Consider the following 134,025-nt stretch of genomic DNA (forward strand, 5'->3'; position numbering starts at 1 on the left):
GAAGGCCAAATAACTTGGCCAAGGTAATACAGATGGGGTACTGGAGCGTGGGGACTAAAACCGGTTTTCTTATTCTAGAGTCACAGCTCGTAATTCTACATCCCAAGTTTTTCAGGCATTTTAATTTCTGTAATCAGAAGAAAATAAAGATATATGTTGATGTCAGAATTATGCAGTAAAGGCAGTATCACTAATGACAACAACAAAAGGGAAAACAAAAAAAGGAAATTCCCTAAAGAAGGGTAAGAAAGTTCTTCCTAGGATATTCAGGATTGCAAAGCCACTTGAAACATAAACTAACCACCATTATTCTCAGCCTGTGAACTTCCACAACCTATATCTTGATGATTCCAAGAAAGACATATGTCATTTATGCAGAACTGTACCCATGTTGCTTTAGATAATCAACATCATTCACTGAAAATTAACTCTACATCGGATTCCCCTAATGCCTTGTCCTCTTTAGCAGGAATTATGAGCACACTAATGACTTTCTTATATGCACAGTATTACACTGGGCATCTCAAGTTCAGGCCGGCACTGTGCTTGGATTCATGTAGTGTTCTGTAGATACTAGATTGTTCTACATGTAATATACAATGTGTGACTCAGAAGGAATGATGCCATTTTTGCTTGTCTTTCACTTCTGAGTAGTGCCTAGAACACTGTGTGCGTTCAATATGTTACTGTTAACGGTAATAATCTCAACTGATGTTCTAGTCACCAGAATCTAGTCCTTAACAGCAACAAATAAGCCAGTCGGCGTTCGGGTTCTGAAATTTTAGATTTGCTACATGATCAAAGATCAAAGATATCTTTCCACACGAAGATTCTGAAGACTATTGACTTGCATTGGTAAGCCTTCTTTTCAACGTTTCTGAAAAGGTTTCTATCCATCTTGTCATATCACTTTGAAAAACAGTCTTTGAGAACAAACCAAGCAAAATGTACTGATGCATTGAACAGAATGTTGCACTGCACAGAGTCCTTCACAGCAGCCCTGTGAGACAGGACTCTTTCTTAATCGTAGTTCAGAATGGAGACACTGAGGTAAAGAGAAGGGTGTGGTCTGATAGGATCAACAGATAGAATGGTACTGAGGGGGCCTGCATGGACCTCAAAAATGCACAGCTCCCCATTTGCAGATGAGAATCCTGCTACAGTGGGGACACGCCTGTCACTCCACGACAGCAATTATCACACACGACACATTTGCTAAACAAACAACAACAATAAAGTCTCAAATGTATGGGTATTCAAAGAGTCCCAAAGAACTCCTAATTTATTTTCTTTGAAACACACCTCACTTTCAATCCCATGGAGTTCCCTCTCCTCAGACCCCTTCCTCCGCAAAATGTTTAGACCATGCTAAATGGTCAATTATTCATTTCACTAAATTTGTTGAGGGCTACATATTTCTGAAAAGTTTAGGGAGACTTTTATCTATGGAGTCTTGATGAAGAAACAAGAGAACAAAACTACACGCAACGTTGAGCTTTAAAACATACGTGCAGCATATGAACACTGGGCATTAGTTGAAGGCATTTATGGAGAACTGAAGCTCTCTGGTAATAACTCCCCAGAGGCACCAATCACATCCTGGGCTTTCTTTGAAGAGCACAGCAACAACAAAACTCATTTAATATACAATTTAAAATCTGGTCCTTTAACAAACAATTGCCCTTTCCGAGACTTTCCCTTTGGATATTACCAGAAAAGATGGCAGACAGAGATAAACTACTTTCTATCCCTAACACTAGCCACAAAGGATGCTTCTTCCTCCAAAGAGCGCTCTTCCCTTTAAAACCATGCAGAGGCTCTAAATGGTTTGTTACTGCCTTAGTGAAAACATCTTCAAATCTAAACGCCTTCATTTTGATAAACAAAGAACGTGACACAGAAAAGAACTTCAGTGACCAGCCCAATCGCTTCTTTTTAGGGACAAAAACTAAGGCCCAAGGAGGGAAGAGATTTGTACCAAATCATATTCAGCTAATGGCCGTGCTGGGATGGAGAGGGACCCAGTCATAGACACCTTCTCCCAAATAGCAATGTGACCTTTCTTAGAATGTATTGGTTCAGGCCTCACTTAGAGCACTACGTATGGAAGAGCCTGTTCACGGCTGGCATGTAAAGGCACTGGCTTGGGATAAAGGGGGAGCTGGTACCACGGGAGCCACCCTAAGTTTTGCCCGTGTGCCACACTGGGGACATGAGTGTCAGGGACTCCTACTGTCCTCTGTGGCTTGGGCCTTTCCACAATAAAGAGCACCAAAGCCATGACACGTTGGGTGGCAACGGGCTATAGTATCCTCTAAAAGCCTCCCCACCATCACACGGGAAGAAAATGTGAGCCAGTGTTTTCTCCCGGTCTTTCATGGAACTCTAGTGGATGATCCCGCCAGGAGAGCTGAACCTTCTCTGTGACGGGATCAGAAATGACAAGGGACATTTACAAACCAGTGGGGCTGCCCACTATTGCATCATCCTAAGAAAAAACAGATCACCTTCAACACAACTGGGGTTCCTGGGGACATCCACTCTCATGCTGATGGAAACGAACAGGGTGTACCGCCTGGATCATATGATTATTCTTCTGCTCTGCAGAGTGAGAGACAATTGAGAACATCTCACCGTTCAAAATACACGAGGAGAAGGCAGGTCTTCCTAAGACATTCCAGTTAGGGAGGCGAGCGGGGAAGGACGCAGGGCAAGGTGGAAAGAAGAAAAGAGAGGTAGTGAGAGTAAGGAGAAGGCAGGCATGCGTATGTTCTTCTGACTTGAAGACTAAACAGCCGATAAAATTCACACAGCTTTTATTACTCACTTACATCCCTGGAAACCAACAGATGGAATCTCTCATTGCCAAGTTCTAATGCATTTCATGTTCATGCTTAGCATCAGGACACCGGGCTTGCCAAATACTAATAAACCGCAGACAGTGAGGTGAGTGTCAAGAATCCACAGCTCCACCCTCCGCCTCGCTTGCGGCGAGGAAAGCACTCACTCCGCATTAGCTGGACGTCCACAAAAGGCAGCAGGTACATCCGTCCAGGCGTGGAAACTGAAGGTGACCAGTGTCCATACGACATATTCACTTTTTTAGTATAAAAAATACAGAGGTGACCCCCAAGGGTAATTCATATCCATTAGCTGAGAGGGCTCATTATGAGAACTACAGCAATTAATCCTTATCCTGAAGGACAGTCAACAAAGTAGCGACTGTATTCGAGTGTTAAGGCAACCTAGAAAATAAAGCTCAAGAGAAGCCCGTAGTCTATATCACTGTGATACTGGTAGAAATTAGTCCTTGAACACGAGGGCCCAAAACTCTTGAGCTGAAAAATTTTTATTCCGATCAACCAGCCACCTTAGTGCCTGGGCTTCTTTCTTGGACTGTTCAAAGCTTGGTATCCACATCTCCCTCAAAGAGCTCCAACGTGGAGCCAGAGGTGAGAAAGCAAACACTGTGGGCTCCGGGCAGCTCAGGTGGGTAACTTCTGCCTTCCATCTTTTGGGTGGTAAGCCCTGCATTGGGAGAAAGGAAAAAAGAATTCAAAATAGATGATAAGGAAAAACAAGTCCCATGTTCCTGCCTCACAACAACAGCACCCGACACGTACTTTTCCTTTGAAAGCAAATATCGTCACTCCCCAGTGAAACAAATAGTCTCTTGGCAAATATTTTTATGAAATCTCAGAACACAGAAAAGAAGGGAGAGATTCTGCCACCTCCGTGACTGGAAAAGTCTAATTCTGAGGATCAGGAGTTAGGATGGTTGTAGATTTCTTGACAAGGACACTGGAGGTTAAAAAGCGATGGTGAGACTAACCATTGAATGTTAACATTAGTGCGTAAACCTTTAGGGAAGAAAAAGAATACTTGCGTAGCCTCAAAATATCTCCCCTGAAATATTTATTCATTATTGTGGTGGTTTTAACTCATGCCCGCAAATTGTGTGATATTCCTCTCTCGAGGAGGTGAAGATCAATCCCCCTCCCTTCGAGCATGACCTGGACTTAGCAACCTGCTTAATGGAAAGGGAAAAACAGTAAGCTCACGGAGGAAACCTAGCAGGTATCGCCTTAAACCAAGTGATCAAAGTTAACATCACTAGTAATAGGTCAGGTTGATGTCATGCACCCCCCTGACAAGGTGCGATGAGAAGGGCCCTTTCACCGCTGCAATATTATTCCCCCACATCCATAATCCAAGTTTTAACAGGAGAAAACATCAGACAAACCCATGGAGGGACAGTCTACAAAAATATTGGCCAGTGCTCTTTAAAAGCATCAAAGTCATTAAAAATAAGGAAACTGAACGACTGTCACAGTTTGGAGAAGACCAAGGACACACGAGAGCTCATTTCAATCTGGTACCTTGGATTTAATCCTGGAACAAAGGATGTTGGTGGAAAAACGGGTGAAATACGACTAAAGTCTGCAGGTGAGTTAATAGCAGTGTGCCAACGTTAATTTCTCAAGCGCGGACACGTTATCATGTCATGATGTGCAATGTTGACAACAGGAGAGGCCAGGTGAAGGGCGTTCAGGACCTCTGTACCATCTTAGTAACTCTTCCGCCAATTTAAAATCATTGCAAAAGTAAAAGTTGTTTTTTTTTTTAAAAGGCGATGCAAAATGCCTCCCACATTCTAAGGAAAACTGATAGTTTACACTCAGCGAAACTATGGCTTCCATGTTGGAGTGAAATGAAGACATTTCAGACATCCTCACGTACCCCTTCTCGAGAAGCTGTCCAAGGGTAGGATCAATCAGAAGCGCAAACTCGGGAAAAGGGAGAAAGCATGCAAGAAATAGAGGTGTCCACGCAATAGAAAAAGATAAGAAAGGAAAATCCTCAAATGCTGGGCAGGGGAGCTCTCAGGGTCCCTTTTTTTAAACATCAAAATATTAGTGTATCGGCATGTTAGTTAGAAACATTGGGCAAATACCAAAATAATTAGCTAAGTGTGGTGGTAAGAGATTGCTCCTGGGGAGGGAGAAAAGGGGTAACTTAAAGGCTGCTCTTTTTTTTTTTTTTAAACTAACTTTGCAGAACTATTTAATACTTTGAGCTATGTGCATGTGTATCTTTTTCCAAAAAAATTTTGAATGCGAAGATAACAGGGCTTATAATGTATTGAGTTTGTAATAATTAGAATTCTCATCCAACACAAATTTAGAAAGCAGAGTAGAAAAACCAATTTGGAAATATAACAATTTGGGTGCCTACCTGTGGTTGAATCAACATATTCCCTTTTTTGTTAAACTTTCCATAGGAAGCACAGGAGAAGATACTAGGGTATAGCCCCAAAAAAAGATGACCTAGAATGCATATAAAGCTTCCTTTAAGCATCTGAAGGGACTCTAAGTTGAATGCATTAACATGTTTGGAAGAGAGTGAAGGATATACCTCTCTGCTCTTGAGGACCACTGACAAATGACCATGCAGTTTGGCTTAAAAGGGTCTGGAACTAGGGCAAGACTTCTTTACCAAGACAACACAGCACAGAGACCCAGAACACAAATCCAAACAGCAAACCATTAGGAAATGCTAAGACTTAAAAGCTGGGAAGTCTGAATAGCAATACATTTTTTCCCCCAGAAAACTAGAGGTGGGCTCAAAATTGGGGTTACTTTAGTGAGGGATTATGGTTGGTCAGAGATTATATTTGAAGCAAGAGCAGAACAGAATCAAGAAAGGAGGATGCAAACTTTTGAAAGGTCACCGCTCATATTTATTGACTAACATGTGGAGATGCGAGGCTACATCCCATTGAACTAAAGAGCCAGAAGCAGGTAACTAAGAATGGACTAGAGAAAGCAAGTCCGGGTTCCAAGGAAAGAACCATATAACTGTCAAAACTAACAAAAGATAAAATGGGCTACCCTGAAAAATGATGCAATCGCCAGCACCGGAAATGTTCCAAGATAACCAGCAGATGGCTTGTTCGCGATGCTAGAACCAGTCAGCTGGTAGCCATACTGACCACATACCATTGGATGGCCTTCCCAACCCTGGTGCTGCGCCACTGTTTACATGAGAAAGCCAGTACTGATATCTGTTTGCGTGCCTGCCCACTCAAAAGTCCTTTCAGCAGTGTAGGATAAAGTTCCATCTGAGGTGATATCACAAAGAAAATAATCTTATGAAATGGACTCTTAACTCTAGTGTTCTTGTAGAAATAGTTCACAGTATGACCTGAAGGAAGTGTGTCTGATGAAATAGTTATGACATTTTGGAAGTGACTAAGTTTCAGCATCTCAAATTGCCTTTCCAGCTGGGGTCCTGGGCAGAAAAACAAGCTGTTTCTAAAGTATGATTAACAAATATTTTGCTTCCAAAGAGAACATGGTTCCTATTCTAACAATAAGGACAAAGTCAGGTAATCTAAATTCACGACTTTCCTTGAGGCCATCAGGGAACCAAAACCACACAGGAACCAGGTAAACCGAATTCCAGAGTGACAAGCCCCTCCAGGGAGAGATGGATACATGATTTGTTTAACCTTTGACAGAACACCGGAGAAAGCGGTGGTCGTCATACCAACAGGTAATAAGAAATCAGTTAACATTTTTTAAAAATGTTTACTTATTTATTTTGAGAGAGAGAGAGAGACAGAGAGAGAGAGAGAGGCAGAGAGAGAGGAGAGAGTGAATCCCAAGCAGGCTCTGTGCTGACAGGAATGCAGGGCTCGATCTCACCATCCGCGAGATCATGACCTGAGCCAATATCAAGAGTTGGACACTTAACCGACTGAGCCACCCAAGTGCCCCGAGTTACATTTTTAACAAATTCTTAAAGGTGAAGTATGGGTTTTCATGCCAGTTTGGAATACCTAGGAGTCCCAGACACAAAGGAAGAGTTCAAATCCACTCAAAAGCTCTTTTCCATGGACCTCCATCAGATGCTCAGGAGGGAGACTGGTAGCAGGGCAGAAGACTGAAAATATTTTAAGCTGAATTAACATTAATATAATAACCTAAATTTGTAGGAGGTAGCTCAGGTGGTGATTAGAGGAATTTTATAGCATTAAACACGTATATTATGAAAGCATAAAGGTTTAAAATCAATGACCCAAGTTTCTACCTTAAATTTGAAAATGAGCAAATTAAGTCAATTTAAGAAAAATTAACTTAACTGAAGATCATGGGGGAAGGGAAGTGGAAAAAAAGAGTTACAAACAGAGAGGGAGGCAAACCATAAGAGACTCTTAAATACAGAGAACAAATTGAGGGTTGATGGTGGGAGAGGGTAAATTGAGGAGAGCACTTGTTGGGATGAGCCCTGGGTGTTGTATGTAAGCGATGAACCACAGGAATCTACCCTCAAAACCAAAAGCACACTGTATACAGTGTATGTTAGCCAACATGGCAATAAATTATATTAAATAAATAAATAAAATTTAAAAAGAAAAATTAAAATAAGGAACAGAAATAATTAAGATATAAAACAAAAGAAAAAAATAATGAAATCAAAAGCTAATTATTTGAATAGCTCAATGAAATGGATAAATCTCTGTGTAGATTAATCATGAAAAAAAGACACAAATTAATATCAGACATGACAGAGGTGACATACAGATAGTACAGATATTGAAAGAATAAAGGAATGCTGACAATGGTATGCTAGTCAATTTGACAACTTGGAGAATATGAAAAAAAAATCCCTTAGAAGACACAATCTACCAAAGCTCACTCAAAAGGAGATGAATAACAGGAACAGCTTTGTATCTATTAAAACAATTCAATTTATACTTAAAAACCTTCCTACAAGGAAAAAACTTTGATGGCCTACTGGTAAATTCAACAAACAGTTAAGGAAAAAATAATACTAAATCTCCACAAACTCAGGAAACACGAGCAGAGGGAACATGAGAGCAGCATTACCACATATGAAAACTAGCCAAGGCACTGGGAGAAAAACATGGACCAGTCTACCTCATGAACATAGATGCAAAAATTCCTAACAAAAATTTTAACAATTCAAATCCAACAATAAATAAGAAGGATAATATAACCAAGTGAAGTTTATCTCAGGAAAGCAAGGTCATTTAGCCTTGAAAATTATCACTGTAATTCATCATTAAATAAAGAAGGAAAACCATGATTGTCTCAATGGAGACAGAAAATCATTTGACAAATTCTATATCCACTCATGCTAAAAAATCCTCATCAAGTAAGAACAGAAGGAAACTTTCTCAATTTGATAAAGGGCATCAACCAAAATCCTACAGCTAATATCATAAACGATGATGAAAAACAATGATGAGACAATGATGAAGAACAAGTCTCTCTATGATGGGGAACTATGGTCCCAACAGTACTCTTCAAAGTTATAATGAAGGTCTTAGTACAGTAAAGGAGAAAAGGGAAAGAAATAAAAGGCAAATAGATTGGAGATGGGGATAAAATCATCTTCTTTTATAAATGACATGATCATTTATGTAGAAAAATCCTAAGAAATCTTTAAAAAAGATACCAGAACTAATCAGAGTAATGAACACGGTTGCAGTCTATGAAGTCAACGTACAAAATCAATTTTTTTTCTATATACCAGCAACAAATGATCAGAATATATAGTTTAAAAATATATATCATTTATTATGGTATCAAAAAATGTGAACTACTTAGTGATAAATTTGAGTAAAGAGTTATAAAAAAACCTGTACACAAGAAATTACAAAATAATGTCTAGAGAAATTAAAGAAGAGTTAAATGGATAGATATATCATTCTTATGGGTTAAATGTCTCAATATTGTTGTCAATTCTCCCAAAATTGATACTTACATTCAACACAATCACAATGAAAATGCTATCAAGCATTCTCATATAAATTGGCAAACTGACTCTAAAATTTATATATTAAAGCAAAAGACCTAAAATGGTGAAAATAATTTTGAAAAAGAACAAGGTTGGAAGATTGACACTATCTCATTTTAACACTTATTATGAAGCTACAGTACTTAAATACAGACATATTGATCAGTCCAGAAATTAACCCATATATATATATATATATATATATATATATGGCCAATTGAGTTTAGAAAAAAACAACAAGGTAATTCAATCATGAAAAAATAATCTTTCCAGTAATGGTGCCGATCCTATTGGACATCCAAATATACAAACCTCAACTCTTACACCACACTGCATTACAAAAATTAACTCTAAGTGGAAAACAGACCCAAGTGTAAAAGCTAAAACCACAACATTTCTAGAATAAAACAGAAGCACATCTTAGTGACCTTGGGTTACACAAATATTTTTATATAGGACACAAAACACACAAATATAAAAGAAAAAAAATGATGTGCTGGACTTTATCAAAATTAAAACCTTTTACACCTTCAAAGACACTGTTATGAAAATGGAAAAACCCAAAGACTGGAAGAAAACATCTGTTATTTGTTCAAAATATATGAAGAACTGTCACCACTCAAGAATAACAAGAATAACTCAATCTTTTTTAAATGAGCAAAGATTTGAAGAGACGTATTGCCAAAGATATTGATGGCAAATAAGCCATTTAAAAAATACTCAAAATCATTAGTTGCTGAGAAATGTAAATTAAATCACAGTGAGATACCACTATGCACCCAGCAAAATGGCAAAAACTACGACTGACCACACCGACTGTTAATGAATGCAACTCCCATGCAATGATGGTGGGGATGTACGGCAGAGTAACTTTGGAAAACAATCTGGTAATTTCTCAAAATGTTTAACAGACATCTACCATATGACCTAGCCATTCCTTGCCTAGGTATTTATAGAAGACAAATGAAAACATACGTCCACGCAAAGACTTGTACGTGAATGTTCGAGGCAGCTTTATTTTGTAATAGCCAGAAACTGAAAACAACTCAAATGTCCATCAACAGCTGAATGGATAAGGCCATTTTGGCATGTGCGAACTTCAACATGAAGAGAAAGGAACTGTTGATACGCAGTGTTGTGGATGAATGTCAACATTATCATGTGGATAGAAAGAAGCCAGACACAAAAGAGAATCATTACAGGATTCCATTTACATAAAATTCTAGAAAAGTGCCTTAGCTTCTTTGTCAGAAGTGGCAAAAAGCAGATGTGTGGCTGCCTGAGAAAGGGGGTGGAGAGAGGATGGATTAAAGAGGGACTTGAGGAAACTCCTGGGGAGGACAGAAATGTTTGTCATCTTGATTGGGGTGATGGTTTCACAGGTGTAGGTCATAACTAATCAAACCACGCATTTTAAATATGTGCAGTTTATTGTATATCAATTATATCTCAAAGCTAATTTTTTAAAAGCTTATCCCCTGTGAAGTTAGATCTCTGACGATTATATGCTGTCTCCCCTATTATGGCCTTTTTGAGGTCAGGATGGTGTATCGGTAAATGTTCTTTTACAGACTAAAGTCAATTCAATACCGAAAGACTTCCCCCTACATGGGGTAAATAAAGCAAACACCATAGAGAACAAGCCTACTCAGATTCAACAGGTGTGGTGGACAGACTCCAGATGGCCCCCGTGATTTCTGCCTCCTGGTATTCATGCCCTTGTATTCCTTTCCTCTTGAGCGTGCAAGGTATCTTCACTTGTTTTCTAACCAATAAAATACGGCAAAGGTGAGAGAATGTATGTGATTGTGTGCACACGATCATATATGCTGGTTGCAGCACTGATCTTGCTGAACTCTCTCACTCCCTTGCTGGCTTTGAGGAAGTAAGCAGCCATGCTGGGGAAGCCCGCATGGACGAGGAATGTAGTGGCCTCTCAGAGCCAAGGGCAGCCTCCGGCCTCCAGCCAACGAGCAACTTGAAGCCCTCAGTCCTACAGCCTGTAGGAACTGAATCTGCCAACAAGCATGTGAGTTTAGAAGCAGACTTGTCCCCAGTTGAGCCTCCGGGTGAACACCCGGCCCTGACTGATACTTTGATTGCAGGCTTCCGGGGGACCCGCTTAAGCCATGAGCTAACCCACAAGAAACCGTGAGATGATAAATATGTGTGGTTTTTAAGCCACTAAGTCTGTGACATTATTATTCACACAGCAATAGATAACTCACTAGGTCTGTGGGGAGGGAGAGCAGGGGAGAAGCAGAGTAGAGAAAGGGGAGATACATTTGATATTCTTACGGTAGTTTCTACATCCAAATACAATGATTAAATTATTGCCAGCCACAAGATGAAAAATAATCAGAGTCAGAGGAAATCAAATTATTTCTTTTAGCTTTTCCTTGGCTGAAAGAGAAAAAGTGAAGAAACATATATAAGCAGCTTACTTTAAGGCATGGCATATGGAAGCTGTAACAAATCTTGTAAAACAAATGAATAAATGCCAGAGTAAAGAACCGGTCTTAATACCCTTTTAATTTACTTTCACGGTACATTTTGTTCTGCTTTTCAATAATGAGCACATTAGCATTTGAGAACTGTAGCGCATCCATTGAAATGCAAGCAAAGCCTTTTAATCATCCTCACTGACCACTTCTCGGGGAGGAATAAGAACACGCCAAAGGACAGCCTACTCCATCTACTTTTCTTCAAAGACTCCAAAGAGAAGGACATGTAATTACATCACCTTCAGGCACTCGGAAATACCACAGTTAGCTGTTTTTTTGGAAATGCAGGAATATACACATTCTCCTATAACTTTTACAAAGCTATCCACCAACGTCGTCATGCGCTCTCTTCCAGTCCCCAGCAATCACTCCAAAAGGGCGTCTGTGAGGTGCGGACACAGTTAGGGCTTGTGGGGTTCTTTGGTTTTCTGTGAGTGTCATGTCCAAGCCTGGCACGGATCTTGTTCGGCAGCCCCGGGCAAATCACCACCCTCAGAAGTTCTGTTTTCTGCTTTAACAGACTTTCAGAATAAGTAATTAGGATGGCATGGGTAATTAATGTGGTCTCTACTTTTTCACGTTTTCTGCAGTGTGCGGATTTTGGTTTTTGCTGTAACTTGGCCCTGTAACTTAGGTCAAAGAGGAAGTCGTTGCCAGTCAGGATGCATTCTCTGAGAAGGATGATGTAATAGTGTTTGTGCAGCAACCAAGTCACTTGGCTTAAAAGAAATGATTTTATGAGTAAATCTTTGTTATATAAAACCAGATAAAACAATTTAAATTTTTATACTAGTTAAAATGAGGAAAATAATCTTTCAAATATTTTAAAATTTGTCTAAAAATACATACATTTCTCATATGAGAGCCTTATCTATACAATACACAAAAATAATTCAATGAACTGTTCAGGTTTATGTCTGACCTGAAATTAATATGCTGTCCAAAATAAACATTTCAGTATTTAACAAAAATTGTTTGCGTCCAGAGAACTTAGATGAAACGTTACATGTATATGGGAGTAGGACAAGGGACTGATGAGTGATGGCCAAGTAGTATAGTATAAGTGGGCCATCTCATTTCTTCTTTAATTTCTTTTTTTTTTCAATTTTTTTAAACATTTATTTATTTGAGAGAGAGACAGACAGACAGAGTGTGAGCAGGGGAGGAGCAGAGAGAGAGAGGGAGACACAGAATCCGAAGCAGGCTCCAGGCTCTGAGCTGTCAGCACAGAGCCCGACACGGGGCTCGAAACCATGAATCGCAAGGTCATGACCTGAGCCAAAGTTGGCTGACTTTTAGGGGCTGACTGAGCCACCTGGGCACCACTCTCTTTTAATTTCAAAGGTAAATTAAACTAATCTTTCTCTTTCTTTCAATAAGCTACCTTCTAACAAATTTAGTTATATATAAAGTGAGACCATTCCCAGGAGCATCAAGAAATTTGAAGACATTACTAAGAAATTTCTTTATAATAGTTTAAGAAAAAGAAATATTTTAAGGGTTATTCCATCATTATTTGAATATTTTCCCTATATTAATAAGCATGTGCCAGAAAGAGAAAGAGCAAGAATGAGAAAGAAAGAAAGAGAGAGAGAGAGAGAGAGAGAGAGAGAGAGAGGTGTTAGATTGCACATGTGAAATGAAAATAAGTTTCCAAGCAGTAGCCTGTGAGGCAAATGTGTAAGGAGTCTGACAGAAACTAGAGCACTGATGGAAAAGTTAAAGACCTGACAATGTGGATGAGATTTAGAACTTTCCCATTTTTTATTATTTTCTTCCCTCTCCTCTAGCCTGCTTCTATCACTGCCCAGCACCTGCAGCATGGTGTCCTTCAGAAGAAACAATAAAGGGGAGTTTAAGGCCTTCGGGAAGAAGGACAGGACTAGTAAACTTCATGAGGAATGAAGTCCTCAAAGGAGAGGAATGAAATATTCACCTTCCTGCAGAGCCTGGTCTCTCTAATGGGAATGAAAAGGAGTACGAAGGGGCCGCTACAGAAGGATACAAAATGGCGGAGCGCCTGGGTGGCTCAGTCTGTTAAGCATCCGACTCTTGGGTTTGGCTCAGGTCACCATCTTGTGGTTTGTTGAGTTTGAGTGCCGTGTCGGGCTCTGTGCTGACAGTACAGAGCCTGTGTGGGATTCTCTTCTCTTTCCCTCTCTCTCTGCCCCTCCTGCTCTCTCTCAAAATAAATAAACTTTAAAACATAATAATAATAATAACTTTTTTTAAAAAAAGGATGCAAAATGTCAGAAGCCATCGAGATGGCTCTCCTAGAGCCTCTTCGCCAAACCTTGATTCTCTCACCTTCTCCTGAAGCCGGATATTATCCCACACCTTGCTGCACACCATGCACTCAAATGCATCGATGTAGTTGTCCTGGTGGACGTCTTGTACTCCCCACTTCCGTTCCTTGAGTGCTGTGAGAAGTCGCTGATTCGAGACCTCACCCTTCAGCTTCCATTCTATGTAGGCCTCATACAGTCTGTCGTCGTGATCCAGTTGTCTGATGTAACTTGCCAGTTCTCTAGGGTGAGCAAATTCAGACACGAGAATAGCACTTCTATTACTTGGGAGCCAGTCAGCAATGCTGGGGGACCCATAATACACAGGGACCACCCCCAGTTTCAGAGGTCTCCAGAACTTCTCAGTGATGTAGTCGTCACACACCGCATTCTCGAAGGCAAGGATAAACTTATACTGTGCAATGATCTTATAAAAGCCATCAGCATCCATGGAAGCTGGATTTTTTAGCTGCGGAGGGAGATCCTTGTTTCGTAAACACTCACCATAGGAATCCACCTCAACATGAGTCATCAGTTCTCGAACATAGCTGTCCCTGTCTGATGGCGGGTCACAGTCTGACTGGACATACACCAGTGGAGCAAGTCTTCTTCGAAGGATGTTCTTGGACCGCAAAGGGACCAGGTATCTGAGTGACTTCAGGACTTCTACGCCCTCCAAGTACTGGGTGGTCAGTGGCAAGTGGGAATGTCGGCTGAACGTGGCAGTGTAGTTGAACAAGGTGATGACTGGCTTGTGAAAGAGCTTGTAATTATTTTTCGGAGACTCTTCGTGAAAAAGGGCCCAGTCGTGATGGGCCTTCCGAGGCAGAGGTAAGCTATCTATGTTAAAGTCAGTGCCTGGAAGAAGAAAAGAAAATGTTAGTATGTGCGCAAGAATTTTAGTGCTCGTCTGGAGTCTACCTGGTGAGATTAGAATACAGAGGAGTTTGAGGCTATAATGAAGGACGCTACAGCACTTGCAAAGTGCCTCGCAGTCAGTCATGACGCTGTCACCCTAGAGACTGTTCAGGGGGAGGATCACCAAGCAGAGGGACCCTCTTCCTGATTTTATAAAAAGAGAAATGGGACTAGTGTGTAGCCTGGTTCTGAAATGAGAATTTATTCTGCTGCCTCCGCCAATTGGCTTTTCTCCCCAGAGGTGTTGTCTCAGAGAGGGCAGGAGAAAGAAAGAGATAGACAGTTCTTAAAAAAGAAAAGAGCAAGAGAAAGGAAGCCAAAAAGGGGTAAGCAACCAGCTTGGCATTGATGGACTGAAAAAAAGTGAAATCACGCAAAAGTAGCCAGAATGAATATATGGTATAGATATTTTTTTTCATCCAAAATGATCGATTTCAACAAAGTGCAGTGAATCAATCTTAGTCAAAATGGTAGAAAAGAGGCTGTTAAAGACAAAACAGCCAATAATAGCACCATGCTACAGACCGCTGCTGGATGGACGTTAATTAACAAGCGCATCAAGAAATAAAGAAGGCATAACAGGATTATAATTATGAGTGATTCTAACTTCCACAGGATTAATTGGGAAACCTTTGAAACACGATCCTGTGCAGACAGAAGTGATGGATGTGGTAAGCAGTTGTTTCCTGACATCTTGGATGCAGACTCAATCAGGAAGAAGCTATTTCTATAACCGAGAAAGGATTAACACAATACCACAATATGTAACAGAATTTCTAAAGTGTTCCTGACACTGATGATTTTGTGGCCCCTGATTTGAGTTTTTAAATGTAAGGAAATGGCAAAAAAAAAAAAAAAAAAATCTATCTGCAGGGGAAAAAAAGAAAAAAAGCCCAAAGAAATGCTTCCAGAGGAACAAAACATATTCTCTAGTAGAATTCATAAAAATTAATTGTTTAATGCTGGTACACACTCTCTCAAATAAATATATACTCTTTGGTGCCAACACTACAGCAAGAAGTCATTTAATCACGAAAGGCTTTTAAACAATTAAAGATCAAGTAAGACTGGGGCGCCTGGGTGGCTCAGTCAGTTAAGCATCCCACTTCGGCTCAGGTCATGATCTCATGGTTTGTGGGTTTTGAGCCCCGCATCAGGCTCTGTGCTGACAGCTCAGAGCCTGGAGCCTGCTTCGGATTCTATGTCTTCCTCTCTCTCTCTCTCTCTGCCCCTCCCCTCCCCTCCCCTGCTCATGCTCTGTCTCTCGAAAATAATAAACATTAAAAAACCAAAAAAATGCTCACCTACATACACACCGGGAATTTAATGACACGTAGACTTAGGTGGTCAGCAAAAGTTAACCGACAAACTTGAAGATGTGAAAGAGTAGAGAATTTGAGAAGAAAGGCCATTCACACATGAAGTGGTTGCTGGTCAACTGGTCACCAACAGGACCAGGAACGCAGGAACTTGAGTTAGAGCATTAAGTTTCCACTGAAGGCATAACAGGAATCAAGGCTGTTTAACTGGGAGAGAAGAACTGGAGTCCAATCCACAGGAGTCGGAGACAGTGATCAAGATACAAGATTAAGATTGGTGGCGTATGATTAGAACAGAAGTGGGTCCACACTTAACTCGGGAGGGGGGCAGGCACAGGTGTCTTGAGTGAGTGGGTCAGACACCAGTGGCTGGCGGCTGCTGCTATATGGCACGCAGGTGACTCTTTATTTGCCTCGCCCTGGCTGTGCCACGGCAAAGATCCAAAGAACAGGACAGCAGCAGGACACAACGCCTGCCTCCTGTGCTTCAGAGAATGGAGATGGCCTGAGCATCATCTCTGCTCGTCCACATTAGTTAAGGGTAACAGGCACCAAAACCAGCTCTGGCTAGATCTTTCTGTGGCCAGTTTCTAGGTCCACTCAGATTGTATTCATAACATGAATGGGACTTGAGACTGGTAGCAATTATGAACCCTTCATTCACTGTAACGAGGGCTTGCCAGCTCGGTAGCCAAGTTCTACTGGAACCCTGATAAAGGAAGGAAGGGGAGAAGAGCACGGGGTTCCGTGCATATGCAATATTTAGTAGTAAAACAAGCCTGTGGAATCTAAGCAAGATACATCCATGTATGTTCATGCTCTAAAAAAGAACATGGCTTTTGAAAAACGAGAGTGTGAGGTTCTAGGACATCCATCTGAATTGTTTAGTTTGCAGGAGTGACGCCATCTTTAAAAGTGCGGGAATACCTTTTTAACAGAGAGGAAAGTTAAAGGGACCTAACTTCCCAGAAACATTTCCCATTATTTTTTTACCTTAAAAAGTATTTTCTAGCTACTTCCCTAAAACACATACACAACAGACACACACAAAATCATATTAAAGTAGGCTTTTAATCAGATTCTTCCACACTAAAATTCTCTGGGGAAGATTTTAAAAAAGATGGCATTTTGCCCAGTGAGCTCCTTCCCTAAACCTACAGCTTCAGATGGTCAACACTCAAGAAGACTGAAATAAGAACCATAAAAGCCCTAAACTACAGCTGATCCTGGAACAACACAGACCTGAACTTTGTGGGTCCACTTACCTGTGGATTTGTTTTCAACAAACACAGTATAATAGTGTGAATGTATTTTCTTTTATGTTTTTCTTAATAGCCATTTTCTTTTCTTCTGGCTAACTTTATTGTAAGAATACAGTATATGATACGTATAATATACAAAATATGTGTTAACTGACTGTTCATATTATCTTTCAGGCTTCCAGCGAACAGCAGGCTATTAGTAGTAGTTAAGTTTTGGGGGTTCCAAAGTTAGACGCAGATTTTTCGACTGTGTGGGGTGTGGTGCCCCTAACACCTGCATTGTTCAAGGGTCCACCATATTTCACTGAGGGTATCACGGTCTAGAATATGAATGATGGGGCGCCTGGGTGGCTCAGTCGGTTGAGCATCCAACTTTGGCTCAGGTCATGATCTCACGGTTTGTGAGTTCAAGCCCTGCGTCGGGCTGTGTGCTGACAGCTCAGAGCCTGGAGCCTGCTTCTGGTTCTGTGTCTCCCTCTCCCTCTGCCCCTCCCCCACTCATGCTCAGTCTCTGTCTCAGAAATAAATAAACATAAAAAAATTTATAGAATATGAATGATGATACTGAACAATTTCTATAGGTGGCTCAGGAAACAACTGAGTTCCTTACTCCTCTCCAACTCTAGGGCAATACCCACTATAACAAGAGTTGGAACATTCCTTATTTTTTTAAGTTTATTTATTTATTTTGAGAGAGAGAGAGACAGAGTGTGTGAACAGGAGAGGGGCAGAGAGAGAGAGAAAGAGAGAGAGAGAGAGAGAGAGAGAATCCCAAGCAGGATCCACTGTCAACACAGAGCCCTACTCAGGGCTTAAACCCACGAACTGTAAGATAGTGACCTGAGCAGAAATCAAGAGTCAGATGCTCAACCAACTGAGCCACCCAGGCGCCCCAAGAGTTGGAACGTTTAAAGAAATCAAAGGCAATTCAACTATGGCAAATCCATAAAAACATGACTAACTTGCATGCCATTAGCTCACTAGTTTTACACAGTCCTCTTCACTGGCTCTCCCGTTTAACAACTTCGGATTCAAACTTTCATTTCTCTGGGTTATTTTGCGTTTACTGCATACTGAAAAATTTATTCGCTCCTTTAAATAACAGCTGACAAATAGATCTTAAGCACTAAAGTGCACTGTAAAGGGAATTGCAACTTGGAATACAAATGGAATCAAATTAATGCTGGCAAATGGTGCCAGATTGCTAACTGCGGAGGCTGAATTTGGAGTGGCAGACAAGCAGAAGACCGACTATACTTTACGATATGTTTATGTGCTCCTTCCCTTCTGCAAGCACACAAACTCTTTTTTTGTTATTCCTACCCAGACTGGTGAAAACAGAAGGCAACACGTATTATTAGCCGCACTCTACTAACGAAGTTTGAATCATTTATCTGGAGCTGAAACCTCTAGTGGGGAGCAGAATTTTCCGACTGGCTAATGCTAAAGGACCGGAAAGATCAGTGGCCCCACTACAACGCTTGATTCTTTTGAACGATTTGCTCGTGGTGCTCCCAGGTACCCCCACCAAAACATTACCTGGCTTAAACCCAGCTTGCTCGGGGAGAACATATACCTTATTAGGAAAAGAAAAGTGCCCCCTCAAAATGTCCTTCAGAAGTAATCCCTGATTTTATTTTCTTTTAAAGTTTTTTTACGTTTATTCATTTTTGAGAGAGAGAGAGAGACCGAGTGTGTGGAGGGGAGGGGCAGAGAGAGAGGGAGGGAGACATAGAATTCGAAGCAGGCTCCAGGCTCCAAGCTGTCAGCACAGAACCTGAAGCAGGGCTCGAATTCACCAACCGTGAGATCATGACCTGAGCCAAAGTGGGACATTTAACCGACTGAGCCACCCAGACACCCTAGTAATCCCTGCTTTTAAAGACAACTCTAACATAAAACTGTGTGCCCCACAAAGAATACCTCAATATAGGAAAGCTCTTGGGGAAAAACAATTTAGGCCACATATTACCACCCAGAATTTTCGTAGTTTGTTGCTATTTTTAAAGCCGTTTCACGTGAACTTTCTTGACTTACCCACACAACCCCATCAGGTCATGTATTTTCTCTAAGGTTCTGAGGGCTAACTCCAAATGTGAAAGCGGGGCACCTGGGTGGCTCAGTTGGTTGAGCATCTAACTTGGGCTCAGGTCACGATCTCATGGCTCATGGGTTCCAGCCCCACGTCAGGCTCTGTGCTGACATCTCAGAGCCTGGAGCCTGCTTCGGATTCTGTGTCTTCCTCTCTCTCTGTGCTACCCCCACCCTCCGCCCATGTTCATGCTCTGTCTCTCTCTCAAAAATAAACAGTAAAAAAAATTTTTTTAATGTGAAAGAATGATGCTGGCACCTGGGAAAGACCCCGATCACCCCAGGCTAAATTCTAACTAAAGGCAGGAAGGGTGCCATACATGCACCTCTGCAGATGGCCTGGTTCCAGCCCAGTCGGGGTGTGTGGGCAGGCCACTGGACTCCAAGCACTCCTGTACTAGCTTCTAGACCCATCTTCTCCCCCTCTTCTCCACCACCTCTCTTCATGAGTCCTACCTGCTCCTTATCGATTCTATGTCGTGTAGCCCTCTCTCAATCGCACATGTTCAATCAGGCATCTGTCCATCTGCCCCTGGGCCTGGAAACTTCTCACGCCCCCTAACTGGGCCTGTGCTCTAGGCCAGTCAGCAACTTTGCAGCCCCTTCCTGGCGGTGCAGAGCCTGAGGCAAGAGTAAAAAACGGGGTCCGGAGTACCATATGCCTAAACGTTCAGCACCTGTAAATCATTCTGAGTGTTGGATCTTTGATCCTTCCACCTTAACATATATACATTCCTGGATTTTCTTTTAAGATTTAAAAAGAAATTGTAATGTTTATTTTTGAGGAAGAGACAGAAAGAGAGTTGAGTGGAGGAGGGGCAGAGAGAGGGAGACACAGAATCCGAAGCAGGCTCCAGACTCAGAGCTGTCAGCACAGAGCCCGATGTGGGGCACGAACCCATGAGCCATCAGATCGTGACCTGAGCCAAAGTCGGACGCTCAACCGACTGAGCCATCCAGGCGCCCCCATTCATGGATATATATATTTTTTAATGTGCAAAGTCACAGTTCACACCAAATGTGGAGAACGTATATTCAAAATCGACACCGTTTTCTACCATAGGTCGTGATTCTCACTGGGGCCTGGCACAGGGTGAAAAGAGAAGGGAAAGGTTCTCCCTGGCTCGCAGACAGCCTCACCTAACCCCCAGGCCTTCCCTTCCACTCAGTCAGCACCACCCCAGGCTAGACGCCATTTTCCTTTCCTCTTTGGTGGGGGGGAGGGGCTCCCTCGTGGCCTGTCCTGGGTCTTGTCCCTCCCCACCCCCACTGTCCAGGTGCCTCCTGAAGCTCCTGAGTTGCTCAGCTGAGAGTCCCCATCAGACAATCTCTGCCCCATCCCTTCAGGCATCAGCCTTTTAGACTCTTGCAAACGAACCGGTGGCTGGGCAGTCAGGTTCAAACTGAGACCTCTCAGATTCCTCAGGGTTCCAAGCCGGAACGCCAGGGTGCCTGGCCCCTTTTCCTTCTGCCCCTGGCTCTGAGCCACACCATGAGGGACCCTGTGACACAGACATGGACACCTGAACCTGTAAGTCCAAGCTCTGTCCTGACAAAAGCTCCCTCTCTGACCAAATTTAATCAGGCTTTTCTGAGCCCTCTTCTCACTATGTCACAACCTTGGCCGGCTGCCCTGCCCTCGGCCTCCAGAGCCCAGATTCGGCAAAGAATCCTGCCTTGTTGGTTTGGTGATAATCCCCTCCTCACCCTTGATATTTAACCAAGTCCCTCATCCCCCACAACTGATGTCTAAGTCCTTGACCTGCCTCCAACATGAATCCTGAAGCCAGTTTAGCAAACATCTTCCTACCCCTGCTGTCCTCTTAGTAACCTTCCATACACTGATTGCCTCACCCTGCTTGTTGGCTAGACATCCCCAACAGTCTTTGTTGTATTCAGAGTTGAGCTCAGTTCTTTTTTTTTTTTTAATGTTTTTTAATTTTTTTGAGACAGAGAGAGACAGAGCATGAGCAGAGGAAGGGCAGAGAGAGAGGGAGACACAGAATCTGAAGCAGGCTCCAGGCCCTGAGCTGATAACACAGAGTCCAATGCAGGCTGCAAACTCATGAACCACGAGATCATGACCTGAGTCTCAGTTGGACACTTAATGGACTGAGCCACCCAGGCGCCCCAGAAGTGAGCTCAGTTCTATACTGAAGTCTCTCTCCTCTATTAGAGCAGTTCGGATAAAATCTAGCTTAACAAGTATCCAGTGTAAAACTTTTCTTTTACATTCCACACCTTTGTAGTCACCCCTTCACCAATCTGGGCACCAAGCCCAGGGGTGCATACCTGCAACAGAGAAGTGGCCACTGAGGGCTCTGGAAGTGAGCTCCACTTTGGCCATTGGGGCAAGGAATTCTGGGATCCTGGTACTTGGAGTGTGACCTCTAAGGGGGAGGCACAGGCTCTATGGCCACAGGTGAGAACGTGACCTTAGCCTATGGACTCCTCGTCCTGTATGAAGGGGCACAGCTGGAGAAAGCCAGAGCTGACCCCTCTGGGCCGAGTCCAAAAGCTCCATTGTCCAGATTTAAGTTGTCAATCATCGTCCCCAAGCACAGTTGCTTCCAGGTTAGAATTCATGCTCTGGTATAACAGTGGCCTGATGTACTGTGTGTGATTACTTAAACCAAGGACACAAATTCAGATTTTAAACCTCTGGACAATGACATCCAATATGGTTGGGCGGGAGGAGGAACGGGGGGATGACTATTTCCTTCTAGCACATTCTCCCATAATGAATCCTCTTCAATGATTTAGTCTAAAATATGCCAACATGTCCGTTTCCCAACCCTACTCAGGTTTCAACTAAACCTACTTACTGATAGATCCTACGTTTATACTCTATCCAGACTGCTCCCCTGAGCTCCAACCAGATTATCTAATAGCATGCTAGAAATATCCACTTGGATAGCCCAGAGAAAATCACCAATGACCATGCCCTGACTAAACTAGCTATCTTCCCCTAAAGCCCAATCCCTTTTCGTGTCTTGTCTCCATTACATCACCACCAAGGTTGGTTTGAGCCTCTTAGAGTAAGCTAAGTGCTCTACCTTTGAGTATAAACCTTTCTTTGCCTTTTCCCTTTTATTTTTTATTTGTTTATTTACTTGAGGAGGGGAGGCAGGGAGAGAGGGAGAGAGAATCCCAAGCAAGCTCTGTGCCGTCAGCGCACAGCCCAACTCGGGGCTCGATCTCATGAACTGCGAAACCATGACCTGAACTGAAATCAAGAGGTGGACACTTAACTGACTGAGCCACCGAGGCACCCCGGCTTTTTTCCTTTTAAAGTACATCTCAGGTGCACAGAATTGGGTGAATCGTAATCTTTGGTACACGGCACACTGACTCCAATGAGCCAAGCATAAACCTACAGAGAACTCCGAGTCACGGGCATTTGAAATCTTAACGCCAACACACAGCTCCAGCCCGTACAGAAGGGTTGCCAGCCCGAGCATGCGGCCGAGAGATCCGCTCAATCCTCCGGCTTTCTCATGCCAGGCCGATGCTCTATGTGACCAGATAAAGTTGCTTTTTATGTGCGTTTGTTTTTTTTTTTTCCCCCGGAGTGACTTGAAATATACCGATTACAAATTTCTATGGAGAACAGAACACGCACATGGAAGATTTTGCCCTTTTCTTTTATTTTGTAGACAATTTCCACCAAAATGGATCCAGGAGTCAATGCTTTATATAAATCCATCACGAAAGCAGAGAATCTAAAGTAGAGACCTTCTCTCTCCTGGAGACTACTTTCTTCCAGACATACCAATGTCCCCCAACAGAACACACATTCCTTCGAGAATTCAAATACTGGGCTTAGTATTACCATGGGTTTTGCCCAAGATTACAGCACTCTCGGCTGCAAGTGGGTTCACGGAGGGCACAGAGGGCCCGGAGCTCTTTTTTCTAACAGGAGGTCGTGTTAGTCATCGGCTTGCTGGCTTCTCAGCTCCATTCCTATCTTTGTGTGTTGTGCTCCGCACTGAAGGGAGAGACCCTGCAGACTTCATTTCTCAGGACCCCCTGCCGACCGGCCTGCATTTAGGTCCTGCCAATGGGAGCGTTGTAGGGAGGCTGGGAAGTGGAAGGGCAAGAAGGAGCCTCTTCTACAGGCTTCTCCCTTAGCAGAGAGAGCAGCAGCACCTGGGATTGTGATCGTTATCGGCTGCAGTGGAGACACCAGCCACGAAGACTGTGGTGACAGCCCCAGCGGCAGTGGCAATGACCTTTCAGTGCCAGCGCACAGGTTCCTGCTCACCTCCAACAGCAGAACCTTGGAGGCCAGCTGTCCTGCATTCTGGGTCAACCAATCTCCCTGCCATGCTTCTCCAGCCCACGGATGGTAGCTGTTTCCCATTACTTGTTCCGCGTAACTTCCCTTACGTTCTTTTGCTCCACCAACCCTTCCAAGCCTTTGTAACTAACCAATTCCCATAATAAATCCCATTGTTTGAAACACCTAGAACACCTATCAGAGGACGATTAATACAGAAGCCCATTTCAAAACCCTGAGACTTCCAAGGCACCTGGGTGGCTCAGTCGGTAGGGCGTCCGACTTTGGCTCAGGTCACGATCTCATGGTCGGTGAGTTCAAGCCCCGCGTCGGGCCCTGTGCTGACAGCTCAGAGCCTGGAGCCTGTGTCAGAGTCCGTGTCTCCCTCTCTCTCTCCGCCCCTCGCCTGCTCACGCTCTGTCTCTCTCTCTCTTTCACAAATAAGCATTAAAAAATAAAAAACCTTGAGACCTCCATCTGACTGCAATTTATTATTCCAACTTCTGTTGCAGATTTTTTCTTACTCGCTTACTCCTTGATTTTCCTAAAAACACTATTTCTTCACAATTCTTATCCCCTTGTTATCACCATCCCAGGGTTTTATGTCCCCCTTTGTGTTTATGTCCCTCTTAGTCCATCTGGTGAGAATGGGGAAGGAGAAAAAACACAAGCCTTCTATTTAAGGAGGGAAAACATAAAATCAGAAAATGATCAGAAAATGAGGCTCCCCCTTACGAAAGGAACCATCAAACTGCTTGACCCTGGGAAGCCCAGTCCTGGTGCAGGTACTGTGTTGTAAATGCCTCTCTGAGCTGCGAACACAAATACACAGAATGCTGATGACCCAGGTAGCTACGGAGAACAGAAGTTTTATCACAAACTACAAATCCTCTCCACTGTGTTTGGGTGTTTGTTTTTCCCCTTCAACTGTGTTTCTTGACATTTAACGTAAGAAAAAGATGAAGACTTTCTTGCTGCGAAAAATTTTACTATGGAACCTTTTACCCGTCGGAAGTGAACACCTCTGTGGCTACAAGATGTTAAGGCTTGAGAAACGATGGGCGAAACACAACCGCGGCAGACAGCCGTGGCTCATAAATCACCCTATTGCTAAACGCCTCAGCGGCAGCGAAACTCACAATGGCATCACTGAGTGTGTCGTCGTTTCCTGCCTGGGATTAAATCATTTGCTTTATGAAACTCAAACAACTTCCAGTGTTTGAGATAACTATTGCAATTGCTACCTCCCCACTACTGCTATCTGCAATAAGCTTCACAAGCACATTAAGGTACCTCTGACAGCGTCTGAGCCTAATCTCGAAAGGGATTCCATTTCTTCCATGGTAACAATTAGAACGAGTGAGAAGATGAAGAAGAAACCAGAGCAGGACTGACAGTTTGCAGGGCGGACTAAGGCACTATCCACCCCCCCCCCCCGCCCCCCAGGAGACAGGAGCTGAAATGTCGCCCAGGGCTTATTGGCAAAGCCACTTCAGAGAGTTCTAGAATGTTCTGCTAAACCCCTGCTTGCCACTTTCATGGCAAGGCTACATGACCCTGCATTAGGGTCTGTGATATCTCTCAAGGCACGCAAAGAATTTATTCTTCGTTAATAAAAAGCCGCGTGTGGGGGTTTCTACGTCTCACGTTCTGATTCTATTGCAGCCAACACACCTGGAGACCGGAGGCAGCGCCACTGACTCAGAGCAGCACCCCTAAAAAGCAAGGTTTTACTGAGTTCTACTATTTGGAAAGCATTAAATTGGGAACTCTGGGGCTTCACAGATGAACAAAATAAGCTCCAGGGATCTTATGATTATGAATGTAAATGTTAAGCCATTAGCTGAAGTTCAAACTAGAACAGAAATGCAAACAGCCCTGGCAGGAGAAAGAATGGAATGATTATTTCTGACTGGTCAAAGAGTTTGGGGCTTAACTGCTTATAAGCACAGGAAAAAAAAAAAAAAAAGCAATTTAAAAAAATAAATAAGACTCCATTATCAACTCAGGGCAAATAAGTAAACAGTGAACCAGCTGGTTCATCTATGAGTATCATTTGCATAGCCATAAAAATGTAGAGTGAATATTAATCTATCAAATACGATAATATAAGTGGAAGGTGTGGATACAAGAAGGGTGAGTTTTTGAGTAGGAGAGAATGTAAGAATCAACCCAAGATACAGCCAGTAGCTTCCAAGATATAGCCAGTAGATAAGGCCTAATACTGAAAAACCATTAAGTAACCTGAGAAGCTAACACAAACTTGCTATTTAAACTTGGAGTATGTATAGCTTTGATAAGGACTAAAATAAAATATTATATAGGAAAAGTGTCTCCCTCTCCCGTGCACCAGAAACCCAGGTCCCTTTCCTCTATTAACAGTTTCTTTTCATGTTCTGCATTTTTAAAAAAATACATAGATGGAAGGAAAGAAGGAAGGAAGGAAAGGAGGGAGGAAGATAAAATAGCACATTTAACTGAATCTAGGAAAAATAAATTATAAGACGGACCATTAATTTTTTGTGTCACCGAGAAAAGCATTTGCAATTAAACTATGATCTAATGCTTTCTTAGAATTTTTATTTATACTTAGTAGAAGAGCTCTTTTAGATTTGCTCACAGATTTTTGTGATTTATCATTCTTGTGAATACTTAGAAAAATAAAAGTTGAATTGGTTAAAGCATCTAAAATGTCTTCAGATTCAGAGTCCAACTCTGAATCATTTTTGAATATGTGATGTCCTATGTTTTCTACCATGTTTTGCTCTGTGCCATTAAGGCTGTTAGCGATACAGCATTGCTTAAAAGCACACAGCACCATCCTCTCTGGGGTTTCCTTCCAAACCACTGACACAATCCCCAAGTTTTGGTGTCCATGCTTGCTTGGCATTACCAGGTGTCAGAGAACGTTTTCAGGCATTAACTTGACCCATATTCTTTCCTCAAATGGTCCTTGAATGGTTTGCTGAAACATCAAAGGGCTGCAGTTCCCTTCGTGCAGACTGGAAGGATGGGCCCATTCGTGGCCATGAGGACCACCACAACTACCTCCCTGCTGTTGCCGACGGTAACTGGAGGGAGGCTAGCAACTATAAAATACACGGTGATATAGGGGATGCTAAAATTTGAACAGGAAAAATGCTTTTTAGAATTAAGTAAATTTTGGGGCGCCTTGGTGGCTCAGTCAGTTGAGCATCCGACTTCAGCTCAGGTCGTGATCTCACGGCTCATGAGTTCCATCCCCACGGGTTCTGGGCTGACAGCTCGGAGCCTGGAGCCTGCTTCCGATTCTGTGTGTGTGTCTCTCTCTGCCCTTCCTCCGCTTGTGCTCTTTCTCAAAAATAAATAAACATTCAACAAAACTACAATGAAGTAAATTTTTGCACAGAAATGAAAACACGTGAGACACAGCGCATGCACCTGCAGTTTCCACGAAACTACCATGTGGTTATTTCCATGTCAGTGAAGGCGGAGTTGTTCCATTTAGCGCCCGATTCTTTTTGACGATCACATAGGACTATTCCATTTAGTGTATGTATGTGTCACTTCAGTGTTCTCCCGACTGTTCCACGTCGTGGGACAAAAACTAAACTCTGTAAAGTGGGTCATGAAACAGCCATCTTCCCAAGTTGGCCGCACGGCTTCCTACAGTACTTGGTACCGCTGACGTCTTCACTAGCAACTAAAACTTCAGTGCGCACTGCCCAGGAGTCTGTGCTTAGACTCTCTGCTGGAGGGACATTTTACAGAAGTCAATCCTCAAGACAGCAATCAATCTCCAAGCTAATTACATCCTCTGAAACCAACGATCCGGACAACTGAGTACTTTGACCAAACCACCTGGTAGATATGGGACTGCCAAATCATTTTATTCCACTTAGCCCTTGGGCCACATTTGACCTTAGTGGGAAGCTATGACCTAGAGAAATAAACTCTCCTTATTCTCAAAGTCTCCAGTGCCCCAGTCCATTTAATCATCTTAGAGTCTCTCTCTCTCTCTCTCTCTCTCTCTCCCCAAAGAGAAACAGTGAAGAAAGCTCTGCCCTCCAAAGTCCAAAGTTCATCATGCATACGGGGCACCCAGCTTGATTTCCTAATGCACGTGTATCATTGCGGAAACAACAAAACAGCCACAAACTCGGTCAAGAATTTTAGGTCCACGTGAGGAACCCTCAGTAATACGATGTATAAATTATAGTTTATAGGCGCACGCTTAATACTTTGAACAGGTAAGATCCACCTCTCCTACAGCAGTCAACAAGAGTAAGACTGTAAATGCACAAAGGACATAAACATTTTCCTATCATTTTAATTTTAGTTGAAATTTTTATCAAATTTCTAGAAAATGTATGCTCAATACAAGAAGTTCTACTGTACAAAAATAAATAAATAGATGGAGGGGAGATCGAAATAAATAAATACATACATACATACATACAGATGAAGAAACATCAGCCATATTCCCAAAGAAAAGCAATGTTTAACATTAGGGGTCTTTGAGTTTATTAATGTGTATGAGTCTTAGTGCATGAACAATTCAAATAAGAACATACTTATTACAACACTTGAGTATAATCACTAATGATATAGTGGGAAAAATAAAAGAATTTATAGTGATATTAGGTTGTTGCTGTTGTCGTTGTTAAGTAGGCTTCACACCCTGCACAGAGCCCAATGTGGGGTTTGAACTCACAACCCTGAGGCCAAGACCTGAGCTGAGATCAAGAGTCAGACACAACCAACTGACCCTCCCAGGAGCTCCTACGTTGATATTACTTTATACTTGATTGTTCGTACTCAAAGAGAGATGAAATTGGTCCCCAAACACCCTATCCTGTAGAAACAATGGCTCAGAGAACAGAACGGGCCTCAAAATTGGAAATGAAAACTCCCTCAGAAATTCTGGCCCTGACAAGGGAAGCCCCGTAGACATGGCGCCTCGCTTCAGGGCTCAGTTACCGCTGCCCTCCAAGGCGGCAGTGCGTGTGAGCAGCCAGCCGGCCAGCGAGCAGGCCCAGGGGAACAAAGTACAAGACGCGGAGGGGCTCGGAGAGGGCTATCATCAAAGTCTGGGGGTTGCTGGACGTGCTCAGTTAGGTGAGGTCACAGAGCTTTAAGCTCCCACAGCCGTCCGATGACCATGTGGGAAAATGACGGCATGGAAGCATGTCATCTGTGACACGCTGAACAAAACAGGCCTACCTACCCCAGATTTCCAGCCGATTTAGCAAATTAATGCCTTGACTGCTAAACCACTTTTGGCCAGGTTTTTTGATATTTACAGCCTAATGCATTTGAATGGCATTGACTTTAGTCTGTGACCCGACATTTGGGAAGTCTGTCTGCTGGTATATGGAGAAGCAGTGGACTTCGAGGAGGTGAACTCTGTTGCAGGAAGGGCTTCCCAAGTTGCCTACCTCCTCGTGTTGGTTGTTCCCTATTCAGGTATCTTGTGGCTTTGGGTATGGACCTGAACCACAGCACTCAGTGTCCTCAACTGTGATTACACGTGCACCCATCTAGCCTCTCAACAGGCAGGGACCCGTGTCTTGTTAATCTTTGCCTGGAGAACCTAACACAATGCCTGTGACGCACTACGTACTCAAAGATATCTGGACAATAAATAAATGCATTTTCCGATCTTATTTTGCAGAAGTCAGGCCTTGGCTTACTTTGGCAATAAGAGGTAGAGAAAGAGCAGGAAGTAAATGTAGAAACTGGGTGCTAACAGCAAGTATGGTCAAAGGGATAGAGCTCAGCTTTGGAACCACTGAGAATTCTAAAAAAGCGTTACAATTACATCAAAGCATCAAAAGCCCTTCATTTCGCACAAGTGTCGTCTGCAAGTTTTATCAGTCCTATCGCAAAATAGGAATTGCCATTCCTAGCTGTTTGATTTCATGACTTGATCTACACCCAATGAGGTCAATGGGTTTCTATAAACATAAAAGGACATATTGAGTGGGGGAGAAGTGGGTAAAATGAAGTGATGAGAAAACCCCTACATCATCTTAGCAACACTCACCTGCCTCATGTACTCTGACAAGTGCAGCAGTTCTATTTTAGAGACTTATGATAATACATCATGGTGGACCAGGGATACTGTCACCTCATAAAAAAATAATGTGAAGTCTTAGCAACATTTTGCCATCGCGTTACCAATTCTTGTCAAAAAAAAAAAAAATTCTTGACAGAGTCAATGATTTGAGAAGGGATTAGTGAGTTATAAAAATGGAAACGGAGGGGCGCCTGGGTGGCTCAGTCGGTTAAGCGTCCGACTTCAGCTCAGGTCACGATCTCGCGGTCCGTGAGTTCGAGCCCCGCATCGGGCTCTGGGCTGATGGCTCAGCGCCTGGAGCCTGCCTCCGATTCTGGGTCTCCCTCTCTCTCTGCCCCTCCCCCGTTCATGCTCTGTCTCTCTCTGTCTCAAAAAGAAATAAAACGCTAAAAAAAAAATTAAAAAAAAAAAATAAAAATGGAAACGGAGATATTAAGGAAATGCTAAAGAACTAGACTCTTACCCTAAGCTTCGGTGTGGAAGACGCTTTGGGTGGAGGTCATGTCTTGACCATCCCACGCCAGTCACATCTTCCTTAGAGTTTGCGATGGAAACATCTTATCAGTCAGTCATGGAAAAACGTTAAAATTCATTCTAATCCTGAGCTCATGTAAAGTCCACAAGATTATAACTGGTCAATAAATCAATACCCAAGTGGCAAGTTTTTCTGAGAACTTTTATACAAGTCAAATGTGTAAGTAAGCAATAAATCAGATTTTATTAAAAGCAGAGCAAATTCCCAATTTGCTGTTTGAGCTTGCAAAATTTAACTATCCATTTCTACTTTGTTTCAAATTTTTCACATGTAAAAAGAATTCAAACTTTGAGGAGTAATGGTACAGCTTTTTTGAGGCCAATCTGGCAGCATGTAGCAAAATTTTAATTTATCCATTGACACAGCAACTCCATTCTCAGATATTTAGAGAAATAATAGCACATATGAACAGAGGCATACAAGTAAGTTTATAGTAACATGACAAAAAACAGCAATAATTTAAATAGCCATGGGCAGGGGGATGATTAAATACATTTAGGTGCCTTCATACTACTGAATCAATGTAGCTTTAAAAATAATGAAGTAAACTCGATATATTCTAACCCCCCCAAAATTTAAAACATATGTTTAAATGGAAAAACCAAACCCAACATATATCTATGGTATGCTTCAGTTTCAGAGAAAAAAAAAACATTCAAAACTACAGGCTGATTTCAATTATACATAAAAATTCTAGAAGGAAGGCCATTAATGTGACTGGGACAGGGATTGAGAAAGTAAAGGTGAGATTTCATTTTTTGCTTCTTTATTGTTTAAAATTTGCCTTTGTGAATATATTTATGCATTCCTTGTGTAATTTGTAAACATCAAAAAATTAAAGGAAAAAAACAACACACCTCTCTGAAAAGAAGCATAAAAAAAATCTTACAATCCTTGTATAATACGTAAAGGCTCACAAACATACTCCAAAATTGCCATGACATCTCCAGTGCTACTTAGAAAATACTGCCCTTAGGGGTGCCTGAATGGCTCAGTAGGTTAAGCATCCAATTTTAGCTCAGGTCATGATCTCATGGTACGTGAGTTTGAGTCCCACATCGGGCACTCTGCTGTCAGCGCAGAGCCTGCTTTGATCCTCTGTACCCCTCTCTCTCTCTGCCCCTCTCCCCACCCCCCAACTTTCAAAAATAAATAATGTTTTTTTAAAAAAAGGGCAATACTGCCCTTGGAATCCTGCATGCTTATAAGAGTATCGTATTTCAGAATTCATGTGGAAAACTCTATGGCACAGTTAAATGCCAGGCATTTCATCCACCCCCAAAAAAGAAAGCTGGCAGATTGCAGTTTACTTGAACATCAACAGGTGAAGACATTTGCTCACATCCAGCTAATGAATTATTTCATATGTAAATGAGACATTAGCTCACGTCCTCAGAGAAGCCATGTTAGAGCAATGCCTTGCAATTCAGCTGGAAACTTGGTTGGATTTTTAAAATTAAGCACATCAAAATCATCAAGCTGGAGTCCATCACACCAGGCACCTTGAAACAATAATAATTACTAGTTAATCTTAGTGCTTTCAGATACATACATGGTAATCTTGGTTACATTTAAACTTTTAAATGTCAGAGCTCTTAAAATAGTATACTGGAAAGCAGAATAGTAATAAAACATAATATGCCCTTAATAAAATAGGAATCCGAAGTATTAAAAAAACAACAACAACAGGAGTTGTCATCAACACAAGCCTCAGCCACCCCCGCAGCTGGACAGCTTCCAGAGGGACTCTCCCTAAGGTGGGTCCCATGTCGCCGACAGCCTCAAGGTGAACAAAAATGAAATGTCCATTTTTCTTGCCCTTCCTTTATTATTTAGAAGCTCGTATCTCTGGTGCTTTAGAGTACCTACCAGAGGGAGCTGGGGTGACCAACTTGTCCCAATTTGCCTGGGACCTGTCCAGTTTTACCACTGAAATTCCTGTTATTTGAGGAACTCCCTGAATCCAGGGCAAATGCAGGACAGTCACCCCCGGGGCCAAACTCCTAACAAAGAAAACAAAGCCCAGGCCCTCAGTAGCCTCCACCTGGGAAGAAAAGGCATGAATTAGGCTCAACCAAGTCTTATTCCTTGTCAAGTACAATGGGGGTTAAAATTCAGTTTCGTCCCTTCCTGATTGGGAAATAGAGGAATCTCAAAAATATGCCGTGTGACAGAAGCCAGACAAAAGAGAGAGTGCTTGGTGTACAATTCAACATATAAAGTCTCTGAGCCAGCAAAACTAACCTACCTATAAAAATCCCATCAGTGGTTTCCTGGGGGGGTGGGGGTGGGAGTGGGGAGGTGGGGAGTAAGGGCAGGCTAACAGGGGCACGAGGGAACCTTCTGGAGTGAGTAAATGCTCTATATCTTGATTCTGACATTCGTCAAAACTCACCAACTGCTGACTTAAAATGTGTGCACTTACTATATGTAAACCTCACCTTTCAAGAGCTGATTTTAAAAATAAGAGTGGGATCTTCCCTCACCCAAAAGATTCAGGACAGACTGAAACGTGTTTTTAGGGATGTGGTCAGAAGGGTTTCTGAGGCGTGGGGCAGATCAAAGGGCTGTGGTGACTTTCAGCTCTGCACTTGGAGGATTCCAAGGGGACAGCACAGGACCTCGCTCCCTGATGTAAAATACATGCAAAATTCACAGGGAATTTGTGCAGTCATCCATCACAGGAAATTGCACGGATTCCTTCTCTGGAAATATTGAAAGAAAAGCATAGCTAACGTTCTCCCATTTTACGAGGTTTTGTTGTTACAACTATAAACTCATCAAGTGACTAGAAGAACAGAGGCACAGTAGGTGGGGGAGGAAGGTGGTGCAGATTTCAGCGCCTCTAAATAATGCAGCAGACCGGCCCAACACAAACAGCTTCTAGTACAGAGATAACCCCAGCAGTGGGAACCTAATCTAATAAAAACGTGTGACGTGCCTTTGGTTCAGGAGGTAGTCTCCGTTCTGACCTTGGTGTCTTATTTACTTACTTCAAGGAAATGTCTGAGAGCTGGCTAGCTACTAGGGAACAGAGGCACAGGCTTCCAGGACCAAAGTACCCGGGAGGGGATCAGAGGTCCCAGACAGATGTCCTTCAATGCATCATTCAATGATCCTTCTAGAGGGAAATAGCCCTCGAATATTTTATTTTTGCAGTGTCATCTTGTCCTGATCCAAGGAAACGATCACTTTGCACTTCCCCGCCTCTTCTGTGACACCAGTACTGCCCAGAGGATTGGTATGCCCTGCAAACAGTTGGCATCTGAGGCTGGAAGTGAAGGCATCGGCTTGGTAGCTAAGCAGGCCTGAGCCAGGCAGGTGGCACCCACAGGAGGGGAGGTGCTGCCCACTAGTGGTGACTGTCAGAGAGGAGAGCGGCCCAATCTTCAAAAGGCCTTGTAGGGAAGTGACCATGAACTTAACACTGGAAGCCTCTCAAGTGAAAATCCAGAGTCTCCCACTGGGTGCATGTTTGGCAAGGGCTAAGACTCGTGAGCCTTGGGTATATGTGGGCCTGTGCGTTTCCATTTGCCAAATGTCTGCCGGTTCCTGTTAGCCCAGTAAAGCAGCTGTTGCACTAGAGCCAAACGTCTTCCCAGAATTATTCCCCAACTGGGAACTGGAAAGTTATTGGGTTGACTCTCCCATCTGAGGGTATGTAATGACGTCCAGTACGTAGCTGAGAACATAGCCCCGTGAAACATCACAGCCAACCCTTTCTCCCGCAACTCGAAAGCTGAGCTGGCATGCAGGGGCCCCGTCGCAGCACTGTCTGCCCAAAGCAGCCCGAACCAGATCCTGCGGGCAGCCGCCTGTTACTGATGACCACCCCTCACGGCCATTTCACTCTGGCTTCCTAGCCTACCGCCAAGCCCCCTGTCTCATAATGAGCGGGGGCTAGCCGCTGGGTGTTATGGGCCAGGCCATTCAGATGCCAAGGCTTGAAAATAAATCCTCCCACAGTAACTTGGAGCTAGCGCTCAGGAAAAATAATGGTACCACAGAGATATCCTGGAGCTCGCATGAAAGGAATCAGAGGATTAGAGACGTGGATGATGTCATGAGAAAAATAGCACATTCACTGATCCAAGGTACGTAAGAAAATTAAGATAGAATAACACAGAATCGGGATGAAGGAGCGAGAGAGGGAAATGCCGAAGCAGTTTTCATCTACAGCACAGCTGGAATCGGGCCAAAACGAACCACGGAGGAATATTTTTATTTTCTATTCATCTGTTCCCTAGTAGACACGCGGACGACCGCGCTCGTTTCAACTTTCCTGAATGGCTCTCTCTCACAACGAAAGACTGCGGAGTACCATTAGTCAATACGAAAAGGAATCTCATTTTGGATTGAAAACAATCCGCCACGCAAAGAGAGAGTGATCTGGAACAACATTTTGGGACCGGCTCTGTATCAAGCACGTGTGAACTTCCCTGGGCAGCAACCAGAGAGCTCGGAATCTCAAACACGCTTCATTGTACTTGCCAGGGCTTTCAACGTCTGAGCTCAGAACGGGTATTTGATGATTCCTGAGTCCTCACTCACTGGATGGACAACAAAAGCCACGTCTGTCTTGTGTAGGCCACACCAGCCACACAAACCGCTTCCGTGGAGCGAACATTTGCGTGTTGGCTACATCACGATGCATCAGCTTTAAAGCCATCTTTACTTAATGTACATTTTCAAGATCTTTAAATTTTTTTTTTTTAACGTTTATTTACTTTTGAGACAGAGAGAGACAGAGCATGAACCGGGGAGGGTCAGAGAGAGAGAGGGAGACACAGAATCCGAAAACAGGCTCCAGGCTCTGAGCTGTCAGCACAGAGCCCGACGCGGGGCTCGAACTCACGAACTGTGAGATCATGACCTGAGCCGAAGTCGGACGCTTAACCGACTGAGCCACCCAGGCGCCCCTCAAGATCTTTAGTCTAAAGAAGTGGGACAATACGATCCTCAATAATAGTGAAGCTTACAACCTCTGAAATCAAGGTTACCACATTACTGTTTTGAATAAGGTCTCAAAATGTCTTCAGAGGCATCCAGTGCAGGGCCAAAGCAAACAGCAAGTGAAGCGCTGGGAATAAACGGTAAGCCGGTATGAAAAATTTGAAAAGGCCTCAAAAACTGACCCTCAGCAATGATTAGACAAGTAGAGCTGCACTTTGATTCAGTCAACTCACTGTAACTACAGAGCCACGCAAGGCCAAGACTGAAAATCCCGTGCCTGATTCACAGGCATCAGCCCGGCCGCAGCGGCAGAATTTGCTGAGCCGTTCACACCTGGGCCACGATTTTTGCTCCCGAGGCCTGTCAGGCTAACCACTAGGAAGTACTCTGTATTCGCCCATATCACGCATCGTGCCTCTACTCTGCCGTCCTAGGAAACCCTGGGCACAAAGGCACCGGAGTGAACGGTCCACGCACAAGGGAAAGCAGAAGCACAAAACGAGAGACGTTTCACTTCCTGGGTACACAAATCCCTGGTAGCTTTGCTTATTCTATTTATTCATGTGTTCATTCATTTATATTTATTTTTTTTTAAGTGCTGGCACTCATGCCTTGGAAAAGTATCAAACGTCTCTCTTCACCACCACGTCTAGCCTTCTCTGCCCACTCAAACAAATGTACTACTTGCATCAAATAAGGCAGGGAGAATTGCAGTGAAGGAGGCCACGGTGATGCTGTATAAAGATGTAAGCACAGTCTGCCAGAACAGTGCCTCAGATAAAGCGGGGTCTTGGGGCACTTGGGTGGCTCAGTCAGTTAAGCACCAGACTCCTGATTTGGGCCCAGGTCATGATCACACGGTTTGTGGATTCAAGCCCACCAGCTGGACTCTGAGCAGACAGCATGGAGCCTGCTTGGGATTCTCTCTCTCCCTCTCTCTCTGCCCCTCCCCTGCTCCCATGCATGCATGTGCACTCTCTAAATAAATAAATAAATAAATAAATAAATAAACATTTAAAAATAAAGCAGCTCCTTATACGTATATTTAATGTAATCAATCTAATACATGCCATCAACGTATATAACTAGATCACACCCTCTAGAATGAGCTAAATAGAATAACTTGACATATTTAGTAAGTATCTTTCCTTCAAGGGGCATAAGCTCTATAGTTATTAACCCAAATCGAATAAAACAAATCTTCCTTATTTTCGCTGTATTCTCCCTTCTTTATTCCCAAATAATACCTTACCTTATTTCTTTCTCTGTCTACTTAAAAAACAATTCCCCCCAAGTTGACTTGGACACTGACCCAGTACCTCCTTGACCAGACGCTAACCATCCTTGGCTGAGCTCTTTTTAAACTAGGTCTTGACCTCGGAGCTTCTGGGTGTGTCCCTGAGTTGCTCAGGGTCAGCAAGAATCTCATGTCAGTTCAGCCAGGGTCGCCCCTATCTATCACCCTTGAGGTCTGACCGTATGTCTCATCCTCCACCACCCCCCAGGGGGTCTGATCCTTTCCCCTCCCCACCCCCGGCCAGCCCTCAGCAAAAATCCTGTTAGGTCAGCTGAGCCAGAACCTCCCTCACCCTGCTGTTTCCTCCTGGCAATTTTCCAACCACTGACACCCCCACGTGCTGCCCAGCTGCAAATTCCCACCTGCCCATGCTGTATCTGGGGCTGAGGCCAGTCTCTCTCACGGCCAGACCCCAATGCCGCGGTCCCCACACCCTGAATAAAGTGTGTCCTCCCTTGAATCAAGTCCTCCTTACCACCTTTGGCAAAAGTGTCATGAATAATCTATTTTTTAGCAACGCCTAAACACCCGGGGTTAGCAAAGAAGAGCTGAGGACCTGGCTCATCATGATAAGCACTGACCTCCTGGCCAAACACAAGGCCACCTCTTCCCCATCCTCAAATCCCACTAAAATGACCAGACACGGACAGACCAAAGACACAAACCTACAAGGACAAAGAACTGGAGAAGAGGCTGAGTCCGGGGAGGGATTTCAGTGTGGAGCAGGTGGGTCCTGGAGGAACGTACTGGGGCAGGCCAGGGAAGGGTAGGAGGAAGGGACGGGGACTGTGGAAGGTGAGGTGAGGGATGAGAAGGCTGGAATTACTGAAAAATCTAACGATAGGGCAGCAGGAGCCCAGGCTCCCTCTCTCTCACATATGAGCTGGGACATGTGACACCTGTTGGCCTGTGACCAACACATCCCCAGTCAGGTCACTGCAAGACTCATTCTCTCTAGATTTCTAAAATGAGAGTATTCATACTTGGTCACACCGGGCACAGTACAGAGCAGAATGGCATCGGGAGCTAGAAATAGGAAGACTGGAGGAAAACGTGGGGTGAGGAGCGGAAACCCCAGGACCTCTCTCCACCAGCTCCCAGAACATGGACAGACAGGTTATGTTACTCAAACACTTCCCTTCAGAAACTGAGCAGCTCCGGAGACATGGCCCACGCTTACTGCACTAACAGTAGTTAGTTATGTTACGTTAGTGCCTCCATAAAACAAAAACAGTACAAGAAAAATATTCAATTAAAAGCAACATAACAAAAGTTTTAAGTGCTATGGGACCGTTGGAAAATAAAACCGAAATCTCCTGAAAGCAGAACAGAATGACAAAGCGATCGAAAAGAGAAAAAAAATTAAAACGTACAAAATCTAGGAGACCCAATATCCACTGAATAGTGGTTTCACAAATAGAGATCAGGGAAGACGACTTGACTAACGGTATGAGATGCGTCTTCAGAACTGAATGACATGAGCCGCCATGAGACAGAAAGTCCCAAACCAAGTCACGTCATCAAAATTTACAGAAAACAGGTTATTTGCCAAGGAATGGGAAGCACAATGCTACCAGACACAAAGAGTAATAACCTGATAGAAAAATGAAGCCAACTCCAGACTCCACTGTTCTTCAGTTAGTATTGACGGAGGCTTTCCCTCAAAGACATAAAGCTCTGTGGTCACTAGCCCAAATCAGCAATCCAATGTCCCTAAGTCAAACTGGCCTGTGTGACTGGTCACAGAATTCACTTACAAAGGAGAAGGAATCAGTATGACATCAGATTTGGGGCGTCTGGGTGGCTCAGACGGTTAAGTGTCCGACTTCGGCTCAGGTCATGATCTCACGGTTCGTGAGTTCGAGCCCCACATTGGGCTCCCTGCTGTCAGCGTGGAACCCACCTCAGATCCTCTGTCTCCCTCTGTCTCTGCCCCTCCCCCGCCCAAAAATAAATAAATATTAGAAAAAAAAAAAAGAATGACATTAGACTTCTAGAAGACAATGGAGCAAACCCTTCAAGATTCTGAGGGAAGAAAATGTTGGGCTTCAAACTCCAAAGCACCCTTGCACTCTCCTTAGGTAACAGAAAATGGTCTGCAGCCACTCAAGGGAGTACATCAAGAACGCTAAAAACAGACCTATGAAACAGGGAGTCCATCAGAAAACGGGAAAAAAAAAAATTCCTGAGGATATTTGAAGCCGTAGGATGAGAACATTCAGCAAGACTAGCAACCTACAAGTCCAGTTTAAATTTTTTTTTTAATGTTTATTTATTTTTGAGACACGCATGAGTGGGGGAGGGGCAGAGAGAGAGGGAGACACAGAATCTGAAGCAGGCTCCAGGCTCTGAGCTGTCGGTACAGAGCCTGAGGTGGGGCTCAAACTCACGAACCCCGAGATCATGACCTGGGCCGAAGCCGGATGCTCAACCGACTGAGCCACCCAGGCACCCCCCAACAAGTCCAGTTTAAAGCAGGAGGGGACAGCAGAACAAGGGTTCCCTGGGGGAGAAATAAAACCGGCAGATTACCTGACATGTTGGACCACTTATTTCAACTTTATGTACCTAAAATGTATCTTATGCACATACGTGTAAAAATTCCACATCCATATACAGGATTGGATACAGCTGATGGAATACTGCTAAGATAAAATTAATGGCAAATAATTAATAAAAACTAGGCAATTTGGGGGGCACCTGGGTAGCTCAGTTGGTTAAGCATCTGACTCTTGATTCCAGCTCAAGTCATGATCCCACAGTTCATGAGTTCAAGTCCCACATCAGGCTCTGTGCTGACAGGGTGAAGCCTTGCTTGGGATTCTATCTCCCTCTCTCTCTCTCTCCCTCTCCTACTTGCTCTCCATCTCTCTCTCAAAATAAATAAAAATAAACTTAAAAAAAAAAATATATATATATATAAATACTAGGCAATTTTTTAAGATGGTTATTAGCTTGGGTAAATAAAGTATCAGAAAAGGAAGTGCAATCACTGGCCCTATGTTAAGCAATATTTCATAGTCATGATAATGTAAACAATGCTGGGGAGATGACTGGATGTTTAAGAATCATTTCAAATAATTAGGTGAGGGAGGAGGAATGCAGAGATAATAAAACACAAATGAGACAAGACTGATGGTTGTGGAAGCTGGAGGAATGATAAAAACCTGAAATTATAACAATCACATAATAAACAATGACTTCTGGTGAAATAAAATTTTACTATGTTAGATAAATTGGGGGGTGGGTGGTGGAGAGTAAATATGAGTGTCTGAGGAAATTCATTAAAAATAAACCTCAGGGCGCCTGGGAGGCTCAGTCAGTTGAGCGTCCGACTCCTGATTTCGGCTCAGGTCATGATCCCAGGGTCCTGGGATCAAGCTTCAAGTCAGGCCAGTGCTGAGTGTGGAGCCTGCCTAGGATTTTCTCTCTCTCTCTCTCTGCCCCTCCCTTGCTCATGCTCTCTCTAAAATAAAAAAAAATAAAACAGAGGCTCAGTTGGTTAAGCATCCAACTCTTAATTTCGGCTGAAGTCAAGGGGATCAAGCCCCACATCAGGCTCTGTGCTGATAGCACAGAGCCTGCCTGAGATCCTCTCTCTCCCTCTCTCTCAGCTCCTCCCCTCACTGTTCATGTTCTCTCTCTCTCCTCAAATAAATAAAACTTTTTCAAAAATAAAAAAATAAAATAAAATAAAACAAAATAAATCTCACAACGGTTTTTCTCCACAAATACAAGTAAGCAAATATTATTTAGAAGCATGAACATAAATTCCAGAAGCTACAGGAAATAAAGGTACAGAAGACAGGGGAAGAGGAGTGTTTTTTTTTTTTTAATCCAAAGTAAAACAAAACAAAAGAAAACAAACAAACAAAAAAACCCTTTTAATACTACTTGATTTTTTAAGCTAAGTTTAACTATTACTTTGATTAAAACTACATTTACAAAATTCTTCATTCTCTTAAGATTCTTCTGTTATGATGGCATAGAATTTCATTGTCTTTTCCCTTTGTTGATGTAATGAAATGGACAGGATTAAGGAGTGATATTTGAACATTAAAAAAAAAAGCTGGAAATGATAAGAGCCCAGTAGTAGGCTGTTCCATTATGAGATTTTACTGTACATACTGCCCTCTAGTGTCACCTCACGGGAAAGCATCTTAAATTTTGTAAACTAGAAATTCACTGAAGTCTGCAAATGTCACATTCTCTCTTCATCCCGAATCCTCTAGCCTCTCCAGGTGGCCTCCCAGTTCGAGGTCCAAGAATTCACACTTGGGTTATTAATTGGATAGTATAGCTTCATTTTTAATAATTTTTTTAATGTTTATTTATTTTTGACAGAGACAGAGCATGAGCGGGCAAGGGGCAGAGAGAGGGAGATACAGAATCTGAAGCAGGCTCCAGGCTCTGAGCCGTCAGCACAGAGCCCAATGCGGGGCTCGAACTCACCGCGAGATCATGACCTGAACTGAAGTGGGACGCCCAACTGACTGAGCCACCCAGGCGCCCCTGATAGTATGGCTTCATTATAGATTCAAAGGTTTTGATGGAAGGACCTTGGGACCTGGTCATGATTAAGGGGGGGAGGAGGGGTGTGTGTTCTGAGTTGTAAACAACGGTTTATTCAGTTGGGAATAAGAACCCACTTGTGTGCCCTCTCCATGATTCCCTGAGAGAGGGTAAATGCCTACAGAATCTAACATCATGCTGGACAGAAGGTGGACACACAGACACTCGAAAAACATAGAGTCTGGCTAGTGACTGGTTTCAGAACTCATCTTGCTATTTGTGGGCAATCTGAGGTGAGAAAGCAGCACACAGGAAAGTGATCGTTGTTACTAATAACTATTTGAACCAAACTAACAAATACGGACATGGCAACACAGATGACAGAATCTAAGACGAAAGGTCCACCTTGATGTCTTCCATCCCCACCTGAAATCAGGAAACAGAAACAAAACCAAAAAAACCCCAAAACACCCACTTTTCACCACACTCCTTTCTTTGCAATGAGAAGAATGCATGTTCTTCCTCAGCATTAGTTACTATTTGATAAAAATCACACATTCCTCTCTGCCAAAATGTTGACAAACATTCAGTTCCAAGATTTTTTTCCTCTGCTATTAGATAACAGGGAGAGAACCCTGGGGATCCCCTGACTTCAACCATTTCCACAGTCACTGCCCCCCTCCCACCCTGAGGCACACTTGCTTTGCTAATCACAAAGAGACAGGCTTGGATGGGGGTGCTTAAGTCATTCTAGCACCAGTATCTACAAGAATGCGGTCTGTGTTCCACTGAGAAGTGCGCTCTTAGAAGTTTCCACGTGAATTTTCCTCTTCTGGCAGTTATATTGAAGGTGAGAAAACAAATTTTTTGATGCCAGTTAATCATTCTCACCATAAACTGCTTTCTAAAAAAAATTTTTTTAAGTGTGTTTATTTATTTTTGAGAGAGAGGAGAAAGAGAATCCCGAGCAGGCTCTGTGCTATTGGCACATAGCAGCCCCTGACGCAGGGCTCGATCTCATGAACCATGAGACCATGACGGGAGCTGAAACCGAATTGTTGAATGCTTAACGAACTGAGCCACCCAAACGCCCCCTAGGTGAGAAATTCTTTAACTAGCTCTGAGGGCATTTTAATTTGGGCTCATGGTGTGTGAGCAGGGTGCCTATTTCCCACATTAGTATTAGTCCCTTGTTTAATACTGTGACTAAGAAAACCTCACCATTAGTTTGTATCCTTCAATACACAATCAGGATGTAATTTTTGATCCTTACAAATATGCCGTATGAAACCTGGACATTTCAAACTTTGAGTCTCTGGTTAGAAATTAGAGATTACAAGTTGCCAACTGAAGATGCAATATTTTACACTTATGGTACATTTCATTTCCCCAGAGCCAACAAATCCATAAACAGGGGTAACAGTTTCTAGTGTAAGTTTTTTGTTTTTGTTTTTTTTAATGTTTATTTTTGAAAGGGAGAGAAACAGAGTGCGAGCAGGGGAGGAGCAGAGATAGAGGGAGACACAGAACCCGAAGCAGGCTCCAGGCTCTGAGCTGTCAGCACACAGCCCGACGCAGGGTTTGAACTCACAAACCGTGAGATCATGACCTGAGTGGAAGTCGGATGCTTAACCGACGGAGCCACCCAGGCGCCCCTCTACTGTAGCTTTTGAATCTAACCAATAGGGCACATAATCAGAAAGGGTATTTTTCTGTTCAGAAACAGCAAGTAAAAACCAACCATTACCAAAATCTTTAATAAGGCACCAGAGTGTCTGAGAAAGAACATGGGTTTCTGAGGCAAGGGAGTTGGGACTAAAAACTTAGTTTAGCCTCACGATTATGACTTGGACCATGTTGTTGTAACTCTTCGAACCACAGCACCCTCATCTCTCCAACGAGGAAAATACTCACCTGACAGGACCACTTTGTGCCTGTAGCACAGAGGGTACTTGGGAAGTGTTAGTTTCCTCCCCTTCCCCCCAGTGCCCACGGCCCCACCTGCTGGTCCCACAGCCCATGCAAGGGATAGGACTGCCACCACCTGCAGAGCCACAAGCTGTGTCCCCAACAAGAAACTGGCTCTTCCCTTCCTTTACTCCGGGTCTGCATCATTACCCCTTTCCGGTGTATTCGGGAGGGATTCTTTCCAGCCCTAGACAGGTCTCAGGAGAAGCAATCTGCCAAGCCACAGACTGCTGCCCGCGTCACATCAGAGATCCCTTTCCTGCCCCCTCCGCCTAAATCCAAGTTCCTCACTCTGGCTCCCTTTTTCTTCTGCAAAATCTGTTCTTTTGTTTCTCTGTTTCCACTTGGACGTGTTTCCCTCCCTGTCCCCACTCTTGATTAAACAAACCTGACAACTGGATTTTCTAACCTCTCCTCCGGTGGCTCTCTGCTGCCTCCTCTTGTTACAAAACAGAACAGGTCACGTTCTGGCCACAAAAATCTCTCAAGTTTCAGGATGGTCGGGCGTTTATTGACGGCCTACTATGTGGGGGCACTGTGGTAAGTATTGGTGATACAGTAGTGGGCAAAATCAGAAAATGGCCCTGCTCTCAGGGAGCTTACAGTTCAGTGGAAAGGCAGGCATTAATCAATTAATCTTAGAAGTAAATAAAGGTAATGTCAGGGGCGCCTGGGTGGCTCAGGTGGTTGAGCGTCCGACTTCGGCTCAGGTCATGATCTCACGGTTTGTGAGTTCGAGCCCCGTGTCGGGCTCTGTGCTGACAGCTCAGAGCCTGGAGCCTGCTTCAGATTCTGTGTCTCCCTCTCTCTAAGCCTCCCCAGCATGCGCTCTGTCATTCACTCTGTCAAAAATAAATAAAAACATTAAAAAAAAATTTTTTTAAGAAAAATAAAATTAAAAAAAAAAGAAGTGACGGTAATGCCAGAACTCAAACATGTGTTATGAAATGCCTATAATAAGGGACTTGATCTTATCAGGGAGGTCAGGGAAGGATTCTTGGAGGTAGTGACATGGCTGGGATTGAAGGCTGGCTGGAATAAACAGAATGAAGAAGGAGGAGGAACATTCCAGAAGGGAAGCAGCATGTGTTATAGTAGGAGGGTGCCCGGTAACTACGAGCAACCACAGGAAATCAGTGTAGCCAGGGGAAGCAGAGAAGAAGTTGAGTGGGAGCGGCTGGGTGAGCCAGAGGCCACCGTGATGGTCCATGTACGAGGCTGCGGCAGCTTAGAGTAAAGATGGTAAGTTAGAGCCTGGGAGAGTGGAGAGATCCCAAAACAACAGAAAATATTTCCAATATTTAGGAAATACAATCAAAAGAATTTTACGATGAGGGGAGCCTGGGGTGGCTCAGTTGGTTAAACGTCTGACTCTTGATTTCAGCTCAGGTCGCGATCTCACGGTTCATGTGTTCGAGCCCTGCATCTGGCTCGACACTGACAGCACAGAGCCTGCTTCAGATTCTCTCTCTCCCTCTCTCTCTGCCCCTCCCCTGTTTGTACACTCTCACTTTCTACACATAAATAAACTTAACAACAACAACAAAGAATTTTATGATGAGTTGGATATCCATGGAGGGTACAGGGGAGGAAGTCTCCAAGCGTGACATCTAGTTTCCTGACCTGCTTAAACAGATGGACACTGCAACCATTACCTAAGTCCGGGGGTGACTTTGGGATCCATAAAACAGATATCAAGCAGACAACGGGATGTTTCAATATGAAGACCAGAAGAGAGGTCCACAATAAAGATAAAGTGCAGGTGTTACCTGCAAATGGGCTGCAGTGAAGGTCAAGGACGACCTTGCCTTCGGGCAGTGGTTCTCAACTACTGAGGAGGACCCCCAGAAAGATGTTTGGAATTTTCCGGGGTGGGGAGATGAGGACAGGTGTCTCACAGGGCCACTGCCACTCAATGGGAGGGGACCCCAAACGCTAGACACCTTGAAAAGTACGGCAGAGTTCACAGAGAAGAAATGTCCCATGCCCCACATGTCATGAAAGTTAAAAACCTGTTTTTAATTATCTGAGCCTAGAATCTAACCTCATCTTCCACATAAACACCAAGGCTTGTATTTCTTGCCTAGTTTCAATTTACATCAAATTTTCCAGGAATGTAAGAACCATGTAAATTAAAGGAAAAGTGGACTGCTCTTTAGTATTTCTCCAGAGCTATTCACCATTGTGGAAAATCACATCCCTGCTTGTGGTCACTGAGTGCCAGGTCAACATTCCTCTGTCAGTCTATAATGTAGACTTTACATAAAGAATAACCACATTCACAGTCACTGATTCAACACAGAGGCACAAGCATTTGGTTACTTCATTATGCCTTCCATATGACCAAGCACGCACATAATGAAATGCCCTCCAAATAGAAATTATTTTCCCTTGTATTACAGACAGAGCAGTATACGATTTTTTAAAATGTTTATTTTATTTATTTTGAGAGAGATAGAGAGAAATAGAGTGCAAGCAGGGGAGGGGCAGAGAGAGAGGGAGAGAGGATCTCAAGCAGGTGCCATGCTGTTAACACAGAGCCCGAAACGGGGCTCAAACTCACACACCGTGAGATCATGACCTGGACTGAAATCAAGAGTCAGACACTTAACCGACTGAGCCACCCAGGTGCCCCTACGTTGTCTTTTTTGTTTTGTTTTTTTTTTTTGTTTTTTGTTTTTTTATCACATGTTGTTATAAAAAGGAGGCATTTGGGCTGATGAGATTATAAACTGGCCCAGGGGTACAATGTAGAGTGAGAAACAGAGAAGGCATCAGATCCAGCTGAGTTCCAACATTTAATGGACAGCTAGAGAAGGGTGTCCTTGCAAGGGTAGACAGAGGAGAAACCCAGCAGTGTTGACCTGGAGAAGCACCGAGAAGAGGGCATGTGGGGAAGGAAGACTTAGCAAAGTCAAATGCTGCTGAGAAGTCAAACAGAATGAGGGCTTGAATATGCCTTCATCTTACTTAGCAACAAGAAGGATTTGGCAGCTGGGATGTCACTGATAATTTAGCAAGAGCTGTTTCAGGGGAGTGAGGGGGCCAAAGTGGGGAGCTGAGAAGCGAGGGAGCGGTGGAGTAAGAAGACAAAGATGGCCATGACATGGCTCTCGGAGGGTTTAGGTCGTAAAAGAGAATGACAGAAGGTGGAGAGAAGGTGAGTAAGGGGACTGTTTTCTGTTGACACAGATTTGCCAATATGACCGTTGTCTCTCCAGTGGAAAATGATGACGTGGGCCCCTCCACTCAGGGGAGCTTATGTTGGCTGAAGTTGGCAAGAGTGAAAGGGGAGGAAAGTAGGATCGTGAGCAGCACCTGGATGTGGAGCCTGAGTTCAGACGGTTGTCCCCCTCTCACTGTATGAAACATTTCAGACACCCCATCAAATTCACCTTACTGGGGGCGCCTGGGTGGCTCAGTCGGCTAAGTGTCCAACGCTTGGTTTAGGCTCAGGTCATGATCTCACAGTTCGTGGGTTCGAGCCCCACATCAGGCTCTGAGCTGATCATGTGGAGCCTGCTTGGGATTCTTTCTCTCCCTCTCTCTTTACCCTTTCCCGGCTCAAGCTCGTGCTCTCTCTCTCAAAACAAAGAAATAAACTAAAAAAAAAATTTTTTTTTTTAATTCACCTTACTGGATTTTATGAAATTAAATGCAACTCTGTGAGTTCTGAATTAATCCTAGTCACATTCTGGCTTCCTATAAGCAGATGAACAGGTCAGGGAGTGGCAGAGACTGCCCTAACCCACCCTGTTGTCCAAGGCAGAAGGAGGTCGTTAAGAAAAACCCTTCATAGAAATGTACTGATTCAGGGGAGCCTGGGTGGCTCAGTTGGTTAAGCATCTGACTCTTGATTTCAGCTCAGGTCATGATCTCAGTTTCATGAGTTCAAGCCCTACATCAGGCTCTGTGCTGACCCTGCAAAGCTGGCTTAGGATTCTCTCTCTCCCTCTCTCTCTCTGTGCCTCCCCTGCTTGTGATCTCTCTCAAAATAGATAAACTTTAAAAAGTTTAAAAAAAAAGGAATTTATTGATCCATAAAACTAATCAATAGCCTTAAAACTATGGCTTACAATTAGTGAAATTCACGAATATCATACCTCAATTTAAAAGTTTAAAGGAAACACGAATAGACACTTCTCTAAAGAAGACATCCAGATGGCCAACAGGCACATGAAAAGATGCTCAACGTCGCTCCTCATCAGGGAAATACAAATCAAAACCACACTCAGATATCACCTCATGCCAGTCAGAGTGGACAAAATGAACAAATCAGGAGACTATAGATGCTGGAGAGGATGTGGAGAAACGGGAACCCTCTTGCACTGTTGGTGGGAATGCAAATTGGTGCAGCCGCTCTGGAAAACAGTGTGGAGGTTCCTCAGAAAATTAAAAATAGACCTACCCTATGACCCAGCAATAGCACTGCTAGGAATTTACCCAAGGGATACAGGAGTACTGATGCATAGGGGCACTTGTACCCCAATGTTTATAGCAGCACTCTCAACAATAGCCAAATTATGGAAAGAGCCTAAATGTCCATCCACTGATGAATGGATAAAGAAATTGTGGTTTGTATACACAATGGAGTACTACGTGGCAATGAGAAAGAATGAAATATGGCCTTTTGTAGCAACATGGATGGAACTGGAGAGTATGATGCTAAGTGAAATAAGCCATACAGAGAAAGACAGATACCATATGTTTTCACTCTTATGTGGATCCTGAGAAACGTAACAGAAACCCATGGGGGAGGGGAAGGAAAAAAAAAAAGAGGTTAGAGTGGAAGAGAGCTAAAGCATAAGAGACCCTTAAAAACTGAGAACAAACTGAGGGTTGATGGGGGTGGGAGGGAGGGGAGGGTGGGTGATGGGTATTGAGGAGGGCACCTTTTGGGATGAGCACTGGGTGTTGTATGGAAACCAATTTGACAATAAACTTCATATATTGAAGAAAAAAAAAGTTTAAAGGAAAAAACACACGACCTCTAAGCATTTCCCAATTATAAACACTACAGTGTGTCCCTGAAGGTCACTTACAGGGACTGCAGATGTAAGGTGAACCCCAACCACACAGGAAGGACTGCCTACTTCTGTGGCCAGTACTGAATGAGCAGGAAAATGCGACACCATGAAAAAGGGGGGCTGTGTCTATTCCATTTTGGCGCTAATTACCTTTAGAAAAGTTTGGACCCCTAACTGTGAGGCTTACAGTGATCTTGTCTCAGCAGCTTGAGAGACCTTAGAAAAGAAAGCCCCACAAAGATGCAAAAAGCTGCAGAACAAGGCAATTAATTGTTCGATGACAGGGATGCAAAATTTGCTCACATAAGTGCAATTCAGACGTTTCATGGGAAATGAAATGTATCTTCTGTGTAACTAACTGATCCAGTATTTCTCATCAGTCTCCATCAACGGGGCACAAAGGGAAAACAATAGATTCAACCCAATCTGATGCAAAACCTCCAAACAGTCCTCCTAGATGTTATTCATTCTCTCTAGGTAAAAATGTCTGTACAGTTTCCCTAAGCCTACCTCCCTCTCTACCTCTCTTCCATGACCATGTGTGACAGTGGGAAAGAGGTTCTGGAACTGTGCGGTGCCCTCCGACTTCTCTGATCTCAGGGGGGGACATCCTGTGGCTTCTGCAGCTGAGGCTGGCACCTGATGTCATGTGTGATCTGGTCCTCAAGGGGCCCTGCCAGGGCTGGGGGTGCTCTGTTGAAGGATCAGCCCCACTCACTGCTCACGGGAGTACGCACACCTCTCTGAGGATGTCCCGGTACAACCAGGACACTTGTAAGAGTGGCAGAGGGCATTAACTGGAGAGGACACTGATGCTGCGGGGCTGTCCTGGGCAAAGCAGAGTGCTCTGTTCACACCCTCTGCCAGAACCTGGACAGGGGCTCACCTCTCCCCTTGGCCAGCAAATATTCCGTACCCTCTCACTAAGCAGACATCCAACACGAGAGCACACAGGCTTTGGAGAACAAACCAGAAGCCCCGTGCTGGGCCACACCAGTCTGACCACTTAACTATGCTGGACCCCACGTTTTTAGCTCAGGACCCACCTGTCTTTGTGTTTTCCTCAACTTATGGAGATATTTCTAAAGTCACCACTTCAAAATGTGACCCAAAGGCAGGATTTGGGATTGACAAGGGCAAATACAAAACACTGGCACCTACCTTCCTTTTCTTCTTCCTCCTTGTTCCTGCCCCACAACACCAAGGGCTAGAAAGTGCAAGGCTTCTTCCCCTTCCTTCTACCATCTGGAGAAGCAAGGCCTTTGACCATGCTGTCACAACTGGAAGGAGTAGCTTCTGGAGAGGAAGAAGAAATCTACAAGCTAAGTATTCTAGTCTTAGTTTCCCTTACGTTAAAGTGGGAACCAAAGAAATGTAGAAAATCCCCTCCAGAGAACCGTCTGACTTTAGAAAGCTGTTATTATCTTACAGGAAATTTCCTATTATGAATGTCTTAAATACAAACGTCAAGCTTTTCTTCTGTAACAGTCCTACTCTCCCCCAAAGTAGATGGAGCCCTTGGACCAGTGAGGAAGACAGTAGCCTACTCAAAAAGGAAAGAAATCTCCTCTACCCAAAAACCATCTCTGTTAGTCTACTTTTAAGTCTATTTTAATCCTATTATCATTGCTCCTTAACTTTACATTAGCTCATTTGAATATAAACATAATAGCAATCCTGGGGCGCCTGGGTGGCTCAGTCGGTTAAGCGTCCAACTTCAGCTCAGGTCATGATCTCACGGTTTGTGAGTTCGGGGCCTGCATCAGACTCTGTGCTGACAGCTCAGAGCCCGGAGCCTTCTTCGGATTCTGTGTCTCCCTCTATCTCTGCCCCTCGCTAGCCCATGCTCTATCTCTCTGTCTCTCAAAAATAAATAGACATTAAAAAAATTTTTTTAACTAAAAACCAAAAAACAAAACAAAAACATGATAGCAATCCTAAACATGTAGGCACTTATCAAAAGACTGTCAAACTGTCAAACTACACAAGGCAACAACTGATAGACCTGCTAGGAGGAGAGGATGAGTCCACTATTGTAGTTGGAGACTTCAACACACTTCTATTGGAAATGGACATATCTGGCCGGCAGAAAATGAGCAGACATACTTGAACTGAAAAACACCATCTACCAACTGGATATCATTGACATCTGTGCCCTACTGCATCCAACCCACCAGCAGAATACACTCTTCTCAAGCTCACATGGAACATTCATCAAGATAGACCACACTCTGGCCATAAAACACACCCTAGCAAAAGATTAAAAAATAGAAATCATACAATACCTGCTCTAAGACCACAATGAAATTAAACTAGGAATCAAAAACAGAGAGAACATCTCCAAATACATGGAGGTTAACATCACACTTCTAAGTAACACATCAAAGAAAAACTTCAAGAGAATTTTTAAGTTTTCAACTGCATAAAAATGAAAACACAACGTATCAAAATTTGTGGGATACAGACAAAGCAGTGCTTAGAGGTAAATTTATAGCATTAAATGCATATATTCAAAAAGAAGAAAAACCTAAAATCAGTAACATTAGTCTCCACTTTAGGAAACTACAAAAAGAGCAAGTTAAACCCATAATAAGCAGAAGCAAAGAAATAATAAAAACTAGTGCAGAAATCAATGAACTTGAAAACAGGAAGTTAATACAGAAAAATCAATGGAACGGAAGCTGGTTCTTTGAAAAGATCAGTAAAATCAATAAGCCTCTAGGTAGGCTAAGAAAAAGAGAGACAGAAGATACAAATTATTTGTCAGAAATGAAAAAGGGGACATCACCACAGATCCTATGGACATTAAAAGGATAATAAAAGAACGTTAGAACGTAATCATTATACTCAGGTTATATTAATAACTGTCATCATTATTAAGCATTGACTATGCCTCAGGCTATGTTTTGCACTTTACATGAATTATCTTAAAACTTCATAAACACTCTACAGAAATTGGAATTATCCTCATACTACGAATGAGGAAAGAAACTTAATGAGGTTCAGAAACAGTGCTAATGTCACACATCTAACGAGTCAGCTCTGCTCTCACTGACCGCCTGCCTCCAGGGTTTTCCATTACACCATAGTTTCTCAAGCAATTTGGGAGTAGACAGTTTGGTTACGGTTGTGGCTCTCCCTGCCAAAATCAGGCCACAATTATTTCTGCAAAGCATGGAAATGTATAATATTAGACCTGCCTTTGTGCATAACAAGAGAAGTTCTTTCTGTCAGAGTATTTCAGAATAGTTTGCTAGTATACAACAACTTTCAGCTTCTTTCTTCCAAGAAATGACGTGATATAAAGTAGAGCATTATGGGTGTTACCAAGTAGAACTCATAACAGAAATGTACAAAGCAGTTGAGGAGGAGGAGGGGATGACAACAACAAAAATGTTGGCTAGAAAATAAGGGACAGGAGCTATGAGTACAGGGAGCAAGGGTGGAAAACACTTGACCTTAATTAAAATAAAAAAAAAAAATAACCCAGTCCATATTTCCATATGTAAGCTGAGCAAATCTTTCCCATGTCCCAAAACTCACCACCCCCTACCTCACCACCACAATTACCAGCCACCATTTCATATACTGACTGCGACCAGACAAAATCACCCGCTTGTGTGAGCAGCACGGTGTCCTGCTACCCTCAGTCAATATGAAGACAGAGCATTCACTAAAAGGATCAAAGTTATATAGGATGAGCAAAAGCAGAGGTAAAGTGGTTGCCACGGAAAGCAAAAAGGCTCATTTCATCTCTATGCTTTCAATTCCTTTCCGTATACTGGTGACCCAACCAGGGAATATTTGGAAAACTGAATCGAGAGGTTGAAAATAGGCTACCTGGGAAATGAGAGTGTGAATATGTTCCTTCTCTTCAAACTATGGCACGACGTAGCTAACAAGCCTACAGACTGCTCGATGGCATGGATGAAAATAAAAACTAGAGAATAAAGAGAATAACTTGAGAATAAAACAAGAAAAACTTGAGAATAAAGAGAAATATGGACCACCCCAACTGATCATGGTTCAAAGACTCCGGTCCCTGAAAAACCAAGAGCTTTACAGTCATTGGCCACAGGGGAATCTAATGGGACTGTTTTAAAGGAGTCTAGGAACGTGTGCACTGCAGCAGACAGCGGAATTAAGGAACCCGGAAACCCCCTTCAGCCTCAACACTTGTACAGTTTTATGACAACATGTACATCCCCCTCCCCTCCCAGGGAATGTGCATTCTGGGTACAAGTGCTGCTGGGTGGAGACAGTAGAGGAAGAATTTCTGTCTCACCCCTCTCGGATCCATGCTTTTGCTCGGCATCAGCTAAGTAATAAGAATCTTGCTCTAAGCGGAGGTCTCTGGTTCTGACACTTTCAGACATCACCAGATGCTGTATTAGTCCAACAACTAATGCCCCTGGAAGACCAAACTGTGCCCATGTGGCTGAAAAAATGCCCTAACTGCATAATTCCTGTGAAATAATCATCAAAATTCACACGTCCAATTACAAACAGTTTTCTAATTTCAACATGAGACATTCTTGGAAACTGTCACAAGGCAGATGTCTTAAAGAGGATTTTATTTTCCCAAAGGCATAACGTTATAATTGGATATTCTGTTACCAAAGACTAAGCATGAAATAAATCATAGGCATACACACAAGCAATAACAGGATATAAAACCAAAGATCCATCTATAAATTCCCATGATAGAACTTAGAGATTTTATATTAAGACATAAAACATTAGGGGCAGAAGCCACATAAGAGACCATCTAGGAGCTATTCCCAATACCCCTCACTCCCAAGACTAGCCACACCATTATTTCTTGGGAAGTTTGATAAAGAACACAGATTCCTAGACCTCATTTCCAGAGATGTTGATTTGGTATGGAATAAGAAACAAAATTCTGTATTTTTCTTTTAATTTTTCCAGGTGATTCAAAAGACTCTAGGGGGCTGGGGGCAGGGGGTAGAGTGGAGAATGACCATATAAATGAGACTGGATGTTTCTCCCCTAGATTTTCTGACTAGATGCCAATGGCTTCAGCAGTAAACAAATGTTAATGTTTTGGCAGCGAATTATATGACTACCGGTTGCATACTTTTAATCACGGCTCTTCACATGCAACTAAAAAATATAGTTACCAATGCTACGGATATCAAGGCTAGATGTCTGCACTCAGGAAAGTAAAATATGCAGATGTCAATAACTTTAAGGATTAAATATTTATGTGCCCGTGGAAGCAAAATATTTAGTGATCAATAATTTATGACCGATTGTTTTTACCCATCAGAGGGGAAATGAATAGCCGCATTTGCGTTTTTTATGCATCACAGCCGTGGTAAGTTAAGTGGATACCATGAGGTTGAACTAAGTGTCTGAAAGGCCAAGGAGTTCAATGAACAAGCACAGTTAATTTTTCTCTTTGGACGCGCGTATACGAAAATAGACACCACAAAGACACCAAGACATCCATTCTATCTTCAAATCACATCTCAAACCCACCCCTGTCTTTCTCCACTACCTCCTACCCTGATCCAAAGTAGCATCATTTGCATTTCTTTAATGGAAACTGTCTTGCTTCCACCTTCACGTTCCAATCCATTCTCCATGGAGAAGCCATCAGGGATCTTTGCAAAAACATAAATCAGAAAAAAGCAAAACAAAACTCAGATCACAGCAACCCTGTTTAAATACTTTCCCATCGCACTTAGAATACAACCAGACCTCTCACCCTGTCCTATGGAGCCCTTTACCACCAGGCCCCTGCCGGCCACTCAAATCTCATCTCCTACACTCTACCCTCACACCCCTGGTTTTCCTGCCGCAACAACTTTCTTCCTGACCCTCCTTCCTATCAAACTCCTTCCCACTGTCCTATGCATCAGCTGCTCCCTCGACATGGAATTAATCCCCTCTAAATCATACATAGGTCTGTCTCCTCCTATCTTTCAAGTCTCACGCTCATAGAGCCTCCCCAATTACTCCAAACCCAAAATGCTCATGCCTAGCTGGTAGCACCTGACTTAGATATTTTGTAAGCTCTAGAGGGCAGAGCCTGCTGTATTTACCACTATAACCCCAGCACCCAGCACAGGGCAATGCATATAATAAATGTTTCTTAGATGCCAGTTGTATAAATGAATGAGGAGCAGACCCTGACATCAGCAAGCCATACATCCTGAGACATTTCCAAATTCTCCCAAGACACAAATACAGTAGCACACAATGTCCTCAGAACATGGAGCTATGTGGACTATTTCACATAGATCCAGACTGTAAGGTTAGTCCAGTGTTCTACTCTTTGATCTTAAATAGCTATCTTCTGCCTAATAACCTCTGTTTCATAAAACGCTTTGCTTTGCCTTCGTTTTGCCTTCGTTTTCATTGTTTCATTGTCAGCACTAGTAGTTTACCTCCTTCAGAGAGGTTACTTTGTCACTAATACAAAAGTTTTTAAGGTTTCTTTGTTGTTGTTGTTGCTGGGGGGGAGGGGGGGGAGTCACATAACTAGTTAGCGTGCCAGAGTCTTGTTACTATTTCAAGAGATTTCCAGCATATGCAACAAATACATAATACGAAGCCGGCTGAGAGATGGACCCTGGCTGTTCCTGTCTGGCGGGCGTGTGACTCTCCCTACCGTCCCATCTCTCAAAGTCCGGGACACTCAGTCTGCACCCTAGAACTATCTAGATGGGGTAGATCAAAATGTGTGAAAACAAAGGGTCTACCATACTCTCTTCAGTTTAAGTTGTTTTTGTTTTGCTTTGTTTTTTTTTAAAGAGCAAAGAGAACACATTGGTGGAAGCAAAATGGTTTCACTTGGGTGCCTATGAGCACTGCGGCTGTCTGCTCTGGAAGACAGGGAGCTGCCAGCTTGTCTGGGTGCCAACCAACCCATTGGCCCAAATTTGCTCAAGCTGCAATAATAAAATCTGTCCCGCGCCTCATGCCAGTAAGAAGGAAAAGTGCTTGACTTCTGGCACTGGTTACTTCTGTGCTTCCTTCCAGATTTTTAAGGTTAACCTGAGACACGCTTTCAGATTTTTAGCCATTTTGCTCTTCCTTTAATCTTTACATTACCACACGCTATCAAAGAACAGAGAGGGTTAAAAAAGAAGAGAGAGGCTAAGTCAGAAAGCAGGCAAAGAGGTTTCCCGCCCTGCCTGAACAGCCCTTAAAACTAACCATTATGAGGCTCCCCAAAGCCTTTGTCGTTACACCAAATTAAATCTAGCAAAATTCAGTTGATTCATCATTTTATGTGGAGAGACTGAAAATCGAGTAATATTAATATGCAATTTTTTCATGGAAGGAAATGAGTATGTTAGCTAGAAGAAATATTAGTGTCTTTACATAATTAACACTCTTCCCAAAGGTATCCTGATAAAAGCAGAAAAGCCTAGGAATTGGATAATTTATTAATAACTGTTCTCACTGTCCTTGTGCTTAACTATCTCCCAAGACAAAATATCTTTGTTAATTAAATTTTATTTATACCAAATTAATACCGGCACATAGCTTTAAAAGTGAATCGTTTTATCAGGCCATTAATACCAGACTGCCCCATGCTCATTCCCCTTCCCGCATGCCAGAAGTCACCACTCCAATTCTTTCAGGTGTTTCTTCTGTATTCACGCTTCAAAAATATCTAAATAACACACTTAATAGGCTATTCCTTGATTTTTCAGTTTTGGATGATACCTACTGTCTTGCCGCTATGGAAGGTGTAGATTGAACTTGCCCAGGTCGCCCTTCCCCCACACATTTGTCTTCCCTCCTCATCCATTTTTTTCTTTTCTTCTTTTAAGTTTTTATCCAAATTCCAGGTAGTTAATACACGGTGTAGTATTAGTTTCAGGTGTACAATATAGTGATTCAACACTTCCATATACCAGCCAGTGCTCAGCACAAGTGCCCTCCTCAATCCCCATCACCTATCCCACCCACCCCCCACCCACCTCCCCTGTGACTCTTCATCCATTTTTGATTAAGTGTGTAGCCAGTGCTTTCATTATTACAGGCACAAATATTATTTGCTGCCGAGCCAAACCAGTGTGTTATCATTACATTTTCTTTCTTGAAAATTTTTCTTTTGTCTTGTTTTCAAATCTCTGGCCAATTCCTCCCACACGTCCCAAAAGCCCTAAAAAATGCCTATTAAGTCAATCTCCCGCATGGACAAACTGACAGATACCTGGCAGATTTTGAGCCTTCCACACAAGAGATTCTGAGGATGTTGAAGGGGGACCCAGGCTGTTAGAGGACTCTGTTTGAGGTCACCATAGGTCACCACGACCTCAGGGTGAGCTGGGTTTGGGAACCACTCATCTAGAGCAAAATAAATAAGGTCATAAACTCTCAAGTTTCAGAAATTTAAGTGGCAGAGGACTTGGGCTTGGTTCTCCACCATTCCAGCATCACTTGAAGACCCTGTCTAGAGATGGAAACGAATTTGACACAAGTTTAAAGAATGACCCACACTTTATACTACATGAACGATCAACAAAACTGTCACAACTCCCGCTGAAAGGGCCAAGAGTTTGGCTTTTTCACTTTCCAACAAATGACCTTGACACGTGCATGCTGGGCATTATGAAGACTGAATGCCTCTGTTCTCATGACAGCTATTCTCTTGTTACGAATCCTGACTGCCAGATCTGCTCTAGTTAAAGCAAGAATCAATCACACCCAACTGATATGATACAAGTTACAACACAACTGTCCCCCAGGTGACCATGCCAACTTTCTGCAGCATCCAGCGTGTGGCATCTGTGCTGTGTGTCCACATCTGCAGGCAGCCAGGGTAATGTTCATCCTCTTAATTACAAAATTAGGAAGTGACATGTTACTAAGAAAATAGCTAAAAGAGTCAAAAGTGATTGCTTTGAGGGACTAGAAAATGGGGGCAGATTCTACTGTTTTTTTGAACTAAGCCTTGTACCAGAAAGTTTAATTCAATCATGCACAGGAAAAAATTTGATAAAACAGAATTTAAATAAAACAGGGTGTTAATCATAGGGTCAAATGAACTCATTCAAAAAGAATGCCAGGTACAACGTGGGTAGGTTATATAACATCTCAAGACCCAGTGAAGGTAAAAATACCAGTGTCCTCGTTTCCTCCCCATCTCTACGTGAGGATCAGGCTGGTTTCACTTATTCATTCAACAATGTTTCCTAAAGCCCACCAGGCGCCAGGCACTGTTCTTCATTGTGGGATGACAGCAGTGAACAAAACAAAGTTCTTGGTCTTCCCATACTTAGATTCTAACGTGGGGAGACCACAGATAACCGGCCCCAAGTGAATAGGAGAATTTTAGGGGTAATGGGTGCCACGAACAGAAAATAAAGCCAGGCAAGGCTTTATGCCATTGGAGAGTGGTGTCGGAGAGAGCACTACCTCAGAAAGAAGGTGGGGAAAGAGGTGTCTCTGAGGAAGCATCGCTCGCAGAGACCTGACTGGTGGGAAGGAATGAGCCAGGGGAGCACATCCCAGGGAGAGAAAGCATAAGTGAGAGATTCAGAAGCTGGAAAGGCTTCTCTTGTGTGGGGGAAGCAGCTCAGGGTACAGAGGGGTGAGCACAGTGAGCCTCAAGAACCGAGTATGGCAGAGCCCGGCAGTCTCAGAGGCCACACGCTAAGGATCTGGAGTAGTAACGAGATGAGACGTCCCTGGGGGGTCTGGGCAGAGCTCTGGGACTGGCTTTATCCTCTGTGAAGTATCTCACAAGTAATTATTGAAGTAAAAGTAAAATATCTATCTACAATAAGAGGTTTGGGGCGCCTGGGTGGCTCAGTTGGTTAAGTGTCCGACTCTTGATTTCAGCTCGGGTCATGATCTCATGGTTCGTGAGTCCGAGCCCCACGTTGGCTCCATGTGGACAGCATGGGGCCTGTTTGGGATTGTCTTCTCTCTCTCTCTCTCTCTCTGCTCCTCCCCCACTCATGTTTGGTCTCTCTTTCTCTCTCTCAAAATAAATAAACATTTTAAAAAATGAATCAAATAAAATACGGTTTGATTATGGCAAATATATATATAGAGAGAGAGCGAGGCAGATAAATATAAACACATATACATATGTATACACATCTTGTGCATAACACACAATCTATCACCTGGTTATTATGAGCTTCTTTTCATGTTCAACTTCATTACTGCCCACTTCCAATTTCTTTGGAAAGAAATTAAGTCCATTTCTTTCCAATCTCCCAAATAAGTCTTAATCTGGCATGCTATTAGCAACAATTACCTACTGATTCAATGCATGGGGCCCAAGAGCAGGTTAAAATTTTTGTCTAGAGACAAAAATTACTAAGAACCAACACATAAGGGATGAGATGAGCAGAAATCTCTAGCCCTGAGCACGGTTCATGGATGTGTCACTCATGAAGTCAGAGAGAGCCACATAAGGGAATTATGGAGGCTATCATAACAAATGTGATATAATCATGCTCAACTGAATTTGTTTTCTGGGCTTCTCCAGCACACGGCAAGGGGCCTGGAAAGGGATTGTTCTCTACAGAAACCCTGTATAACTTGATGTTGGAATAGAAACCAATAGGACATATACGAAGATTCAAAGTAATTGTGAGACAGAACACATAGTTGTCCCCACTCTCCGAATTTATGCACGGCACGAAGGAGAACCTGTTCTGTGATTCTTGGATTCCACAACAAGGTCAAGAATACTGAGAGGGATGAGAGAGCAGAGCCTGTGAGGACACTGTTGAAGAGTTTCTAAGGAAACTCTTCTATGAGCCCTGCTCTGAACCCCCTGCTTCCACAGGGCTACCTGGGGAACTCCTCTGAAATATGTAGTATGTTCTTGCAACTTAGAGCCCATGGAGGCACAGGAGGACTGTGGGCCAGGGCTGGGCTCCCCCAACCCATCTTGCTAGAAAAATCTAGAGGGTGAGGGGGAGTAACCTGCCTATATGACTGGAGGGCTGTGTGCCTGTGATCCCAGAGCTAGGAGCTAGTCAAGACAGATGTGGGGAGCAGGTGGGGAGTCTTGAGTTTTCCTACTAGAGCCCTGCGGCGGACAAAGAGAGCTCAGCAAAGAGAAGCTGGATGTGTTCCACAGGGGCTGAAAAGCTGTCTGACTTCCCAGGGCAGAGATGCAGCTTCCTGAGAAAGGAAACTGTAGAAGTCCAGCGGGGAAATTCCAAATGCCATGAAAATGCCCCAGGATAGAAGAAGTATACTTTATCATCTACCCAGCCCACTCAAGGACACCAGCTCTAACCACCTGCCAAGTTCAGGAGACGTGAAGCCACACAGTCAAGTAAGAAATGTCCCATCTCCTTAATTCTCTTCCGTCTCCTCACTGCCGCTCTACCAGGCTCCGGAAAGCAGCTGGTGATGGAGGCAGAGGGAACAAGCAGAGCATAGAGAGCAGAAAGAACACAGGTGCCTTTAGCAGGGTGCCCGGCTTGCAGCATGAAAGAGGTCCAAGCTGGGGAAAGCAGCAAGATGCTACACGACGCTGGTTCAGAGTCGGATGGGCTTCTTCACGGGACTGAACGAGCCACTTACTAAGCTTGAAACTGCACATACAACTTAAAATGACCATAAAACTGTCCACTTCCTGGGGCGCCTGGGCGGCTCAGTCAGTTAAGCATTCGACTCTTGATCTTGGCTCAGATCATGGTCTCATAGTTCATGAGTTCGAGTCTCACATCGGGCTCTGCGCTGACGGTGTGAAGCCTGTTTGGGATTCTGTGTCTCCTCTCTGCCCTTCCCCTGCTTACGTGTGTTCTCTCAAAATAAATAAATAGGGGCGCCTGGGTGGCTCAGTCGGTTAAGCGGCTGACTTCGGCTCAGGTCACGATCTCGCACTCTGTGAGTTCGAGCCCCACGTCGGGCTCTGTGCTGACAGCTCAGAGCCTGGAGCCTGTTTCAGATTCTGTGTCTCCCTCTCTCTCTGACCCTCCCCCGTTCATGCTCTGTCTCTCCCTGTCTCAAAAATAAATAAACGTTAAAAAAAATAAATAAATAAATAAATAAATAAATAAATAAATAAACTTAAACAAAAATTGTCCATTTCCTAAGAGCTGGAGATCTGCTAGATCTCCAGTTAGGGGATGGGGAAAATTAACCCCCTGAATAAGGTTCTAAAGAGCTCAGAAAAACATAAAGAATGTGTTTATCTCATTCGATAGCTCATGCTTGTTCACTGTACAGGCCATGAAAACATGAATAAATGAATGAATGAATGAACAAATGAAACATTGACAAAAGAGTGAACGTTTGCATGAAGACGTGGAAAATGGAAATGAATGGTAACCAGATTCGCTGAGGATCCAGCGTTTCTGGAGAAGAAAGATGCTGTATCTGGCATGCCTGCTTTTGTGGTGTTGACAGGATGTACACAGTGTGGTAAAACATTAACAAACAGAGTCTGAGTTGTAGAATCAGATATTCAGGTTCGGGTACGTGATCAGGCACTTTCTATCTGTGTGACCTTGAGCAAGTCACTTACGTGCTCTGAGCCTGTTTTCTCATCTCTAAAATGGTAATAATAGCTAGGGTACTACACAGTGATATGATGATATTATTTTATTTTAAGTTTACTTATTTGTTATTTTTGAGAGAGAAAGAGAGAGAGAGGGAGAGTGCAAGCAGGGAAGGAGTAGAGAGAGAAGGAGAGAGAATCCCAAGCAGGCTCCACGCTGTCAGCATGGAGCTCAATGCAGGGCATGATGATTTAAATTTTTTTTTTAATGTTTATTTATTTGTGAGAGAGAGAGACAGACAGACAAACAGAGCATGAACAGGTGAGGGTCAGAGAGAGAGGGAGACACAGAATCTGAAGCAGGCTCCAGGCTCTGAGCTGTCAGCACAGAGCCCGATGCAGGGCTCAAACTCAAGAACCGTGAGATCATGACCTGAACTGAAGTCAGACGCTTAACCGACTGAGCCACCCAGGCGCCCCAGGGCATGATGATTTCAAATAAGAGAATACATGGAGAGTATCTGGTGTCTGGCACAGAGTGGGCATTGATAATGGCAGTGATCATTACTACTCTCTGTTAGGGACAGGGGAAGCCAATTAAAATGTTTCCCGTAATTCTAAGCTCACCAAGCAACCTTACGATTCTCATTCCATTTTCTGGCAAACTTGATTACTGGGCAGAGATACCCTGAATAATGAACAGCAGTACTCCTGTAACTGTGAAGATAACACCCTAATAAATCACTTTTTTAGTATAAGCACAAGTCTCCATTTGGAATATTTGGATCGCCATTCATTCAAGTCTGACTAATGCTTGGTGACAGATGAGGACTGACTCAAAAGGCCTTTTCTCAAGAGCAGGGCCCCCACTCCTACACCCCTCTCTTTTTTTTTTTTTTTTTTTTTAATTTTTTTTTTTCAACATTTTTTATTTATTTTTGGGACAGAGAGAGACAGAGCATGAACGGGGGAGGGGCAGAGAGAGAGGGAGACACAGAATCGGAAACAGGCTCCAGGCTCCGAGCCATCAGCCCAGAGCCTGACGCGGGGCTCGAACTCACGGACCGCGAGATCTTGACCTGGCTGAAGTCGGACGCTTAACCGACTGCGCCACCCAGGCGCCCCCACACCCCTCTCTTTTAAATTATACGTGATCACACTAAGACACTGAAAAATCCCAAAGTGTCTTTTATAATTTTTTTTTTAATATTTATTTTTGAGAGAGGCAGAGCATGAGCAGAGAAGAGGGACAGAAAGAGAGAGAGACACAGAATCTGAAGCAGGCTCCAGGCTCTGAGCTGACAGCACAGAGCCTGACACGGGGCTCGAACCCATGAACCACAGGATCATGACCTGAGCCGAAGTTGGATGCTTAACCGACTGAGCCACCCAGGTGCCCCACCAAAGTGTCTTTTATTTTTATTTATTTTTTTTTTTTAACGTTTATTTATTTTTGAGACAGAGAGAGACAGAGCATGAACAGGGGAGGGGCAGAGAGAGGGAGACACAGAATCTGAAACAGGCTCCAGGCTCTGAGCTGTCAGCACAGAGCCCAACGCGGGGCTCGAACTCACGGACCGCGAGATCATGACCTGAGCTGAAGTCAGACGCTCAACCTACCGAGCCACCCAGGCGCCCCTTTCTTTTAAAACAAAGAAAGCATCTACTGTATTTGCTATCATTTGTTCTAAATATATTTCATTACAACACTGTGAGAACTGATAATGTGTAGATGGCTTACAATAGAAACACCTTCTCGCTCAGGAGACCTTTTTAATACCAGAACCCCTTGTTCGTTACCATGTTGGGCGCAGAGTGAACTAGAATGACGATTCCTGTTGCTTTGCTCATGATACTTCCCTGTGTGGGGCTCTCCACACTCTCCTCTGCTACAAACCTCCCTTTTAACTCCAGTTCTTGAACAAGTCTTCCGGAATGATACTACCCACTTCTGATTATTCCTTTACTCCTAAGTCTTCTCTGAGGTTGAAAATATAATTTGGACTCTATCATCTCCTGCTTTTCCATGAAGAGAAAGTTCTGGCTCCTACCACCCACGTAAGTAATGGACAACAAGCCTTTCCACTCTGTACTTTACTTCCCTCTTCATCAAAATAGATAGGATTCCTACCTACCAGGCTGTTTTGAGAAGGAAATGAGATCACATTCAAGAAGGGCGGGGAGGGGGGGGGTGGTGCTGGGTGGCTCAGTCAGCTAAGCGTTTGACTCTGGATTTCGGCTCAAGTCATGATCAATCTCACAGTTTGTAAGTTGGAGCCTCGCATTGGGCTCTGTGCTGATGGTATGGAGCCTGCTTGGGATTCTCTTTCTCTCTCTCTTTCTCCCTCCCTCTCTCTCTCTCTCTCTCTCAAAATAAATAAATAAACTTTAAAAAAATAAAGAAGGTGGTCAGGGGAACAAGGAGCCTGCACCTAGGGTAGAGGCACTGGAACTCCCAGCAGGCACTTAGCACTCGGTCCTGGAGAGCTGCACTGTAGCTGTGCTTGGAGGAGAGCAAATCTGATGTCCTTCCTCTTCACAGCCTCCAGCCTTCATCAAGGGGTGCTGATACCCATATTCCTGAGGAAGGAAAATATTTCAGGAGCCTCCTTGTTTTCTTTCTCCCCACGTACCTGTGTTTACTAAAACTTCCATTTAGAAGCTCACCTAAAACATAAGCAGTTCCCTGCTCTAAGGACCTCCAATTCTCGTCAAGGGTCCTCTTCCTTCACGAGAGACACCTTTCAAGAGAACTGTCGAAAAACAGAGCTGTGTTTTGCATTGTGTTTTGAAATCACTATGGTGACAGTTTCTAAGACTACCGTAACTCTTGGACTTTGGGGTTAAAAAATAATTTATTCCCTTGTGACCCCTTAATTTTTTGTTTCAGAGAATTGTTAATGTAGCTGAAACCTTACATTTCTCAAATGGCTCAAAACAGACACAGTATTCACTGTATTCATATGAAGTAAATGACTCATATCTAGGAAGAAGAAAAGAAAGTAGGCTACAGAGGAAACAAGCAAACTCAAAAATATCCTGGTTTACAATAGCTTCGAGGTTATATAATCCTCTCAGTTTCCATTTCGCTAAATTAGGTCAGCTTTTGGCACCTGAATCATCGTTCCTGCCTTTTCTTTTTCAATCCTGCCGCACCAGAGTCCCAGGTGCAGTTGTAAGTGACCTACTTAATTAGGATTTGGAGCCCTCAGACAGACAAATGTGTTGTCTTCGTTCGATTTTGCTCAACAGACCTTCTGAACGAACTGAATTTCTAATTCAGTCTGTTAAAAACCGGACATCTTAAGCAATTCCAAAATCCACATATCCAGGTTTAATTATACTCATGAGTGTGCATTCAAACACGGTTTAGGCCAAAGAGCCGTGGATCAGGTATCAGGGCACCTTGGCTCTCCGCCCCACTCTGCCGCCAACCCCAGTGTAATCCTGGCACGTCCCTGACCTTCCTGAGCCTCGGTCTTCTCACCCTGATAAAGATAAGGTTAGACTCTCACATCTTCTGTGCTCAAGGTCTCTATGACTATTTCCTGAGCACCTCCCACATGCAAGGTGGTTGACAGAAGGGGTGGAGGTGTACAAAGATGAGTCGATGTGGCCCTATCAACAAAGACTTTATACAGTATGAAGGAAGGGAAGATCACACAGAAGAAAACCAAATGCCATAGTTACTATACTTGTCTTTATTCCTCATGATTGGTATTGTGCCTGGCATATAGCAGAGGCTGCATCTGATGGAAGGGAATCAGGAACGGTTCACAACGGGTGTTATATTTGAGTTGGTTTTAAAAAGCCATTCAATTCTCGGTGGCTCCCTGATACCGTTCTCCACTCTGATGCAAAATCTGAAGCCAACATTCAAGGTTCTTCACGTTCTGGTCCCTGTATATCAATCTCTCTCTCTCTCTTACCCAGAACTAGGTGATAGCTTTGCTGTAGCTCAGATACTTCCCGTAACTTTCCACTTTCGTGCTCTCATTCATGCCATTCTTCTACTAAAGGAGTACATACTAAATGTCCTCCAATCTCAACACAATCCAATTCCATTATCTCTCAACATATCAGATTCCTCCTGTTTTATACAAAAGAACTTATGAAGCCTTTCCTGATCCCTCCAATCATATGTTCTGTCTCCCCTCTTTGAAATTCCGCAAGAGGGGCGCCTGGGTGGCTCCGTCGGTTAAGCGGCCGACTTTGGCTCAGGTCATGATCTCACGGTCTGTGAGTTCGAGCCCCGCGTCGGGCTCTGTGCTGACAGCTCAGAGCCTGGAGCCTGTTTTAGATTCTGTGTCTCCCTCTCTCTGACCCTCCCCCATTCATGCTCTGTCTCTCTCTGTCTCAAAAATAAATAAACGTTAAAAAAAATTAAAAAAAAAAAAAAAGAAAAAAAAAAGAAATTCCGCAAGATTTACTGACATTTCTCTTCTGGTATATATACCAATTAGCCCTGCGTTACAGCCGGGTAATGTCTTTGTCTCAAGATAATAATCTGTGACATTAGACACTACATTATTCATCCATATTGCCAAACAAATGGTAGGTTATCAGTAGCTTATGTGACAGGACAAATATAGAAAGGACAGTCTATAACTCAGAAACGGAATAAACAATGGCACTAAGTTAAGAACATTTGTGGCTTATGCCTAAAATGGTGACTACTGCAGTATAGTTTTGTTTTTTTTTTTTTTTTTAAGTTTATTTATTTTTGAGAGAGAGACAGAGCACAAGCAGGGGAAGGGGACAGAGAGAGAGGGAGACACAGAATCCGAAGCAGGCTCCAGGCTCCGAGTTGTCAGCACAAAGCCCGACATGGGGCTTGAACCCACAAACTGCGACATCATGACCTGAGCCGAAGCCGGACGCTTAACCAACTGAACCACCCAGGCGCCCCTGCAGTTTGATTTCTAAACATAGTGTTTAGTTGACAGAATCACAGTGGTTACGTTTGGAAGACAGGTTGGATTCAGATTACAGAGGCTTGAATGCCAGGGTAATAAAAATGGCATATATTAGCACTCAAGGAGAGTCACTGATGGTTTTAGGAGCTGAAGAGTAGCAAAACCTGAGATATGAAAATCAAACCAGAAGCACTCTTGTTGACATACCAGTCTCCTGGGAATTTGGTTGGAAGCAAGTCCATCCCTGAGAGAAGAACTGAGTCTTGGTATACTGATAAAATTAAGTGTATAAACCTGTAGATCTGTGAGTCCTGGGAAAGTCACTAAGCTAAATACTGCTGTGTAGGCTCCTGTAACCCGACATTTTAGTATCCACCTCAATAAAAGGAAACAGGCTCAAACCAAAGCATCATTACTAAATTTCCAAACTGGTGAAAAAGAGGACATTCTCTATTTTTTCCAGAGAAGGCAGAGGGGAAGAGAAAACATACTACATACAAAGGGTGGGGAATCAAAATAGCCGTGGATCCTCAGCAACAGCACTTGAAGCTAGAAGACGGGGAAACTGTTTTTCAGATTCAGAAAGAAAAGAATTTCCACCCTAGAATTCTATGCTAAGCCAAACTATCAATGAAGGTGAAAGTAAAATGAACAAATTTTCACACACACAAAGTCTCTGAACGCTTATCTTCCATGCACCTTTCTCAGAACACACTGAAATTAAGATATTAACAAAGAAAAAGAAAAATGGGGCATAAAAGAAACAGGAAAGCCAACGCAAGAGTGAGGCACAAAGAATCCCCAGGATAACGGGGGGCCAGGACAGCACCTGTGTGCCCAGCACAAAGGGCAACCACTCTAGACTGAGGGAGGTCAGGGATCTCTGGGAGACGTTTCCTTAAGAGTATCTGATGCTACTCCGGGGCAAACAGACTGTGCAGGAAACGTCATCTAAGCATGTGACATGGCTCGCTGGGACTACAAAATGATGTAAACACTGAATACTAATTTACCTAAAATAATACACCTTTTTGGGAGGGCTACAGGGATGAGAAATTGAGTAGAGGAGGGGAAAGCAGGGGTGAGGAAGGAAAGTTAAATACTCATCTTCCATAGTAAGAATCAATCTATCCTGTCTAAAACTGAAAAGTCAAGGGGCGCCTGGGTGGCTCAGTTGGTTGCATGTCCGACTTCGGCTCAGGTCATGATCTCACGGTTCGTGGGTTCAAGCCCCGCGTCGGGCTCTGTGCTGACAGCTCGGAGCCTGGAGCCTGCTTCCGATTCTGGGTTTCCCTGTCTCTCTGCCCCTCCCCCGCTCATGCTCACTCACTCGCTCTCTCTCTCTCAAAAATAAATAAACATTAAAAAAAAATTTTTTTAATAAAAAAAGTAAAATAAAACTGAAAAGTCAAGAGGTGACAATCTAAGCACATTATTTGGAAATACAGGAGGTCTATGTGCACGAACATGTTAAGAAGTTGTACATGTTTGGGGCACCTGGGTGGCTCAGTCAGTTGAGCGTCTGACTCTTGGTTCCTGCTCAGGTCATGAGCCTGTGGTTTGTGAGTTCGAGCCCCGCATTGGGCTCTGCACTATGGAACCTGCTTGGGATTGTCTCTCTCCCCTCTGTCTCTGCTCCTACCTTACTCGTGCTCTCTCTCTCAAAATAAATTTAAAAATAAAGAAAAGGAAAAAGAAGTTGTAAATGTTTAAAAGACAGCCACTGTGATACAACCACTTGGGATATTGGTCTGGCAGTATCTAATAAACACAGATTCACATCAAATCATTCCACTGCTAGGTGTAAACCCCACGAAATCTCACACATGTACATGGATGGTTTATTGTAGCACTGTTCGTCATAAGTAAGGTTTTTAAAATAACCTAAAGGTCCAACAAGAGAAAAATGGCATGTAGTATGATATATATGTATATATTCATGAAGTGTGATATATATAAATTCAATGTAATACTATACAACAGTGAAAAAATGGATGTCCTGGAGCTCTGAGTATCCAACATCAATAAACCTCAAAAACCATGTAAGAGGAAAAGCAAGTTAGAGGGAAAAGATAGAAAATTAACATATCACACTATTTGCGTAACGTTTAGAATAATACCATATATGTACATATGATATATACACACACATACACACACACAGCAACTTCAGGATCATAATTCCCTCTGGGGTAGGAAGTGGGCAATGAGGTCAGAGAAGGGTTCAGAGAGGGTTTTGATTTTCCTTGTAATGTTTTATTTCTTATGATATATAGTAATACATCAGTCTCCATTATATTATCTATAATTTTTGTGTATAACTGAAGTATTTCTAGGAGCTTCTGTTCAAATTTGGAAAATTAAACTCATACATTGAATTGTCCATCTCAAAGCACGATTAGAGGACCATAATCCCTTATGCAAACTCACAGCTTCAGGTTTCAGAATTCTGAATTCTTTGGATTTTAGAAGGGAGCACGATACAAGTGCATGTATTACATTGCACGTTCAGTGGGATCTGTAGTCAAATGATGTTCAAAGTGAGTATCTGACACTACCCAGGTGGTTGTTCTCCCTCAGGACAAAGGAGCCACCAGCCTGGCCCCAGGCAAAGAGCCCTCACTCCTTAAACCTGCACCGATTCCCTTTGCCCCTTCGCGGAGCAGAGAGGGGAGGCAAGTGAATGGGGACAGCAGCAGGCGTCTGGGAAGAATGTGGACTCTGTTATATCCAGATTTGTGAGTACCTAGAACTTCCCTGACTCCTGACTTACAGCAGGTCACTACTGCCCACTGCTCTGCGGCCCTGACCTAATATGGGACAAATATACCACCTGATTCCTGCTGAACCTATTTTCTGCTGTATTTCAGTTGCTGTTAGGCAGAACACTGAGAATGACCCAGCTCTACATCCCAGTCTGTGTCCTGCCTCTCCGAAGCCAGACCACACACACACACACACACACACACACACACACACACACACACAAATACATATCCACATTTGCAGAACTCTAAAGCAGAATTCCTTTCACTGACTTCCTAACTGATCAACCTTTCCTACATTTGGCCGAATCTGCTCACCTGTGTTCCCCAGGCCCCCCCCACTCATCACCCAGGGGCTCTGTATTTCCTGCTACTACTGGCATCTTGCTAACTCCCCCTACCTGGGTTTGGTTGCCCTCAGTCGCAGCATGACATATAATCAGCCTCAGGAAGTGATAAATACCAGCTTGCTCTTAAAAGCCGATGCTGAAAAATACTTTTATTTTTACTGCTGATTAATCTGACTAATGAAAGAAAGAACACTGTGCTTAGCTCATGTCCCATTAAACATCTGTTATGGTCATCAAAACCTCTTGGCTATTATCACAGGTGACATTCTGAATTGATATCAGCAATAGAATCAATACCCAATTCCCTCAATACCGAATTCAGTAAGCACGGTATCCAACTGGGAAAAGGTGAGAGGAAATATCCTTCTCCTCCCTAATTACCAAGTGGCCAGTCAACCACTTTTACGTTGGTCAAGCTTGTTGATTTACTGTGTTTGCTAAATGCTCGGGCCTTACACAGACCAAAAGCAAAGGATAGCAGGCATGTCACAGTGTTTTCAAAGGGAGCTCCGCATGTCTTCCTTGGGAGGGCAGAATGAAGCGAGCTTTGGAGCAGGATGTCGGCAAGCAAAGGGAGAAAGGCAAAAGCCCCACTTACCATAGAAGAGGAATGCTTTGGTCATGTGATGATGTAGGTAGGTCCGGTTGATAGTGAAGAAACACGCATCCGCTCCGCACTGGCCTAGCCTTCCAGTTTCCCCGGTCAGTGGGGACCACCAGAGCATGATGGGGTAGTTATCAGTGTCTGGTTTGTTTTTCCAGTTCAGGGCTTCTTTCCCAGGGAGTGGATAGAGGTGTGTAGGCTCCTCCATCGTTGCATGCCCATCTTGCCCGTTGGAATTTTTAAACTTCTTCCTTTCAAGTTTCCCCAGCTCAACCACTACCTGAAAGAGAAGACAATTACCACAGAGTCAGATTGTTTAATTTCCACTCACATGTCTCCCATTCATCTTGATGACCGAGGCTTGCATTAGTTTCCTTTTGCTGCTCTAACAAATTACCACAAACTCAACAATTGAAAAGAACACATTTATGATTACATAGTTCTGGAGGTGAGGAGTCTGACCTGGGTCTCACTAGGCTAACAGCAAGGTGTCAGCAGGGCTACATTCTTCTCTGGAAGCTCTAGAGAATCCATTTTCTTACTTTCCTATCTTTTAGAGCTAACCACCATTCTTGACTCGTGGCCCCTTCTCCATCTTCAAAGCCAGCAATGTTGCCTCTCACTCTTAGTCTATTGTCACATCTATGTCTGACCAGGGAAGACTCTTAGCTTTTAAGGACTCATGAGATTGCACTGGGCTCACACTGATAATTCTGGATAATCTCATCTCAGCGTGTCACCTTAAACCATTTACATTTACATTTCCACAAGTTCCAGAGATTAGGGTGTGGACAAAGCTTCCGAACTATCTACCAACAAGGATGTTTAACTCCACTGAGCACATGCCAGGCATATTTCTCTATTCCATAGGCATCTATAGAATCCAGAAATAGTTTTATCTCTCTCTTTTTTTTTTTAATAGCTTTATGTCTTAATGAAACCCATGAAAATCAGGGCTATTACTTGGCTATTGTTAGAGATAACATTCTAGGGAAAATTAGTTGTAAATTACCAATCAGTTTCTTTTTGGTACAATTAAAGGAGTAATAACACGGGTCTTACATTTCTAATAATTTCCACTGTGGTATCAGGTGAAGTATATAGTGAGTCCTGGGCTCCCTTCCATGTAAAACTATGTTTATTTATTGATTTCAGGACAGTGTGGGTCACTGGATAGCTAGGACATCAGCAACAGGAATCTGGAGGGCAGGGTGGACAGAGTGGAAACAGGAAGGCAGTTGTTCTCCAAAAATGCTGCCTCATCATCAAATTTTAAGGGTAGATATTGATACAGTGTTATAAAAAATGTGTTAGAGAAAGCAGTATAAAAGTACCAGTTGGTCTGTGTCACATATAACTGAAACATTAGCAGTTGAACTATGCAACAAATCAATCAGTAAAAGGAAGGCACACTTTTATGTATTAACTCCTTCACCAAGCAACAGCGGACATCTGTGTGGCCCAGCCCCAACTCTCAGCAGCCCAGGTGGTGCCTTCTTTCTTGCTTGCGGCCCTAGTGTCAGAAAAGGGCCACGGCCTGATGATAGAGTCTGCAGCTCGCTGGTGAGGGTCTGTAACATTCACTGGATTCCCTGAGGGAGGCCAAGGCCAAAAAAAAAATGTCAAAAACCACTGAGTGACAGCCAAGTAGCACTCCAAAAAAAGTAAGAAATTATACTGGCTTGAAAAAATCATGGATCACTTGTGACACCAAAGTCAGCATTATGACAGTAAGACGATCGCTAAAAACTAAAGAAAAGTCTAGCCCCCGCCAACAACTTTGTCAGCATTTTCATGATAACTTAAGGTTGTGGCTATTCCCCAGCACCTTGATGGAGTGGAGTTGACTTGTAGCCACAAAATCTGTATCTCTTCACCAGACCTTCCCCCTGCAAATGTACAACCAACAACTTTAAAAAGAAGCTTTTAGAAAGCCACGGATAAAACTTCAAAGACAAATTTTGTTCTACATTTCTGATCAATGTCTACTATGTGAGGTGTAAGTTCATTTCCAAAGAATAGGGATTGCTTTAGGGAGAGATTTTTCTACCAAATAGTTTTTTTGTTGTTGTTTGTTTTTTCTTTTTTAAGTTTATTTATTTATTTTGAGAGAGACAGAGACAGCACAAGTCGGGGAGGCACAGACAGAGAGGGGGACAGAGGATCCAAAGTGGGTTCTGTGCTGACAGCAGAGAGCCCAACACAGGGCTCGAACTCGCCAACCGCAAGGTCATGACCTAAGCCAAAGTGGGACACTTAACCGACTGAGCCACCTGGGCACCCCTTTCTGCCAAATAGCTTTTAAAAAAACATTAAGCCTCAGACATCACCACTAAGTGGTAAGACATATGAAGGACAGAGAAATATATTAAATAAAACTATGCGTAAAATCAGCCAAATCTAAAATCTGGGAAATTCCAAAGAATCAATGAGACAGTATTTTCAAAAGCCCGTGACATGGAATAGAAGGTGGGACAGAGGAAACTTTCATAGTAGAAAAAACAAAACTCCACAATTGGAGACACACCAGCTAAATGTGATGTATGGGATTTGTGTATTCCAGATTCTAACCAACCCATTATAAAAGAATTCTTTGAGATAACTGGGAAAGTCTTAACACGGCCTAGGATATGGGTGGTGCTGATTAGTTACTGCTAACTTTGTTGGGTGTGGCAATAATTTGGTTATACTATACTTTTAAAAGTTCCCATCTGTTAGAGAATCATATTAAAGTAAATCCAGGTAAAATAATGTGAAGTCCTGGATTTGTTTTAAAATACTCCAAACGTATTCATGAATTATTATACAACCAAAAAGTAAATAAAATTCAAAAACTAAAGATACATATACACCCAAAGAATTTACATGTACTGTATACAAAATACAGTAAAATGTGAGTAGAAAACAATGTCTCAGATGAACGATTTCCTCTAGGGGACCACGGTACTTTAGCTTAACTGAAGATCAGCATAACATTTTCAGGGTTACGTTATTTATTAATTATGTCATAAGATCTGTCATGGGCTAAACTGTAACCTGCCCCCCAAATTCATACACTGCCGTCCTAACTCCCATTACCTCAGAATATGACTGAGTTAGGGGATAGGGTCTTTAAAGAGGTAATTAAGTTAACAGGAGGTCATCTAGGTGGACCCAACAGGTGGCCATCAAGTGTGACTGGTATCCTCATAAAAAGAGGACATTAGGACACATAAAGGTGAAGAAGGCAGACGACGTGAAGACACAGGGGAAAGACAGCCATCCACCAGTCCCGAGGAGAGAGACCTCAGAAGAAACAGCCCTGCTTGCTGACATCTTGATCTTGGACTCTCGGCCTCCAGAATTGTAAGAAAATACATTTCTGTTGTTTAAGCCACTCAGTCTGTGGTACTTTATGATGGCAGCCCTGGCGTGATTTTTTTTTTTTTTTAATTTATCCTTCTTTTACCCTCCCAAATGGCAACAAACCACTAGAAATAAAAATGGTCCTAAATGTGTGGGCATTATATCTTCTCGTGCACAGTGTTTAAGAAAAAATAGCACCTCTGAAACTCTGAACACTAAAGCATTTATTTTATTAAATTTTTTTAATGTTTATTTATTTTTGAGAGAGTGCAAGAGACAGCGGGGGAGGGGTAGAGAGAGAGGGAGACACAGAATCTGAAGCAGGCTCCAGGCTCCAGGCTCCAAGCTGTTAGCACAGAGCCCAATGCGGGGCTCGAACTCACAAACTGCAAGATCGTGACCTGGGCCGAAGTCCGACACTTAAGTGACTGAGCCACCCGGGCACCCCTAACACTGAAGCATTTAATATACCCATGTGGACAGGGAAACAGCCCAAACCACACTATTGGTGGCAAACTGAAATCAAGATCCAGACAAGGGTTCAGCTCCAGTAATCATACAACCTCTCATACTCTGGAAGCTTAGAAACGACAGCCATACCAGAAACATGGCTATTTCTTCTGACATCAAAACAAATGCTCTCAGCTTAGACGCAGCCGTCCCTCATAACTGAAAAAAAGTGCCAAAATAATTGTCTACTAAGATGAAAGCTCTCATAACATCCACAGAAAGAGGTAGAGAACCCCAGTTCCTCCTGCACAGGGAGGTCCTGGACACCCACAGGACAGACAAGCAAGGAGGCAAGTATTTCTTCTGACCAGAGTCCCAATCTGGCAGAAGGTGGTAGAATCCAGCACCAGACTGTCTGCCACAGTGCTTTTACACGCAAATCTCATTCAATCTTAATCAAGAAGGAAGATCACCGAGAGTGAAAAAGCCCAGAGAACACCTCTCTTTCCGGCAGCCCCACACCTGAACTGCTCACGTCCACAAATCATCTTTAAAAGTCCTTTGGATTTCTGGGGCGCCTGGGTGGCTCAGTCCATTAAGCATCCAAATTTGGCTCAGGTTACGATCTCACAGTCCGTGTGTTTGAGTCTGCATCGGGCTCTGTGCTGACAGCTCAGAGCCTGGAGCCTGCTTCGGATTCTGTGTCTCCTCTCTGCCCCTGCCCCACTCATGCTGTCTCTCAAAAATAAATAAATGTTAAAAAAATAAAAAAATAAATAAAAGTCCTTTGGATTTCAAAATGGATAGCTGGTGCTTGAATGGGTCCAAAATATATCTGAACTCCTATCTATATTCTTCCTATCATGGTGTAATTTTTATTCTAATTTGAAACCAGCAAATGAAGTTCAGAATCACCAACTAAATGAAATAAATCGGAAGACTAAAAACTGGTGTTCAAACACCCACATTCAGTGCTTGGTCTAGTAGCATATGTCAAGAATGACAAATGTATTGGGGCAACTGGGTGGCTCAGCTGGTTAAGCATCTGACTTTGGCTCAGGTCACGATCTCACGGTTCGTGGGTTCGAGCCCTGCATCGGGCTCTGTGCTGAGAGCTCAGAGCTTGGAGCCTGCTTTGGATTCTGTCTCCTTCTCTCTGCCCTTGCCCCACTTGTGCTCTGTGTCTCAACAATAAATTTAAAAAAAAAAAAAAGTTTAAAAAAAAAAAAAAGAATGACAAATGTATTAATGTGGATGTTTGTGTTCTGCAGAATAGACCATCTTAATCTCAGAATAATCATGGCTTCTTCAAGAATGCCACCTTTCAGAATTCATCGTAATAGTGGACTTGGAGAGGCCCATCCAAATTTGACCCAGTAAGACAGACTGAGCTCTGCTTTCTGTTCTTCTAGCGCCAGGACCCTCCAGGAGTCACAAATTGATCCCCCCATCTCACTGGTTTTGTTTCTACCTGATACACCCACTCACTAAAACCTCAGTTTCATCTACTAAAAAAAAAAAAAAAAAAAAAAAAAAGTATTTTCCCTGCCTGAGACAGAAAACCCCTGATCCTGAGAAATTAAGCAAAAAGCAAAGTACTTGGAGAAAATGCAGTGGGTTGAAGGGGGAAAGGGTGGAAAGGCTCAGGGCTCAACACGAAGCAGCCCAAATTCTTGCTACCTGGAGTGTGACAAGCAGAAAGACAGAGGCTGTGATGCAGAGGCAAGATGCCAAAAGCTTCCTCCTCTGAATCCACACCATGCTGCCCGGCCCTGGGTGACTGACAGAGGGCCGGCCTGGCTACCAGGTGTTGTCGAGTCGGCCCACAGCCCAAGACAACTTCACGTGAAGGAACCATCTGGGTGCCGATGTCTTCCACTGCCATTCCTGCTGGGACCTGGTCTCCATGAAGGGCTGGGATCCGAGGTTCCGCGCGGGCCTGGCTTGGCATCGAGAGGAAACAGCATGCAGTCTTCTTAAACTATCATCAGAGCAGCTGGAGATTTCTTCAAACCAGAAGGCATCCAAAAAGTCTGTAACAAACGAATAATCTTTTAGCCATGGTGCAGAATATTTAATAAATGTAGTCTTTCAGGGCTGTCAGGTAGAAACCCAAGGCTTTAAAACGAAAAGGAACCTTTGAGATCATGTAGTCCTCACTCCTAGATAAGGAAACCAAGATCAGAGAGAGGAAGTGACCTGGTCAAGGTCACACAGCCCATCAGAGGAGAGTGGCAGATCTATATAGTTAGGTCCTGGGTCTAAAATTCTGATGCCACTTAATTTTCCCTGCCATCAGAAAATTGAATTCCACAAGTCACTTATATGGAGTCACTTCTTCCACCCAGGTTTCAAAGGACTAGAGAAATAGAATAGAAATTACCAGGATTATCCACCCACTCCCATATAAAGTAGGGAAAAAATAAATAAAAGTTCAAAAATGGATAATGATCAACAGACCCAAACTTCCTCTATGGAAAACAACTTCAGCCACAACATAAGGAACACAAGGAATTCTGATTATTGATTTAGTTGTTTAGTCTTTTATAGCAAGTGTAACAAAGCAGTGGGTTCTGTGAGCAGTATGATTCTCTGGAAGTTCTCAAATAAGATTTCCATCTATCTGAAATGGATGATCGTTTCAAAAAGTTTTATTTAGTTTTTTTTAAATGTTTATTTATTTGTGTGAGAGACAGACAGAGCACAAGCAGGGGAGGGGCAGAGAGAGAGGGAGACACAGAATCCAAAGCAGTCTCCAGGCTCTCAGCTGTCAGCTATAGAGCCCGACACGGGGCTTGAACCCACCAACTGTGAGATCATGCTCTGAGCCAAAGTTGGACACTTAACCGACTGAGCCACCCAGGTGCCCCTCCAAAAGTTTTAAAAGTGAACTAAAAAGTTCCAAAGAATGTCTTTTTTATTGATTTTTTAAATGTTTATTTATTTTTGAGAGAGAGAGTAAGAGAACATGAGTGGGGTAGGGGCAGAGAAAGAGGGAGACAGAGGATCCAAAGCTGGCTCTGCACTGACAGCAGAAGGCCTGACTTGGAGATCATGACCTGAGCTGAAGTCAGACGTTTAACCAACTGAGCCACGCAGGTGCCCCCAAAAGAATACCTTTTATTCCCAGGGTTCTGTGAAGTCAAATGTCTTGGTCAAATGACATGGTGGAGTTCAGAAGAGAGCAAGGATCAATATTCCTGAGGCTGCTCTACAGTACTCTAAAAATCTGGTTCTAAGAACTGATTGTACATCTCCCAGATAATAGCCTTAAGAATTAAAAATATAAAAATGATGTAGAATTCTGGTTAAAAACATTGGCCTTAAAGGTATACTCTCCTCTCATGCACCTACCTTCATTTACTTTTAAGTCCAGGCTAAGTCCCTCGGCAACAAAATGACTCTTGGTTTCAGAAATCACCAATGGTGTGTTTTTCCTCTTTTTCCCACAGAATTCCTGCAATCCACAGTGACTAAGGGAACAGGACCTAGAGTCAGCCGGCCAAGATTCAAATCTCAACTCTCCAGCTGGTTTAACCTAGCCTCTCAATATCTCAATTTCCAAAATGTAGATAATAAGCCTGCCTAATCAGAAGGTTATTAAGAATTCCGTAAGATTGCTGAAACACTTATTTCAGAGCACGGTACCTACTCCGTACCAGTAACTATTTACTATCTTATCTGTAAATATTATAATTTTTATTATACTTTTAAGTGTAAAACGAAGCTGAATTCATATCAAGTATGTTGCTGCCCGACCAACTGGAACTTCAAAAGCAGAAATACTCGCTTTGCCAAAGAAAAGGAGATCACTAATGTTTGTTGAGTGACCTATTGTGAGAGAGGCCCTTCCTAAGTGCTCAGCGTGCCTGAGACCATTCAAACCTCCTACAACTCTATGGAGGGAGCAAACTGCTGTCCTTATTTTTAAGGATGAGAAAACGAGATCCGAAGGAAGTCAAGTAACTTACCCAAGATCACAACTGTGATAAGTACAAGCAAAAACTGGTCCGGCTCTGCAGTTCATGTACGGTTTTACATTTTTTAACACTAAGATTATAAAATTCCCACCCAACAATACTAGCACAGATTATCTGCCTTAATCATAGAAAAAACCTGTAGGGCGCCTGGGTGGCTCACTCGGTAAGCGTCCAACTCTTGGTGTCGGCTCCAGTCATGATCTTGCGGTTTCAGGAGTTCAAGCCCCACGTCCGGCTCTGTGCTGGCAGCACAAAGCCTGCTTAAGGTTCTCCCTCTCTCTGCCCCTCCCCTGCTCGCGCTGTCTCTGTCTCTCTCAAAATCAATAAACTTAAAAAAAATTTTTTTTAAGTCATAGAAAAAAATGTGTTCTATACAGCTTCTATACAGCTATACAGAATAGCTTTCTGTCAGCTGGTATACCAGAGAAAAAAGTAACAAAAAACCATAAGAACCTGAGAAATGCCTTTCCTTCCACTCAGTCAATGCTAATAGCTATTAACTATATAAAATGTGGAGCAAGCACTTTGAGTTTCAATCCTGGCTCTGTCATTTATATGTAATATAAATTTGGACAAGTTACTAAATCTTTCTAAGCTTCAGTTTCTTCACAATAAAGAAGAAACATTAACTATCATTATTTCTTTCCCTTGCAGAACAGAAAGATGATCAAATTTCTGTGTTATACACAAAGGCAATTTATTATAGCTATAATTAATGTAAACCAGATTAGGTCATGAAATATTACCACCTTAAGTGGGTGTCAAACTGTATCATTTTCAGAAGACTTTACAGATATCACTCCACTTGATCTTATTGGTAACCACTCTGTAAAGTAAGCAAGGTAGGTTTTATTCTCAGTTCCCACAAATAAGGAAACTGAGCCTCGGCAAGTTGAAGCGATTTGCCCAAGATCATAGTTTTTAAAGGCTGGAGTGGGTGTAGAAATCAGGTCGCCGGTCTCCAGGATCACAGGAAAGGAAAGAGATGGGGCAAATAGTGGCAGCTTGTTAGGAGGACAAAGGGTCAGAAATAAAGGAAAATAAAAGACAGGGAGAGAATGGGAGACATAGTTTGGGATATTTTTACAGCGGCTGCAATGCTGTCCTACGGCCCGTCCTAGGTAGGGCCTTTTTAAGTCTTTACACGGCTGTGTGAACTATGACAGAAGAATTTAGCGTTACAAATTCCCTTTCATCCACAGAATCTCAATTTAACTTATATTCTCAAAGCCAGAGGTATAGTGAGGTCTCAGGGACCAAGCTGTGATGACATACCAACCACTATTTTAAAGAATAGAGCCAGTTAGTGGGGATGGGTTTATGATTTATCACAAGCAGCAATCAACCAGACCTTGGGGCACATCAATCTAATATATGGTATTAATGACCCAGGAGCTTGTCAACAAGGCAACAGACCCCCACTGGAGGGACAGATGGGTCTGCAGAGAGCATGGTGAAAGCCAGTAAGCACCAGCGCAATGGGATTCCAGGGGGAAATCTCCCTTCTGTTTCGTCATTGCCCACAAGGTGAATCTCAGAGTCCACCAATAGGGTGGCCCCAGAACACTCCTTTCCCGGACGAAGCAATGGGTGTTTGTGCAGACAACCATGGTAGGTACCATCGGAAATGGACGCTCACTAACCAACCTTCTTGACCCCCGAGCCGAGCATCTGAAATGCATTGTTCGGCTTGCATGCTCCGCCTGGGGCTGGCCATCTGCTGCCCAGAGTGGGATTTGAAGCTGAGCGTGACTACCTCACACTCCTGCAGGTGCTAGTGCATCAACACCAACAACACTTTCACTCTAAAATAATTTCCAATGTCTCCGCTTTGTTTTGAATTAAAATAGAGGAGATATCTTAAAGCAAACTGGCAGTCTGAGGGTGCCAGCCTCAAGTTTCAGCCATGCAGCGCCGGTCCAAGGTACAGGGTCTTAGAAATGGAGCTCAGAGATGATTTCTGCCGTGTCTCTGAGGATAAAATGAGAAAGTGAGCATGGGAGATGCACGGGGTTTTCTGACCCTGACACTTTGTGTGTGTCTGCCTTTTCCTCCCTGTCCCCACTGGCAGGGCAAAGAAGTGAGGCAGAGGCAGGGAGTTGTGGGGAGGCTCCTTTGATCGTCTCTTCTAGTAACTGGTGCGTCGGTTGAGTTAATAAGCGACTGTCTAAACAGAGTTTAAGGTTATACCAGGGAAAGTCTTTAACTGGAATGTGTCTAATTACCAAATTTAAATTATTCCCACAAAAGCATAATTTCTCAAGTAGGTTTGACTCTCCCAAGGTACATTTTCATTTTATAATGCATAAGCCCTCACGGTATCCCTGAAATATGGCTGCCCTGGGAAAGACAGATGATGGTAGGCTGGTGGGGAAGTCTAAGGGCTTTTGGACAACTCTCCAGGAACTTTTTAACCCCTCCATTCAACACTTCTCTTGCATTCCTATCTGGTTACTCCATAAGACTGACAACTGGTGTTCCTACCGGTCTGACCCCTTGCACTCTCTCCACTTGCCTGTAGAGTTGTTTCTGTAATGCAAACTGGACATCTCTCCTCCGATGAAAATCCATCGATGGCTTCCCACAGATTTCAAGATAAAGATCAAATTGAGTAGCTTAGAAAAACAAGACTCCTTGGACCCTGCCCTGCTTCTCCAGCTTCTAACTACACATACACTTCGTTCTGACTATTCCTTGAATGTAGCTTCCTGTTCTGTGCTCTAGTCTCTACCTAGCACATCCACACCTCTCTTCCACTAGCCTACCCATTCTCCTGGACTTTCCAAGCCACATGCTTTGGCAAGCTTTACCCCTCCCCATGCCAAGTGGGGAGATCTAGGTCCACACCATTGTGATTGTTCCTGTCACAGCGGTGGAAAGAATGCAGGAAGCTGGCATTTTTCAGGAAACTTTCTGAAGATGTTTTAGGAGATGGATATAAAGCAATTGTTGAACACTAAAAAGCTGACTTATTCTAACCTAGTGCCTGCGTCTGTTCCTTGGGCACCTGGTGAACGTGGAGTGATGGTTCCAGCCTCCACTTCCATCCAATTTACTTGATTAACATTTATTGGTGTTCGTTTTCCTCACTCTTTTTAAACAGACTTCATATGTTGCTGAGCACTTATTTTTATGTAGAGTGCTTGGCGTTGCAGACTCTATCCTGGAAGTTCATCCTCTTCCACCAACCACACATTTCAGGGGAGACATGTTGAGAATAATGAGAGAGAAAGGAATACTGGCAGCCATGTGAATCAAGACGGGTGATTAATGGAGGGACAGAATTTGTAGCCTGAGACTTTCACATCTCTATTATAGAAACGAAGGTGATGCCATTCTTAAACTCTTAAATTCTGGATATGCTGAAGCACTCAAATGATGTGGTATTAATACAGTCTCAATCAGTGGGTCTACTTAAGCTAAATTAAAACACACCCAGACCAAAAATTGAAAACAAATCCAAAGATCATCTGCTTTGATCATTTATGTAATCATGAATGAGGTACTGGTTAAACAACACCAACACAATGTGGCTAATACTTCACATGCCCGAAGACAAAGGGCTGGACCAGCTGATCTGGGGTCTCATCCCAAAATGAAGCGCTCTCATCCCACGAAGAGTGTCCAGGAGGAAAAACTTTCCACAGAAGAAAGATTAATCAAGAGACAGGTGATCAAGATAATTTGAGCCATCATAAACTAAGAGTTCTGGAAATATGAAGAACTATTTCTGTATAACAAGTTTAGGATTACTTTATTTTCATTCTCTTTTTTAGCAACTCATCATTAACTTTTGAAAACTCAAATTTTATTCTCAAAGAAATATCTGAAAAACACTGTAAATAAAAACAAACTTTTTTTTTTCCAATTTTTAACAACCCATGACAAGAAACACTATAAAGCTTATTGGGAAATGCTGGTAATTGAATTAGGTGTTGCCTTCCCACTGAAATCGGCACTTTACGCTCCACATTTAGAAAGCGTTTCAACATGGGTTGGAAATGCCAGTATCCGAGCAATACTTAGACATATGTGAATAACATTATTGTCGGTCCAAACTATGTCCTTTTTCTTTATTTTCTAAAGATCCTGGTCTGAATTTTTTTAAACATACTGTTTGTAAGACAAACGGGTTTTTTTAAGTGAACAATGAAAGAGGAGCCATATAACAGTAACAGTTAAGATTGCCTATTTAATTCAGTTACACACTGCCATCTAGCAGGAAGCCAGCATGGGAAGCCAGCAGTTTCAAAAATGGAGCCGACTTGAATGAGCCTCTGATGCTAGGACATTGCCTGTGGCTTTCAGGCCTAAGGATTAAGTTCTGAGATTGAGGTTAGGGTGCTTCCTGACTGGTGGCTCTGCCACTTTAGTGTGCAAATACCCGGGTTGCTTATTCAACGGATGACCAGACCCCACCTGAAAGCCCTCCCTTTGAGACCACGAGGTGGATCAGAAACAATGCCCTAGTTGCAGTGTGACATCACTACCAAGCCCAAGATTGGTCATGAGCTTCTGGGTTGTCTCATCTTGAGAGAAGGAAGGGCATACAAGGAGAATGACGTCCTGAAGACCCACTTGCCATACTGAAAATTGTACCCAGCCAGAGTGCACGCACTCCACACGATGAAATTAACAACCCAAGTCACCACATGCATTTTAGGGAGCTGTGGCAGCGAGTAGGGGGCAGTCTGTTGGAGCTGTGAAGAGAAGGAAAACAGTCATTTTGCGCGACACTTGCAACGTATCATTAAAAGGTGCCCAGGAAGTGTCTTAAAATCACATCGATGTTATTTACACATCTTACACAAAACGAGTTCTACTCTGAGGGCGCTCATCGGGTGCAATAATACCTAAGAAATGGATTGCACGTTGATAGCCTTGCCATTCAGAGGGCTCCCCCCACGGCATTTTCTCCGTTAAAAAAGCAGTGCTCGCTAGAGCTGGGCAGTCAGAATCGCTACTACTTCAGCACATAATTCCAGCAACAAGTGATTCTCACTGAAGACGTGGGGAAGAAGGAAGCAAGTCGCAACACACAGGCGGCAGAGTGAGGTTTTCGAACCGGTGGGGCGGGGAAGGTCGCGGCAAACCCGCAGGGACGTGAAATCCCCCAGTCGCCCGAGGCGGAGACCCGCGCGCCTTCCCGGGGCTCCTGCGCGTCACCGGCCTCCCATCTGGGCTTTTTCGGCCCAAGATAGGTTTAAATCTCAGGCGGTGTCTCTGGAAAGCGCTGCCCAAGGTTTCCCAAAACGGACTTGGATTCTTTTTCAGCACGCAACTCTTTCTCTTACGCACACTCTCTTCTGGGCACAAAGAGGAGGTGTGCTCCGGGTGCATCCCGGCTTCCGTGCGCATCCCGGCTTCCGTGCGCACCAGAAAAGTCTCCTTTTGTTTCTGGGCATCAAGACCCTGTCCCCACCAGGTATCATGGCAGCCCGAAAAGACCCAGTGCCTCCCACTCACCTCGTCCCGGGTAGGAGGCTCGCTGGCTGCTGGCAGCCCGGCCGCTTTCCACTTTCAGTTTGCGCTCAGCCGGGGCTCGGGCGAAGACTCGGAAAGGAAGTTTGGGAAAAGCGGCATCACTTTCCGCGCTCGCAGGCCCAGCGATCCTCCATCCAGGTTTTCGCCGTTGCCGGGCTTAAAGGCTAGTCCACAGAGGTTCCCGGCAGTTTCTGCTTCTCCCTCGCTCGTGAGCCACCTCACTCCCCAAAAGTTTCTGGAAGACTCCTGAGATTCTCTTTAGTAAGTCGCGGGACACTTTCTGCTTCTCAAACTCTGCTAGGACTGGAGCAAATTCAAAGTCACCTATTCAGGAAAACAGAACATGCCAGGCAAAGCAGAGACCTGGGGATACATTTAATCAGGTACCAGTGTTTGGTAGACTGAGCAGGATGATCTTTAGTTTTTAAAAAGTGGCGAAAGAAAACTAACTTCAGGCCACTGAATCCCAAATTTAGAGAACCCGTTTAAAATTATTTTTCCCTAGTCTGCAGGGGAGGTGATAAACCTAGGGAGGTAATTGAAGATCTTGGGAGGGCCAGGGCTTGGTTGAGGCAAGTGAGGCATCTAGGGCTTAAAATAGGAGGAGACAGTGAGTCCTGCAAATGCCGGGCACATTGCAGGAACCTGAGAGTCATTGCTGCCCTGCGCCTGCCTCACTGTAGTCCTGGCCCTGAGATCTCCAGTGCCAGGAACCTCAATTAACTAGTCTGGAAAAACTGGTTGATAATAATGGTATCAACTTCAAGAAACACCCCCCCACACACACACACACACACGAAACACCAAACTCAGAGGAAAAGATTGATAAATTGGATATCACTGAAAGTAAATTCTGTTCACCAAAAGACACTTAAGGAAAAACCAGAGTAGAAGATATTTGCAGTAGATTTATCTAAGAAAGAATTCATATCCAGAATATAGCAAGAATGCCTAAAACACGATAAGAAAAAAAAATCAAAAAAGCAACCTAATAAAAATCTCTGGGAAGGAAGGAACTGAAGACTTATATTGCACAAAGAGGAACATGAATGGCCAGTAAGTATGTGAATGATGCTTAATTTCTTTAGTCATCAGGGAAAGGCAGATTAACACAATTATATACTACCACACATCCACCCATCCTAAAATGTGTATGGAACCACAAAAGACCTCGAATAGCCAAAGTATTCTTGAGAAAGAAGAATAAAACTGGAGGTATCACAATCCCAGATTTCAAGATATAAAAGCTATAGTAATTAAAACACTATGGTACTAGCATAAAAACAGCCACAGAGATAGATCAATGGAACAGGATAGAGAACCAAGATATAAGCCCACACCTATATGGTCAATCAATCTATGACAAAGAAGGCAAGAATATAAAATGGGGCAAAGAGAGTTGTTTCAATAAATGGTGTTGGGAAAAATGGACAGCTACGTAAAAACAAACTATACTGCTTTCTTACACCATACACAAAAATAAACTCAAAATGGATTAAAGACCTACATATGAGACCCCAAACCATAAAACTCCTAAAAGAAAACATAAGCAGCAATCTCCTGGACATTGCCCTTAGCAACATATTTATGCATATGTCTCCCGAGGCCAGTGAAACAAAAAATAAATGATTGGGAATACATCAAAATAAAAAGCTTTTGCACAGCAAAGGAAACCATCAACAACAACAACAAAAAGGGCAATGTAGTGAATGGAAGAAGATATTTGCAAATGACATATCCAATGAGGGGTTCATATCCAAAATACATAAAGGACTTTTACAACTCGACATCAAAAAAAAACAATCGGATTAAAAAAAATGGGCAGAGGACCTGAATATACAGTTTTCCAAAGACATCCAGATAGCCAACAGACATAGGAAAAAATATCCAACATCACTGATCATTGGGGAAATAACCAAAACCACAAGGAGATATCACCTCACACCAGTCAAAAAGGCCAGTATGAAAAAGACAAGAAATAGCAAGTGTTGGTTAGGAAGTAGAGAAGAAAGATCTCCTGGGCACTGCTGGTGGGGATGTAATTGGTACAGTCACTATGGAGAATAGTATGGAGACTCCTCAAAAAATTAAAAATAGAACCACCATATGAAGCAGTAATTCCACTTCTGGGTATCGGAAAAAAGTGAAACACTAACTCAAAAAAAGATATACAGTTGGCCCTTCAACAATGTGGGGGTTAGGGGCGTGCCAACCCCCCACCCCCACATTTGGTGTATGTATGATACACTGTGTTCCTACCATACACTAAGCTAGAAAAAAGAAAATGTTAAGAAAATCCTAAGGGGGAAAAAAATGTGTGTACAGTACTATACTTTATTGAAAAAAAATTCACATATAAATGGACCCATGCAATTCAAACCCACGTGTTGGAAGTGTTAATGGTATGCACCCCTACATTCATTGCAGCATTATTTATAATACCTGAAGATACGGAAACAACCTACATGTCTATCAGTTGATGAATGGATAAGAAAATGCAGTATATATACACAATGGAATATTATTCAGCCATTAAAAATGAAATTTTGCCATTTGTGATGTGAATAGACCTAGAGGGCATTATGGTAAGTGAAATAAGTCAGAGAAGGACAAATATCATATGATCTCACTTACACGTGGAATCTAAAAAACTAAAACAGAAAGGCAACAGAGCTCATAGAAACAGAACAGAATGTTTGGGGGAGGGGAGAGAAATGGGTGAAGGGGGTCAAAGGCAAACTTCTAGTTACAAAAATGACAGGATTTAATTTACAGATGGTGATTACAGTTAAAAATAAAAGTATATATTGCATATTTGAAAGTTGTGAAGAGAGTAGATCTTTGAAGTTCTCATCATTAGAAAAAAATTGTAATTATATAGTGACAAATGTTAACTAGGCTTATTGTGGTGATCCTCTTGCAATATATACATATATCGATCATTATTTTGTACTACTGAAATTAATGTGTCAATTATAGCTCAGTTTAAAAAACTATTCACTGGGTTCACCTGTTGGTGGTGAGCAGGGAAGGAGTGTTATTCTAAATCAAACTGAAAAATATATCACTTCCCCTACTTAAAACAATTTGGGTAGTGTGGTGTGGTGACCCTGGTGAGTTTCATCTACCTTTGGATTTCTTCCACATCACTATTATTTTTTAAGAAGCTTCATCTTTGTATTTATTTTTTCAATAATCTCTACACCCAAGGTAGGGCTGAACTCAAGACCTGGAGATCAAGAGTTGCACAATCTACCAATTGAGCCAGGCAGGCACCCCTCTTCCACATTATTTTAAATTTGATTTTACTAGCATAAAAGGGTATGTGTGTGTGTGATATGACTGCCCTTTGGGTCTTTAAACCAGGGAAAGCAAGTAGGTGAATGAGAACAATCACAACTATTTTTTTATGAAGCAATGTAAACTATGCATTTAACATACCTCTAGACCTCACATACCCGCATTTTTCAAATGGGATAATTTGCTAAAGGCTACCTGACTTGCCCAAAGATATTTAGTAAATAGCAATTGTTTTTTATAACCTAAGTTTGGTTCCCCAAACCTGTGCTAAATCAATGTTTTCCAATGGTGTGGCTCTAATTCATAGTTCTCACCAGCATGAAGCAAAATTACTTATGATATACTTAATTATTTTATACCGTGATATGCAAATTAATCGCCCATCCTTATTCTGAGACTGTGCCTTTGTTTACTCTTTGGGTGTTAAACTGAACATTCTTTTGAAAAATGGTGTGCGCTAATAAAGGTTTTCTTTTTCCCATTAAAATAAAAAGCGGGGGAAAGCTGTTAGTCCTCCGATTTTTTTAAAAAAATATTATCTAATCCATGAATTTCAAAGGTCAGGACCCACACCAAAAGAGAACAAGAGTGTCTGCGGGGTTAAGTGAGGGAGGAGTGAGCGCGGGGATCAGGGTCTCAGGTGAAGAAGGACAGAGTTTGAGCTCCCCAGCCTGGTGGAGAAGGAGTAAAGACAACGCAGCCCAGGCCTCCAGGCGCTAAGGCCCGGCGGGAGGTGGTCCGCGCTTTCCCGGGCGCACTCCGAGACTGAGGACGCCCGGCGGCCGGCGAGGGACAGCCAATCCTCACGGGCAATCACAACCCGCGCTTTGGACCACGGCGCGCCCATGGACCTCGGCCTCTGCGCTCCAGGACTCGACCGACTCCTGCGCGGGGTGGCAGGGGCCTCCTAGCCGGGTTTACCGTCCCAGGGTGAGACCGGGAACAAGACCTACAGGGCAGCGGGGGCGCACGGTAACGGTCCGGACGTGGCGCAGGACTTGGAGAGGCGCGCAGAAGCTAGACCGCCAAGGGGCGCTGTGCAAGCCGGGGAAATCAGAATTCTCGCGATAGGTGAGACTAGGCTTTCCGGAAGTGATTCTCCGGAAGAAGCATGGTTGCCCCCGAGATCTGGCCGGGTTTGCACGCTGAGCTGCCGACGCTATGCAGTCAGATGATGTGAGTGTCCTGTTTCTCTGCCACCTGGGTTCTCCTGCTTTAGGGGGATCAGAGGCAACACTTAGCTGGCCCATTAGCTTCGTGTCGCTGCGGAACCGAGGCTGCCGGATCCCCGGTTTCCGAGCGTGGGGCTCTCACGTGTCTACCCGGGATCCCCAGCGCTGCCACAGCGGGGTGAAGGGGCCAGAACAGCGCCAGTCCACAGGGTTGGCTTATTCAGTCCCTGGTGCCCAGCAATGAAGGACTTTGCCCATGGTGTCTCTGGATGTGGGAGGCGCGGGTGGAGGTGAGGTTGGGGATGGTATAGCCAAGTTTAGACCTCAGATTTCCAGATCCCATTCTTCCGTGTTCACGTTACTTTAAAATCTTTTTTTTTCCTGTGTTAGGATTTTCCTTACATTTGTTCATGGTCTGCCCACGCCATAATTTTTGGAAGCATCCTCGGTTCATTTAATTAGTCCTGGGAAATACAGAAGCGCTGTGTGCCAGGCAGTGTGGTAATTACTGGAGATTTAGTTTTTAATAAGCCAGACAAAAGACCTCTGCTTTTCTGGAGCACTCTGGTGGAGGAGACAGATGGTAAACAAGTGAACATATTTAAAACCACTGTACTGTGTAATAATACTGTGAAAAGAAGACCAAAGTTGATGAAGGAGAGAGTAATTAGGAGAGACCACTTCAGACAAAGCTGTTGTGGGAAGGTTTCTCTGAATAAAAGACATTTGAGCTGAGATCTAAAAGATGAGAATGAACCGTCACTGAGGGGCTGAGGGAAAAGCAAAATATCTGGGCAGTAGGAACAGTACAATACAAAGGTCTGGATATAAGAGAGAAGGACTGTATTAAAAAATATTGATGTGACCTGTGCTATAGGAATCCAGGGAAGAGAGAGAGGTAATGAAGTTAGGTATGTTTGCAGGACAAGATCATGTAGTGTCTTTTAGGGCTTTTAATGGGAAATGACATCTGACTTTTGTGAAAAGTTGTCTAGTTTTGTGATAGTCTTTTCAAGGAGAGAAAGCATAAGAGCAAGGAAACTAGAGCATGATGAAAGTAGTTTCAACCCTGGTTGTAATGGTGGAGATGAAAAGAAGTGGATGCATTTGAGATCTGTATTATCAGTATAACCAAAAAGACTATGTGATGGATTCAATGATGAGGAAAAGGGAGAAATCAAAGGATTTCGAATAGTTCATTGGTGGTTTTATTTGTGGAGATGGGGAAGGAACACAGTATTCTTTTAAGGGGTGTGGACATGTTAATGTGTATGAGGCTTTTCAGGCTTCTAAGTGGAGACGTCAAGTAGGCAGTTAAATGTATATACAAGTTTGTAGCTCAGGTGAGAAGTCTGACCAGGAGATGACAACTTGGGAGTCATCGACTTACAGATGACATTTAAAGCCACAAGCCTGGGGCGTCTGGGTGGTTAAGCGTCCAACTTCAGCTCAGGTCATGATCTCACAGTTTGTGAGTTCGAGCCCCTTGTTGGGCTTTATGCTGACAGCTCAGAGCCTGGAGCCTTCTTCGGATTCTGTGTCTCCCTCTCCCTCTGCCCCTCCCCCACTCACACTCTGTCTCTCTCTCCTTCAAAAATAAATAAACATTTAAAAAATAATAATAAATAAAGCCACAAGCCCGAATGAACTCCTACTTTCCCAGTTTCATTTCCTCCTACCTGTTTCCTATCATCGCCTGCCAAACACACATCCTATAAAATTCCAAAAATGTTGTTTGTTTACATTTCTTTATGTATCAGGCTTTAACTACTGTAGCTGCTTTAAAGCCTTTCCCAGTTCCTCAGGGCAGCCCACTTAAAGGCTCTTACAAACTTCTTTTGTGGCACTTAGACTAGTGCTTTGTGATGCTTTGTTTACATTTCTTTCTCCCTAAGTAGAGAGGTAAAACTGTTTAAGGACACTACCTTACTTCGTTCAACAAATACTTGAGTGCCTCCTGTGTGTCAGGTTCTAGGATTGTCAGTGCCTTACATAAATTAAGTATACCATCAATGCTGAATGAATAAAGAACACATTAGTTAATAGAGGATAGTAGTAGATGATTTTCTTTGCCCAGATGAGATGAAATTATGGTACATATATCCAACAATCTAGTTCTGTGCAGCCTTTTACAATGGGTAATGAACATATTAAGAAAGTCACAAAATTAGTATCTCACTTTTGTTAAAAATATACATATAGGCATACTGTTGCTGGAATGCGTATATAGAAAAAATTCGAAAATATTTACAAAATTCTAATGAAGTTTTATCTGTGGGTGAGGGGGTTGTGGTTACTGATAATTTGTGTTTTTTTTCCCTACAAGAATCCCTACAAAAGAAAACAAATCAGACATTTTTAAAATATTTATTTATTTTGAGAGAAAGAGGAGGAGTAGAGGAGGGTGACAGTGAGAGAGAATCCCAAGCAGGCTCTGTGACGTCAGCACAGCCTGTCGCGAGGCTTGAACTCAAACCGTGAGAACATGACATGAGCAGGTGGAATCCAGAGTCCAGTGCTTAACCAACTGAACCACCCTGGTGCCCCCACAGATCAAACTGTTTTACAAAGCATGTCTTCCTCCTCTTATTCCTCAAAGACTCCTTTGAGACCTCCTAAGTAAACCAGGGCACTGTGTTTTCCTGGGTTAATACTCCCACCTGTTGGGTCAGAGCAATTGAAATGTGTTCTTACCTTGTCTTGCAGGTTATCTGGGACACACTCGGAAACAAGCAATTTTGTTCCTTCAAAATAAGGTGAGTCTAGATTTGCAACTTGGGCAAAGATTCCTTCAGCTGTCCTCTTGTTAACCCCTCTTACAATTTTTGCTCTTTCCCTCTCCTTCTAGAACCAAGACTCAGAGTTTTTGCAGAAATGAATACAGCCTGACTGGACTGTGTAATCGGTCGTCTTGTCCCCTGGCAAACAGTCAGTATGCCACTATCAAAGAAGAGAAAGGTAACTGCTTAGTTTGAACTTCCATGAGAACTAGCCAACAGCTTTTAAAAGGATATTCTTTGGTCTCTCTGTAAGTAATATTAACGGTATTTACTTTACCTTGCAGGACAGTGCTACTTGTATATGAAGGTTATAGAACGAGCAGCTTTTCCTAGGCGGCTCTGGGAACGGGTAAGACTTAGGACATAAAATGACAGTGACCCTTGATCAATAACAAAACTGCCACATGCTTTTCTCTCTTCCTTGACCATAGCTACATTAAACTTTTGAAGCCAACCTCATTAGGCCCCTGGGTATCATAGCAGTGAAGGCCCACCTAATCATTTACCCTCACTCTTCAAGCTTTCTTTTTCTATTTATAGGTCCGGCTTCATAAAAACTATGAGAGAGCACTGGAGCAAATAGATGAAAATCTAATTTACTGGCCCCGTTTCATTCGACACAAGTGTAAGCAGAGATTCACCAAGATCACCCAGTACCTAATTCGAATTAGAAAACTTACATTAAAGCGACAGTAAGTATTTAGATCATTCATCTATTATGTGTATTTTTTTAAGTCTGTCTTTCCTTGGATCATTTTATGGAGAGACTCTGAAATGTCTAGTAATGGTTCTTACTAAATTCAGTTTCAGGTAACCTTGTATGATATGCTACGAAGAAAGTTTACCTCTGATTAAAGTTGTGCCCTTTGATCTGTTTAAAAAACAGTGTGGGGGTCGGGGGGGCACCTGGGTAGTTCAGTTGGTTAAGCGTCCGAATCTTGATTTCCGCTCTGGTCATGATCTCTCGGTTTGTGAGATCAAGCCCCATGTCGGGCTGCATGCTGACAGGGCAGAGTCTGCTTGGGATTCTCTCTTTCTCCCTCTCTCTCTGTCTTTCCCCTGCTTGCACATACGTGTTCACTTGCGCTCTCTCTCTCAAAATAAATAAAAATAAACTTAAAATAAACAAAAATAAAAAACAATATAGTAGAAATTGATGATCTCCTCCCTGTCTGAAAATCAGCTTCAGGAAATTGTATAACTCCTTGACACAATCGTAAAATTAGGGATTTAACAATGACCTAAAAAATGGGGATAAATAAGAATGTCAGAACTTTACCCCGGGTTCACCGAAAATTAATTTTAAAAAGTGATATGAAATCCATGGAATTAATTGGATATCTTACTAAGGAGTGCTAGGTCCTAATACTTTTTCGTTGTGACCTGCAGAGAAAGCTAAAGGTGGCAGTCTTCTACAGACAATTTTTTTTTTTATGTTTGTTTTTGAGAGAGAGCATGTGAGAGTTGGGGGTTGGGGCGGGGAGCAGAGAGAGGGGCGGGGGACAGAAGACCCGAAGCAGGCCCTGCACTGACAGTAGTGAGCCCCATGTGGGGCTTGAACTCACGGGAGATTGTGACCCGAGTCAGAGTGAGACACTTACCCGACTGAGCCACCCAAGCATCCCTACAGAAAATTCTTTATTTTAGTTAACTGAAGCATTAATCATGAAGCATGGTGAGTGCCCTCAGAAGTCTCAGAATGCTCAAAGAAAACAAAAAGTAAAATAAGCATAAAAATATGTGTAAAAATGTGTGACTTGTAGTATTCACTACTTAGGGAATTACAGGTATATAATGTTAGCTATATTGAGCTGAGCCCTACAAAACCAACTCCATTCCTATTTTCTCATTTTTTTTAAAGGAACACACAAAACATGCCCTTGGGTTTTCTGACAATGTGTTTTATTTTCCATAGGAGGAAGCTTGTTCCCTTGAGTAAGAAGGTGGAGCGGAGGGAAAAAAGAAGAGAGGTAACTTACCCTTCTTGTATTCATAGCTTCTGTATCTCATTGAGGGTAGGACTCTATAGGTGTAGGGATCAAGAGAAAGATTCAGTCACCATTTCCTGTGAACTGTTTGGGCCTTGGGTAATGGTTCGCTAATAGAGAACAGTATTAGTTGCATAAGATATTGGATATTCGTATTTTAAGATTATGATTTTCAGGGCAGGTTAAAATAAGGGTTCTTGGAGATATATTTAATGGAGAACAGAGAAGTACCTTGTCTGAGATTCTTGAAGTTAAGTATTTTAGAAATCAGAATTTTGGGGGACACCTGGGTGGCTCAGTCAGGTAAGTGTCCAACTTTGGCTTTGGTCATAATCTTGAGGTCTGTGAGTTCGAGCCCTGCATCAGGCTCTGTGCTGACAGCTTGGAGCCTGGAGCCCACTTCAGATTCTGTGTCTCCCTCTCTGCCCCTCCCCTGCTCACATTCTGTCTCTCTCAAAAGCAAACATTAAAAGAGAGAGAAATCAGAATTTTGGTATGTTGTTAATCTTATACATTGCATACTACTCAAAGCAGGGTTTGAGCATTCTTTCTTCTTTTTTTTTCCATGGTAAATGTACTCTCTAATTCCCATTCCCTCTTTCCCCCATTACCCCCAACCCACCTCCCCTCTGGTAACCATCAGTTTTGTATAGTTAAGGATCTGTTTGTCTTTTTTTTTTCCTTGTTTGTTTTGTTTCTTAAATACCACTTTCTCTTTATCCATTCATCAATCGACGTACACTTGGGCTGCTCCCATATTTTGGCTATTGTAAATAATGCTGGCATAAACAGAAGGGTGTGTGTAACCCTTTGAATTAGTGTTTTCGTATTTTGGGGTAAATACCCAGTAGTGCGTTGCCTGCATTGTAGTGTAGTTCCGTTTTTAACTTTTTGAGGGCTCTCCCATACTGTTTCCTACAACAGCTACACCAGTTTGCATTCCCACCGACGGTGCAAAAGGGTTTCTTTTTCTCCACATCCTCACCAACACTTGATGTTTCTTGTGTTTTTGATTTTAGCCATTCTGACAGGTGTGAGGTGATACCTCATTGTGGTTTTGATTTGCGTTTCCCTGATGAGTGATGTTGAGCATCTTTTCACGTGTCTTTTGGCCATCTGGTATCTTTGATGAAATGTCTGTTCGTGTCTTCTGCCCATTTTTATTTTTTTTTAAAGTTTATTTTGAGAGAGAGAGAGAGAGTGTGTGTGTGTGCTCACATGCAAGGTGGGGGGAGGGGCAGAGGGAGAGAGAGAGAATCCCGAGGAGGCTCCGCACTGCCAGTGCAGAGCCCAATGCTGGGCTCAAACCCACGAACCATGAGATCATGACCTGAGCTGAAGTCGGACATGGAACCAACTGAGCCATCCAGGTGCCCCTGCCCATTTTTAAATTGGATTGTTTTTGGGTATTGAGTAGTATCAGTTCTTTACATACTAACCCTTTATCAGATATGTCATTTGCAGATATTTTCTGCCATTGAGTAGGTTGCATTTTAGTTTTGTTGATTGTTTCCTTCGCTGTACAGAAATATTTTAATATAATCTCAATAATTTATTTTTGCATGTATTTGCCTTGCCTCAGGAGACATATATAGAAAAATGTTGCTATGGCCAATGTCAGAGATTACCACCTGTTCTCTCTTCAAGGATTTTTATGGTTTGGGTCTCATATTTAGGTCTTTAATCCATTTTGCGTTTATTTTTGTGTGTATGGTGAAAGGAAGGGGTCCAATTTCATTCTTTTGCCTGTGGCTCTCCGGTTTTCCCAACAGTGTTGTTGAAGAGACTTTTTCCTGTTGAATATTTTAATTCTCCTTTGTCAAAGATTAACTGATGATATAATTATAAACTTTTTTCTGTGTTTTCTGTTTTATTCCATTGATTTATGTGTCTATTTTTTTTTTAACGATTATTTATTTTTGAGACAGAGAGAGACAGAGCATGAACGGGGGAGGGGCAGAGAGAGAGGGAGACACAGAATCTGAAGCAGGCTCCAGGCTCTGAGCCATCAGCCCAGAGCCCGATGCAGGGCTCGAACTCACAGACCGCGAGATCGTGACCTGAGTCGAAGTCGGACGCTTAACCGACTGAGCCACCCAGGCGCCCCTTACGTGTCTATTTTTATGCCAGTACCATACTGTTTTAATTGCTACTGCTTGGTAATATAACTTGAAATCTGGAATTGTGATACCTTCAATTTTTTCTTGTTCAACATTGCTTTGCCTGTTCAGGGTCTTCTGTGGTTTTACTATTTGTTCTAGTTCTGTGAAAAATGCTATTGGTATTTTGATAGAAATTGCATTAAATGTGTAGATTGCTTTGGTGTATGGACATTTTAGCCAGATTTGCTCTTCCAGCCCCATGAGTCTTTCCATCATCTTGAATTTCTTTTATCAGTGTTTTATAGTTTTCAGAATACAGGTCTTTCATCTCTTTGGTTAAGTTTATTCCTAGATATTTTATCATTTTTGATGTAATTGTAAATGAGATTGTTTTCTTAATTTTACTTTCTGCCACTTCATTGTTAGTGTATAGGAATGCAACAGATTTCTGTACATTGATTTTGTATCCTGTGACTTTAACGAATTCATTGATCAGTTCTAGTAGTTTTTTGGTGGAGCCTTCAGGGTTTTCTATATACAGTGTCATGTCATTTGCATATAATGAGAATTTTACTTCTTCCTTACCAATTTGGTTGCCTTTTATTTCTTTCTGTTGTCTGATTGCTGTGGTTAGGACTTCTAGTACTATATTGAATAAAAGTGGTGAGAGTGGACATCCTTGCCTTGTTCCTGACCTTACGGGAAAAGCTGTTTTTCCCCATTGATGATGTTGGCTGTGGGTTTTTCATATAAGGCCTTTATCATGTTGAGAGATGTTCCCTCTAGACCTAGTTTGCAGAGGGTTTTTATCACGAATGGTTGCTGTACTTTGTCAAATGCTTTTTCTGCATCTATTGAAATGATAATATGGTTTTTATCGTTTCTCCTAATGATACGTATGTATCATGTTGATTATTTTGTGAATGTGGAACCACTCTTGCATCCTGGGAATAAATCCCACTTGATCGTGGTATGTGATTTTTTTTTAATGCAAGAGGGGAAAAAAGTGATTTTTTTTTTTGAAATAAAATTTTTTTTTTTTGTTTTTTTACTTATACAGGCTGAAATATGAGTACTAAGGAAGTAAATGGGTTTACTCAAATTTTTCTGTTACAGGAAAAGGCATTAATAGCTGCTCAGCTGGACAATGCCATTGAAAAGGAATTGCTGGAGCGACTGAAACAAGATACGGTGAGAAAGCTAGGAAGTTTGGGATATAAATTTCACTTTTTAGACAGTAACATCATGCTAGGAAATAGTGGGAAGTGTGTTTTACTTTCAAAGATGCTAGAAAGGTCTTCACCTTGATTTTGTTCCTGGAATAGAACAGGCCTTCCTGGAATATACAGGCCTTGGCTTCCCCGTCTTAGTTCGTGAACATGAACACGAAAGGTGCCCTGGTTACCCTTGATGTTCCATCCAGCAAAGAGACCTTTCCCTTTGCACCATACTGTGAACTCCTGTTCCTGACGCAACGGTTTCAGAGCTCTAGATAAGAAAAGGCATGCAGCTCTGATCCTCCTGCATATTACCCTAGTCTAAGGTTCTTTAAAAGGAATTAAATCTTCTTAAAAATTACTGTCATTTACGAGACAAAACGGATAGAACTTATTTTTCCCGTATTATTTCCTATCAGCAAATTTACATTTGTTCCAACCCACTGATTTTATAAACTACTAAGTTTATAGTGTTTGGTATTAACCACTGATTACTTAAATGTCAGAAACAGGCTTGTAAAGACACTGTTGGCTCTAGGCTTGAAATTAATATAGAAAAATTATTATCCATCACATTAAGTATTCTTATTTAATCAGTGAGGAGAAAACAGTATGTCATCGGACAGTGGACTTCAAGTGTAAAATCCAGATGTTAAATCCAGTCTGTATTTATGTTCTTCAGTATGGCGACATCTACAACTTCCCCATTCATGCCTTCGACAAGGCCCTGGAACAGCAGGAGGCAGAGAGTGACTCTTCAGATGCTGAGGAAAAAGATGATGAAGAAGTAAGCCTTGTTTGTTCGTTTGTGCTTCCTAAAGCAGTAACCTGTAGACCTAGATCTCTTTATATGTACTTGAGTGACAGAACAGCATTTTCACTCCCCTACCCAAAAATAATTATTTGTTCCTTTTTTTTCTATCATGAGATTAATTTTAGTTCAGTCAACAAACTATTAACACGTTGGATTTTAATCTTACTTATTGGCATTCTGAGATTTTTCCTTTAAGGGGACAAATGAAGAATCCTCATCAGCTGACAGAATATACCATTCAGGAACCTGAAATTTATACAGGATTTAATTTCACTATTAATATAGGGGAGGTACTTGAGTGATAGTCTTTTAGAAAAAGGCCAGATTTAGCAGGTAATTGCTAATCACATGGTGCGCTCATACAGGCACATAGGTGTACTTTTCCTAGTAGTGACCCTTTTTTGATATTTGAAATTAATAGATTTAAGTGTTTGTAAAGCCTTTCTAATGTACTTTTTTTTTTTTTTAGCAAATTAAAATGATCTAATGATTTGTATTAGGCATGAGAATTGATATCCCTAAAATTTTTTAATTCAGAAGTATTAAACTTGGAAATAATTAGATTTTGGTTGGGACTAAGTAAGTAGACTGTCATTCTGTTTGTTACTGTTGCACTTATCAAAGAATAGAATTAGATGTGTGAGCTGGATTTTCATTCTGTATTTTCAACTTAACAGTTATGTTTTGTTTTAGGATGTGGGAAAGAGAGAGTTTGTGGAAGATGATGAGGTGGATGAGAGTGACATAAGTGATTTTGAGGTGAGATTTATGGGCAAAAAATTGACCTTTGACCTTCAGAGAACAGAACGTTTCTGAACACACACAGAGGCAGATAAATTGCCTAGTTCTAAATTGAGAGGACGATGAAAGGAGTTTGGGAGATGCATCTAGCATTTTCTTTTTTTCCTCTCTCCATATCAGGATATGGATAAGCTGGATGCCAGTAGTGATGAAGATCAGGATGATAAATCCTCCAGTGAGGAAGAAGAAAAGGCCCTTGATGCCACACATAAAGGCAAAACACCCTTGAAAGGACCTTTGCGGAGGAAACGAGCCTACGTAGAGATAGAGTATGAGCAGGAGACAGAGCCTGTGGCCAAGGCCAAAACCACATGACTTCCCTTTGGACATCTGCAACAGGACTGAACATTTTCAGTATCCTCCTTTCTTTTACCTTAACCATGTATATACCTCCAGGTTTTGCTCTTTCATACAGTATTTCACACAATATTTGTGTCTTTAATATTTATGCTGCTTCTGTGGGGCAAGGAAATCTGGGAGTGGAGAAAGCCTTAAGTTGTGAACAGAGTATTTTTATACTGTTGGCATATGTTTTGAAGTAACAGCTTGAGCCCAAGAAGCTTAACAGATGAATCTGTGGGTGTAAATATTTCTAAATTTTAAATGCTACCCACCTGTTTTCCTTGGTATCCTTCTCCCCCACCCCCCCTCAACTTTATTTAGAAATGTTCAGATTTCAGTTTTTTCTTGTTCTCCTTTCCCTACTTCTGTGGGAATAAAAGAAGGAAAAAGAACTAAGTTACACTGTTGAGTGTAAAAATACCTTTTTTCTTAAATGATTCCATTTATACAGTTGGAACAAGAAGAAAAGTCTTCCTGTTTTAGGAAAGTAAGACAAATCTTAAGTTCCATCGTAGGGCGTGCCTTCAGAAACCTGCTGGACTTTTCTGATACAGTTCACCACCTTGCTGTCTTCACAGCTTTGGAGAATTTTGACCAGGAGACCCTGAAATATGAAACCAAACAGGCTTTTTCTTTTTAATTGATACTTCTGTTCCTTTTACCTCGGTTCTTGTTTCTCGGTACCATATTCGAAGAAAGAAAGAATGGATGAGACTAGGGAACAGTTCATGGAACAGGTGTAACTTTAAAAGCTGTGTTGGCATGTAGGCAGATGTCCTGCTGGCTCAGGAACCAGCAGACTGATCCCAGCCAATGCAAATTAGATTGGATCCAGGACTTGAAAACTGCCAGAGATTAAAGAGCCAATACGAAGTAATTTGAATAAACTGATAACACAACAAACAATACTCTATAAATATTGTTAGGATATGAATTTTTTTCATGCTGCTTTATAACCTGAAGATTTCTAAGTGGGATAAGAAATGAGGCAATAGTTTATAAATATATATAAATATACACATAGCCATTATATGCTTTGGCTATGACAAGTTAACTTTTGTGACATGTGAAACTAAAGAATTCCCATGTGGAAAAATAAGAATAAGGATAAATAAAAATACAGGTGCCCTGGAAAAACTGGAAACATTTCTGGGATCTGAATTACTCTATATTATTACTTCTTGGTGGCTTATAGCTCATTATTTCATCCTTAAAAAAAAAAATCAGATATAACAGAACTTAAATTTTAAGAACGCTTAGTCTTTTGCCCATTTTCTATCCTCACCCAAGAGACATCTCCTGAGCCTCTTGCCTTTTGGCCTAAATACCTCTGAATAGCTTTAAAAGTTGAATAAGTTAATCCGCCTTTATTGAAGGTTAGAGGGCTCCCAGGTGAAAACCTGAACCATGCGTGTTCACTTACAGACTTGGTCAGGCATGTGAACAGTAAATTATAATCAAACATACGAGCTTCCTAAGGACCAGGTTGCAGACTCTTACCTTCACTTGTCCTTGACAACAGTGGTCCAGGAGAATCAGGCAATCTGTGGCCTCTTCTAACAAGGCGCTCTTAACAGGCTCAGGTGTAAGGTTTGGATCCCTTGCTACATCACAGATCAGTTTCAAGAGAGCCTTCAATAAGACCACACGTCTACAGGAAACTCTGGAATCAGGAAGAAAAAAGTTACATTCATACTCTAAAATCAGGATATTAAAACTGAGACTTCAAGGCCATCTAAGTTGTAAAGCCCTTATTTCCTAAATGAAGGAACTGAAGTTAAATGACTTAGAAGACCAGGGAGCTGGAAGCAGAACTAGAGACGAGACGCCAGATTTCTGAACTCATTTTGAACCCTTTTTTCTGCAGCATAGCTCCAATACACGTACTCTGGCCTGCCAAGCCAGAAGCTTGGTTCTACTGTAAGGAAATCGCCCCACCTGGAAAGTGAGAAGTGGGATCTCCCCTTACCAGGGGCTTTTACTTTGGGCCAGAGAACAGCAGATGGCCCACAGTCCTTTAACTTTTATACAGTCATAGGCCTGGAAATTTAAAATGAAGTGAAATATGCTTGGCTTCTGGGACCAAATTGACAATTAGAATTTTCTGTTATTTAATTCCAGATCCTAGCTTTTACCCTCAGTTAAGCCCAGCCCATTTAACTTCAACTTCTTAGCATTTTTGAAAGTTTTAATTTTGATGAAAAAAAGTTCTGGAAAAGGACAGTGGTGATGGCTGTACAAAATCGTGAAGGTACTTAATGCCACTGAATCCATTTTAAATGGCAAATTGTATGTAGTTTTTCTTACATAAAAAAACAAAACAAAAAAAAAAACCTTAAAAGCCTTAATGGAAGCTGAAAAATAATGGAGCTTGTAGTGGAAAAATATGCACAGTAAACCATATCTCTGGACAGAAATGTGACTGGGAGAATAAAAGTTTACATCCCTTGATCTAGTAAGTATTTAGCGGTTTCCTATACTATTTGCTGCTCAGTCCTCCACCTATCGTCAACATAAAACCTGCTGTTTCCTACTCCCCAGCCCCCCCTCGTGCCATACAGGGCACTGATTTTCTCACCTTCCTACAATCCCGACTTGGAAGCTTAGTCTCTGCTCTTTAAAGGCCTGCCAATGTTAACTGGATTCAATTTCTTTCATCCATCTATTCAGTCTATTTTAGTCCATTCATTCTTCAAATATTTGTGTATTTAAGAACCAGGTACTGGTTAAACTTTCATATACTCAATATACCAAAGTGGTCTTACAGTTCAGTGGAGGAGAAAGACTGTAAGTAAACCAAGGCAGTCCAGTTCCAGATGTAACTAAGGGAAAAGGTTGGGTACATTCTAAGGAAATGAGAGTACTGTGGTTCAGAACAGATACAGATGTTAGAGCACCGGACTCCAGCTGAATTAAACTTTGTTGATGCAAGAAAGTATTTTGCTGACTTAACATGTTTCCCTTCCACTTTATTGTTCCTGACCCCACCTCAAGCCAGAGTTGGAATGCTTTCTAAGCAATGATATTCTCAGTATTCTCCTGGTCACTGCTCCACACATGTTCAGTAATGAGCTATGAAGTTCTCTGTTCTCAATTAGATTTCAAAAACCTTAGGGTGAACAAAGTTAAGCATGTCTATTACAGCACTTCTAAGTGGACTCTGAAATTCTAATATGCATTATAAATTGAGGGATATACACCTGAAGTTAACAATGGGTGTATTTTATCTTTTCAATGCAACTTCAGTTCAAAATTCAATAGCAATGTAAAAACAGGCCTGTCCTTAATACTTTGTACTGAAAGTATACCTGGGCAAGTTCTGAAGTGAAAACTGGCTGAGTTTTGTCCCTCTTGGCCCACCTGCCTGCTTGGCTGTTTTACCTGGGCCAAGTGTACTGCATGAGAAGTTTTAAGGTTTCCAGTGTCTTCAGTCTAGCCTCCTCCTCTGGCCCATCATAAACCTCCAGGTAGCCGATGACAACTCGCTCCAGCCTCTTCAAGTGCCGGACAGTTAGGATCCCCAACCTGAAAAGGGAAGAGAAGATGTGGCACCACAGGGATGAACTTGAGGGGTGCGGCCAGACCAGCGGCTGGGCACTCGCCTCTTCACAAACGCTGGCAGGTTTCTTGCATAGGTCCTGCGTAAGAGAAGGCGGTGCTCTGGCTCCATGTGGGTCAGGATCAACTGCAGCACCTCGTCACAGTGTGTGGTGGGTCGAGCCCCACCTCCCTTCCAGTGCAGGCCTTTCTCCAGGACAGGGAATAAGTCCAGCAGACACGAGAGCACAGCCTCGGAGGAAGTAACAGAAAAGAAGCGTTCGTTCATTTGCATTCACTGACTTGTCTAGCACCCATATTAATCTGTCTGTGGGGTCCACATTATAGAATTCTGAAAGATACTAGTAAAAGCACAGGAAGTGTATTATTATTTTTAATGTTTTTTTTGAGAGAGCGCATGAGTGGGGGAGGGCAGAGAGAGAGAGGGGCAGAATCCCAAGCAGGCTCTGTGCTATCAGTGCAGAGCCCAACATGGGCTTGGAACTCCCAAATCGTGAAGTCATGACCTGAGCCAAAATCAAAAGTCAGATGCTTAACTGACTGAGCCACCCAGGCACCCCAAGTGTATGTTACTTTATATTCTTTTTTTTTTTTTTTTTTTTAGTGTTTATTTTTGAGAGAGAGAGTATAAGCAGGGGAGGCGCAGAGGGAAAGAGACAGAATCTGAAGCAGGCTGCAGGCTCTGAGCTGTTGGCACAGAGCCCGATGTGGGGCTTGAACTCATGAACTAAGATCACGAGCTGAGCCAAGTTGGACACTTAACCAACTGAGCCACCCACACACCCCTTACTTTATATTTTCAAATTTATTTTACGTTATCTCCAAACAAGTTAACATCTACTCAAGACTGTTCTTTGCTAAGCTATGAAATGGGACTTCATGAGCACACCTGGGACTAACCCAAACTAATTTTTTTTTCATGTTTATTTATTTATTTTGAGAGAGCCTGAGGAGGGGAGGGTTAGAGAGAGAGCAAGAGAGAATCCCGAACTGTGAGATCATGACTTGAGCCGAAATCAAGAGCTGGACGCTCAACTGACTGAGCCACCCAGGCGCCCTAGACTTTAACCCAAATTTTAGGAGTCTAAGTCCATTGCCATTAAATAAGTTTATTTTTTTTAATTTTTTTTTTTTTAACGTTTATTTATTTTTGAGACAGAGAGAGACAGAGCGTGAACAGGGGAGGGGCAGAGAGAGAGGGAGACACAGAATCTGAAACAGGCTCCAGGTTCTGAGCTGTCAGCACAGAGCCCGACGCGGGGCTCGAACTCACGGACCACGAGATCGTGACCTGAGCTGAAGTCGGCTGCTTAACCGACTGAGCCACCCAGGCGCCCCTGCCATTAAATAAGTTTAAGCAGTAGTTATACATACTTACAGTAAAACCACTCCTGAACAGAATCTAAGATGGTCCTCATCTGTGTCCAGTTTGACCTACCCTATCTGAAGTTTCAGTGTCAAGGCACTCCCTTCTAGCTCTCCTGAGATTTTTGGTTTTTCTATGAGTTTTGTTTTGTTTTTAAACCACCATCTAAAGAGCCCTAAACTTTTTGGCTCTTAGTACCTGGATCCTCAATTTAATACCTAAATTAATATTTAAAATGAAAGGTGGCAGGGGGACAAGGGAAGGGAGGGCAGGCACAAAAAAGGTTATTTCCACCTCTGATTTTATATAACTTGTTTTCTCTGTCTTCAGAATGTTCTCCCATCCTAAGAAAGTTCTATTCATCCGTCAAATATCAACTCCTTCCCAAATCCTAAAACCATCCCAACACCACCAAACCTGGTTAACTGCCTTTTGCTGGACATGTGCTGCCCTTTATACAAATGTCTTCTAATAGATTTATCACTCTGCACCATAGATATGTAAAAATACTCATTTATTTACATGTCTTTCCAAAGGGTTTCTTTTTAATTTTTTTTTAATGTTTATTTATTTTTGACAGAGGGAGAGGCAGAGCGTGAGTGGGGGAGGGGCAGAAAGAGAGGGAGACACAGAATCCGAAGCAGGCTCCAGGCTCTGAGCTGTCAGCACAGAGCCCGACGCGGGGCTCGAACTCACAGACCGCGAGATCATGACCTGAGCTGAAGTCGGTCGCTCAACCAACTGAGCCCCCCAGGCGCCCCTCAAAGGGTTTCTTAAAGCCAGAAGGGCTTTAAGATTCATTGGTTTGATTCATTCATTCTTGGAACGGACAGTGGTTACTAGCACACAGTAGGTATTTAATGTGTATTGGATGAAAGAATGGCACTGGAACATCTAACCTACAAGGAGTTTCAACTGTGAGTTCATAGAGAGGAGCAGAGAAGAACACTTAAGATTAGTAAAACAGAACTTTTCACACATAAAGCCACCCTCAAATAATGTGTAATTCACCCAGATGAAGATAAAACACTGGCTTTTCTGTGGAGACTCAGCAATGTGGATGCCCGCTCAGTATCGAGACATTTTCACGAGTCATTTGCTACCTCTTTATTTTCAAGTTGGCCCTGACTTAGTTATCATCCTCATTTTCCAAGAGAGGAAAAGGGCTCAACTATTCTTATTCGCACACTGCCACCTTCTACTCGAATTTGAGAACTGAGACTCACAGCCAATAAACAAATCGTACGGTTACCTGGATGAGGCGGTACTCCGGTGTGTACAGGTGGTTGAAAAGGGCGTGGTAGAGGACCTGGGCTCTGTTATACTGGAGCAAATCAGCAGCTGGCTGCAAGCATATTACCCAGTTAAAAGCTTCCCAACGGTGCCAAACCATGGATGATTTTCGAACTTGAATTATGGGTACGTAGGGTCTATTACACCAAAGGATTCATAATAGCACTCTCGGCAAAGTGGTGCAGCAGAAGGGTGCTGGGCCCAGAACAGCACCCTCTACTTCTGTGTATACTTTTCTTAAAAGCTCCACAACACATAGTTAAGAGGGGGAAAAAAAAAAAAGTTTCCTTGAGTAACAGCTTGCGCATTTGGGTGTGTGTAATCCCTTTCAGTTTCCGATTCTTTTGCTCCTTGAAAGTCAACTGTTAATTACTCAAGGTCTGGTTATTCATTTTGACCCGCGTGATCATGGCCCAGGTGTCTTCCACATATTACCTACGAGACACAATCTACTAGGCTGGCAGAAGGAAAATATAAAGAAAAAATATAAATCAGTGATTTTTTTCACGTAACGGCATTAATGGAAAGTTAATAGGAAATATGAAAAGGCAAGAATAGTGATATCATGACTCAGTCTGTCCCATCAACACAGATGACAAAGTGCAGAGGTCGCTCACCACATTAAGCACGATGTGACGGAGGCAGTGGACACCCAGTATTTTGTTCTCTGTTTGATAATCATCCGAGATGAGCAGCGATGGGGGAAGTATCCTCTCCAGATGTTGGTTCAGCCAGGGTCGAGAGACCTGCTGCAGAGTCCATGAGAAAACATGTTTTGTGGCAGGGTTATTCTTCCAGGATTCTCTATATGGAAATGTGAAACCACAGGAAGTAAAGTGATACAGTGTTAGCTAGCAAAAAAAAAAAAAATTAAACTCAAGCTAAATAAAGCATTATCTTGCCCTTGAAAAAAATACATCCCCCATAAGATATCTCTTGATGTTATGCATACTAAATCAAAATAACTTACACTAAATACATTTAATAATCACCCAGGGCTCTGGGTCTAAAGCTAATCCAATGAGAAGGATCCATTTAAAACCAACAGCTTGTAAAGAATCTGTGGGTGGTTACAGAGGAGACGTGCTGACACGGGAGAGAAGTAAAGGAAACGTCTTCAAGCATCACTGTAATTATTGTAAGGGAGTAAATGAGTCAATATTTGAACAGCAATTTACAACTTATAAAGTGGGTTTACACACTTTACTCAACTAACCTTCAAAATAACTCTGTAATAGATAATATTATCTTTAGATTACAAAAAAATGAAACAGGTTCAAAGAAGCCCTCTGACCTGGTTCTACTCAGAAGCAATAAAAAGAAGTACCAGACTACCTCCAAACCAAGCCTTTGAACTCCAAGTTCCTGGTTAAGTGAGAGTTATGTGCACATTTTTTCTCTCATCACTCTGGTGTCACAAATACTAACAAAATAGCAGGTAGAACTGACAGAAAATACTTTAGCTAACAGCAATCTATAGGGTGTTTTTCATCCCAAACACTGCTTCCATATCTAATAACCATCCTTATCTAATAACTGTTGATGAGTTTCAAGATCCCCGAGTTTAAATTCAAACCACTTAAGTTTAAATCCTCTCCAAATCCCATTCTCACCTAACTGAAGAAAGTTCAGTATAAATAATTTGGACAGAACTTCCAATGTCAAGGGCAGTTGTCAGGAGGATGGCAAAGAGCAGTAGAAAATGGGGAGTCTGAAGACCGGGGCTCTAATGTAGAATTTGCCAATGTCTAATGTCATTTATAGCAAATCACCTTTCTGGGCCTTAAGAAATCTCCTATTACAACACCTTTATCTTATTGATGAAGAAACTCAAGTTTCTTTGAGCTCTATCTAACATTCTAAAACGTTAGGCTGAAGCTCAAGTAAGTAGCTCTCTCAACAAGAATACTCACTTATTCAAATCGGGTTTAAGAAGTTCCATTATTAAAATAAATCTCCCTTTCTCATCTTCATTTTCTCCGTGCAGAAATCCTGCCACAGAACCACACTCAGTAACTTGAAGGAGTAAGGCGAGCACCTCTCCAGCAACGTCATGGGATCTTGGGCTGGTCCATGGTTGCTCCAAGCTGTGTGTGACCGCAAAAATATAGATGGGTCCTGCCAAGTCACGTAGGCCTGTCTTCCACTTAGGGCAACCCAAGGAATTCTTGGCCGCCTCAAATTTCCCCAAGAGTTTAAGAAATACTAAGCCAACTGCTGCCGCTTTCTCGGCCACTTCAGAGTAACCATGACCTCTACCTTCCTGCTCCTTGGGTGGGGCTGCATACTTCTCCAGGGCTTTTGCCACCTGCCCCAGCATTTCGGGCATTCCGTGGAGCGATGTGCCACTCCCCTCAAAAAACTGATCGCGTTCTGCGGCTTCTATGAGAGCACTGAGGTCCTGAACTGCTGCACTTTTGGCCTTGCCCCGTCGGGACTCCTGGCTGGTAAGGCGGTGCAAAATCTGGGAGAAGGACTGTCCGAGGGCCGAGGAAGGCCACTCTCCCGGCAAGGAAGTGCCTTCCCGCGATGGGGATTCCCGAGAGCGGTCATGCTCCATTTCTCGGACTGCGGCAGTGATGAGCTGGTCTCCCCCAGAGAACCAAGATGGAGGCAAGGGGCGGGCGGGGGGATCTGCTAGAGAAAGATCACTCGGATGCTGGAATTCTCCCGAAGAAAACAACTAAAGCCAAATAAAACGGCAAGACGTCCGGGGGACGGAGGACCAAGAATCTAACCAGCATAATAAAAGTAAAGTCTGCAGAGGAAAAGGTGCAGGAAAGGGAAAGGAGCCTCTCTGGGAGTAAGAGAATCTCAGACTCCCAACGGATGATTAAAAACAAAAACAAAACCCCAAGAGTTTAAGAAATAACCCCCTAAGGTATGAGCAGAACACCTCTACGGGCACCTCCAGACCTTCCCGCACGCCCTGTGCCCATCAGGATCCGGACCTAGCTATCCTCGCTGCCGCAAAGCACAAAGCTAGCTTCCGCTGATATTGAGGCAACACTTCGTCATTTCACGACCTACTGTCGTAAAGCAACGGAGAATCGGGTTCCAGAAAAGGTGGCGTTTGGGCGAAAAATTTGCATAGATAGATCCTCTTGCTAGTTTTGTTTCTGTTTTCATTTAGTAAGGTAGGAACAAAAGAAGAACATCGATAATGTCTTAAAAGTGTACAGGATTTTACGGTTGAGACTGAGTGTATAAGTACTATGTATGTCACCCTTTCTGTAAAGTCAGTGGGACATCCTCGGGACTCCTTAACAGGAGGCGCGGCCCGATCCTTTTGTAGTTCATAAGCGTGATGATTGGGTGTTCACGCCGTTGTGTGACATGTGCCACCCTTAAACCTTGTTACGACGCTGGCACATTACCCGTCTGACGTGAACTTAGGAGGATCCTTTTACTCTTCGAGTGATGCAAAAAGTTAGTGTTCTTTATATCCGTCGGTATTCTGGTTGCAGGTTGTCACGCTGATTTTGTAGTTGGATTCGAGCCCTAGCTTTTTAGTTCCATACGAGGTGTTAGTAGCCGGGAGCCGGCGTTTTTAAATGGCTACCCGTGGGTTGCGGGGAGTCAGTTGCCAGTGTCCGGCGAGGATGCACTTCTGAAGTCTGACCACCCCCACCCCGACGCGGGGGGCCTTCCAGCAAGATGGGTGGTTCGGCCGGCGCGGTCGCGCCGGGGGCCGGCTCTCGAGTGTGAGCCCCCTGCGCTGCGGTGTGGCCACGCGCAGTACTGGGCTCTGGACGGCAGGCGGCGCCTCTCGAGTGTGAGCGCCCTGTGTTGCGGTGTGGCCGCGCGCAGTACTGGGTCTGGGCGGCAGGCGGCGCCGGGAGCGAGCCAGCGGGCCTCGACAATCTGCAGGTTCGAGCAGGGGGCCCACAACCACCTAGCGGTCATTGGTTCGGCTTAGACAGGCGGGGCGGGTTGGACAACCATGGCCCAGTGTGAGAACGTGTCCTGTCTCGCCGTGTCATGTTGCGTCGGCACTGCTTGTCCCCTAGCTGCGGGTTCCCAGAGGGTAGAATTGTGCCCAAGTGACCTGGGCTCCCCAGCGGCGGTTAACGGTGCCTGGCTGCCCCCGGGAGTTTGTTCGTGACTTCCTGTAGTTTCCCCCGCATCGTAGGAGCCCGGGAAGCAGACTTGATTGGTGCCAAGGCGGGAGCGGCTGCGCGAAGAAATGGGCGTCGCACACCGGAAGGGGTCGGAGAGCAGGCTTGGCTGCTTCTCGGAGGGGGAGCCTCGGCTAGCAGCCCCGCGCCTCCGCCACGCACCCAGAAGGTCGCCGCCTGCCTTTGGGATTCCTGCTCCCTCACCCCCACCCCAGAGAATCCAGAGACAACCCTGTGGGGTTTTCCGATCGTGGGGTGTATGTTTGCAGGGACGGAGGGAGGGAGGTTCTCCTCCCCAGGGAGTGGTTCGGATCCGGAGAGACTTAGAGGACTTTGGTCCCACCTGGGAGAGGGCACTACTTGCGGGTGTCCTATCTGCGATGTCTTCCTTGCTCCTTTCCTTGTTCGCTCGCTGTGTGACCTTGGAGAAAAAGTCCAGTAACCTCTCTGTGCCTTAATTTCTTTAACGGTAAAATGTGAGAAATGATAGTCCCTACTTGTTAGGATTGTTATGAAAAATAAAGAAGTTATATATGTGTGTGTCAACAGCTTAGGGCAAGCTCTGGGGAGTGTTACATTCTCTACAGGCAGTAGCTTTTAATTGTTAAACCACAGCTTATGTATTAATTTACGTTTCCTCTTTTGAGGGAATTTTGTGGTTAGGAACCTTCCTCTTTGCGTCTTTCATTTGGCCTTGCCTTCTCCGACCAATCGGTGGCTCTCATGATTTTCTAAGTAATTTCAAACATTGACAAAAACTAGTTCATCCCAAGGGGATTCTCCCATATTAAGGCCCGTGTGGGAGCAAGATGCCAGTCAATAGACTGTTACTGTGTCCCTCCTGTGTGTCAGCCTCTTTTCCCTGTTCTACCCACTGCTTGTGCTAAGTGGATCCAAGATCTCCCTCCCTTGTGAGCAAAGTTACCTGTATTGCAGAGACCTCCCCCTCTTCACTCTGAGTTTCCTGAGGCCAGAGACCACGTCTTTATCCCCAGGGCCTGGCACAATTTAGCCATGCAGTAAACGTTTGTTGAGCTCACGTGTCTATCCACAGAAGACTGGCTGAATAAACCACGGTATATCTACAGAATGCAGTTCTGTGAAGCTTTACAAAAGAATGAAGACCATCTCTGTGGAAGGCCACCAGACTCCAGGATACATTAAGTGAAAAAAGCAAGACTGGGACCCTGTATACGCTGCCTTCCTTTGAAGAAAGATGTGTGCTTTGCTTACATTTTAAAGAAGAAGCAATGGAAGTATAAATCACAAACTAATAAAAATGGTTGCATATAAGAAGAACAGGATGTAAGAGATGGAAATAAGGGCTAGACTTATTTTCATATATTGTGTTTTATAGTTTGACTTTGGAATCATGTAAATGGTTTACATGCTACATTTTTAAAAGAAAATAGCAAAGCATTTTGCAAAAGGACAAAAAAAGCCATTAATCAAAGTATATCAGGAGTTACTGACATAACTGCATGGAAAAATAAGAAACTGACTTTAAAACTCATTATTTTGACTACATAATCTTAGTGTGACACATCTTAAGGATAAAAAAAATGGCCAAGAAATCAAGCTGCATTTAATAACACTATTTGTTAGTAATAATACTAGTCTTGTTATTTACATGCTATTGCGTGTATTTGTATTATATATATGTATAAATAAAATAGTAAATAATTGAATTGATATTGTTGGAAATCAAGGTCTTCAGTGAGAGATGAAAAGATACAGGTATCAAAATCAATGATGTTAGGGATAAGTTGTAAAATGGAAAATTTAAATTGGCAATGGTAGTATGAATTCATGATTAAATTTTCTCTTTCTACAAAATGCATGTATGCAGGCTGTGTCCACTGAGAAGGCCAAGAAGCAATGGCAATCTCTTGGCTATGAGCAGCCCTAGTGTCCAAATGGGTCATCTAAATGCCATTGCCCACTGAAGAGGAACCGAGACCCCTTTCGGAAATGACTGATTTCAGAACCAGGGCAGGGATTGTGTAAGATGAGCCTGTGACATTTTGTTAGGCCAGAAAGCAAGGTAGCTATCAAATACTACTGAGGTTTTGTCAAAAGAACCCAAGAGCAAATAGAAAGGGGCACCCTTTGGCTAAAGATGGAATCGTTTGGGCTCAAGAAAGAATAATGACTGATTTGATCTTAACATATCTATAGAAATCCATGAATATGCAGTAATATTTTTTTAAATCCCTCATTGCTTACCCTTGTATCACCTAAGGAACTAACTCTTTTTTTGGAAAACTGATAAATAAGAGGAAAAAATCAAGTCTCTATTCTGCTGTTATTTCAGGGTACCCAAATAGTTTGAAAAGATAATAAATGCAACAGAAAGGTTAGAATTAGAGATTCACGGGGCGCCTGGGTGGCTCAGTCGGTTAAGCGGCCGACTTCGGCTCAGGTCATGATCTCACGGTCCGTGGGTTCGAGCCCCGCGTCGGGCTCTGTGCTGACAGCTCAGAGCCTGGAGCCTGTTTCAGATTCTGTGTCTCCCTCTCTCTGACCCTCCCCGGTTCATGCTCAGTCTCTCTCTGTCTCAAAAATAAATAAATGTTAAAAAAAAAAAAAAATTAAAAAAAAAAAAAAGAATTAGAGATTCACTCTTCACAACTACTAATGAAGCACGGGGACAAGGCAACAATGGCTTAACAGCATGGGTATTCAAAGTATGAGGTGGGGGCCGCCTGGCTGGCTCTGTGGGTGTCACATGTGGCTCCTGATCTCAGGGTTGTGAGTTCGAGCCCCATGCTGGGCATGGAGATTACTTACAAAGAAAAAATTTAAAAAGTATGAGGTGGAATGTAAGTGGGAGACAAAATGGCTGGATGGAGCTAAAAAACCTGAACCCACTGATTTATCTTAACAGCATCACGAAGAGTGAGACACACAGATACCATGTGCAATAGGAAGTACACAGCATCTATGAAACACTCTTGCACAAAAATTGAACCTTCATCTAATCAAACTCCTAGATCTAACTACCAGATAAATGGCAAGAAATATGGCAGACAAACAGATGAAAAGAGACTACGATGGTATCATCAGCCAAACAAGGATATGGGAAGTTCCACAAATTAACGTGTCTCTTCAAGAAATAATTCACATGGAAGAAATGGGGTGGAGGGAGAACTGATAGAAATTAAGAGCTTTTAAAGACATCTCAACCAACTGCAGTGTCAGATCCTGTTTTCTATAAATTGGGAAAATACCTAGTATTATAAAACCTTACCCTAAAAATTATAATCCTACCAAAGCTTCCAGTGAGCCAAAAGACAGCCTTCATTTTTGAATATGAAATATTATATATAACACGAAATGTATATAATATGAAATATATAATATGAACTTTTTTAAAATGCAACATACAAACTTTAACAAAAATGACAGGCAAAATCAAACAGGCTCTTATATTAAGAGGAAAACTGACTAGAAGCAATTTATCTTGAATACCTTACAGTAACCTACTTGCAGTTGCATTTAACTGAGCTCTGTTGCTGTGAAGAATACAGCTGATGCACAGGTATGGAAGAACGATTTGCACATTTTTCAAGTATTCACTGAGTACAACCTTATATACACATATACATTACATTTGAAAAAGATCTAATCGACGATCCCCAGATATACTTCATTTTGGTTGCTCTTTTGGAAGACGTCGTCTAAAGAGAAGAATATTTGATTCCGGCTCATGGATCATGTAGTGGACCCAGCCTAGAGGCTGTTGGACACCAAGTCTCCTCTACTCCTCTTTAGAAATCAGATGAAATGTTATATACAATATAAAGTAGTGTTTTTTTCTACCATGAAGTGTTGATGGTAGTCCTACAATCTTTGTCATCAAGAAATCATAATAATTAACCAAGAATGAAAATGATCCAAGCAGTAGTCATAACAGGATCATTTATTTCATGAGGAGCCCACCTAACCTGAAAAGAATAAAGGACATAATGAATGTTTAACCTGGATTTAAGGGTATTGAGTAAGGAAGTGGGCAGTCAGAAAAAAGTAGGCTTCCCCAGGAAGAACCTAACAAAGAATTTTCTTGTTGGAGTCAAAAACAGTATGTTTAAAATTTTTTAACATTTATTTATATTTGAGAGAGAGTGAGAACAGGGGAGGGGGAGAGGCAGGGGGCGGACAGAGGATGGGACCATTCGTGTCAGGAATGATCCCATCCTCAGGAGAAGCAGATTAAGGCCAGGCCAAGGTTGCCATACCATATTATTCTGAGCTGCTTGCAATAACCTGGCGTTATTGCAACTAGTTTGTGAAACTAACTAACGGATCCCAGAATCTACAGTTTAAGAAAGTGCCAGGTAAAGGGGCACCTGGGTGGCTCAGTCAATTAAGCATCCGACTTAGGCTCAGGTCATGATCTGATGGTTTGTGGGTTTGAGCCCCACATCAGGCTCTGTGCTGACTGCTCAGAGCCTAGAGCCTGCTTGAGTTTCTTTGTCTCCCTCCCTCTCTGCCCTTCCCCCACTCATTCATTTTCTCTCTCTCTCTCTCTCTCTCAAAAATAAATAAACATTAAAATTTTTTTTAAAAAGTGCCAAGTAAAAATGAAGGCTGTCTTTTGGCTCACTGGAAGCTTGGTAGGATTATAATTTTTAGGGTAATGTTTTATACTTGTAGATGATTTAAATGTCAATCTTATAAATTGCTTTCTTTTGATTCTATTTGTAAGTATGCTTTTGTTTTAATGTTTTTGTTATTGTTAACAAACCCATTTGAATAATCCAGAACAACCAAAGAATTGTTTTTGTCTTTCTTCTTGGACTTGGTACAGTAATTTTGATTTCTTTTTCTCCCTTGGTTTTATTGCTATTTTCAAAGTGATTATACAATAGCTCTAGTGGTAGTCTGAAAGAATTCTAAATCTTAGGGTAGTGTTTTATAAATGTACATTTATATAAATGTGAATCCTGCTACTAAATTATATCCTCCTAATTTGATTTCTAGGGAGTCTACATGTGTCATTGCTACTTCACAAATCTCTTCTGTTGATTCAGAAACACTGCCAATTTTTTGTTTCTCCTCTAAAGTAATTTTGAATTTTCTTTCATGTGGTTTCACTGCTACGGTCAAGTGATCATACTCAGATGGAAATTGGATAGAAATATAATTCTTAAGATAGTGTTTTAGAAGTGTAGTTTACTTTATAGTAAATTTCATGAGTAAACTGTTTCCTTTTCTTTAATTTCTAGGTAGTATAAGATTTGTATTTCATTTGTTGCCATGGAAAAACACCCATAACATGAATTTGAGTAAGGGTTTTACTATGAAGTCCCACAATTGGAGATCATTGGAACTCAACATTTATCTCTGATACCAAGGGTTGAATTTACCCTTGTATAAGGGTAGTACCCTTATACAATATACCCTGTATATAAGACTAATGTGTTTGACTATACCCTATATATACCCTTGTATAAGGGTAATACCTTTATACAATATACCCTGTGTATAAGACTAATGTGTTTGACTAAATAAATCTTGATTAAAAAATATTAAGCTAACCCCACATGCAGACACTTTTGGAGGAGAAAAAAAGAAAGCAGACTTATCTAGGTGGTCAATTTGCAGGGCTAGTCTCTATCCAAGGAAAAGAATGAAGATTGTAAAACCAGCTGCCAACAGAGAGAAAAGTTTGAGTGTCAAGGGCAGGAAACATCTAGAATAATTCCCAAACAGAGCAGAGCAGATGCTTTAGAAATATTTCATGGGGACCAGCAAGGGCTAGGAAGAGTCAGAAGAGGGGTCTCGTGAGGTTACTCCCTAACATAGGTAAGCCATTAGGACTGGCCCAGCCCTTTCTTATTGCTAAGGACATCCATGGAATAGTTTAAAATGCTAACTAGCATTTGAAAACATGACTTCAAACACCCCACTCTCTGTTCCTCTTGTTTTATTTCGCTTGGTATTAAATAATTCAGTTTCTGAATTCTTAACTATATGACTTCAATTTTAATACTTAGCTTTGATGTCACTGAACTTGGTACATTTGACTCTCCTACATCCTCTTCTGCTCTCTGTGATGTTAAGCTAAACATACTGTTTTGGGGGCACCTGGGTGTTTCTGTCGGTTGAGCATCCGACTTCGAGTCAGGTCATGATCTCACGGTTTGGTTCAGGAGTTCAAGCCCTGCATCATGATCTCTATCAGCACAGTGGTGGCGACAGAAGAAATTGCTTCTCTAATTTCAAAGGGAAATCTCTTTTTCCAAGTTAGCTCTATAACAATAAACCACTTTGATCCTAAAGCATTAGAACACACCAGAGACTCAATATTAGAACAAAGTTTAGCTGTTTTAGAAGGCCAATCAGTTTTTCCAGCTGCCATTGACAGATAGAAGGGATAGTGATGTCCAATCCTTGTGGTTCATTACTTGAAGATGGTCATATATTTAGTTTAGTGGGCAGATGGAAGATGTGCACGCTCCTTGGACTACCCTTAGGGCAGTGCAACAAAAAGCAAGGTCAAGAGATTATTGTGATTGTTTGCTGGTGCAGTCCACAGTGGGGCAAGGGTAAGGGAGTTCAATGCCCCCATTGTGAAACAATCATTGTAAAACAAATGGGTATCCACACAAGGCCAGTCTGAACTGAACAGCACTCCTTTGACTATTTTCTCCAAGAAGTATTTCTGATAACTAGCCAACAATATTCTTCCCTTCCTCTCAACTCTAGTTACACAATAGCTGGACCCCTCTTTCTCTAACCAGAGAGGAGGCCAGGAGCCAGTCACATAGACAACGGAAAGGACTTTGCATTTTATGGAAATATTAGGGGAAGCCCTAAACAGGAGAATATAGCTCACAGGTTTGATGTCATCTATCTTGTTTGGCTATGTTGAGAATAGACAGTATAGGGTAAGACTAGAAATGGTGATCAACCAGAAGGTTCTGTAGTGAGGCTTGTGGGGATGGTAGCTTAGATTATGGTGTTAGCAGTGGGAATGTAAAATTCCAGATTCAAAATCAATTAGAAGAGAAGGCCATTGGGATTTGCTGACAAATTGGCCGAGTAGACTGAAAGAAAGGAAAAAGTCAAGGATAAATGTCCCAGAAATAGTGCTACAAGACATAAATACTCTGGGTGTTGAGCCAGAAGAATTTAGAAATTACTTTTCCATGTGAGTATTTATAAGTTTTTCTTCAGTTCGTTTTCTACAAAATGGAAAATGAAGCCTATATTTCTTGAAGTATCTTTCATCACCAGCATAGGTGTAAATAAAACACTTTTGATAGAAGCTTCAAATCTCATTTCCTAAGTATTCAACTAGGTTAAGCAACCTCAGCTATTGGGTCGAAATGTAATCTTAATAATAAGTTATCACTTCTATTTTCTAGTAATATGTATTATGGTAGATTAGAAAGCCCAAATATTTTCCCAGTATGAAATACCCCAAAATTGTACAGGATTAAACGAAAACAGTTTTCATTGCAAATCTGCAAAAAGAATAACAATTGAAATGAAGAAATACTGAAAACTAGAATAGTGAGTTTGAGCTACAAGTACAGAAGCTGTAAGGGTGATTGGTAACTTTGTAAGCAAGAAAGTGACATCTTATAGACAGGAAGGGATAGGAAGTAAGTTCTTGGATCTTCATGAGGAAGTTGTAGCCTTTAACTGGTGTGTTAAAGAGGAAAAAAAACAAAACAAAAATATATAAACATAAAGGCATCCTTCCTTGGCATAAAGGAAGGTATATCTGTCTGGCCTCTGGATGGGGAAAGAACAAAGACATTGAACTAAAGGTTTGTCCTGTCACAGGTTTGAGAGGGAATCAATGTAAAATTCCTGCTTAGTTCAGGAAGCTCCAAGCTGGTAATACCAAAATCCATCATTTTAAATACCCCCGGTGCTTCTAAATAGCAGATAAAAAATTCAATATATAGGAATACAACTGCTTCCCAATTCAAACAACTCTGCAACAATGAATTAGCTAAAGATGAGCTCATAACCCAAAATTAGAAAACACTAATGAATAACCTAACATAAACAAAAGCAGAGATAACAATCCCCTTTGAAGATTGATCCTGAAAGAACTTGAAATAGTAGAATTGTCAAGACTTACAACTGTAATTTTGGCCTAAAATTTCCCAATAGCCAGATTTTTAAGACTGGCAGGCATTGAGATCAATAGACCTTAAAGTAGATATGAGACAGGATTCACATTAAGAAATGTGTTTACTTGTACAGCATTTATTGAGCACATATTATGTTTTAGTCACTTTGCTAGGTGTTACGATAAAGAGGTACATGAGACTTGGTTCCTACAGTTTAGGAGGGGAGATGGTTATGTGAACAAAGCAGTGCAAGTAAAATGCTGTAGCCTTTTCCAGAGACTTACGTACATGGTACTGAGGGAATGCACAGAGGGGAAAGAATTCTGGGCAGAAAAAGCATGTGAGCAAAGGCATTGAGGCCAGACACAAGGTGATTTGGGGATATCACAGGATATTGAATATGCTGTTTATTCGCCATTGTTGCTGCAGGCTTAGCGACCCATATATCTTTTTCTATTAACTTATTTTATATACGTACAAGATGTTTATTTCCTGTCAATAATGTCTGTTTTCTTTTTGTATGCTCTTAAAACAATTTAATTGTTCTCCTTTCAGGGCTTTAAGAGCTAATATAAAAATGTAGGAAACGTGGCGTAAAAAAAGAGAAAATTAAAAGCACCTACAATTACCTCACACAGAGATTATAAGCGTTTTAGTCTACATCCTCACTGCAATTTCGATGTGTTATCTACAAGTATCAGAGTATCGTATTATGCATAAGCAAGCTTTTGTTTACAATAAAGTATCATGAACATTTTTCTGGACTATTAAGATTCATATATAGCTTCAGCTCTCTCTTCTTTTTATTGTAGAAGCAATACATGTTCATTGCTGAAAAATGAGAAAATATAGGTAACTAGAAATGAAGCAATAAAAATTGCCTTAGACTCTGTGACCCAGAATTAATCAACATTTTTGGGTTCGTTCTTCAATATATTTTTAATGCATATGTGCTTCTTATTAATTGCTTTAAACATGTTTTATATTAATACACCACAAGCGTATGCATTTTCTAGGAAGCGATTTTTTAATATCATTCCCCCACTAATTAAAAAAAATAACCAATTGAGCATCTTTTATGTTCTATTAACTCTGCAAGGTTTTTGCATTTGTTATACTTTCTTCTCACAAAGTCAAGGGCTTTCTTTCACAGATGTGGCAACTGAAACCCAGCCAAGGGTTAGTGGTTTCTCCCGGGTCTCAGAGCCCACAAATAACAAGGCAGAATCCAAACCCAGGCCTTACTGTACCCAAAGGCCATGCTCTTTTTCAAGGAGATGGCAAAGGTAAAGGCAGAGGGGTTGGGGACACACAGAGGGCTCTCCCTCCCTGAGGGCTCCTTCTCTCCCTCCCTACCAGACAGGAGAACAAATCTGGTCCTAGTTTTCCCTCTTATGGCTTCTTGGGAGGCTGGTGTCCTCCTCTAGTTCCTTTAGAGCCATGCAAATATGTGCTTTGGGCAATAGCATGTGCTAGTGTCTGCTTTGGAAATATTCCTGCAGCTAAAAGCAGGAAGGAACTCTGTTGTGAAAAGTAGCCACAGGTAGAGTTTTGCTGCAGCAGTCAACAAAATAAACACAAGAGAATAAGGACCTTCTCCTTTGTGTTTGGCCCTTTCAGCAGAGAGCTGCCTCTCCTGCTGAGGCAAGCACATGAAAGGCCCTCAAACATGGCTGCCCCAGCAGGGGACCTGCTCGCTGAGGAGGGGAGAGGGAAGCCCCGGTCAGCAGCCAGCTCAGAATGCTCTAGGCAGGACCCTTTGTTGAAGGCCTGCCCAAAAGGGCATGACATAAACACTTCCTTTCACTCAGCTCTTTCATCTGGGATCACCTCTCTCTCTGAAAGTCCCCTGCAGCTAACCCAGTTTGCACAGACTACTTCTCCAGCCCCCCCTTTTTTTGTTTTTGTTTGTTTGTTGTTTTTTTTTTTTTTGGTTTTCCTAGAAATGTGCTTGCTGTTCCCTTAGACTCAGGCCAGAGCTTAGAAAAAAAGCAGCATTTATTCTCATCTGAGAGTGTTCAATGTCAGACTTGCCTATGGAAATCATGCTGTGTAGAGAGTAAAGAAGGAAAGGAAAGGAACTAACATTTATTAACCACCGAAGGAGTTGGATACTTGGACATGCATCATTTCATCTGTCTCCACAACATCCTGCAAGGGTAGGTATTGTTGGTCCCAATTTACAGACAAAGAAACTGAGGTGCAGAGAGCAGCTGACTGGCAGAGCAGCCTGTGGCTCAGACCTCTTATGATTTCAAAGCCTCTCAGCATATATTTATGTTGGAGGACAGTCACTAATAGTTAAGAAGCACATTTCTGTTAACCATTTATAGTCTTCAAGTAACAGGAAGCAGAAAGGACAGACAAGAAGAAAGCCAAGGGTTTATTGTTCCTTTGAGCAGCTCAGCAATGCATTTTAATGGTTTTTCTGGAATGTTCTTGCGGTGGCCACAGAGAGGTGCCCAAGAGCAGCAAGTCTTTTTTCCCAGGGACTTCTAATCTGAGGCACTTAAAAAAATAAAAATAAAAATAAATCATTGAGTGGCTGCTGTTTCCAGTTAGTAGTTGGGATTTTTGGCATTTTCCATGGGCCAGCAGACCTTAGATTCCTGGGGAATCAGTGTAACACTATGAGGCAAGGGCTGGGGCTGGGAGGTGGAGAATTTTAAGGCGATCCCTTACTTGTAAAGAGCCATGCACAATATCTGGGATGTAGCAGGAGCTCCATAAATGTGAGCTTTCCTTTTCTTCTTCTTTCTCTCTCCATTCCTGCCCACCTCCAGCTCCACCATCTCTCACTGTCTTGCCACCTATTGTATGTTTTCAGTGATTCAAGTGATTCCTCAGGAACCAAATTACAGCAGTTTCAGAGCAAGCAAAATCCCATCAACAAACCCAGGAACCAAATGGCCAAGCCCCTGGGGAGAAGAAAGCAGGGCCCACAAGAGAGCCCAGACAAGGCTGCCATGAGCCTGGGCAGCACCCCGAAGCAAAGAAAAGCGGATTTCTTGAGCTCTCAGTTCAGATCCCAGCTCAAACGGGAAGTGATGGGCTGTGTGACCAGAAGTAATTTTGCAGACCCTCCCTGGGCCGCCCTTCCCTCTTCTACAAGGCAAGAGTAGCACCTGCCTCTAGGATTGCTGCAAAGATGAAATGAGAAAACAAGGGAAAGCACCACCAACAGTTCTTCGCAATTTAAACATGTTGATAAACTACTGAGGATGCAATTTTAAGGCAAAAGCCCTCCGTAGCCTTTGTAGGCGAGTCCCATGGGTGGGAAGCAAAACCCTACCTGCTTAGTGATGCTAAAGTCTGGTGGTCCTGCATTTCCTTGAGGGGTGGTACAGGATGAGTAAGCCTCCTCCGCTCATCTTTGGGGCCACAGACCAGCCACTGCCTCCCAGGAAAATCCACTTGTGAGACAAACTGGTTGGACAAACTGGATCAGATGTGAAGGGGTTAAGTTAATATAAATATGTAGAGCAGGCTTGTGTGCATGTGTGGAAAAGGAAGGCAAGGACAGAGAGTTCCGGGGCTGCTTGGCCTCTCTACTGCTAAATTGTGCAGCATAAACAAAAAAGTAACAGAAATGTGGTCAGGATCCTCAAAGAAGATCATGCCCTTCTGAAACTGTGTGTGTGTGTGTGTGTGTGTGTGTGTGTGTGTGGTGTGTTTGTACAAAACACACATAGAAGTAAGGAAGATGGTTATTCCAGTCTTCAAGTTCCAGGAACAGAAAGATTGTAAAGGTTGTTGATGATCTGATGATCTCAGGGGGATAATAAGTTTGGTTTATGCCATTGGCTGCCTAAACAGAGATGTGCAATGTGGATTTGTTCAGTGGATTTTGTTACAGTGCCTTTGGTGAAGCCAAGGTCTCTTGAAAACCCAGAGCTAGACATCCGGATGGCCAACAGGCACATGAAAAGATGCTCAACGTCGCTCCTCATCAGGGAAATACAAATCAAAACCACACTCAGATATCACCTCACGCCAGTCAGGATGGCCAAAATGAACAAATCAGGAGACTATAGATGCTGGAGAGGATGTGGAGAAACGGGAACCCTCTTGCACTGTTGGTGGGAATGCAAACTGGTGCAGCCACTCTGGAAAGCAGTGTGGAGGTTCCTCAGAAAATAAAAAATAGACCTACCTTATGACCCAGCAATAACACTGCTAGGAATTGACCCAAGGGATACAGGAGTGCTGATGCCTAGGGGCACTTGTACCCCAATGTTTACAGCAGCACTCTCAACAATAGCCAAATTATGGAAAGAGCCAAAATGTCCATCAACTGATGAATGGATAAAGAAATTGTGGTTTATATACACAATGGAGTACTACATGGCAATGAGAAAGAACGAAATATGGCCCTTTGTAGCAACGTGGATGGAACTGGAGAGTGTGATGCTAAGTGAAATAAGCCATACAGAGAAAGACAGATACCATATGGTTTCACTCTTATGTGGATCCTGAGAAACTTAACAGAAACCCATGGGGGAGGGGAAGGAAAAAAAAAAAAAAAAGAGGTTAGAGTGGGAGAGAGCCAAAGCATAAGAGACTCTTAAAAACTGAGAATAAACTGAGGGTTGATGGGGGGTGGGAGGGAGGGGAGGGTGGGTGATGGGTATTGAGGAGGGCACCTTTTGGGATGAGCACTGGGTGTTGTATGGAAACCGATTTGACAATAAATTTCATATATTGAAAAAAAAATAAAAATAAAAATAAAAAAAAAAAAAGGAAAGAAAACCCAGAGCTAGCCCTGGCAGTCAGCTCCATGTGGTTACTGTCCTAATCAGTACAGCAGATTAATCTGTCTAATCTGTTCTAGCCGAACACCATAGACTAGGTGGCTTGTAAACAGCAGACACTTATTTCTAAAGGCTGGAAAAATCCAAAAGCAAGATGCTGGCAGACTGTGACTGGGGAGGGCCTGTTTCTGGTTCCTAGACGGCCCATTTTCTGGTTGTGTCCTCACAGAGTGGAAGGGGCTAGAAGGCTCTCTGGGGTCTCTTTTATAACAGCACTCAATCCTCATAACCTGATCACCTCCCAAAGGTTCCACTTCCTGATATCTTCACATTGGGGGTTAGGATTTCCACATGTGAATTTTGACACAAACATTTGGTCTATGGCACTTACCTAGGAAGAGCCTGCAGGCCAGCAGAAGATGATCTCCTGTTCCTTGGAACATGCATGTTCCCACCTTGGGATCTCCTGTCAATTCTCTCTGCCCGGGGACAACCCTGGTTCAGGGTTGACTCCTGTGGCTCTTTCAGGTCTCAGATTAAATGTCACCTTTCTAGATTGCCCTTCCCTGACCACCCATTCCAGAGTAGTTCTGTGCAAGCTTTGCACTTTGGACATACACGTATTTTATTTTCTTTACAACACCGACTATTTCATGACATTTGCTTGTGTATTTGCTTATTGCTTATTTCCCCCTCACTAGAATTTAAGCTCAGAGCAGCGATTTTGTCCATCTTTCCATCTCTCTCATTAGCTCCTGGAACGGTGTCCTACAATAATAGGAACTCAACAAATATTTGCCAAAATGTTGAAGAAAGATATTTTGTATTCTTGTACCATAAAGCCCAAGGCACTCTAGACTTGACTTTTAAAGAGGAAATAGCACCCATTAAACAAAATACAGCAAAACAAAACAGCACCTGAAGAAAAAAAGTGTGCTTAAAAATTATGGTTTTTGTTTTACATTTTTACCAAGGAGACATAATTAAAGTGTTTTGCTCTCCACCTGGACTTCTGGCAGCAAAATTAGCAGGAAGGAGAATAGCACACAATAGAAGGTAAAGGTAAGCATTCAGACGTGGTTTGTTTCATGCAGATTGCACAATCCAGTTTTGATTCATGGTGAAAACAACCTTTTTCCCCCCCCTCAGGACTCTTCTAATTGATAGATATCAGTTTAAATGCTGCAGAAACACAAAGCTTTAACTTTGGGTATAAGACTTTGTTTATGGAATAGCTATTTACAAAACACTTCCGAAATGATGTCTACTACACGAGGCACTGGGTGAAAATGATAAACAAGACTGAGTCCCCCCTCCCTGGCTGAAGGCTAGCCGAGCTGGGCAAAAGGCCGATACAGCATAGTGTGGTATATGGTGTAAATAGGACTATCATGAGGCGCCAGAGATAGTGCCAGTGGCTCCATGAGAAACTTGGCCATGAAATAATGAAGTTGAGGAAAGTTTAATGGTCTTTGAAGAGATGCTTCAACAGTGATAAAAGCTGACAGATGAATAAGAAAGATGCAGAAATCGCATTTAACAACAGCAGATGTGATACTTCATCAGTCAAGCATTTACTGAGAGTCTCCTGTGTTCTAAGAACTCTGCCAGGAAGCTCAGTGTTAACCATCCTGCTGGGTCTCTGAAGCCTGAGAGGTGCCTCCTGCCTTCAGTAATCCACAAGAAGGGCTTTGGCACTTACAGAGACAACCAAATTGCTTTATTTACCCCACTAGGTCGTCCACATTGTGACTTGACCCTCCAAGGAGGTTGAAATGGGAAGGAAGAGTCTGTCAGAGAACTCGGAGGCCATCTTGTGCCTCCAGCCACTTTCTCCAAATCCTTTGGAGAAAGCTGTACCCTCAGTCCTTCCTTCTACAGCGCGTATTCTCCCTTTTCAAAAGTTATTCATCTCTCTCTAGTTTGTGGGCAGCTCTTGGATAGGCCCCAAGTCCTACTGAGATGGGCGAGATGATTTTATTTATGACAGCAGAGAAGTGGGCTTTCAGTTAGTTTTTGAGTCAAAAACATTTTCTAACTCCAAAATAAATTGTGACAGGAAATGCAGCCCATGCCAAACGCTCTGTGTCGTGTCGAGTTAAAGCGTCGAATTTAAGGAGAATGTTAATAGCATTTGCTCGCTAAGAAATTTGCTACTTCCTTGTGTAGGAAGCCCTGATATTGAATTCTCCAAAATGTCGACCCTCTTCCTGGTTTCTTTGCTCAAATCTGGATTATTCTTGGATTCCACCTTCCTGTCAGCATGGTTTGGGTTGAAGTAATTTCAGGGAGGTTGATGTAGTCGTAATTAGATGCTGCAGTTGATATCCTGGCACGACCCTTCAGACCAAGATGGCGGTAGCCACTGCAACTCTTTCTAGGTGGCTTAAGGGAGGGAGTGTGGGGCGCAAGGCCACCAGTGTCCCAGTAGGGATGGGGGAACCGAGCTACTGCTTGGAACATTCCAGGTGGTGTGAACACCCAACAGCAAGTATACCCTCTCCCTGCCTTGGTAGTTCTTAGAAACTTGTGATTGTAGTTCATCCACTTACTGAGGGACAGAACTTCACATTCTCGAGTTAGCAGTCCCAGAGCTGAAAACCAATGTTTCATATGTACTTACAGGCAGACAACATTAAGTAAGCCTTATTCCGACAAGCAGAAAACATCAATGGATTCAGTGAGGGTTTAAATATAGTGCCTAACCTTATTAAGAAGAGATTGGAGATATTTGGACCATGTCGCCAAAGCCTTTAAATCAACTTTATGGAAAAGCAACTGCCACAAATCTTGCCAAAGACAGATATATGGGTTGGCATTTTGACTTAAAGGGGCATTTGAGAATGCACTTATGTCTAAAGGGTCCCAGATTATGAATTCTTTTTTTTCTTTTTCTTTTTCTTTTTTTTTTTTTAGTTTGAGTGAATTATTATACTTATTGAAATAGAGAGCTGCAGTGGAAATCAATAGTAAAGAACCACCCCTTTCCCTACCACCATCACCACCACAACCAAGGATAGCTCGCGGTACTATAGATCCAGAACCAAGAGGTCTACGTATAGGCAAAATCTCATTTAATCATTACAAAACAAACCAACAAGCAAGTAAACACTTATGAAGGAGGTACTATCGTTTCTATTTTACAGATGATAAAAATTAAGACTTTGAAAGCTTATATAACTGCCCCATGGTTACACAGCCAATAAATTGTAAAGTGAGCCCTAATGTGGCATTTCAAACACCTTGCTTTATAATGTTATAGTGCCTCCCCTTAATGAAACATGGCAGTGAAAAGTGGGACTTTCATTCCCTGCCCCCCTCCTTCCCTCCCCACCGACAAGTGTTTCCCAGGCCTTGGTTTGACCTCTGGTAAGGATAGTGCATTTCCCCTTTTACCATCCCACTAAGGGACTCCTCTTACATGTATCATGTGGCCTTTCTTAAACCATAAACCCATGCACAAAGCAAATGCCACTAAAGAAATACCAGACCAAAATAGAATCTTGAATTTTGCCCTTAAAAAATTCCTCCAGAAAATGATACATTACCCTGCTTAGTGTAATGCTAAATGTTCTCCCCTTCAGTTATTTGCTTATGTGATCCATTCTCCTCTCTTCTGGTCCTCTCCGCAAAACCTGATGAGATTTACTTGAAACCTAGCAATTTTGCTGCTTTCTTTTTCCTTATTCCTTAGGAATATCTGGCAGCTATTTATTCCCTACCTGTGAGCTGTAGAGCACTTCGCAGTGGCAGCCTCAGGAGCCGGGAGTCAGTCTTCACTTGGACTAGACTTTTTTTTTTCCTAATTTTTTCATGAACTCGGTTTTCTGCTGGCCTCTGTCTCTTTCTGCCAGCATTATCTGCATTGAGGTTTACCAGATGCTTCCATTGAGGTTTGCTTATTTAGGGTAAATTGTTAATGATGTTGACCCATCTGTTCTTCCTACCAGACCGTGATTCTGTGGAAGGGACTAGTTCTTTTCTCAGTTTTGTGGTTCTGGTACCTGGCATGGGCCTGGCATGGTGGGTGTAGGTGTTCCATGGAACTTAGGAAGGAAGGAAGAGAGGAAGAGAGGAAGGGAGGAAGATAGGATGTTATAATAATAATTATTATTATTATTACATTATTTATAATTAATAATTATATTAATTATAATTCTATTATATATTAATATATTATATTGTATATCATATTATATATTACATGATATAATTGATAATTATATTAATTATTATTATTATTATTATTATTTGTTTTCATAGGGTATGATTTCTGCCAAAGGAACCTGAAGCAGAGAGGGGATAGAGAGGAGGAAGATGGATTCCTCTACCTACCGGACTTTTTAAAAATAAAGTTTATTTATTTTGGCGGGGGAGGGGGGAGAGCATGCACATGCACACAAGCAGGGGAGGGGCAGAGAGAGAGGCAGAGAGAGAATCCCAAGTAGGCTCCGAGCTGTTGGTGCAGAGCCAGATGTGGGGCTCTATCTCACGAACCTTGAGATCATGACCTGAGCAGAAGTCAGATGCTTAACTGACTGAGCCACCCATGCGCCCCACCTCTTGGGATTTTTGAAAGAAGTGATTCAAGAGGAGTTGAGAGCTCTGACTCCCAAAGCAGACTATTGGTGTCAAATCAGACCCCAGCTCTGCTGGCTCACTGCTTAGATGACCTTGGACAAGCATCTTAAATATATTTATATTTATATATATATTTATATTATAATATTTATTGGACATCTCATGTGTGCCAAGAATTGGCTAGGTGTTAGAAAAGATACTTGATCAAGACAGGAATGTGGGGTGTCTGGGTGGCTCAGTTAGTTAAGTGCCCAACTCTTGATTTTGGCTCAGGTCATGATCCCATGGTCATGGGATCCACCCCACATCAAGCTTGGCACTGAGAGTGGAGCATGCTTGGTATTCTGTCTCTCTCTCTCTCTCTCTCTCTCTCTGTCTGTCTCCCTCTGCCCCTCTCATGCTCTCTCAGAAAGAAAGAAAGAAAGAAAGAAAGAAAGAAAGAAAGAAAGAAAGAAAAAGAAAGAAAGAAAAGAAAGAAAGAGAGACAAGGGCTATATGAAGGCTCTATCATGAATCCTACTTTGAATCATCAGAGGTACAAAGGACAAAATGATGCATCGTAATAGTGAATAAGGTGGGGGTGGGCAGGGGAGGTGGCACCCTGGGGCATCATTATCAGATTTTCCCAATGGGTGTTCCAAACAGTACAGCGCAGAGCTTCTCCAAGGCATCTCTGTAAATACAGGACATGGGCCAGCGCAGGTGTGAAACAGGGCAATGTAGTCTACAAAATGAAGCTGATGGAATGAGCTGGGAGCACGAGTGAGGCCCCCCTGGGAAATGCCAGTCAGTGAGGTCCTGCCTTCTTGGCAAAGCCTCAGAGCCACTGTCATTTGGACATTCCTGTCAGCATGTCCTCATTTATACGCAGAGATGATGGTGTCTGGGGATTTAGGTCACCCAAATAAATGAGAGTTCGGCAATCCTTTCTGTTGCTTGTGGTCCTTCTCAGAAGAGCTTCAATTTCTTCCCTGTAGGTTTAAGAACCACAGAGAGTTAAACTATAACCTGGTCTCCCAAATTCTTCTTCATCTTTTTATTTGGAATATGTAATATCTGATAATTATCCTTTTTTCCCCCCTCTTAGGATATTATTAAGAATTGATCTCTATGTTATTTTATTTTTAGCACACATTTTCTGTTTCTGAGCTAAAATTGCTATATTATTGTATATTGCTTAGGTAGGATTCTTTTTTCAATCTTTTTAGGCTCTGGCAATATTGAGACCCCTATGGTATTTCTGAATCTTTATATGAACAAGATGTCAAATTCCTGATTCTGTTAAGTCATTTAAGGACTGGGAATGACTGTTTTTGTGAGTAATAACAGAGATCTGGTTTTCTTTGGGGCACCTGGGTGGCTCAGTCAGTTAAGTGTCAGACTTCAGCTCAGGTCGTGATCTTGCAGTTTGTGAGTTTAGGCCCTGCGTCGGGCTCTGTGCTGACAGCTCGGAGTCTGGAGCCTGTTTCAGATTCTGTGTCTCCCTTTCTCTCTGACCCATCCCATGCTCATGCTGTGTGTGTGTGTGTGTGTGTGTGTGTGTGTGTGTGTGTGTCTCAAAAATAAATAAACATTAAAAAAATAAATAAATAAAAAGATCTGGTTTTCTTTAAAAGAGAGAGAGAGAGAGAGCAAGAAGGCCCAGAAATTATTCATATGCACTTTTACATGAGACTCCTCTTTTCTTCTATATTTGAAATTTACCAGTTATTCTCTCTAAGAACAAACTCTATTTAAGAGAACTGGACTGATGAACTTGAGAGCTAATACTACATTATTTATGTGAAGTTAGCTCTGTTTGCATCAATTTTATATTATATAAAATAATATCACATATAGTGATATATAATATATTATAGTGTAATATATGTATATTATGTCAAGAAACCCTCCCTTTTATTCACTATTCATGTTATAATACATAAAATATAATAGTGTATATTACAAGTACTAAATATCTTACTATATAATCTTACTATATATCTTACTATATATAGTATATATACATTTACTATAAATAGTATATATGTAAGTTATTTACTATAAGCCATATAGTAAACATTATTAATATTATTGTTAACATTATATGTTATTATATAGTAAATATTATACTAGGTTAATCAGTGTTTTCCCACTTGCTTTTCAATACTTGGAAAGTTGACATGTGTGCCCATGGGAAAATGACCAAGTTATGGACTAAATCTAGGCAAACAATATTAATTTGGAGAAGAGATGCATTTTAAAAATAGTGTTTCCAGAGCCGAACAAATTGATAACAGCCACACCCAGCATTCAGTGTCCTCCCAAAATACGACTCTGCCCCATCAAGACCACCCTCCCTGTCCACTTTTCCCTCAGAATTGCCACCATCTTGTAACTTGCTCTCCTGATAACTCTTCTGTCTTTTGAAAGCGGCCAGTCCCCTCTGTTTTTCACTGCTGCTGTGTGTTTCAGGATTCCCACCCTAAGGCAGACCTCTAGGAAGCCAACTTTTAAGAATGGAAAAAAAGACCATCTCTTTAGCAAATGGTGCCCAGAGAACTGGACAGCAACATGCAGAAGAATGAACCTGGGCCACTTTCTTACACCATACACAAAAATAAACTCAAAATAGATGAAAGGCCTAAATGTGAGACAGGAAACCATCAAAACCCTAGAGGAGAACACAGGTAACAACCTCTTTGACCTCAGCCGCAGCAACGTCTTACTCAACACATCTCCAAAGGCAAGGGAAATAAAAACAAACATGAACTATTGGGACCTCATGAAGATAAAAAGTTTTTGCACTGCAAAGGAAACAATGAACAACACTAAAAGGCAACCTACAGACTGGGAGAAAATATTTGCAAATGACATATCTGATAAAGGATTAGTATCCAAAATCTATAAAGAATTTACCAAACTCAACACCCGAAAAACAAATGATCTAGTGAACAAATGGGCAGAAAACATGAATAGACACTTTTCCAAAGAAGACATCCAGATGGCCAACAGCACCTGAAAAGATGCTCAACATCACTCATCATCAGGGAAATACAAATCAAAGCCACATTGAGATACCACATAACACCTGTGAGAGTGACTAAAATTAACAACTCAGGAAACAACAGATGTTGGCGAGGATGTGGCGAAACGGGAACCATTTTGCACTTTTGTTGGGAATGTAAACTGGTGCAGCCGCTCTGGAAAACAGTGTGGAGGTTCGTCAAAAAATTAAAAATAGAATTACTCTACAACCTGGCAATGGCACTACTAGGAATTATCCAGAGGATACAGGAGTGCTGATGCACAGGGGCACGTGTACCCCAATGTCTATAGCAGTGCTTTCAACAATAGCCAAGTTATGGAAAGAACCCAAATGTCCATCAACTGATGAATGGATAAAGAAGTTGTGGTTTATATATACAATGCAATACTACTTGGCAATGAGAAAGGATGAAGCCTTGCCATTTGCAACAACGTGGATAGAACTGGAGGGTATTATGCCAAGTGAAATAAGTCAGTCAGAGAAAGATATCATATGTTTTCACTCATATGTGAAATTTTAGAAACTTAACCGAAGACCATGGGGGAAGGGAAGGAGAAAAAATAGTTTCAAACAGAGAGGGAGGCAAACCTTAAGAACTCTTAAATACAAAGAACAAACTGAGGGGTGATGGGGGTGGGGGTGGGGGCAGGGAATGGGTAATGGGCATTGAGGAGGGCACTTGTTAGGATGAGCACTCAGTGTCATATGTGAACGATGAATCATGGGAATCTACTCCCAAAGCCAGGAGCATACTGTATACACTGTATGTTAGCTAACTTGACAATAAATTATATTTAAAAAATAAAAAAGATCAGAAATGACCTAGCAGGGCAATGGCTTGGATGTAGAACCCTCTTTCAAGGTAGATTTCCAGAGTGTCCTCTTCTCTAAAGAGTCCTATTTCTGCAGTTGGCAGGAAAAGTGTTTCCTCCTTCATGACCTACAATGAGTTGCTTATATTTTTCTTCTGGAACTTAGGATGGGGGTGTTCTGGGGGAGCTGAGAATTAACCACATTTGGGTGGCCCTTTCCTTCCCCCCAGTCCCAGGTAATAAAGCCCCAGGTAATAAGTGGTTTTGGGGCGCCTGGGTGGCTCAGTCGGTTAAGCGTCCAACTTTGGCTCAGGTCATGATCTCACAGTTGGTGGATTTGAGCCCCGCGTCGGGCTCTGTGCCGACAGCTCAGAGCCTGGAGCCTGCTTCGGATTCTGTGTCTCCTTCTCTCTCTGCCCATCCCCTGCTTGTGTTCTGTCTCTCTCTCTCTCTCTCTCTCTCAAAAATAAACATTTAAAAAAAATTAGAAACATTTTTGAATGAATGAATGAATGAAACAAAATGAACAAAAGTGTTAAGAGTGATCAAATATGAGTTCCCCTTTGGTGAAAAAAACAAAACAGTTTCTCTTCTGGGTCTTGTCAAGTGCACAAGCCACAGTGCAAGGAACTGTTTTTGTAATTTGATACTTTTTTTTCTCTCTTTCTGGAGGATATTGTTACATTGAAGTTCACTCTCCTCTCCCTTCTCCTTCCCCTCCCGCTTCACCTCTGCCTCCTCTCCCTCCCTCTCTTCCTCTCCATAGGATTGCTGGGTTAAATACAGGGCACTGAATTACATTTTAGTGTCAGATGACAAGTCAGTTTTCGACATGAGTGCAAGCCAACTATTGCATGAAATATACTAATCCTAAAAATTATTCATGATTTAACCGAAATTAAATTTGACTAGCTGTCCTGTTCTCATTTGTTAAATCTAGCAAACCTAGACCTATTTAAACTTTTTTCACTATCTTTAAGAGTAGGAAAAAGTGAAATTCTGTGGTAATCCTGAAGCCCTTTATCAAAGCTCCAAATCTACCGTACTCTTAAGAGTTTCTGAGAAAAGAAAACACACGATTTTAAATAAAATTGGGCAATAGTATCAGAGGTCATCTATTCCTAACATTAGGAAGCATTGCATATTTGCTGATTATGCTTTCGGATTTGAAAAAGGGGAAATGTCCTACAGCTGGAGGGAAACAAGACAGCATTAATTGTTCTAAAGGGAGCTCTGGAACGCTCAGTTTAGAGAAATGGTCAGTAAGAAAAAGTCAACAGGGACACATTTTCCTTGCAGTTTGTTTATTTCCCAGGCGTGCTGTGGATTGATGCCCTTGAGAATTCGGAAGATTCAGAATTACTGAACAAGGACCAGCTTGAGGATGGTATTTCATCTTTTTTTCTCTTTTCTTTCCCACTGAAATAATGGTCTCATCTTAATATGAGAAAACAAGAAACTGTCAACAGTACCTGGTTTTTATATTTTTCATTTAGATTTTTAAAAAAAAATTTTTTTTAACGTTTATTTATTTTTGAGACAGAGAGAGACAGAGCATGAACGGGGGAGGGGCAGAGAGAGAGGGAGACACAGAATCTGAAACAGGCTCCAGGCTTTGAGCTGTCAGCACAGAGCCCTACGCGGGGCTCGAACTCACGGACCGCGAGATCATGACCTGAGCCGAAGTCGGAGGCTTAACCGACTGAGCCACCCAGGTGCCCCTCATTTAGATTTTTAAAAAGATGTGTGTTTCTAGAATGCTGTCTGTCTACCTTTGATTGGAGCGAGAATGGCACTGAAGTTTTTTATCGAGAGCAGAAAGGAGCCTCACTGGAGCCAGGAGTCCAAGGCCTCTGCTTCGTCCTGCTGCTCACTGAACGTATCAGTCAGCACCTCTGATCCCTAAGGCCCTTTCCTGGTCTCAGTCCTCTGATTCCGTAATGACCCAGGAAGATTAGCAGTAAGTCTCCTTTGTGAAGTTATCTCTTCCAAAATGCTAGATTTACAGGCCTTTTCCTATCTCATTATGCACCTCTCCCCTTTGCTCTGGAGAGTCAACAGTAGGGAAAAGTTCTGTGGAAAGCCCTGAAATAGCAACAGCCAAAAAACCAACATGGAATCCACTGGGCTCCACTGGGCCCACATCCTGCCAAATACTTGTCATCAAGTCACCAGTAGGACATGGGAAGGACCCAATACTAGGGCAGCGGCGGCTTCGACTTGTGACTTGTGTCATTAACCTCCCCAGAGAACCCAGGCCAAGGAGGAAGTCACTGGAAGAGCCCGCAGAACGCCAAAATACCAACTAGAGCAAAAATGCCCTCTGGGACGGTAGCCAGTTGACTGCCTGTGTCCTGGCCGGGCTGAGAGCTGAAACGGTATCTGGCACCAGCCCCTCAACCCTGCTCCCCCTAAACCCCTCAGTTACTATGGCAACTCAAGAAGGTTCGTTGAAAGAACTCCGAGGCTGGGAAATTTTATTAATTGCGTGCCCTGGAACCAGTTCTGGGCATCACCCCAAATCTACAGGAAATAGAATCCCAGACGTTGAAAAATGGCTCCTGGTGCCTACAGGCTCCAGACTTTAAAAAACCACTGTCATATGTTCCATCTTCTGGCCCTTGAGATCACGCACTAAATGTGGAATAAATGAACTCCTTGGTAGAGGACTAGCGCACGAAGAAAGCGGTTTCTAGTTACTGGTACCACAGAATAGAAATTCAGCGGTAAACATTCCCAGCTTTCTCAAGAGTTGGGCCTAAACCCCTGGAAATAATGGTGGCTTTAGCTCTACAGGATGGAGGCTTGTACCTTCTTCTGATCCAGTTGGTTATAGGTTCTCTGGAATAATTACCCTTTGAAATACAGATTTATATAGCGCCCTAAATTCATTTTACTGTGTATCTTAAAATTGACCTTACACATACAGCTTTCCCCTGGCACTGAACAGCGGAATGTGAAATGCTCTGAAATATGGATTGTAATTTCCATTAAGAGATAAAAAAAATTCATGTCTTCGAAGATAAGCCATCTGCAATATAAATCACAAGGTTACTGCATTCAGAACGCATTGCTACTATAATTTCAACGAACAGAGGAAAATAGTTCAGATTTCTTTCTCACGGAACTTGCAATTTATAGCGGACTTTCACTTACATTAGCAGTTCATTTTAAGTCTCCTAACCTGTACTAACTACCTAGGATTTGCTGAACTTCCCGCCAGGCACTGGAGAGATGCCCATAAACAGATAATTGAAATACAGTGCATTAAATGAAAGATATGTATGGTGTGTTGTGTGAACGGCAATAGAAACACTTAACCAAGATAATTTAATCATTTGGAGTAATGTTAATATTTCTATTTAACAGAGAAGAAAACTGAAGCCAAGGAGATCACGTGAGTGTGTCTTACAAAGAGCAGGATCTACACGGGAATCCATAGCCACACTCCTTGCAATGACTCAGTATCAAATCTTCCTCATTTTCACTTTCACTAAAAATTACCAATGCAACGAACACAGTCCTGTCTTAACAGTGAGAGTTTTTTTTTTTTTTCCTACTAACCTTCTCTTCCATAAGCTTTCTTGTCTTGACCGTCCGCTCCAGACTGAAAAATCTCACTCATCGGGAAAACGTGATAATCTGACCATCTAACAATGTTAGCTTTTCTCTGTATTCCATCAGCATAGGAAATCCTCTGAATGTGTGCCTCCGGAAATAGCAGGCTTGGGGCTGAACATCAGAAGTGGCTTTGTATTAAACTCTGACTTGTGAGGACCCAGGCCCTTGACTGCGAGGGTCTCAGCTAAATTTTGAGGCATACGTTATGCCAGATGTTAGATTCTTTTAGAAGAAAATCCTTCACTTTGGAAAACGGGCCCAAATAAGGGGACTTTAGTCAGTTGGCATAATCAGAATTTTCTTGGCCATGAATTTGAATGTGATAGGTGGGGAAAAGTAAAAGACATGACTCCCACACATTGGTTACCTAGGAAGTGTGTGAGCAGGATTCCAAATAAAGGTCCAGAAGATATAGGAGTCCCTTGGAGCTAGAATGTATCTCAAGCTACAGTACCAAGAATAGAATAGGGGCACCCGGGTGGCTCAGTTGGTTAACGACCTGACTGAGTTTGCCTGAGGTCATGATCCAGCAGTTCGTGAGATCGAGCCCCACGTCAGGCTCTGTGCCGACAGATCAGAGCCTGGAGCCTGCTTCAGATTCTGTGTCCCTCTTCTCTGCCCCTCCCCCACTCATGCTCTGTCTCTGTCTCTGTCTCTCTCAAAAATAAATAAACATAAAAAAAAGAATAGAGTAAAGCTTGTAAGAGTCAGCCTATATGCAGCCTATAGATTTTCAGATAGTAGCTTAAGAGTGTTGCTGCTCTAGGACACACAGGGAAGTAGGGCATAAACTATGAACAGTAGGCAGAATTTATAAGTGACTAGTGTTAGTGTTAGAAACATACCATCACCTTTGGGGAAATTCTTTTCTTTTCTTTTTTAGAGAGAGAGCTAGGCAGACTCCATGCTCAGCGCAGAGACCACCTTGGGGCCCGATCCCACGACCCTGGGATCATGACCTGAGCTGAAATCAAGATTCGGACACTCAACCAACTAACCACTGAGGCATAAGGAGAGAAGATTTCTCCTGAAGGAGGGATTTTTAAATTATTATTATTTAATGGACTCCACACCCAGCTTGGAGCCCAACGTGGAGCTTGAACTCACAACCCTGAGATCAAGACCTGAGATGGAGAGTTGGATGTTTTACCGACTAAGCCACCCAGGTGCCCCTGGGGATTTCTAACTGGATATAGAGCAACTGTGTCTAAACTAAAGACACTCTCAGGAACTCTAGGAACTACCCATATTTCAATTTTTGCCAATGTTGAAGAAAGGAGAATTCGTATCAACTAGTTTTAACTAGCAAACTCTTGGATTACAAATGAGATTATTAACCTCTGGCAATCACTGATCTTTTCATTGTCTCTAGAGTTCTGGTTATCCAGAATGTCACATGGTTGGAATCATACACTCTGTAGTTCTTTCAGACTGGCTTCTTTCACTAAGAAATATGCACTTAGGGTCCCTTCATGTTTTTTTGTGGCTTGATAGCTCATTTATTTTCAGGGTCCAATAATATTCCGTTGTATGAATATACCACAATATATTTATCCATTCCCTTATTAAAGGACATCTTGGTTGCTTCCAAGTTAGGGTGATTAGGAACAAAGCTGCTAAAAAACATTTGTGTGTAGCTTTTCATGTGGATATAAGTTTTCAACTCATTCGGGGACATGCCAAGAAGTACAATCGCTGGTTTGTGTTGTAAGAGTGTATTGCGTTTCATAAAACACTGTCAAATTTTCTTCCACAGGGGCTGTGCCATGTTGCATTCCCACCAGCAATGAATGAGCACTCCTGTCATTCAGCATTCTCGCCAAAGCATTTAGTGGCGTTCCGTTCGTGTTTCAGACCCGAGCCATTGTAATACACGTGCAGGGGTATCTCACTTTTGTTCTCATTTGCAATTCTCTAATGACATAGGATGTTGAGCACCTTTTCAAATGCTTATTTGCCATCTCGATATATTCTTTAGTGATGTATCTGTTCAGATCGTTTGCCATTTTTTTTCATTCTTTGTTGAGTTTTAAGGTTTTTTTTAAATTTTTTTAATTAAAAAATTTTTTTCTTAAATATTAATTTATTTTTGAGACAGAGAGGGAG

At 42.5% G+C, this 134,025-nt stretch overlaps 4 protein-coding genes and 1 non-coding gene across 11 annotated transcripts; 3 read left to right on the forward strand and 2 right to left on the reverse strand.

Annotated features, from left to right (window-relative positions):
* Positions 1 to 2,799: 2,799 nt before the first annotated feature.
* On the reverse strand, positions 2,800 to 86,520 carry FUT10 (fucosyltransferase 10). Of its 6 annotated transcripts, none has more exons than XM_042983171.1 (6): positions 86,436 to 86,511; positions 82,165 to 82,485; positions 74,399 to 74,751; positions 68,918 to 69,203; positions 13,638 to 14,473; positions 2,800 to 3,528 (listed from the first exon to the last, which is right to left on the reverse strand). In XM_042983171.1, the coding sequence occupies exons 3-6, from the start codon at positions 74,477 to 74,479 to the stop codon at positions 3,304 to 3,306; spliced, it is 1,428 nt and encodes a 475-aa protein (XP_042839105.1). In that variant the 5' UTR covers positions 74,480 to 74,751; positions 82,165 to 82,485; positions 86,436 to 86,511; the 3' UTR covers positions 2,800 to 3,303. The 6 variants fall into 6 exon arrangements, with proteins under 6 accessions (XP_042839105.1, XP_042839106.1, XP_042839107.1 ...); XM_042983172.1 differs by having other exon boundaries at positions 82,165 to 82,506; positions 86,436 to 86,487; XM_042983173.1 differs by lacking the exon at positions 82,165 to 82,485 and having other exon boundaries at positions 86,436 to 86,520.
* Positions 86,521 to 86,568: 48 nt separating this feature from the next.
* Positions 86,569 to 97,047, forward strand: MAK16 (MAK16 homolog). The gene is made up of 10 exons (XM_007093928.3): positions 86,569 to 86,658; positions 89,361 to 89,410; positions 89,503 to 89,612; positions 89,719 to 89,783; positions 89,975 to 90,126; positions 91,350 to 91,404; positions 94,641 to 94,715; positions 95,424 to 95,528; positions 96,249 to 96,314; positions 96,477 to 97,047. The coding sequence occupies exons 1-10, from the start codon at positions 86,644 to 86,646 to the stop codon at positions 96,669 to 96,671; spliced, it is 888 nt and encodes a 295-aa protein (XP_007093990.1). The 5' UTR covers positions 86,569 to 86,643; the 3' UTR covers positions 96,672 to 97,047.
* On the reverse strand, positions 95,317 to 106,623 carry TTI2 (TELO2 interacting protein 2). 2 transcript variants are annotated; one of them, XM_007093929.3, is made up of 8 exons: positions 104,829 to 106,622; positions 103,533 to 103,719; positions 102,875 to 102,967; positions 100,301 to 100,488; positions 100,080 to 100,223; positions 98,199 to 98,361; positions 97,120 to 97,302; positions 95,317 to 95,505 (listed from the first exon to the last, which is right to left on the reverse strand). In XM_007093929.3, exons 1-7 carry the CDS (start codon positions 105,473 to 105,475, stop codon positions 97,198 to 97,200), a joined length of 1,527 nt encoding a protein of 508 aa, XP_007093991.2. In that variant the 5' UTR covers positions 105,476 to 106,622; the 3' UTR covers positions 95,317 to 95,505; positions 97,120 to 97,197. The 2 variants fall into 2 exon arrangements, with proteins under 2 accessions (XP_007093991.2, XP_007093993.2); XM_007093931.3 differs by lacking the exon at positions 102,875 to 102,967 and having other exon boundaries at positions 104,829 to 106,623.
* Positions 105,523 to 109,015, forward strand: LOC122238059. The gene is made up of 4 exons (XM_042984733.1): positions 105,523 to 105,528; positions 106,421 to 106,688; positions 106,726 to 106,785; positions 107,048 to 109,015. Exons 1-4 carry the CDS (start codon positions 105,523 to 105,525, stop codon positions 107,473 to 107,475), a joined length of 762 nt encoding a protein of 253 aa, XP_042840667.1. The 3' UTR covers positions 107,476 to 109,015.
* Positions 106,199 to 106,302, forward strand: LOC122238281. Its single transcript, XR_006217226.1, has one exon. It is a non-coding gene; the product is annotated as a small nucleolar RNA U13 (small nucleolar RNA).
* Positions 109,016 to 134,025: the final 25,010 nt, after the last annotated feature.

The sequence above is a fragment of the Panthera tigris genome, chromosome B1 (genome assembly GCF_018350195.1).
Source record: "Panthera tigris isolate Pti1 chromosome B1, P.tigris_Pti1_mat1.1, whole genome shotgun sequence".
Taxonomy (NCBI): Eukaryota; Metazoa; Chordata; class Mammalia; order Carnivora; family Felidae; genus Panthera; species Panthera tigris.

Coding starts and splice junctions, on each gene's coding strand:
- FUT10 (XM_042983173.1), bottom strand. CDS start 74,479: ATGGTGTGGATTCAGAGGAGGAAGCTTTTGGCATCTTGCCTCTGCATC. Junction 69,204..74,398: donor TTCTGCTTGTCACACTCCAG/GTAGCAAGAATT, acceptor CTTCTCTTTCAG/GTAGTGGTTGAGCTGGGGAA. Junction 14,474..68,917: donor CAAAGCATTCCTCTTCTATG/GTAAGTGGGGCT, acceptor TTCTTCTTCCAG/GCACTGACTTTAACATAGAT.
- MAK16 (XM_007093928.3), top strand. Junction 94,716..95,423: donor AGCGACTGAAACAAGATACG/GTGAGAAAGCTA, acceptor TATGTTCTTCAG/TATGGCGACATCTACAACTT. Junction 95,529..96,248: donor AGGAAAAAGATGATGAAGAA/GTAAGCCTTGTT, acceptor GTTTTGTTTTAG/GATGTGGGAAAGAGAGAGTT.
- TTI2 (XM_007093929.3), bottom strand. CDS start 105,475: ATGGAGCATGACCGCTCTCGGGAATCCCCATCGCGGGAAGGCACTTCC. Junction 100,489..102,874: donor CGGAGTACCGCCTCATCCAG/GTAACCGTACGA, acceptor ACTTCCTCCGAG/GCTGTGCTCTCGTGTCTGCT. Junction 100,224..100,300: donor CTGCCAGCGTTTGTGAAGAG/GCGAGTGCCCAG, acceptor TTCCCTTTTCAG/GTTGGGGATCCTAACTGTCC.
- LOC122238059 (XM_042984733.1), top strand. Junction 106,689..106,725: donor CGGCAGGCGGCGCCTCTCGA/GTGTGAGCGCCC, acceptor GGCCGCGCGCAG/TACTGGGTCTGGGCGGCAGG. Junction 106,786..107,047: donor CGGGCCTCGACAATCTGCAG/GTTCGAGCAGGG, acceptor CCCGCATCGTAG/GAGCCCGGGAAGCAGACTTG.